General features: G+C 40.8%; 1 long non-coding RNA gene across 1 annotated transcript; it reads right to left on the reverse strand.

Moving 5' to 3' along the window:
• Nucleotides 1-15,971: 15,971 nt before the first annotated feature.
• Nucleotides 15,972-115,367, reverse strand: LOC124753075. Its single transcript, XR_007012309.1, has 3 exons — nt 115,231-115,367; nt 19,259-19,422; nt 15,972-16,036 (listed from the first exon to the last, which is right to left on the reverse strand). It is a non-coding gene; the product is annotated as an uncharacterized LOC124753075 (long non-coding RNA).
• Nucleotides 115,368-144,179: the final 28,812 nt, after the last annotated feature.

Consider the following 144,179-nt stretch of genomic DNA (forward strand, 5'->3'; position numbering starts at 1 on the left):
TTAACCGCACATTCCCCTACATGCTTTCCTCTTGACAGTGCCCACTTGTATTCTGTTGGTGATGGCTATGTGCATTAATGTATCTTTTACCATAGAGAACCAAACTCGACAGAGGCTGACCTAGAAAGGCACTGATTACATGTAGGCAAGATATCGTTGTTGTTTCTGCGTCTTTGAATGTGAAGGTGCATGTATGTTTTTATTACAGCTCTATTTACACGTTGCTAAAATAATGCAGTAATAGTCGAAGAAAGCTGAATGTCTAGGAATCGTCACCCTGCGATCTTACCTCCCTTCCTGGATCTTACAATTGTGGTCGACCTTTGCTCTCATCTCTCGCATGTTAAGTAACTCAGCTTGTCAGACGACGCGTCAATATGATCGCAGGCAGCTGGAGGCAGTGTTGCCACAACAAACACTCCGTGTAGCGACGGCGTTAACGTTATCCCGCCGGCATCGGCGAACAACATTAACATATTGATTGGTTGGCAGCTCAGGCCGAGAACCGCGCTCCCTAGGCGCCATTTTCTCGCACGCGTTTGCTGCCTGCGATAAATATTCCATTTCCCCGCCTCCTGTGTTCCTGTTATTCTTTGCGGCGAGCAGATTGCGGAATGTAGCGTGTCGTACAGAGCGTTTTATTGGAGCGTACCATGTTTCAACACTGGCTGATTATCATACGAGTACACACCTTGTTATCCAACTTTCGACTGGTGACTGATTGATACGCTTGCGAAAGCGTTTTAGTTCTACTCAACCAAAATTCATCGACAAGTCTAATTTCAAGCCGTCCTTTGTGCTTTGTGTCGAGGATGAAACTATTTCATCTTAAAATCGATCTTTCAAGCATTTTCATGTTCTAGTATATGACGGCTGGTCCTGACAAAGATCTGACTGAGAAACTGGAGAAGCCGCTTCAATCTGGGAAAGAGACTGACTGACAGTTTCTCTTAGGTGTGATGATGCCAGTGAGAGCTTTGTCCTCTTTGGCCACATTCTAGAGCCTCAGACAATGATCTCGCTGAACACCTTAAATTTTACTTGAATGTCTCAAATGTGGTTCGCTTACTGAATAAATGTTAATTCTGGTTTGGATAATATGTCGTTTCTAATGTCTGCGTCTACACTAACTGATCAAAAGTATCCTGACATTGATTAGTGGATAGTAATATGGGGCGTGTCCACCCTTCGACTGTATTAGGGCTTGAACTCTCTTGGGGATACTTTCAGTGAGGTATCTGAATGTCTTTGGAGGGAAGGTAACCCATTCTTCGTTAATGTCTGAGCCAGAGAAGTTAGTGATGTCGTACGCTGGGGCCTAGAGCGATATAGACTTTCTAACTCATCCCAAAGGTGTTCTATTGGGTTCAGGTCGGCTCTGTGAACAGGTCACTCCGTTTCAGGAATGTTACTCTCCAAGCACTGTTGCCTCAAAAGTGCTGCTTTATGACAGCGTGCGTTGTAATGCTGATACGAACAGTCATCGACTGCGAACTGTTTCTGTCGCCGTGGCTGCAATGCTTCAGAGACAATACAGCGAGCTACAAGCGACAGGGTGAGGGTGAAAAACAAGACGCGGATACAAATATTCGGAGCCTGGAAAACAACCTTTTCTCTTATGATACACGTCTACAATGTTAGAAAACGGGCAGTCGTACTGCCTCGGCGACTCAAACCATCATAAAGCGAAGGCATAAACAGAAGAAAAGAGCATGTAGTACTGAATCGCATTTCTGCACAATTTGTGCTTAAAACAAAAGGGAGAAAATAAATAATAACAATAATGTTAGGAGAAGGACACATTGCTATTCACTGTAACGACACCCCGTTGAGTTCCAGGCACAAAGGGAGCACTGTCACACATCACAGTTTTCGGTCCAAGTCCTCTTCAGCAAAACACACACACACATATTCACACAAGCAAGAACACCTAGTGCACACAATGACTGCTACCACCGGCAGCTTCTACTGGCTTGATTGTGTGAATGTGTCTGTGTTTTCCTTGCTCAAGAAGGCTGCTGGCAACTCAACAGGTCGTCTTTACGGTGAGTAGCAATCTATCCTTTTCCTAATACTGTTGATATCCCACCCTAAAATTCCCGTTGTTTGACACTCCGTCTTCAGGCCACGAGTGGCCTACCGGTACCATCCGACCGCCGTGTCATCTTCAGTGGAGGATGTTGATAGGAGGGGCGTGGTGTCAGCACACCGCTCTCTCAGTCGTTATGATGGATTCTTGACCGAAGCCCCTACTATTGGGTCGAGTAGCTCCTCAATTGGCATCACGAGGCTGAGTGCACCCCGAAAAATGGCAGTAGCGCATGGCGGCCAGGATGGTCACCCATCCAAGTGCCGGCCACGCCCGACAGCGCTTAACCTTCGGTGATCTCACGGGAACCGGTGTATCCACTGCGGCAAGGCCGTTGCTCTCCATTGTTTGGAGGAAATAAATATATTGAGGTGACAAGATCTACCTATAAATAGTGCCATGCGGAAGTAGTAGTACATGGACAACAGTCGTAACACACATGCCGCAAGAGGGGTTGGTAGAGCTATATAGGATGATGTAAAATTCGAAGGCGGTGGCGTTATGGTGCGGTCGTGTTTTTCATGGAGGGGGCTTGCACCCTTGTTGTTTTGCGTGGTGCTATCACAGTACAGGCCAACATTGGTGTTTTAAGCACGTACTTGTTCCCACTGTTGAAGAGCAATTCGGGGATGGTGATTGCATCTTTCAACACGATCGAGCATCCGTTCATAATGCACGGCCTGTGGGAGAGTGGTTACACGACAATAACATCCCTGTAATTGACTGACCTCCACAGAGTCCTGACCTGAATCCTATAGAACACCTTTGTGTGTTTTGGAACGTCGACTTCGTGCCAGGCCTCATTGACCGACATCGACACCTCTCCTCAGTGCAGCACTCCGTGAAGAATGGGCTGCCATTTCCCAAGCAACCTTCCAGCACCTGATTAAACGTGTATCTGTGAAAGTGGATGCTGTCATCAACTCTAAGGGTGGGCCAACACCATACTGAATTCCAACATTACCGATGGAGGGCGCCACGAACTTGTAAGTCATTTACAGCCAGGTTTCCGGATACTTTTGATCATATGGTCTAGCTAGTTGTTCTTACATTAGTAATAGCCAAGAGGAAATGTGTAAGAAGCAGTGTGCTGGGGAAAAGATTGTAATGCTGTAACTAACTTTCAATAACTTAGTCACTATGTTATACCTCCAAATTTGACAGGAAAGGATTGTCGGCGGAATAATGACTCGATTCAGATTTTTGCTTACATTATTGAGGGAGATCACTGCAATCGCTGATACAGGTGCAAATACCAGTACAACTTTCTAAAAATGTTCCATATTGGGATCTGAACGCTCACTCTTTCGGCTTTAAATACGAGCGACTTCCAGGAAGTAATGCCACACTTTTTTTGTGAAAACAGGTTGGTTTTATCAGGATTTCAATAAACCATATTATTCCCCACTCTTTTGGCTACAAAACCCTATTTTTCAACATTGTCTCCATTCAATAAGACGGCCTGACTTCACCTTTTGGAAGGGCCTGTGTAACCACGTGGTACCTTTCTATTGGTCGACGTCGGAGCCAACGTCTTGTTGCCTCAATAACCTCCCCATCCATCATCCACGTATTGCTTCCTGAGGAGTTCCTCATTTATTGGGACAAACAGGGGGAAGTCCGAAGGCGCGAGATACGGGCTGTGCGGTGGATGAGGAAGAACAGTCCAATGAAGTTTTGTGAGATACTCTCGGGTGCACAGACTTGTGCGAGGCCTTGCGTTGCCAAAAGGAGAAGTCTGTTTGTAGTTTTGAGGCGACTAACAAACTGACTAACTCTACGACTTATATTAGAAGAAATATTAAGGAAAAGCAAACCTACATTTCTAGCATTTGTAGACTTAGAGAAAGCTTTTGACAGTGTTGATTTGAATACTCTCTTTCAAATTCTCAATGTGGCAGGGGTAAAATACCGGGAGCGAAAGGCTATTTACAATTTGTACAGAAACTAGATGGCAGTTATAAGAGTCGAGGGTCATGAAAAGGAAGCAGTGGTTGGGAAGGGAGTGAGATAGGGTTGTAGCCTCTCCCCGATGTTATTCAATCAGTATACTGAGGAAGCAGTAAAGGAAACAAAAGAAAAATTCGGAGTAGGAATTAAAATCCATGGAGAAGAAATAAAAACTTTGAGGTTCGCCGATGACATTGTAATTCTGTCAGAGACAGCAAAGGACCTGGAAGAGCAGCTGAACGGAATGGACAGTGTCTTGAAAGGAGGATATAAGATGAACATCTACAAAAGCAAAACGAGGATAATGGAATGTAGTCCAATTAAATCGGTTAGATTACGAAATGAGATACTTAAAGTAGTATATGAGTTTTGCTATTTGGGGAGCAAATTAACTTATGATGGTCGAAGTAGAGAGGATATAAAATGTAGACTGGCAATGGCATGGAAAGCGTTTCTGAAGAAGAGAGATTTGTTAACATCGAGTATCGATTTAAGTGGCAGGAAGTCGTTTCTGAAAGTATTTGTATGGAGTGTAGCGATGTACGGAAGTGAAACGTGGACGATAAAGAGTTTAGACAAGAAGAGAATAGAAGCTTTCGAAATGTGGTGCTCCAGAAGAATGCTGAAGATTAGATGGGTAGATCACATAACTAATGAGGAGGTAGTGAATAGAATTGGGGAGAAGAGGAGTTTGTGGCACAACTTGACAAGAAGAAGGGACCGGTTGGTAGGACATGTTCTGAGGCATCAAGGGATCACTAATTTAGTATTGGAGGGCAGCGTGGAGGGTAAAAATCATAGAGGGAGACCACGAGATGAATACACCAAGCAGATTCAGAAGGATGTAGGTTGCAGTAGGTACTGGGAAATGAAGAAGCTTGCACAGGATAGAGCAGCATGGAGAGCTGCATCAAACCAGTCTCTGGACTGAAGACTAAAACAACAACAACAACAAACTGAAGTCGTTTCTTCAGTTTCCTAAGGGTAGAACAGTACAGTTCAGAGTTGATAGTTGCACCACGAGCAATGACAACAAACAGAATAGCCCTTCAGAGTCTCAGAAGACCGTCGCCGTGACGTTACTGGCTGAGTGTGCGGGTTTTCTTCGGAAGAGAAGTGGTGCGGTGCCATTCCAGGGATTGCAGCTTTGTCTCCGGTTAGAAGTGATGAACCCATGTTTCATTGCCTGTTATGATGTTCGACAAAAATTTGACACGATAAGTCCTGTAATACGCAAGCAATTCCGCATAGATGGTCGATCCTTCGTTCCTCTTTATGGCCTTCTATTAAGCGGCGAGGAATCCAGCGGGCACACACTTCTGAGTACCCCAATTGGTGGACGAGTGTGTCAGTACTACAAACCAACAGAGTCGTCCAGTTGTGCAGCGAGGTGTGTGATTGTGATCTGTTGATCACCTCGAATGAGAGTGTCCGCACGTTCCAACACTGCAGGAGGCACAGCTGAGTGCGACCGGCCGGTACGCGGGAGATCGGACAGGTCGTGCGACCTTATTGAGATGACGACAGGCACGCGCCCAGCGACTCACCGTGTCTTTGTTCACTCCCGGGTCTGCATAGGCATTCTGCAAGCATCTACGAATACCTGCGATGCTCTGGTTTTCCGCCAAGAGAAACTCAATAACAGCTATCTGCTTCGAGCGCACCTCCGCTGCAGACATCATTTTGAAGGCTACGATAGCACCACCACCTGCTGCAACTTCATGAAACTGTAGGGACTGAAGCAACAATATTACACTACGTCCCACAAAACATTCCTAATTTTTTTAACCGAAGATGGCCGAGAAAAAAAAGTGTTTCTTTAATTACTGAATGCAATTTAGTTGCGCAGAAGGAATGATGTATTATGTGAATACAAGCAAAGATATGAAATGTATTGGTTCTATACTTTAATTGAAATTAGAGTTTTTTTGCGGTATATTTTGTGACTTGTGCGTAGATGCAAGTTATTTCTTGTTGTTTGTTCTTGGTGTTAATTATAGGTGACTGTTGCAGTGTGTGGCGTGATTATGATGAGTCACTTCTGCAGTTGTTGTATGCTTATACCTTTAGTCAATAGCATGAATTTGTTATTAGTTGATTCAAAATGTGCGCTACAGGCATCAGAGCGTCTCTTAATTCACATAATTAAATCACTGGAGAAGAGCACAATGGGTGCTTTGGAATACTGTAGAGTGGTGTCGAACTGTTACGAGTGGTCACCTTTAAACCTCCCCTTAGAAAAATTATTGAATTACTGTGCTGATAAACCTCTTACGTTATTTGATTTTCAAACAGCTGAGCAAAACTGAACGTACTCAGACATTTCTCTCTTTAGTTATTCTGATCATCACTAAACTGACACACAATATTTTTTTAGCGCAACGCAATCTGACTTTCAGTAATCCCTACAAAAGAATGGCCGTGACTAACAATAACCTATACCTTTCATGAATCACTTACCTCACAAAAATCTTCGTTACTCGGACTACTGCAATACAGCGAGCGCCACTACTGCCAGTTAAATAAAAGATTCAAACTACTGAAAGCACTAACTACTGATAGGCATAGTTAGCAAATGAAAGATTTTGATAGAGAACAAACAATGTATTTACCTTAATAATGTTCAAAAGCCATCACAAATGAATCAGTTCATGATATCCAATATTACAAATTTACTCTTTCTGATGGACACACGTCCAGATCGTCCGCTCTCAAAATTCTGCCATCTGTCTCCCCACATCCACCACTGCTGGCGGTTCACCTCCAACTGCGCAACGCTATTCGCTGTTCACATCCAACTACCCAACACTACAATAGCAAATATTCCAACTCTGCAAACCAGCCACGCTACGTGGCGTTACCAACATAAAAACCTAAACAGCCTACTTACAACGTGGCCCACCAGCGCTGATGAAAGTCGTGGCAGTGAAGTGGTGTGTATACCCCAATCGGTGGCACGGGGTTAGCGCAGTAAGGAAGGTCGACGGGGAGACTTTCCAAATGGCAGAAAGAAGATAATTGTGGTCGGACGTGCCTATGTCTACGCCGTTGCCCGATTTGCTGGTGAATGTACGTTGACTGTCCAACGTATCCACAAGCATTCGTAGCCATGTGACATGACTTAAAAAGAGTAGCAGGAAAAAAAAGGATTCGGAGATGCATGCCACGTCTTTTCAGCGACAATCGGTTTCAAACCCGACAGGAACTACTGCTGTCAGTGAATGTAGGTCCACCATTGCGAAACGAACTGCATATAATGGACGTCTGGAGTCGGATACATCACAAAAGGCCATTGCTCACAGAGGCGCATAAAGCTGCATACCGACAATTGATCAAACAATAAAGAAACTCGACAGTGCCAGACTGGAGGCACGTGCTTGTATTCTGGCCCGAGTCGTGATTTTGCCTCTTTTCAACCGATGCAAGAGAAGGAATGGTTTACCACTCGCCGCCATATAACATGATCTAATAACAGCGCAGTTTATGGATTTAAATTAGCTCAGAGTTGTTTCTATGTTTTTGGAGTTGTTATTGTACTCTGAATTAGACGCTCTGACTCAGCTTACCATGGACGTGAACCAGGAAGTTGATTCAGCATTCCCGGTCACCAAGTGTTGCCCTTTATTGTGCTTCTTCATGACAAGCATGCTGTGGACACTCCCGCCTACCACGCTGACTACAACTATTCACAGAACACCATGAACACGTTCCTGGTTTGACGAACACTCAGTCAACACATCGCAACTCGACCAGTCTGCTAAATCACCCGATCTTAACCGTATGTAAAATGCCTACGACGTTTGGAACAGCGGTTCGAACGTAGCAGTCAGCACCCTTGAAATTTGGTAGACGTGCAGGATCTAATCATCAATGAATAACTTCAGCTGGACATGGTGTTAAGATACTACTTCAGTGCGAACACCTTGACTGAACGCTGCCAAACTGATTCACCAGTATTTTCATGCTTGGGGGATATGTTGATTAAAATTTCACTCTTCATCGATTTTTTTTTCAGTAGAGAAGTAGCCATGCAATCGTATGGCCAGTAGTGTGAGTACATGGTAGCTATTTGACGTGTCTAACGGCCCTGAACTCTTCAGGTGGAGAAAGAGTACGTGCACATACAGCTTTCTACTACCCATCAAACTTTGAAAAAGGTCAGTTCATTGGCGTGAGGGACGTGGGAGCATCATGTTGACTGTAATTTAGCTGACCGACTCTGGCGAATAGACGGATGAAAAAATCTAAATTTGGGTACAGATTACAGGCAGAGTACCACCACGCACAATTGAGAACAGATTAGTGGAAGATGGGTTGAAATCTCGAGTTGCTATGGGTCGTTTGCCGCTGGCACCGCACTATAGACAACAGAGACTTCCATGGAGTGCAACCAGAATCAGCTGGGACTTCGTGCCATTCTGTGGCTTTTAGCGATGAGTGTTCGGTTTGTGGCTATCAGATCGATGACAACGTGCCCGTTGATGACCTTGTCTAAGGGCACAGGTTCAAATGGCTCTGAGCACTATGGGACGTAACATCTATGGTCATCAGTCCCCTAGAACTTAGAACTACTTAAACCTAACTAACCTAAGGACATCACACACATCCATGCCCGAGGCAGGATTCGAACCTGCGACCGTAGCAGTCGCGCGGTTCCGGACTGCAGCGCATAGAACCGCTAGACCACCACGGCCGGCAAGGGCACAGGATACAGCGGTTATCGAGGCCCATACCTTTCCAACCCCTGGAGTCATTGTGTGGTGGGCTACTGGATATGATAACAGGGCTGACTTGGGAATTGTTAAAAAAAGGCTGAATGCACGTCAGTGTGTAACATGAATGGATATCCCTATTGTCATATCTTTAAGGACTGATGCACAAAATGGCGTATTCCTGCAGGATAACGCAAGACCCATCATTAGCTTGTCCTGTTTACTGCTTTATTACCCATAGGGCACGTATGGGAAGCGATGGAAAGCTGTATACTTTCGTACCAGACCCTAATCTGCATGAACTGATTCAGCATATGTTTCATGCATTGCAAGAAATTGCTCAGTGTAATATTCACAGATTGTTTGCGTCCATGTCACAATGACCACAACTGTGTATTCCTGCCCTCGTGGAGCACTCCTCATATTGATTTTGACGGGCGGGAGTTCCAAACATCTTCACAAAGTATGATAAATATAGGACTGGTGCCTCTATTTCTATTTCTGTCATTCACTTGGTACATGTGGTGCTCCTTATCATATGATGATAATAGCTTGCCCTATCAGCTAGTATGATGACTTACGTTAACCAGATGATGATACTAGTCTTTGAATAAATTTTGTAATTTTTGGGTGGTCATGTCCTCCTTTGTCAAATACTGAACAGAAAATACTTATCTGTTCTGGGTAAAGACGGTTGCTCATGTTTTTGCATACCGAAATAGATTTGGTACAAATATAGGTTTCATGACCGTGGTGGTGTATTCCATCTGCGCAACTAATTGAAGGCAGTTTGTTTACTGCCATACACGTTTCGCTTCTTTTGTTTGTGAAGCATTTTCAGTGGCGATTTCCAACGCTGTTAGTCCATCTGTGTGGTCCGGGAGATATGTTCATTAGTCTCCATGCTCCAGTTGGCCGATTTCTGGCGGTCTTTCAACCACATCTGATTAAACACATCGTGTACATCGCTTGCCCTTTATGTTTTGTTTAATCAGATGTGGTTGAAAGGCCGCCAGAAATCGGCCAACTGGAGCATGGAGACTAATGAACAAATCTCCAAGACCACACACATGAGCTAACAGCGCTGGAAATCGCCACTGAAGATGATAAACCAATAAAAGAAGAGAAACGCGTGTGGCAGTAAACAAACCACTTTCAGTTAGTCACATAGACGGAATATACCTCCACGACTTTTGAAGCAAGGCGGAAAACCGAAAAAAATGACAAAAATTTCATATTTGTGATGATAACCACTCTATTTGTCAACAGTGCCTGGAATAATCTGAAGCCATAAAAAATAGTCGTAAATGTCATTTTTACGTTAGGTCTCAGATTTACCTTCGATTACATACGCAGAAGGCTTCTAAGTGAAAACATTCTCTTTCTAAGGATTTATCGTTAACACAATACTTTTTCCTAGGTCTCATGATCCTATTCGGGTTAGCAACGCTAGAGAAAATCATTCTGTTCACACAGAGATGACGAATTTACCCAAAGAATATTCGTCGTTTGTTCCTAACAAGATTTATTGCAGGCATTTCATTGTTGCTCCTAATTCGTTGGGTTTGCTTAAAGTTATTTGTCTTCATCCCTACACCTAGAACATGGCGCATTCGACTCGCATTCTGAAAAATGCTATTCATATCCCTGCTCAGTTTTCCAGATTTGGGCTTCTTAAGTCTCTGAAGGTTAAAGCCGCCATGGTTCCTTTGAAAAGGTTACGGGTGACTTCTTTCGTCATCCTTGTCCTTTTCAAGCTGGTGTTCCGTCTCTAATGACTTCATCGTCGACAGAAGGTTAAACGCAAACCATCCTTCTTCCTTTACACAGAAATTCATGTCTAAAGTCTATCTTTTTCATCTACACCCATAGAGGAGAAATATCTATGGAGTGAATATATAGATCCGTAAAGAACACTTTTTGCAGCTAACATACTTATATTGCCTACGAAGTCAGATGACTACGGCACGGTGTAAGTTCTGCTCGCCAGCGCTCTGCGGATTTTTAATGCCGTTACATCGTTGGTACAGGCAGATTCCGCTCTAAAATACAGTGGATTTTGTACACGCGTTTCATATGTCTTTTAATAACTTATTTTTGATATCTGGAATGATATTGACTTACATTTTTCAACAGACAGATATGTCATAGCCCAGATGTCGTAAACTGTAGGAAAAGAAGGGATAGCTTGAGTCTCCGTTTAAATAAATTGGACTGCGGGACACAGCGAAGTGGCTACGGTGAAGTGGTAGTGTACCGAAGCATATCAAATTTAGGGCTATAACATACAAGAAATTAGTTATTTACCATACACTGAAATAATTTTAGAAAGAAAATTTTTCTGGTTTTACTTTCTGATTCTATATGCTTAATCTTCGTTAAACCTCAGGGAAGCTAAAATATTCTTTGTGTCAAACATATTAATACTACAGTTTTCTTATGGAGACTATTTTAAAATAAGAATAATGGTTTAGAAATCGAATAATCCAGAAGTATTGACAGTCGTATATAAATCTTATCATCCCGGAATTTGTAGTCATTCAGCGGATTGACTGGCAGCACTCTCCGACACTACTGATTATATCTGGCTTCTGTCTCATAAATCTAAGGTCCCACAGTCACATTCGTTAGTTCTACAACATTAACTCTGTTACTCTTTGTCTCTGTATTTTTTAGCACATAAAGCGCCCCTTAGTAGTATAATAACTGTAATTAGACCTTTGAATTTCTTAGCTACGAAAAAGACTTTTTCTCCTTTAACGTATTTCGATTTGAATTTTCAGTAACAGTTGTTCACCGTTGACGTTGGTAGTAAATAAATGTGTAAAAACCTGCCTCGCAGCATTAGTGTTATGGGCGTAGCACAAAATGTAATTAAACAGCGTAAACTGAACTGGCGTAACAGTTCCGGTTTGTAGTTGGCGACTTGCGCAATTATTACGGTATGCGCACTCCATAGATATTCCAACAACGTGTAATATTGGTATAAGTAGTTATCGCTGAAATAAGGAATCTCTGCAAGTTAATAGTAATACTGTGTTGTTTGTTTCTCGTGGTTGGTAATGATTCCTTGACTAAGTCCATAGAATACCTTTTATATATCTATTTTCTGTGTAGCTTCTATTTTTCCTCCCCGCTTGAATCCATAGTTATAATCGAAATTCAGTTACGCTTTCCTGTGCCCGCAAACGAATGGACATTCCGTTCCAAAGCTTCAACGAGAGACTTTTAGTCCGTTGTCCTCGTTTTGTCTTTTCCTCTTTCATCAGCTGGTAAGTAGTCGTTCCCCTTGTGTCTAATACTTTTCTTATTTACGTTACCTTCATGAAAAGATCTAGCTCTTATTGAACCGTTTGGTTCTGTTTAGTAGTAGGCCTCTTTTACATTTTGCTGCTGTGGTACTTTGTCTTCAACAACGTAAACCCTAGTGTTTGGTGTACCAGTAACATTGTAGTAAAAGAGTATTTTTATTTCGGAAGGTGTAACAAACTTAGGAATTTTTGGGAAACATACGTTGTATTTTACTGCATTGATTGCTTATCTCCGAAACAAGAGTTCTTTGTCCGTTGCCCAGTTAATGCATCTTCAAAGAAAGGCTAAGATTTCAGGGTTGTAGAGGGTTGTTTATGGAATGTGGAATAAATTACTTCACGTTTGCTTTCTTACGTTTACATACATAAATATTACCGACGTTTGATGTAGTGAAATGTTCTTAATGTGTTGTGAAATATTTTTTAGTGCTTGAACTTCGGGACGCAACAAGTATGCGTATAATCAGCTTCAAAACATTGATTGAAATTTAAATACGAGACTACTAAAAGTCGTTAACTTTCTCCCAAGAAAAGGATGTCTTACGAATTTTTGCAGGCAAATTGTTTCAGAGTTACGTGAAAAGTTCTAAATTACTACATCAGAAATCTCAGACAACTCCATATTTGAACCATCTCGAAGTTTACCCTTTGATTTGTTTGGTTCAAGCAAACAGCCTACCTGCCTATTTCCACGGAATTGTTGCAAATACATCTCGACACTGAATGTGGGATGTATTTTGAAATGTATTGTGTACCGATGAATAATTCACCACTGTTATAACTTTTACCATGAAAATATTGCAATGAATGACTGTAAGAGCTTAAAAATGTTCAAGAGTTTCATGTGATAATGATTTGTTGACAGCAATAGTCTATTGAAACGAAGTATAAGGCGCAGCTGACAGTAATTAATGCTGCTGTCATAGGATAAGTGGTGTTGTTGTTGTTGTGGTCTTCAGACCTGAGACTGGTTTGAAGCAGCTCTCCATGCTACTCTATCCTGTGCAAGCAGCTTCATCTCCCAGTACGTACTGCATCCTACATCCTTCTGAATCTGTTTAGTGTAATCATCTTTTGGTCTCCCTCTACGATTTTTACCCTCCACGCTGCCTTCCAATGCTGAATTGGTGATTCCTTGATGCCACAGAACATGTCCTACCAACCGATCCCTTCTTCCAGTCAAGTTGTGCCACAAACTCCTCTTCTCCCCAATCCTATTCAGTACCTCCTCATTAGTTATGTGATCTACCCATCTAATCTTCAGCATTCTTCTGGAGCACCACATTTCGAAAGCTTCTATTCTCTTCTTGTCCAAACTATTTATCGTCCATGTTTCACTTCCATACATGGCTACACTCCATACAAATACTTTCAGAAACGACTTCCTGACATTTAAATCTATACTCGATGTTAACAAATGTCTCTTCTTCAGAAACGCTTTCCTTGCCATATCCAGCCTACATTTTATATTCTCTCTAGTTCGACCATCATCAGTTATTTTACTCCCCAAATAGCAAAACTCCTTTACTACTTTAAGTGTCTCATTTCCTAATCTAATTCCCTCAGCATCACCCAAATTAATTCGACTACATTCCATTATCCTCATTTTGCTTTTGTAGATGTTCATCTTATATTCTCCTTTCAAGACACTATCGATTCCGTTCAACTGCTCTTCCAAGTCCTTTGCTGTCTCTGACAGAATTACAGTGTCATCGGCGAACCTCAAAGTTTTTATTTCTTCTCCATGGATTTTAATACCTACTCCGAACTTTTCTTTTGTTTCCTTTATTGCTTGTTTAATATACAGATTGAATAACATCGGGGATAGGCTACAACCCTGTCTTACTCCCTTCCCAACCAGTGCTTCCCTATCATACCCCCCGACTCTTATAACTGCCATCTGCTTTCTGTAAAAATTGTAAATAGCCTTTCGCTCCCTGTATTTTACGCCTGCCACCTTCAGAATTTGAAAGAGAGTATTCCAGTCAACATTGTCAAAACCTTTCTCTAAGTCTACAAATGCTAAAAAAGTAGGTTTGCCTTTCGTTAATCTTTCTTCTAAGATAAGTCGGAGGGTCAGTAGTGCCTCACGTGTTCCAACATTTCTACGGAATCCAAACTGATCTTCCCCGAGGTCGGCTTCTACTATTTTTTCCATTCGTCAGTAAAGAATTCGCGTTAGTATTTTGCAGCCGTGACTTATTAAGTTGATAGTTTGGTAATTTTCACATCTGTCAACACCTGCTTTCTTTGGGATTGGAATTATTACATTCTTCTTGAAGTCTGAGGGCATTTCGCCTGTCTCATACATTTTGCTCACCAGATGGTAGAGTTTTTTTAGGACTGGCTCTCCCGAGGCTGTCAGTAGTTCTGATGGAATGTTGTCTACTCCCGCGGCCTTGTTTTGACTTAGGTCTTTCAGTGCTCTATCAAACTCTTCACGCAGTATCATATCTCCCATTTCATCTGGTGTGTATAGTAGCAGAAAAAAACTCAAACGACTCGCATTTGATATGTACAGCCATGCGTGTTTGTGTTATAAAGGAAAAAGCAACAGAATGCAGGGGTGCAAATATTACAGCATGATAAAAATCCAGATCGACCCGATAATTACATTAAGTAAAGGGCACTACGGAAAATATAAAGCTGGATGGTAGGGCACGTGTCTCAATCATACTTCTCCCGTCAAATAATAAGCAATCGAAGTTCTTCTTCAGACATCAATTACTGGTCCAGAAGGGTATCTTGCTACACATCTTTCTTCTTACATATATAAGGGGTAGACAAATGAAAGCGATGAAAGCGAGACAGATGAAAAAAAGTAAATAACCTGTTTATTATTTAAAAAAGTAATCACCATAACTAATAATACAATTACCCCACTCTGAGAAGACGGTCAATGCCTTCATGGAAAAATATTTGGTGTTGCCTACGGAACCACTATTGCACCCCAAACGGGCACCTCTTCGTCCGAAGCCAATCGACTGCCACGAATGTCATTCTCCTGGGCTCCAGAAATATGGAAATCACATGGGGAGAAATCGAGACTGTTTGGAGGATGCATAAGCTCTTCCTAGCTAAAATTCTGCAGCCTCGTCGAAAAAATCTTGGCCTCATGTGGACCGGTATTACCTTGCAACAGAATAATTCTGTCGGTCAATATTCCTGGGCGTTTGGACTTGATAGCGCGTTTCAATTTTTGCAGAGCATCCAAGCACCGCTGTGCATCAACTGTAGCACCTTGTTCCAAAAAAGTCAGTGAGCAGGGGGTTGAAGGTCGGCGCCATTGTGTTACAGGATAATGTCCGCCCACATGTGCCCGCATGTTGCCAAGGTTGTTTCGAATACACTCCAGACATTTCTCTGGGAAGCACTTACACATCTTCCATACAGTCTCGATTTCTTCCCATGGGATTTCCCATATTTTTTGGAGCCCTGAAAAAAGAAATTCGTAGTCGTCCATTTGCTTCTGACGAAGATGTGCGCGCTTGGGTACAATCATGGTTCCGTAGGCGAAAGAAAGCATTTTTCCATGAAGGCATTGGACGTTTTGTCTCACATGTGTTAAATGTATTAACAGTTATGGTGACTACTTTCGAAACGATAGTGAATTTACTTACTTTTTCATCTGTCTCGTTTCCATTTGATTGCCCCTTATACTTAAACCGTATCTCTGGACCGAGCTTGTTACTCTTTTGGATCTGCAGAATCATTTTTGTGTTTGGAATGTTGAGTTAGTCCACGTGCACCAGCAAACCCTTTCAGATTCTTTATTAGTGTGAAGTATCATGTATTTTACTATCTTTAATCTGTGTAAAGGCCGACGAACTGATTTCTTAGGATGTTCCTGTCCTTTGAAGTCTTCGGATTACGGGGAAATTAATACAAAATAATGTTTTGCTGTTGCCATTTCAGAGAACATTCTCCGTTTTATTTACATAGCGACGGCTATAGGGCAGCAATGTTAGTGAGACCTGCAACAAAAAAAAACTTGCTTAGTTTTCTGGCAGTATAGAACAAAACAACATTGTTTTATCTTACTATAAAAGCTATGAATTGGGTTTATATTGCATGAGTTTTAAATAACTGAAAAGCTACTCGGATATTCTGTATATTTCTTTCTTTGCTTAAGATTACAAATCATTATTGGTCTTGACACTAATCTAAGGTTTTTTTGTTTACTGTTACAAATTGTAACAGCCATAAATTACATGTAATAAATTTCGTTCTTGTGTGTATTTTAATTTTACCATATGGACTGTTCACAGTTCTGTAGCAGATATATACATTTATTTTTGGTAACGTAGGTTTTCCTGAGAACATAAACATATGTTCTGTATAGACAGACAGTTTCGTTGATCCTGATTTCATTCCCCAATATGTTATTTGTACGCGTGCCATTAGATACTGAATATCTCAGTTTCTGTGTATAATTTTTCTTCAGTTGCTTTATACTTAGTTTCTTCTCGGAACACTACATGAGATTAATGATAAGAATCGAGTAATAATGAGTCGTTAGCTTCTAATACTTCTTCAATTCAGCGATTTGTTGTTCTTAAACTGTGTAAAAATTTTCCTGCTGGCCACCTATTTTTAGTGTAAAATATTCTGAGAAGCCTTTACATCTAAATCGGCACATTTCGTAAACGATAAGAATGCTGTATTACACCCTTCCGTTGTCGATACATGTCATTCGTTAAGCATTTAATTTCGTTTATTTGTTTACTTGCTTACTTAGCGTGGGTTGGATTAGGACCTCAGAAACTACTTCCAAAAATGTTTAGTCACCATTAAATAGCTTATATTGCTCTATCATATTTTAATCAACTAAACAAATAATGTTTTGATCTGTATTTGTTGTAATCGTTTCGATAATTTATATGAATATATTATAATATATTATTATATATAAATTATTATATATTATTAATAAGTGGAGTTCTATGTGATATAACACACCACAAAAATGAGCCTCGTACAATACATAATCCACTTGATGATGGAGGTTTCGTTGAAACCCGTGGTCGAAGTAAATAAATTGTGAATGGTGACAGCTATCTTCTTGTTTAGTTTGATAACAACTCAGGTTAACAAATTCTTTAATTATTTCAAAATGAAATGAAGAAGAATGAATTTATTCAGCTATAGTTAATTTAAATTGTAGAATAAATAATTTGCTAAGGGCTGATGTAAGATTTAGTATTGGAACGTAATTCAAATTTGTTGCTCTCCTTTCCTTCTCGCATCATCCAGTGGGGAGTCAACGTTGTAGGGTCACAATTCTGCATGTACCCGTTTATGGTCGCGTGCGTCACAGTATTCGTGTCGTTTCGTGCTGCTTGCACGTTTGCACTCTCTTGTTTCTCGTGTCTCGTACGACGCCATTTTCACCTTGCGTGGAGATAAACTGATAAAACATGTATGCGCGAAACTGCTTCACGTATGTTTCTGGCTTTTGAACACTTGCAAGTTTCTAGCATTGTCGTGTGTATTCCTTCAGTTGGCTGTTACGGCGTCTTTTGGCGTCTTCTTCAGAGCCTTAAATGAAACTGATTTTGCACAAAATTTCCAAACAGGATCTGTCGCAGGTGCTAGACATTTGTCACATCATTTACGGGCGATCTATTTGCTTTTACGTGTATTTAAATCAGTATGTCTGTGTATGCGATGGTGAGACAGTATACAATGCTACTACAAGACAGGTTGGTTACATTTAAGGAAACGATACACCTCACTAAATCTTTAAAAATTTTAACAGCCTTTGTTGTCAGAAAACTATTTAAGTCGTAATGTCATTGCAAATGGATTCAGAGCGCTACATCCACTACTCAGAGGTATTTTACTCCCACGTTCAGCAGAAAATAACTCCGGAGACGACATGCCATGGATAATAACTAGCGAGTTAGGAAGAAGGAAATTCGTTTTACAACTCGTTTTGGCTTATTCCGTTGTATTTATCATCATATTTGCCGATGTTTCATGGAACAGGATGTACAGAAAGCTGTATTAAGCTCAAAAGAAGAAAAAAATTCGGAGAGGGAGATCAATTTGTGGGTTTAAATGATCTTCTTTTCAGTGAGAAAGCTCAATATTAAACACTGCACTTTAGTACTCCATTAGCTTGTAATACTAATTTTGTAGTAGACATGCATAATATATTCGCAAAAAGGAAGTGGGCAAATCATAATGCATAGATTTTTTATAACTATTTTTTTCCCACCTTAGAATAACTCTACGATTTAATCAGTTCTTAATGCCCTTTCATTGTATACCACCACGCTACAACAAGTTCTAATTTTTGTCCACCTCACTCTTACTGTGGAAGGGCTACTATTCAAAGAATGGGTGTAAAGAGCTAATTAACCATACAGTTAATGTAAATCGGAAAAGTAGGGACTTTTTTAACCGCGCTACATTAGTATCTCTCAGATTTCCACGAAGAGTGGACATACTGAATCTTTATGAATTTTAATTAAAGTTTTCAATCCTTTAATTTCTCATTTTAGTCAAAGCAAACAGCAAACAGCCTCGAGAAACAATATTAAATAAAACAAAAACGTGAAATATATAGCGCTTATGCATAAGTAAATATATAGAAAATAGGAAGCGTCTTCCCTAAAACAGTCACCATAGCTTTTTGTACAAAAGCTTCCATCAGAATGAAACTACCACATAAAATCTACGATGTTCAAGTAAATTCATTAGATCTGGAGGTATACAGCAAAATTTGCAGTATGCTCCTAGTAGGACAGACTAGGCTCAACGTCCGACACACTTTGAGGACCACGTAGGCACCAATAATAAAGTTGGATTGAGTGTACACCAAATTCGTGCGAAGCACAAGAAAAGAAACACAGAACATAGAAGTGATCCATATAGCCCCAAAGAGACGTTTCCTGGACGTATTGAAGGGGCCTGAAATATTCGCCCACCACTTACAAGAACCAGACAATTGCATACCGCCGATCCGATTATGCCGGGACCATACCCAGCAGTAGGGGTTAAGCTGTGACCTTTACACGAACCTGAGCCTCTGCCTCCCTCTTTCTCTCTCTCTCTCTCTCTCTCTCTCTCTCTCTCTCTCTCTCAGCGAAAACCGATATGAACAGGCACATCCAAGACGCAGGACTGAAATGTGATTTGTAAGATTCTCCGTTATTTAATTTTGTATACCATTCATAATTTAATCTTAGTACCTGTTGAGTCTTAGACAGAGCGACTGTAATCTTGACGTAGGCCTACAAAATGCAGGTGCTGACACCACGAAAATCATCGTATTGTGTATGTCTCCATCCTCTGTAAATTCAACAGGAATAAAGCATCACCCGGGGCATTAGTAAATTCACCAGCAACAGCAACTCTGGAACAAAACAGAACATCACAATCAGCAGATCATAGAATCAAAGACTATGATATAAACTTAATATCAATTCGCATATCAAAACCAGCGAACGAATATCTTCTATTACTTCCTTAATCTTGTAATATCATCGCAATAAATTGTATAGCAATGGCTGAAGAGCAGAAATAACTGCTGCCACCCCGCCCCAAAAGACGAATGAAATACCAATAGTGGACACTCCACTCAGCACTAGTTACTCCGCAACTACCATGGTGTTGGGTACATTGTTGCACTTAATCAGGTGTGTGTATTACTTTAGTTAAGATGACACTCAGCATGCCTTTTATCTATTTTCAACAGATCCGAAGATGTTCAGTAGCTGAATGAAAGCGGTAATCAGTGTAAGAAAAGTGTGGCGTCAGACTGTGGTAAAAGACATTTCAGCTCTCATACCTGTTATGCGTCTCTAATACAGGGCGTCGATTTCATGGTCTAAGGTAATCTTCTATATTATTTGACCTCTGCTTAAAGATAGCCGAAACGTTTTCGGACTAATGGTTGCGTAGTTCTTAAAGATCTTTCTGTTAGCAGCTTCAAAATTTTATTTCACGTTACATTCCCTTGTGTGGGATCAACAACTTCCTTGTGCATGGCTACACAGCCATAGTAAGTGTTCTGAATACACGCGAGCCCATTGTGAGGGAACTTTAATAGTGGCAACTATTTATTTACAGCTCGTACAAAGTAGATACGTGTTCAAAGTTTTAGTGATCTTCAAAGTAGTCACCAGCATTGTGTATAATCCGTTGCCAGCGATGTGGAAGTCGTAGGATACTCCCAGCAGTGCCAGTTGTGTTTACAATTCGTGCTGCGCGGTCTATTGCCCTACGAATTTGTAGCAGTTCTGAAGTGAATGCTGTAAAGTGTTTCCTTCAGTTTAGAAATCGAGTTGAACTTACGAGGGCTTAAGTCAGGGGAGTGCAGTTTGTGGTATAGCTCTTAGCAGCCTTAGCAGTCAAACAAATCAGTAACAGCTTACACTGTACTTGCTTGAGCATTGTCCAGCAAAATGATGTTCAGATCCTGCAGAAGTGTCATCACTTCTATCTCTATGCTGTTCATTTTTGGAACACAACCTACGACCAGCTTAGAGACAGACGTGATGGCGTTTTCTGCAGGACCTGACCATCATTTTGCAGAACAATGGTTCAAATGGCTCTGAGTACTGTGGGACTTAACTTCTGAGGTCATCAGTCCCCTAGAACTTAGAAATACTTAAACCTAACTAATCTAATGACATCACACACATCCATGGCCGAGGCAGGATTCGAACCTACGACTGAAGCACCTAGAACCGATCGGTCACACCGGCCGGGGCAGGACAATGTTCAAGCACGTACAGTGATTTGACTGATGGGGCTGCTAAGTGCTATACCACCTACTGCACTCCCCTGACTTAAGTCCTCGTGAGTTCAACTCGATTTCTAAACTGAAGGAAGCACTTCACGGCATTCGATTCAGAACTACTACAAATTCTTTGGGCAATAGACCGCGCCGCTCGAACTGTCAACACAACTGGCACTGCTAAGAGCATCCTACGACTTCCACATCGCTGGCAACGGGTTATACACAATGCTGGTGACTATTTTGAATGTCAGTAAGACTTTAAAACACGCATCTGTTTATTACGAACTGTGTGTAAATAGTTGCCACTATTAAAGTTCCTACCCTCGTATTTATCGGTGTCTTCCACAATAACTCGTACTCGAACCCACATTGCATCAACCTATGTAACTAGTGATGAGCGGTTGTTCTCTACTGTTGTTTGCACTGGCATGCTATTGCCGTAGTCGTGAAACGAAGATGGATTTTTGATTTTTGAAGCACTGCTTAATTGTCGAAATCTGATAACAGACTGCAAGTGAAATAAAAATTAATTTAGATATCTTAAAGAGCCGAAGGTGGCAAAATCTTTTAAACCTTCAAAAACCCTTCTGTGAAGATTAATTTACGCAGTAACGGCAGTTAAGTGTTAAGAAAGGGATGTGATCGAACGCGTTTGTGTATCTTTAGCGCGAGGGGATGGTCAGAGCTATTGTGCCACCAGCTTCAGTATCAAATACCGCCAGAAGAAAACTAATTTAAGATTGACGACAGTTGGAAGTCTTACTGGTTGAGATTAGCTACGTACGTTTGTCGTTCACGAAACGGTAGTTTTATCTCATAGCGAACAGGTCTGTTCCGTTAACGCCGTATTAAATAGGAAGTTCGGAAAGGCACGTGGTTTGATCTTGGAGAATCTGGCAGGAAGGAAAGAACGGATGGGAGGGTTGAACTGGAGGGAGGAAGAAGCCCCGTAACGACGATCCACATAAATCCGCGGCCAAATTGTGGGGTATGGCCGCCGCGTGGCAATAACTCAGGGCCGGCTGATGGCTAAATTGAATGAAGGGCGTTAGCGGCGGGGGGTACGGCACCTGTGCTTCCACAGGCTGTCTCTACTCCTGCCAGCGCTGCACCGTTGCTCCACTGTGCAGCTCACTTCACTCCTACTGTGGACAAATTTGTTTGTTTGTTTGCTGCGTGAAGTTCATGTGTTGTCGTCTACATGCTATGACGGACCTACATTAATGATATACTAACAATAATAGTTACACTAATAAAATCACGTACAATTATGGTATTCAGTCACAATTCGTGTTTACATTATTGTTTTAAAGTAAACTCACTGGACGAAACATTAGTGACAGTACAGATACGCTCTACCGAAAATGCGGTTCGGTAGTTCTGGTACAGTACATAAATGATGTAGTAAATGGTAGGATTACCAGTAGCACTGGTATGGAGAGAAACATAAATGAATGTGAGAGAGATTAACTGGAAGCCAACGACTTCTCTTTGTTTTGTTTGTTTTTTGTTTGGTTAGCACATAATTTTAACCGCACATTGTTCACTTTAGTCCATTTTGTATTTTACATCCTTAAGAGCTATATACTGCATTTTATAAGAAAAAATAGCTGCTCACATAACTTCTGTGCTTTTATGTAACCAAAACAATTACTCTTGATGCAAGTACTGTTTACATGCACAAACGCCAAAAATCTATATTATTTTTTGTTGTTGTTTTGTACTCAATAGGAAGTTCTTCATCATCATCAAAGGCAAGAGTTTCCTGTTATAACTGCGAAAGTTTTTTAGCAATAACAGAAACATATAAGCTCAATGAAGTATTGAACTGATATTTGGTATGTTTCTATTTTGCATTTTTTAAAATTTTATCATTTTTTTAAAAATTTAGTTTTCCAGCACTATATCATAAATCAGTGTTTCTTTATTAAGATCTTAACTGACCAACGCTACTAGGGAAACTACCGTAGTCTACACTTACTTACGATGGTCTACAGTAGGCTGCGGAAGCTTTACGATTCTAGGCACCCACTGCGCACAGATGAATCATTAAGTCTTTACAGATGGCGCAGCGATCGAGTCACGTGTTCAACCGCACTTGCGCTGCCTCTGCGTGAGCATAAGCCAGAAATGATCTGTGGGACATTTATGATTCAAGCCGCATTGTGCCTAAACATGTGTCAATTAAGGTCATGACAGTATAGCGCAAAGGGGCAATCTTGTTTGGCCGTGTTCATGGCCATACGGCGTGTGAAATAGCTGCATTCGTTGTTTCTCTACGGACTTTCCAACGCATGTACTAGCAGTGGTGCAATACACGTCGCCCCGAAACCCTACGTCAGAATTATTGTCGAAATAGATCCTGACTGAGATGGACGGGAAACGCGTTTCACAGCTTGTGAGTCAAAATGGCTTCCACGGAAGAGGTCATTGCTCACACAGGGACATAAAGACGAGACGACAACAGCAAAGTTCTTCGCTCTGAAAGTGACTGGTTTTCTGAACACTTCCCCATCCTTTTACATCTCGAGTGGTTTGCAGAATCACCTGACGTGAATCTAATGGAAAGCCTGTGTGACACTTGGTAAAATGCTGTTATCAGCATTCCCGCAGTTTGGTGCCTTGCGCGAATGCTCAGCGAGTGACTTAAATTGAATGCTACGTTCCTCTATAACCTTACGGACGCACTTCCTAACCGAAGCCACTCGGTTATCCAGTCCAGAGGCGGAACTACAGAGTATTAAATAATGCCAGTAATGATTTTTCAAGGGGTGACTAATTTTTTGTCCGGTGATCTTACAATAATGACATGAGTGATTACAATTCTGCTTGTGGGTTGTGAAGCCTATAACTGCTTATAATCGAAGAACCGATGTCTGAGGGAACAGTGAAACCTGCAGTTATAATGAAGAAAGACACTGTCTGAGTCACCTGGCATGTTGTATTAGGAAAAACGGATTAAATCTGTGATACACGGCATCTTCTGATCGATACCTCTAATAATTACGCAGCGCAGTTTATAATCAAGGAGAGGATTTTTAATCTGAATCCTAGCCCTGCTGATACACTCCGCTTCGCAGTAACGTGGTGTACGGGTCTGAGGATGATATGTATCACACGTGGAAACAGGTTATCCTAGTAAAGCATACTAAGTGGACCGGCCTATTTCTCATTATTATTACTTCTTAATCTAAAAGATATAAACTATACCGAAAAATGAAGAAATGTAACTAAAAGATGATAACAGAAGAGACAGAATACAAAATAGAAGAGATATAGCTTAAGTCTGATGGAAGCTACCTTGGTTTGTCCCCTTAGGATACACATCGTACCTTCACTCACAGTTAGTTTCCAACATTCCATTACTATTCCTCTTCTATGAAGGTATGGCTAAGTCTCATCTTACTGTTGTTTTAGTACTTATAAGGAGACACACGAAGTGCAGCTGTCTTCTTCCTAGATAAATTGACAGCATTAATAACAACCACCGTCTGAAGACGAAACAGGGTACCACGCTGACGACACGCGTACAGGTAAAAAGAGTTCAGAGCACGCTGGCCGGCTTACCATTCCCATTACGATCACTGTATCTTATAAAACATTTATTATGGATTTCGAGTTTGCTGATCCAATTCTAATTAACTTATTTTCAGAGAAGTAGCGAACTTCGTCTTACGTAAAGTGATGTAACCATCTGCATCTCGCCTGTTGTGCCGGATGAGATGGCCAAGACGTTAAGACGCAACACTGCATTCGGAAATAGCGGGATTCGAAAATCCGTACGTTTTTCTTGATTTAAGTTTGTTCCTCAATGACTAACACCAGGAGCGTTCCTTTAACACGGCACAGGTCTATCACTCACCCCATCTTTTACAGACGAGCTAGAGCTAATTCTGTCACGACGACATCTCATACTCTCATTTTTCTAAATCCCTCCGTCAGTGGTCGTGCTTTTAGTTGGCACAGAATTGCATTTGAATTATAGTGGAACACAGACTTTCGGATTAGTCAGTCAGACAAAATGCTGTCATTTGGCCTTCTTGAATTCGAAATACTCTTATCTGATATCCATACTAACGTGTCAGAGATTCGAAAAACGCGCAGTTAGAAATGTAACGAGCAAAAAACTTCCTTGCTACGACTTCCGAAAGCAGCCAATATCTGCATCGTGTCCACTGCAACACGAATTTAACTTTAACTTAGTTACAAGGCATTAAACTGCATTTCATTTTTTTAGATTCTTAAAGGTTCAGATCATCGCCTTGCAAATGTTTGCGTTTTTTTCCTGCAAAATCTGCAGGTTGCCTCCCAAACAAACGCCTTAAAATCCTTTCTTCAGACCAATTGCGATTTTTGACCGACTTATTTCTGATGAAGCATTAGAGAATATGACAAGTAATAATTCGGGAGTAATGCCCTTATAGGGCCAGGGTCAGCACTCGATTTTAATGTGTCAGGCAATTACACAACAGTACACACTCCACTCTAAGGTGAAACACTGAATTTGTGACGTTAATAAGGTATCTGCATTATTGGACTCCTTCAATTACTCGCAGAATTCTTTACTAGTGTTACTGTTTCAGGTAATGAGTAATGAGCAGCTGAGAAAACGAAATAACTTCATACTGATAAATTCTAGGTAGGCTAATCTCTCTCGGGCTCCGTTTTAACTGTAATTCCTTCTGCAAGATGTGTCACTCCTCACATGCTATTGTCTACAACACAAATTCTGTTTAGGCGAAAATGAGGACTCAGTCTCAACGACAGCACTCACTCTGTGAGGCATACAACAGACAGGGCAGCAAGCAATGGCCTTCTGTGTAGTGCCCGTGGTTACAGTTAGGCTGCTCTCAGACATAACCAGCTCAACGTCTTGATAACGCAAGAAAAAGCGCTCTCTAAAGATAGCGAACAATGTCGTCACCAGCAAAATTGTAACTCATAACTTCTTTTGACGTTGCAGTTTGCGTTATCTACATTTACAACGATATGCAGCGGATTATGTCTAGTAAAATTTACAAATCTAGTAAAATTTACAAATCAGCTTAAACCATACACAGGCCTGGAGTTACCTTCTCACATGTGAGTCGTACCGCGTTTCATTCCACCGGGAAATATTGCTAAGCGCAGCTTGCGGCGTTACATTTGTACTAACATCGCTTTACAGATACATCGGTGAAGAAGGTGTAGATACTTCGAAGTTTTCCCCATACGGCCAAAGCACCTCCACCATCGACGAATAACATTTACGCTATGAAATTGCTTTTTGACATGCTGCGGTAAATGGAAGATGGCCTGCAATAGGATCAAAGGAATTCATAAGAATTTCTGCGTGAAGTAGATTGAATTTTGTTAGTCTGATATATCGCTGCAATACACTTTTAACAGTTAAAAAACGACCTGAAATTTGAACTGAGTGTTTTTAGACACCTCTTGACAGAAAATGACGTGTTCATGTCACCAGTCCGCTCGATTTCTGTTCATCCGGAAGAGCAAATGCAAGTAAAGCAAAGTTTCAACAGTTTTGGCTAGCACTTTGGATTCCTCTGATGAAATCAATTGGCCCTCAAATCATTAAAATCATTAGGGTTCTATGTTAGGCGATTAAAAATTATCTGATGTATGATCGACTGAAGTGATGGAATACAACACATGAACCTCGAAATACGACTTTTGCGTGTCAAAGACACCTTCAAACATCCCCTTCGAAAAATTAAAAATGACTGTGCTGGTAAACCTCTTACGTTATTTGATTTTCAAACAGCTGAGCAAAACTGAACGAACTTAGATATTTTTCTCTTTACTTATTGTGATCATCACTAAACTGACACGCAATATTTCTTTAGCGCTACACAAGCTGACTTTCAATAATCCGTACAAAAGAATAGCCCTCACTAACAATAAACTATACCTTTCATGAATCACTTACCTCACAAAAATCTTCATTACTAGAACTACTGCAATACACCGAGCGCCAGTACTGCCAGCTAAATAAAAGATTCTGACTACTGAAGGCACTAGCTACTGATAGGTATAGTTAGCAAATGAAAGATTTTGGTAGAGAACAAACAATGGATTTACCTTAATAATGTGCAAAAATTATTATATATATATATATATATATATATATATATATATATATATATATATACAGTTCATGATATCCAGTATTACAAATTTACTCTTTCTCATGGACATACGTCCAGATCGTCCGCTCTCAAAATTCTGCTCACCTCCAACTGCGCAATGCTACGCGCTGTTCACATCCAACTGCCCAACTCTACAATAGCAAATATTTCAACAATGCAAATCAGTCACAGACTGCACACAGCACAGTCAGTGATTTTCATACAGAGCGCTACGTGGCGTTACCAACATAAAAACCTAAACAGCCTACTTACAACCTGGATTTAACTCTTAATTTTTGTACGTCGCGAAGAAGGACAACATACATAACCAAACAAGGATTAGCACGAATCGAAACTAGCACGTTGGTCAAGCCAAATGTGATTTACACAAGGCTTTCGGACTTGTCGAAGTTAGCTGTAATTTTTTATGTTCCTTAGTCTGTCTTATAATTTATCGAGAACTTTATGGCATGATCTCGGGAAAATAAACCTTCTGTCCTTTCATTACTTTTCTCCTTTCTTCCTCTTACCTTGCAATTTTGGTCTCAATCACAGTCCTTCATACCCTTTACCTATTGTTTTCTTTCCCTAATCGGTTATGTTCTTATATCTCTCAATTTAATCGGTTTCCTCTGCCTTCTTCGTGCTCACCGATGCCACAGCTCGTAGTCCATATTTGCCCTTCTTAAACCTTGTACAATTGATAATACCAATAAACTTATTATTTCATCTTACTCGCACAGTGCCAAATTTCTGTATGCTGCCTTGTTAGATATGAGATAGGACTTGTTACACTATGTCAGGTAAAACACAAGAATGTGTGAATAATAATAATAATAAATTCATTTTATGTGTCAGGCTTTTTACTTTTGCGTCCACTATTACCTTTAATTTGTGGTCCGTATTCCAGTTTTGTATTTTCATGTAACATTTTCTCTTTAGCGATGCAGGTCTCGCCATAATCCACGCAGCTAATTTCGGATGGCCTAGCAAATTCTTTAACATCTTCTCTCTTTACTGGTCTGAGTTCCTTCGGAGACTTCTCTAACTCTCTCTTCCCACCACCTCTCATTATTGTATTTAATATTTTTTCATCTCTTTCACAGAATAATTTCCTCGTTCCTTAAACAACCCGCATTTTAATAAATCCGTACTTCCTTTATTTCACATAGTCTTGTTATCTCAGATCTCCAGCAAACAGACTGCCTCTTTTGGTCTCGTAGAATCTTTTTTTTATTCAGCCCTTGATAACTCCTCAGTAGAAATCCAACTGATGAATAATTTTACTTCGGAATTTCTTTAGATCTGAAGAGAGAAGAGACAATTACGATGCTCAATGAATTATTAATGTACTAAATGCCTTTGTTGCAAAATATTTTGTTATCTTCTGTATCCCTTTGCTTTTCAGTTTATGATCACTGTTAACTCCTCCACGTTTTCAGCATTTTGCCAACCTAACGACAAATAATGCTGTTAATCTCTGTCTGCTTCTGCGGTAACTAATTTGTCTCCTGACTTCAAATACAGAGCATCTGCTGACTGAGGGACATGATCTTTCACGGGGCTTAATTCCAGAGCATATTTTTTCTTTCATAATGGAATGCTTCAATTTACGGTCACACATAAAACACCCTCAGATACTTCATCATTATCTGTGTGATGATGTGTGGCTCTTTTATATGTATGTAGGGACCTCTGTCTGTCAAGCTGTCAAATCCTTAACAAGAACTAGGCAACATTACATGATACTCACACAGTAGCAACAGCTAGTATGTATATAATGCCGTGTACTTAACGGCCAAATATTCACTGAGATCACGAAGAGTAATGTTAACACTTGTTTTCAGGGACATAAAAGAAACAGTCACTGCAGATAAACTACTAAATCGGGCGCAGAAGAATATACCTTTTAAAACGCAGACTATGAAAGTGAATTTAGTGAAATTTGTGTTTTAACTAAGACAACGCATTATCGTGCTCACTTGCATACGAAGGCAACACATGAAGTAACTAAAGAAATGAAATAGTCGTAATGCAAAAGATGAAAGAAACTGACTTACATGACTATGTAGCATGAGTGAAACTGGACTGAGACAGACTGATAAAGACACACATAAGTTCTCTACAATAAAACTGTGTTTAAATTAAATGACTACTCTTTTATAAGAACAAACTCATGGTTTTCCCTTTTCACCTACGAGCCACAGATGGTTGTGTGTGGTCATTGTACACAGCGAAAACACCATCTGAGTGCAACAAATTAGGTATAGAACAGGTTATATTTTTTATTTGTGGGTAACTAAATCAGAGAAAAGTTGTAGGACAGTTAAGCGATCTTAAAATCTAAGTCAAGTCTAATTATAAAAGAGTTTTATTTGTGCCCTGTTCTACTCGTTGTTATATTAGAGCCGCAGTCATAGCTGGGTGACAGATCGAATCGAACGCTTTTGCAAAATCTGTAAAGGCAATGAAATAGGTAGATGGTACTTACTTGCTCTATTACATGTTTCATGGAGAGTGAAGATATGATCGATTGTACTAAATTCTGTGCAGAACCCAGCTTGCTCAATTGGTTGTATAAGGTCAAGTGTATTGCTCGGTCTAGTAACCAAAATGACAATGAAAATTTTGTACAGTATGGACACAAAGCTGATAGGCTCATAGTTCTTTATATATTTAGTACTGAATTTCTTGTGTATTAGGATTATTTTGGCTTTACTCCAATCTCTTAATAATATTCCACTGTAAAAGCTAAATGCTTTACAGAACCCTCATCAATCAGCTTTAAAATATCGACTGACAGATCATGACTTCCTGGAGCAGTTCCTTTTTTCGTCTTTTCTGTAGTACGTTTGACTTCTAAGGGGATAATTTCTAAGATTTCGTAGACAGGAGCATCCAGTTCGTCTAGGGTTAAGGTATCCTCATTGATTTTATTACACAAGTTACCATAAAAAATAGTCAATACAGTCAAATGTTTATATCTTATTCGTAATTCGGCTTTTACCTGTGTTTAACGCTATTAACTAATTATTTCCAATCATGAGCTTCCGCTTGGCCCTTTTTAAACGAGATTTATTTTAAAGACTGGCTTTCAGCAATTTTCTTCATATTTCTTGGCAACCTCTTTCACTCACTTTCTCAGAGCCTTGCACATTCTATAAATTGTATCTAATCTTTGTTTGTTTCTACTTTTATTTTTCTTCTGTTGTCCATCAGACTCGTCAGCTCCTGTTGTTAGTTTTGAGATTTACACAAGCCACCCGCTTCCCCTGCTGTTGTGATTAGTACCTTCGACATATCTTCTGCATTACATTCTTTTAACTTTCTCTTAATTATTTCTTTATTTCTTGAAATTATTCTTTCCTCTTTCCGTTCTTCGAGATTTAAAATATTTTCTTTAATTAGTTTCAATCTTTCATCTTTTGTATTCAGTTAAAATCTTGTTCTTATTATCGATGGTCACTCTTTCTATCGAACATTTCGAGGACTGTTGGTACGAATGAATTCTATCTCATTTTTGATTCATACTTAGGAGCCTTCCAAGTCCATTTGGGACTAGCAATCTGCAAACTGAACAAATCTCTCAGCTGTGTCATTTCTTCAACTCATTCCATTTTTATCAGTAACTGAATCACCTTCCATATATGTTCCAACTTTGGCATTAAAGAAACCAATTATGAATCGCTCTTTGTGGAAAGTTTCTTTTAGACCATCAGAAGGATTATATCTCTTCACCGGAGAGTGACTAGAAGTAGGTACATGTGGTGGAACTTTATGAACTCTACAGCTGGCTGATATTTTTAGGACCTTTCGTCCCTTTCTGCTTGAAGTTCTTTCTAACACTTCTGTCTTGTCTACAATGGTTTCGTTTATAAAAAAAATCCTATTCAGTTTAGATTTCCAGTTGCTTCACCAAGGTAACAGAAAAGATCCGAATGCGAGGCCAATTTAACTGCGGAACATTTTATATTACTCTCTCAAAGGTGAGAAGCATAATCGCCACGGTCGCTTCAGAGCTGACTGGCGATCTAATTTTCTAGACCAGCCTAACATGGGGTACAGACGCTGCCCATGCTGCTAGTTTTGGTCTGCTCAGGGTATTTCATTTCCCCGGTGGCACCGATGTCTGACCAGGTTTTTCACGATCCATCACTTGGGGAGGCACACGGTGGAGGGCTAGCAACCTCACACGGGACGTTGTATTCAATAAATAAAATCTTAATTCTGTTACATTCTTCCTAGTATTTTTTGACTGAAGACGCACGTTGTACATACGGTTTCATAAACCTTTCGCCTTCTAGCTACCCTGTAACTTGCGTCTTTTATGAGACTTTCTCTGTTACATCATTTCCAGAGAAGTCTTTTAATTCCCAATCTACGATGGAGACCTTCCCTCCGCGGTGGCTTCGGAGCTTCCGAGAGCGAGGTCGTGTATCGGCGCAAGAAGGAACAAATCAAAACGCCATAAGCTTCTCTTTCTAAGTTACGACCATCGGCATGGCCCCCCGCCCACGAAACACGGAAAGACATAAAACATCCATAAGAAGCGTACACGGTCCGGGGCTTGTTCGTAAGCCGCGGCCGGCTGTTACCGGCGAGGGGAACAATAAAACGTGGCCGCACAGGTGCCGGGAGAGGGGGAAAAGGGGGGGGGGCAGCGGGGAGTGGACGCTGCGCTGACGCTGATCCGTCTGTGCGGCCCGTGGACCGTCCCAATGGCTTACGTGCGCCTGACGTCTAGGCTCAGTGGGTTGCTACTGTTAAACTCGCAGCACACTGAACATTACCACGTGACATTCATAGCTACAAGAGAACAACAATCTTTTCAGTTTGTCATGCTTATTTAATGCCTATTTGTGGAATAATTTATACTGCTACAGTAAGTTTTTTACTATCATTTAATCAGCACGACGCGTTTCGGCAGCATGCTGCTATCGTCCGGTACATTCCAATTAAATTTACGTTGTATTAATCTGAAGTTCATTTGGTGTGTGTGCCAGTGATGCTATGTATCGACATCCAATCCTGTACAGAAAGATAAATTTATTTTTAGTGCGTATATTAAATGATCTTCATGTACAGAAAAATTCTTTAATGAAATTACATTTTTGTTGGAAATTTAGTTGTCTGGCACACACAGAATTGTGACAGACACATGACAGCCTAACATTTTCCCATACAGATGTTCACATAATTTCAAAGAGTCTTAACTGATAAGAGAAACTAGTTTGAATCGCTAAGATAGTAATATACAGTGTGAAGATGAAACCTCTTCTATCTAGATTTATTTATGTCATGGCATATATTAGACAATATGATTAATTGGCAAAGACGCGTTTTTATAATTAAAGACAATATGTTCAATAAAATAAGCCATCAACATTGGAGAAATTTTTGGAGAAATTAATATTTTTGCTTTCTGACTTATAATTTAGTAACACGCTGCAATGTACTATGCCACGAATGAAAATCATTCACGATGCCATGAAGTGGGTGGCCAGTGTCCTTAAGGTTGGTGGCTGCTGCTAATTTATTGTAATGGTTTGCATATGTTCGTTGTGTTGTAACTTATGTGAAGAATTAGAAATTTTCATTCATGAAACAGGGCATGGTACCAAGTTATTAAATGATAAGCTAGAAAGCAACAATATTAATTTTTCAAATACTTCTGCAATGTCGAATGTTTATATTATTGAAAATATTGTCTTTAAAAAATAAAAATTGTCTTTACCACTGAATCATATTATCTAACATGTGCCATGACATAAATACTTCTAGGTGGAAAAGGTTTCACCTTCACTGTGTATTACTATTGCCTTTACCAAGTAATCATGCCGTCTAATATGTCCCATAACAGTAATGCATCTAGGTAGAAAGGTTTCATCTTCACTGTATATTTCTGTCTCAGAAATTCAAAGTAGTTTACCTTTGCAGTTGAGAATGTTTGGAACGAAAAAAACATCTGTATGTAAAACTGTTAAGCTGTGATGTGTTTGTCACTGTGCTCTGTGCGCCAGACAACTACAGTCAACGGCGAATACGATTTTCTTTAAGAAAAACTAAATTTGCAACCTAAATTTACGTAAATGCGCTAAAGAAATGATCTAAACACGTGAATCACTCAATATACACAGTAAAAATATATTTATCTTTCTGTACAGAACTGTATGTGGATACATAACCTTACTGACGCACACACGAAATGAAGATAATCACTTCAGATTAATACAGTATAATATAAATGTAACTGGAATGCATCTGATGATAGTTGCATGCTGCCGAAATGCGTCACGCTAATTAATATTAGTAAACAAGTGGCCGAAGCAGCACAAATTATTTCATAACTTTACAATACAATCGCAGTCATCAAAACATACCATGTAACATAGATAAACTGATGTTTAAGGTACCCTTTTGGTATCATCAAATTATAACAGAGTCCTCTACAGCACAAATACGTCGCGGGATGAGGATAATCGGTCATAAATTTTCAGTTATTTCCTATCACTGACGAGTGTTCGGTGTACCACTTGTCCCAGAGAGAAGGTATAAAGCAGCAGTGGAAATGTAGATTTACCACTAACGAGAAAGGCCAGGACTAATCCCAATCGAGCAAGGTATGATGGCAGTAGATTATACTTATAATAAGAGGCAAACCGTAACAGGAACATACTACCGAAATCTGCAGAAGAGGTTACTGGTGGCCGTCCAGATGAAGGGGCACGGGAAGCTGTCAAGGGGAATCTGCTTTCGTTCCACGACAACTCCACAACAATTACACATGCTATAATTTTACCTCTGTGCCATGTCACACAACAGAGAGCACACAACACTCGCGTACAGCATGAGCAACATCATTAGCAAGAATTTAAAAAAGAATTCATGGTCAACACCGTGTTCCAGCCTGGAATAAACCAAGTCAAGATAAGGCTGGATTTCATTACGATGATCACGCCCCATTTACATAACAGTACCGACATGCTTTTAGGAAGCTCAAGTTAAATCCTGGGCTAATTATTTATACGAAAATGGCTATGACACAAACTGATCCTGAAGAAGGAAATCCAACGCCAGTCGAGCAAGATAATTGATATACAATGTCTCACTAGTGTTGCGCATTATTACTCAAAGCTACCGATGACGAAGTATGACGCCTCCACCACTCGCGATGGCCCAAAACATACATATTTCGTTTTTTAAGTGGTGTCATCTCCAGACGAGTGTCTGTCAGCCAATCAGGAACTGATACCTTCCTCCACGTTACTTTATCTTTACCTATTATAAATTTGTAGGAACTGTGGCTTTGAAAAGTACCTGATTAACCCAGATAAAGTCAGAGAATACCTTCTTGGACTATATGTCTTGAGTATTTTATTTATTATTTATAGCAAACACAACATACACAACTCAGATACGGGGCTGAGACTCGATGATTTCGTTTCCCGGCTTTTTAGGCAGCAAGGTGGCATGGATCGTTGCAGTTGTCACGGCTGGCACCATGGGGAGCCATAAACTTCACGGCGCTACACAGGCGGTGCAGTTTCGCAGAGTCGCCTTCTGTCCACTTTTTTAGAAAAGACTGCTGTACATCCTCACCTCTGCGAAGTCTGGCGGATTGCCTTCTGGCGGCCTCTATCCCCACAAGGGTTTCAATGTTTTCACAGTACTGGACATTTAACTGGCTTTCTTCTTATATACTTGCTCCATTACAAGCGCAACTGACAGCCTGTGTGGAAATAACGCCATCTACTTTCTATATAGAAGGAAAAATTACGCAGAAGGTTTCTTATTCAGCAGTAGTTTGAATGTTATTTGGCACAACTTAATATAGGAAGGGCTTGAGCACACAATTATTTATTAAGCTTTACGAGTTTCAAAATTTCATCTTCAGCCTGAAGCAGCGGAACAAAGTGTACAAGGAAATTACAGATAGCATATATGTACATAATGACATAAGTAAGCGTCTTAGTAATCCGTATACAGAATTCTCAGTTAATGTCGTACTTGCAGTTAAAACAAACCTCAGTAAAAAGATCACGAAAGTCAGCTCATACAATGAATATAGTACAGATCTCATCTCATACAGACATATTTGACAGTGCTATTGTCTATTCGAAGAGAAACACTGCCAAACTGACAGTGGCGAATAAGCTATCTAAAAGCAAACGAGCAATGGAGCTATCTAAGAAGTAAACGACGGCCGGTAGGTGGCGATAGCACTGACAGTGGAAATGAAGGCATAGAGCAACTTTACAAATATCTAGACATTACAATGAACTACATGTCACAACATCGTGAACTACCTGACAAAGATATATTTATGCTAATTTTGTGGCTCATATATTGACAGCAGGTAAAATTTATATAGCATGAAATGTGCTTCGTTGTGTATCATCGTGAACAACGTAAAAGAGATAGTCATTAGTCAATAATCGAAACGGAAGACATGTTTGCAACCATTAACTGGTGCAGTACAATGTAAACATTAAACCGATATAAATCATAAATGGAAGCGGAAATGGAGTTTGGCGTCATTGGCCGGGAGACCCCTTACGGGGTAGGTCCGGCCGCCTTCGTGTAGGTCTTACTACATTCGACGCCACATTGGGCGACCTGCGCGCCGGATGGGGATGAAATGATGATGAAGGCAACACAACACCCAGTCCCTGAGTGGAGAAAATCCCCGACCCAGCCGGGAATCGAACCTGGGCCCGTGGGACGGCAATCCGTCACGCTGACCACTCAGCTACCTGGGCGGACATAGATCATAAATGAAATATAATTTGTGAAAGACTAAGTTTACAGCTATCACAAAACAAAAAAAGTTACGCGAGTGTCAACAAATATAGTAATATTACAACAGTCGAACATATAATAAATGACATAGAATAGAATCATTTAGGCGAGCATAAATGTAAGTACGACAACTGAAAATTCCGTATATGGATTACTAAGATGCATACTTATGTTGTTACGTTCTTCTTGCTATTGTTAATTTCCTTGTACACTTTATTCCACAGCTTCAGCCCGATGATGAAATTTTGACAGCCTTAATACTTAATAAAGAACTGTGCGATCAAGACCTTTCTATGTTTTGGAGTTGCGCCAAATCTGATTGGTCGCCTAACTCATCATGGATGTTTTTCTCGGTTGGTTGATTTGGAGGGGAAGGATCGAACAGCGAGATCATATGCCCCATTGGATTACGGAAGGAAGTCGGCTGTGCCATTTCAAAGGAACCATGCAGGCATTTGCCTGGATCGATTTAAGGAAATCACGGGAAACCTAAATCAGGAGGGCCGGACGCGGTTTTGAACCGTCGTCCTCTGGAATCGAGTCCGTATGCTATACTGCGCCACTTCATCCGCTGCTAACAGTGGAAACAGGAGTGGCAGCACAATATCGTGGTTCTGTGCACAGTATCACGAGGAACATATCCCTGTGTGGAGGGTCTCGGCAGAATCAACTTGCCAGACTGGATTTGCCTTCGTAATTCCGGCCCAGCACCTGACATGATGGTAGTGCCATTGTGTATAGAAGTCGATCACTCTGGTTCACAAACCGGGTGACTGGGACAGCAGCTGTTTCATTCCAAAAGTCTGAAAACTGATGGTTGTGCCCTGTATCAGTGGTCCCCGTGACGTTATTTTTCAACAAATTAACGCAAGTCGCAATTGCCCCTTCTGTCCTGACCATTCTCGACTGTTGATCTGGCGAGCACATTCTCCACATCAGCCACCCATTAAAAACATCTAGTTGTGGGTTGTCTACTGATCAGTACATCACTCTCCAGCCATTATGAATAATGATCCGGTCTAAGGCGCTGCAGTCATGGAGTATGCGGCTGGTCCCGACGGAGGTTCGAGTCCTCCCTCGGGCATGGGTGTGTGTGTGTTTGTCCTTAGGATAATTTAGGTTAAGCAGTGTGTAAGCTTAGGAACTGATAACTTTAGCGGTTAAGTCCCATAAGATTTCACACACATTTGAACATTTTTGATCGCTGGCATAAAGTAGAAGGAAATGACTTACACGTATGTGGTATCTAAACTCATTTTGTCTCGATGCATAGCAGGGCTAGTGACGTCGTCGCTACCAAAGTTGACAGCTCTGTGTACTAAATTTTCCTAGCTGTTCGCACTGGAATCATCTACAAATTCTATCTTGTACGCTCCCTGCTACATATTCTGCAATAAGCAAGATTTCGTTATTTGCTCCTTGTACTGGTGATGAAACAAATTTGTTATTTACTCATCCGAAGCTAGAAAACAGTCACAAGGATGTATACTATATCCATCAACGTTGAGAAATGAAATCTAATCAAATTTTAAATTCTGTCATATTTCTTTTCTATCAAAACATCCATTTACTGATCTGATGTAAAAGTAACATAAGAAATCCCGTAACTGCAGAAGCATTGTGTATGTGTGTGTGTGTGTGTGTGTGTGTGTGTGCGTGTGTGTGTGTGTGGATTTGTTAAGCGTTAACAATAGTTCTTTCACATGACACGCGGAAATTGATTTATTTTTCTTCGTTTAGAGTTTACCAGTCTTCATTTGTTTCCAGTCTGCCCCCGTTATTAATACTTTTAAATTCGTACTTACCTTTTCCTTTTGTGTAAATAGTAGTGGGATCATAGTTATGATTCTTCCTAACAATCGTACAGTCGAGATGTTAGCGTTTGCATGTTTTTCCTATGTCGCAATCCACGTCGTTCCGGAAATTTTATTCAGACTATCTCAAAATCTGTTTGACGGTAACATATCTCCGAGATTCTCTCCACTTTTACGTAGACTAGCTATTTCTTGCTCCGACATTTCAGGCCCTCTTCAATTCGGTTTCTACTCTGTATATTCTCTAGAATTCTCCTTTCTGTGTCGTCTATCTTCTCTGGCTAGCAGTTGATGAGAAGGCAATCATTAACTTACCTCAGTACTGTTTTGATATCCGCATTTCAGGTCGTGCGTTCGTCAACTTTAAATTGTTTGGGCAATCCGTTAGCTTGTATTCTTGTTGAAATCAGTCTTCACCGAGTTTATTTCTGCTCTGTGGTTTCATTAAGACTCTTGAATTTTTCCAGTATTTGGAGTCTTATTATCCCCTTCCCTAAAAATATTGCTATGTATATGTTGTTCATCATGACTTTGATGTTTCATGTTGAGGTCATACAGGGCTTGGACAAAATATGGGAACGCCGAGAGAAGTGCACGCTTGAACATAAATGCAGCTGCTAGCCAAGCCTGCAGGTTGAAGTTGTATTTGACAACAACGTCCTCAATTCATTGCAAGTGTGATCCGTAGTCAGAACAGCGTTCTGTGTGGCTGTGAGTGCACTATGTTGGGGCTAGGTGAAGTCGCACGTGCCCATATTATTGCTGCTGGTATGCTAGGTACCTCTATATCTAAGGTGGCCCACGAGTTTTATGTTTCAAGAGAGGCCATATCGAAGATTTATACTGCATACAGGGAAAGCAAGAAAACATTATCCGCTAAGTCACAACGCGGACGACATACGATTGTTAGGTTTTGTGACGAAAAATAAGAGGACAACAGCTGCAAAAGTCACTACAAAATTTAATGTCGCACTCGCGAACGCTGCCAGCATCAAAACAAGACGAGGGGAGCTCCATAAGCGGGGAACTGCTGGACGAGCTGTGACTACAAATCCACTTATCAGTGATGCGAATGCTCGTAATAGGACAACTTGGTGCCGAAGCCATAGAACCTGGATTATGGAGTAATGGAAGAAAGTAATTTGGTCGAATGAGTCTTGTTTCACACTGTTTCCAGTTTCTGGCCGAGTTTCCGTCCCTAGAGTGAAGCACGGCAGGATTCGCTGATGATATGGGCAGCCATGTTGTGATGGCCAGTGGGCCCCACTGTTATTCTGCAAGGTCACCTTACTGCAAAGGATTATCAGAATTATCTGAACATTTAGTCTGATGAAGTCCATCGCCTGGTACAATTTGTTCCCCAACAGCGATGTGTTACAAGACGACATGGCCCGTCTTCACGCAGCTCGCATCGCCCAGCACTGGTTTTGTGAGCACGAGGATGAGTTGTCGCATCTCCCCGGGCAACCATATTCACAGGACCTGATATTATTGAGCCGTTGTGATCCAGTTTGAAGAAAATGTAGCAAGTTTACCTCACCCTGCAGCATCATTACCTGAACTTGCCACTATTTTGCGGAAACAATGCTATAAGATAGACTTGAAAACTGTAGAGGACCCGCATTTATCTACTTCGAGACGACTGGGAGCTCTTTTGAATGCCAGTGGGTTTCCTACTCCGTATTAAGTATGATTATGTATATGCCAATGGGTTTCCTACTTCGTATTAGGTATGATTATGTATTGTGGCACTGAAACACCTAAGTCGAATCAAGGCCGCGGGAGTAGACAACATTCCATTAGAACTACTGACAGCCTTGGGAGAGCCAGTCCTGACAAAACTCTACCACCTGGTGAACAAGATGTATGAGACAGGCGAAATTCCCTCAGACTTCAAGAAGAATATAATAATTCCAATCCCAAAGAAAGCAGGTGTTGACGGATGTGAAAATTATCGAACTATCAACTTAATAAGTCACAGCTGCAAAATGCTAAAGCGAATTTGTTACAGACGAATGGAAAAACTGGTAGAAGCCGACCTGGGGGAGGATCAGTTTGGATTCCGTAGAAATATTGGAACACGTGAGGCAATACTGACCCTACGACTTATCTTAGAAGAAAGATTTAGGAAAGGGAAACCTACGTTTCTAGCATTTGTAGACTTATAGAAAGCTTTTGACAATGTTGACTGGAATACTCTCCTTCAAATTCTGAAGGTGGCAGGGGTAAAATACAGGGAGCGAAAGGCTATTTACAATTTGTACAGAAACCAGATGGCAGTTATTAGAGTCGAGGGACATGAAAGGGAAGCAGTGGTTGGGAAGGGAGTGAGACAGGGTTGTAGCCTCTCTCCTATTTAATCTGTATATTGAGCAAGCAGTAAAGCAAAAAAAAAAAAAAAAAAGAAAAGTTCGGAGTCGATATTAAAATACATGAAGAAGAAATAAAAACTTTGAGGTTCACCGATGACATTGTAATTCTGTCAGAGACAACAAAGGACTTGGAAGAGCAGTTGAACGGAATGGACAGTGTCTTGAAAGGAGGGTATAAGATGAACATCAACAAAAGCAAAACGAGGATAATGGAATGTAGTCGAATTAAGTCGGGTGATGCTGAGAGAATTAGATTAGGAAATGAGACACTTAAAGTAGTAAAGGAATTTTGCTATTTGGGGAGCAAAATAACTGATGATGGTCGAAGTAGAGAGGATATAAAATGTAGACTGGCAATGGCAAGGAAAACGTTTCTGAAGAAGAGAAATTTGCTAACATCGAGTATAGATTTAAGTGTCAGGAAGTCGTTTCTGAAAGTATTTGTATGGAGTGTAGCCATGTATGGAAGTGAAACATGGTCGATAAATAGTTTAGACAAGAAGAGAATAGAAGCTTTCGAAATGTGGTGCTACAAAAGAATGCTGAAGATTAAATGGGTAGATCACATAACTAATGAGGAGGTATTGAATAGAATTGGGGAGAAGAGGAGTTTGTCGCACAACTTGACTAGAAGAAGGGATCGGTTGGTAAGACATGTTCTGAGGCACCAAGGGATCACCAATTTAGTACTGGAGGGCAACGTGGAGGGTAAAAATCGTAGAGGGAGACCAAGAGATGAATACACTAAGCAGATTCGGAAGGATGTAGGCTGCAGTAGGTATTGGGAAATGAAGAAGCTTGCACAGGATAGAGTAGCACGGAGAGCTGCATGAAACCAGTCTCAGGACTGAAGACCAGAACAACAACAACGTATGTACTCTGGTTTTTGTATTTCCATATTTTTGGGCACCCCGCCAGTGTGTTCCGTTTGTATGCCGACGGTTTGTAAGAGTGTAAATAAATAGCGATTCGCTTTAGTTTGTCGATAACATATTAGAGTTGTCTGCGAAAGCAGACCAACCAGCTTTAAATAAACATTTTGGTTTTTGCTCAGGTAGATTATTGCTTTTGTTTCTTGACTCATGCTTTTTGAATTTCAATTTCTCACTTTACTCAACTGCACTGTTGGATATGCGCTCGAAGATCTGTCAACGAGGCGCTGGAAAGGTACGCTTCTCGGAAGATATATCGTGCCCGCCAGATGTGGACGCAGTTACAGCCCACTTAGCCCAGGTGAGAGTCGCCACCTCACAGGTGGCCGTGGCCGTGGCCGGCCGCCGCGGGCGCCGCATTATTGGGCCCTCAGTAAACGAGCTGTTCGTGTGCCACTGCATTAATGGACCACCCGCGGCTGCTGCTGATGCCCAGTGCCCACCCCTTCCCCTCTTAGACACGTCTGCTCCCGCGTTCGCCTGACAGACCGGGCCACTAACGCATGCTATCCGGTGCCAGTCGTCTCGGACCCAGGCGGTAGGAGAAACTGTCTGGCGGGAACGACGTTTCTCTTGGCCTTTTCTCTCGAGACACAAGTACTGTCTGTGGCGTTGAGCGGCAAGTAGTACTCTCGCAGGTACGCTGTGACCATCGCATGACGTTCTGGGAGGTTGCACAGACTATGTGGCAGGTGACATTTCGCTTTTAACCGAGAATAAACTAGAAGATATGAACAAAAGAGTTTTCTTGCATCAGGGAGTGGGTTATTGTATTACAACCCACTTAGAAGGTTTAGACCATCATCTTCAGGTGGAGAATTACGTAGTTATGTTATTGGTATGCGCTCACAACACAGAAGCTTTTTACAGTAGCAGGCCAAGTGAAAAACAGGCGTGCTTGGTCTTTTGCTGCTGATGAAAAGGGTTTTCCAGAAACAGCACTGCAACGTGAACTATGCGCGAAGGGCTAAAGCAGAACCAAATAAATGCTACATACTGCTAATCTTTGTCTGTACTCCTCACTGTTTCTTGACATTATCAAAGATAATACACGTATGAGAGATTGGGCTATATTTACATTAAATAGCAAGATAACTGGTAGGTGTAGCTGACATAGTTTTGGTGTTTAACACACTACATCTATCAACATCTACATGGATACTCTGTAAATCACATTTAAGTGCCTGGCAGAGGCTTCATCGAACCACCTTCACAATTCTCTATTACTCCAATCTCGTACAGCGCGCGGAAAGAACGAACCCCTATATCTTTCCGTACGAGCTCTGATTTCCCTTATTTTATCGTAGGGGTCGTTTCTCCCTATATAAGTCGGTGTCACCAAAATATATTCGCATTCGAAGGAGACAGATAGTGATTGGAATTTCGTGAGAAGATTCCGTCGCAACGAAAAACGCCTTTTTTAAAATTTTGTCCAGCCCAAATCTTGTATTATTTCAGTGACACTCTATCCCATATTTCGCAATAATAAAAACTGTCTGCCCTTCTTTGAACTTTATCGATATATTCCGTCAGTCCTATCTGGTCAGGTTCCCACACCGAGTAGCACTATTCTAAAAGAGGACGAACAAGCGTAGTGTAGGCAGTCTCCTTAGTAGATCTGTCACATTTTCTAAGTGTCTGCAAATAAAACGCAGTGTTTGGTTAGCCTTCCCCACAACATTTTCTATGTGTTCCTTCAAATTTACGTTGTTCGTAATTGCAATTCTTAGGTATTTAGTTGAATTTACGGCCTTTATATCACTGTGCAACCGAAGTTTAACGATTCCTTTCAGCACTCATGTGGATGATCTCACACTTTTCGTTATTTGGGGTAACCTACCAATTTTCGCACCATTCAGATATCTTTTCTAAATCGTTTTGCAATTTGTTTTGATCTTGTGATGACTTTATTAGTCGATAAACAACAGCGTCATCTGCAAATGACCTATAACACTGCCTTGGGGAATGCCAGAAATCACTTCTGTTTTACTCGATGGCTTTCCGTCAATTACTACTATCTGTGACCTCTCTGACAGGAAGTCACAAATTCAGTCACATAACTGAGACGATATTGCATAAGCACGGAATTTCACTTTAAGCGGCTTACGTAGTACAGTGCTAAAAGCCATCTGGAAATCCAAGCACTCAACACTTCATGCAAATAAAGAGGTAGTTTTGTTTCACGAGAATGACGTTTTCTAAGCCGATGTTGACTGTGTGTCAATATACCGTTTTCTTCGAGGTAATTCATAATTTTCGAACACAATATACACTCCTGGAAATTGAAATAAGAACACCGTGAATTCATTGTCCCAGGAAGGGGAAACTTTATTGACACATTCCTGGGGTCAGATACATCACATGATCACACTGACAGAACCACAGGCACATAGACACAGGCAACAGAGCATGCACAATGTCGGCACTAGTACAGTGTATATCCACCTTTCGCAGCAATGCAGGCTGCTATTCTCCCATGGAGACGATCGTAGAGATGCTGGATGTAGTCCTGTGGAACGGCTTGCCATGCCATTTCCACCTGGCGCCTCAGTTGGACCAGCGTTCGTGCTGGACGTGCAGACCGCGTGAGACGACGCTTCATCCAGTCCCAAACATGCTCAATGGGGGACAGATCCGGAGATATTGCTGGCCAGGGTAGTTGACTTACACCTACTAGAGCACGTTGGGTGGCACGGGATACATGCGGACGTGCATTGTCCTGTTGGAACAGCAAGTTCCCTTGCCGGTCTAGGAATGGTAGAACGATGGGTTCGATGACGGTTTGGATGTACCGTGCACTATTCAGTGTCCCCTCGACGATCACCAGTGGTGTACGGCCAGTGTAGGAGATCGCTCCCCACACCATGATGCCGGGTGTTGGCCCTGTGTGCCTCGGTCGTATGCAGTCCTGATTGTGGCGCTCACCTGCACGGCGCCAAACACGCATACGACCATCATTGGCACCAAGGCAGAAGCGACTCTCATCGCTGAAGACGACATGTCTCCATTCGTCCCTCCATTCACGCCTGTCGCGACACCACTGGAGGCGGGCTGCACGATGTTGGGGCGTGAGCGGAAGACGGCCTAACGGTGTGCGGGACCGTAGCCCAGCTTCATGGAGACGGTTGCGAATGGTCCTCGCCGATACCCCAGGAGCAACAGTGTCCCTAATTTGCTGGGAAGTGGCGGTGCGGTCCCCTACGGCACTGCGTAGGATCCTACGGTCTTGGCGTGCATCCGTGCGTCGCTGCGGTCCGGTCCCAGGTCGACGGGCATGTGCACCTTCCGCCGACCACTGGCGACAACATCGATGTACTGTGGAGACCTCACGCCCCACGTGTTGAGCAATTCGGCGGTACGTCCACCCGGCCTCCCGCATGCCCACTATACGCCCTCGCTCAAAGTCCGTCAACTGCACATACGGTTCACGTCCACGCTGTCGCGGCATGCTACCAGTGTTAAAGACTGCGGTGGAGCTCCGTATGCCACGGCAAACTGGCTGACACTGACGGCGGCGGTGCACAAATGCTGCGCAGCTAGCGCCATTCGACGGCCAACACCGCGGTTCCTGGTGCGTCCGCTGTGCCATGCGTGTGATCATTGCTTGTACAGCCCTCTCGCAGTGTCCGGAGCAAGTATGGTGGGTCTGACACACCGGTGTCAATGTGTTCTTTTTTCCATTTCCAGGAGTGTATGTTCCAGAATCCTGCTGCATATCGACGTTAATGATATGGGCCTGAAATTAAGTGGATTACTCCTACTACCTTTCTTGAATATTGGTGTGACTTGTGCAACTTTCCAGTCTTTGGGTGCGGATCTTTTGTCGAGCGAACGGTTGTATATGGTTGTCAAGTGTGGATCTAATGCATCAGCATACTCTGAAAGGAACCTAATTGGTAAACAGTCTGGACCAGAAGACTTGCTTTTATTAAGTGATTTGAGTTGCTTCACTACTCCGAGGATATTTACTTCTACGTTACTCATGTTGGCAGCTGTTCTTGATTCGAATTCTGGAATATTTGCTTCGTCTTCTTTTGTGAAGGCATTTAGAAAGACTGCATTTAGTAACTCTGCTTTGGCAGCACTGTCTTCGATAGTATCTCCATTGCTATCGCGCAGAAAAGGCATTGATTGTTTCTTGCCGCTAACATACTGCACATACGACCAGAATCTCTTTGGATTTTCTGCCAGGTTTCGAGACAAAGTTTCGTTGTGGAAACTGTTATAAACATCTCGCATTGAAGTCCGCGCTAAATTTCGAGCTTCTGTAAAAGATCGCCAATCTTGGGGATTTGGCGTCTGTTTAAATTTGGCATGTTTATTTCGTTGTTTCTGCAACAGAGTTCTGACCCGTTTTGTGTATCAAAGATGATCAGCTCCGTCGTTTGTTAATTTATTTGATATAAATTTCTCAATTACTGCCGATACTATTTCTTTGAATTCAAGCCACATCTGGTCTACACTTATACCATTAATGTGGAAGGAGTGGAGATTGTCTCTCAGGAAGGCGTCAAGTGAATTTTTATCTGCTTTTTTTAATAGGTATATTTTTCGCTTATTTTTCGAGGATTCTTGGATTACAATATTCAATCTCGCTACGACAACCCTGTGTTCATTAATACCTGTATCCGTTTTGATGCTGGCTATTAACTCAGGATTATTTGTTGCTAAGAGGTCAAGTGTGTTTTCAGAACCGTGGGCTCATGAACTATCTGCTCGAAATAATTTTCAGAGAATGCGTTTAGCACAATTTCAGATGATTTTTATGCGTACCTCCGGAATTAAATATGTATTTTCGCCAACATATCGAGGGTAAATTAAGGTCACCACCAAATATAACCGTATGAGTCGGGTAGGTGTTAGAAATCAAACTCAAGTTTTCTTTGAACCTTTCGGAAACTGTATCATCTGAATTGGGAGGTTGGTAAAAGGATCCGATTATTATTTTATTCCTATTGCCAACAACGATTTCTGCCCATATTAACTCACAGGAACTACCTACTTCAATTTCGCGATAAGATAAACTACTTCTAACAGCAAAAAATACGCCACCGCCAACCGTGTTTAACCTATCCTTTCGGAACACCGTTAGGTTCTTCGCAAAAATTTCGGCTGAGCTTATCTCCGGCTTTAGCCAGCTTTCACTGCTTATAACGATTTGAGCATCAGTGCTTTCTATTAGCACTGTTATACCGATGGTTCCTGTATCTACGTTCTTCCTATGTTCGACCTGCACCTGAGACTGAAGCCCTTTTTGTATTTCCCCGAGACTCTCTGACCTAAAGAACCGCCCAGTCCACGCGACACAGCCCCTGCTACACATGTAGCTGTTTCCTGCGATTAGCGTACTCCTGACCTATTCAACGGAACCCGAAACCCAACCACGCTATGGTGCAAGTCGAGGAATCTGTAGCCTACACGGTCGCAGAACGCCTCAGGCTTAGATCCAGGCCCTCGACTCAGCTCTGTGCCAGAGGGCCGCAATCGTTCCTCTTGACTGTGCTGCAAATGGTATGCTCTGCTTTTATCTCGCCAGCAATACTGGTGCCTTTACCAGTTCCGTTAGCTGCTTGAAAGCTTGGAGAATTTCTTCAGATCCAAACTGACACACATCATTGGTACCGACGTGAGCAACCACCTGCAGTTGGCTGCACCCTGTGCTCTTCATGGCATCCAGGAGAACCCGTTCCACATCTGGAATGACTCCACCCGGTATGCACACGGAGTGCACATTGGTTTTCTTTCTCTTCTTGGCAGCCATGTCCCATAACGCGCCTAACGTTGGAGCTCCCAACTATTGACAATCCCACCCTCTGTGATTGTCCGGGTCTTGCAGGCTGAGAGGTTTCCTCTGAAGCAGGATAGGCGACACCATCTGGCTCAGCGACAGCGTCAGCCTCAGACAACGCCTGGAACCTGTTTGCCAGACAAACTGGGGAGGCCTTACGTGCGGCCTCCTGGGAAGTCTTTCGCGCCTGCTACGCCCCGGGGCGACCTCCCACTCGACCACAGGTGAGACATCAATCTCAGTACGAGCAGTAACTGGGCTGTCCACTGGTGAGGACCGATCGGAGGACTCGGCCGTGCTAGACGTCCGTTGGATCCCCACGGCCGGCCCACAACAGTGGTGCCCATCCACTGCAGCCTCAAGCTGTGTAACCGAAGCCATCACAGCCTGAAGCTAAGAGCGAAGTGTCACCAACTCGGATTGCATCCGCACACAACAATCGCAGTCTCTGTCCATACTAAAGACCGTGGAAAACTAAACTATGCAGATAAACGTACTATCGGCACGTGTTGCGCTACTCTGCTGTAGACACTGACGAAAACGCAGGAACTGTGTCAAATAAATTAGATTCAAAAACCTAACTACCGAAGCACTCAGGTGAAACTAAATAATTCGCCCCTGATGAGGAACTTGTAATATGTCACAAAATCGATTTACTTTCCGACGCAAACGAAAACGCGAGAACTGTGGCCATTACATATTAAATAAACATGCAGAAACACAAGAAAATAAACTATTAAAGCACAGAGATGAAATTATAAAATTCGCTCCTGGTTAGGAACTCGTAAAAGTTACAAAATCGGTTACTTCCCTGTTGCTGCTTGTGTCACGGCCGGGTGCTGTTGCCTGCCCAATGTCTATTTAAAAAAAAAAAAAAAAAAAAAAAAAAAAAAACAGAAGAGTTCGAACGACTAGGGATAGGACATTCATATTTATAATTTATAGAGCATATACATTAGTATGCTCTGCAGAACTGATTAGCATTTCAGTCACCTTGGTTCAACACGTGTCCTGTTGCCAAGTAGTCGGCCCTCATAACTTGTTCCATCTGTGATGGAATCTATGCGTATTAGGCGTGAATGGAGTCCTGTGGTGTAGCCATCCATACTGCGTTCACCTGGTTACAAAGTTTACTTCTGGTGGTTGGTAGCACTGCATCAGTCGTTTCACCATATACCACACATTTTCGATTGGCTACGAGTCCGGTGACACCAAGAAGGCACGTGTTCGTGGTCGTGCATTGTCTTTCTGAAAAATGGCGTCTGACGTGTTGTGCAGAAAGGGTACGGCGCATGCAGTCACTGAGATGCCACTCCCCATGTCTGCGGCGAACCAAAACGCGGTCATCATTTTCAAACAAATACAACCTGGATCTGTCCGAAAACACTATCTGATGTCATTCCTATTCCCAGTGACGTCGTTCTATACATCATTTCCGTCTATCTTGTTGCTGCACATTTGTCAACGTAGGCGGAGAAATGGACGACGCGCTCGTACCCCAAGCCGTAATAAACGGCAACAGACAATCACACCTAACAATGTACAATGTTTTACACCGCTTCACTGCTGCGTCAGAGCCGAGAAGGACGCAGATGTGTCCTGCAGTGCCATTAGAATGAGGTGTCGATCTTCTCGCGGGGTAGCTGACGCACCTCGTTGTGTTCTACGGCCTTCCGTGAACCATTCTGCACATACCCGTTGCACTGCCGAATCACTATGTCCCACACGAACAGCAATTTTCTGGATGGATGCCTCACATTCTCTCGCGCCAATAATGCGCCCTTTTTCAAACTCACTGACTTGACGGTACGAAAAAAATGTGTGTGAAATCTTATGGGACTTGACTGCTAAGGTCATCAGTCCCTAAGCTTACACACTACTTAACCTAAATTATCCTAAGGACAAACACACACACACACACACACACACACACACACACACACACCCATGCCCGAGGGTGGACTCGAACCTCCGCCGGGACCAGCCGCACAGTCCATGATTACAGTGCCTTGGCGGTACTATTTGCACATACGTCTGCGAGGCATCCAGCATGTCTGAACAAGTCACACTGATCCATTACCTTCGGTTTATCCGAATCTGCGGAAAAAAATTAATATTTGGGTCAACATTTGTAAAACTCTAATTCCTTTCTCTCAAACCCCGCCCTATGGGGAGAGAGAGAGAGTTTTAATTTTAGCGAGTCAAAATTTATGGAGTAAATAAGAATCTTTTATTTATCCGTAACCATTTTCCACGGGAAAATGAGAACATGGACTTTCTTGAATTACAGCGCCAACTACTAAGAATCAAAACAAATGTTTAAGACAAAATGTACGTAGTTTTTTTTATGTAGAATCTGACTCTGCAATAAAAAATGGGGGTTCCCATTTGAAATTTTAAAGTTGCCTCCCGCCCCACCACAGGGGGGCTGTAGTGGCGGGCAAATTTTAGCACCAGCAGATGTCTCCCTATAATCAACTTTGGATTCTATACACTTTTTCGTGTGAAGCTTATTTTTCGAGTTATTCTGGTTTGTCAACTTAAAATTTACACATCATATATATATATATATATATATATATATATATATATATATATATATATATAACTTGTTCCACCTGTGATCTCTGGTGGTTGGCAGCACTGCACCAGTCGTTTCACCATATACCACACACACACTATATATATATATATATATATATATATATATATATATATATATATATATATATATATCGCATTGTATGCTGGCACTACGTAAGGCATATCCCAGTTATTAAGATAAGTAACGTTTTCTTTATTGTTGACTCAATCACTTGTGAGACAATCATAACCGTTTTTAACCACAACTGACATCTTCAGATGCTACAACAGCAAAATAAAAAGCTTGCATTAATACCTTAAAACAAGTAAAAATATTTTCTCTATGTCTGCATGTGGGTTAAGTAGAGTGCTATTAAAATACGTCTGGATCATATCTATGGGCGGCATCTGGTGAACAAATGTTCATGAGCTGTGAAACTCAGCATAATACCAAAAACCAGGGAATTATGTAGAAGCAACTAAGTGTACTTTTCCTTCCCTATTAGTGTACTAGAGACGCGTATTCTCTATAAGACAGTCTTTACTTGCGAAAACCATAAAATATGACATATTTCCTGTAATATTTTAATCAGTTATTCGTAAATATAAAAACAGAATACAGGTCGTTAAAGTAGTAAAACCATGGTTGGAACAGAGTAAAGTCTTTACAATAATATCGTAATTTTGCCACATATTGTGGTTTTCATTAGAGACTATTGCTTTATAGAGAAAGCGCGGATCTAGCGCAAAGAATAGGGAAGGATAAGTACGCAAAGCTGTATCTACATAATTCCCTGATTTTTGCTATTATGTTTAGTATGACAACGAAAGAACAACATTTGTTCACTACATGCCACCCATATGATCCATGTGTATTTACAAATAGCGTTGTGCTTAACAGCTTAATGGCATCACAGAATCGAATAGCAACCGCCTCAGCAACAAGTCACACAACTTGTTCCTTACCTTCCACCTACACCAGTCAGCGTCTTTAGTTTGCACCGACGCTGGCTACACACTCTAAAGTTACCACGCACTGTAAGATATCTCCGACAGAGTGGAAAACATCCACACATATGTGCGATACAAAATGAATCTGTAGCCTACTTTAAATTTTTAACTCCCGTATTATTATTTCAAGTATTATTTAATGTACGGAAAGGAGACATCCAGAATGAGAATTTCACTCTGAAGCGGAGTGTACGCTGATATGAAGCATCCTGGCAGATTAAAACTGTGTGCCGAACAGAAACTCGAACTCGGGACCTTTGCCTTTCGCGGGCAGGTGCTCTACCATCTGAACTATCCGTCCCTAGAGCTTCAATTCTGCAAGTACCTCGTCTACTACCTTCCAAACGTCACATAAGTCACATAAGTTGTTCTGCGAACCATGCAGAACTAGCACTCCTGGAAGAAAGGTCCCGAGTTCGAGTCTCGGCCCGCACACAGTTTTAATCTACCAGGAAGTTTCATATGAGCTCAAACTCCACTGCAGAGTGAAATTCTCATTCTGGAAACATCCCCAAGGCTGTGGCGAAGCCATGTCTCCGCAATATTCTTTCTTCCAGGACTGCTAGTCCTGCTTGGTTCGCAGAAGAACTTCTGTGAAGTCTGGAAGGTAGGAGACGAGATACAGGCAGAACTGAAGTTGTGGGGCGGGTCGAGAGTCGTGCTTGGGTAACTCAGATGGTAGAGCACTTGCCCGCGAAAGGTAAAGGTCCCGAGTTCGAGTCTCGGTCCGGCACACAGTTTCATTCTGCTAGGAAGTTTAAATGGAGACATCTTTTAAAAAATTACACAAGACATTTCTGTGGTTAATTAAAATCCAGTTTTACACTTAACACCATTTAAACATGCTCATCTAGTGATTTCACTTGGGGCGTCTGCAGCAAGGGGAGCTTATCACATTTTAAGCTGAATACGTAGACTACATTTGATAAATATACTATATGATCAAAAGTATCCGGACACCTGGCTGAAAATTACTTACAAGTTCGTGGCGCCCTCCATCGGTATTTATTTTTTATTTTTATTTATTTAAATGTCAAGTTCCGTAGGACCAAATTGAGAAGCAAATCTCCAAGGTCATGGAACGTGTCAGTACATGAACTTACAACATAAAAAGTAATAACAGATAAAAATAAATGTTCATGAACCTGAACGAAAATCAGTCCATAAGTTTAACCAAACGCTATCAGCAATACAATAAGAATCATCTTAATTTTTCAAGGAACTCCTCGACAGAATAGAAGGAGTGACCCATGAGGAAACTCTTCAGTTTCGATTTGAAAGCGCGTGGATTACTGCTAAGAGTTTTGAATTAGAGTGGCAGCTTATTGAAAATGGATGCAGCGGTATGCTGCACACCTTTTTGCACAAGAGTTAAGGAAGTCCGCTTCAAATGGAGGTTTGATTTCTGCCGAGTATTAACCGAGTGAAAGCTGCTTATTGTTGGAAATAAACTAATATTGGTAAGAAGAAACGACAATAAGGAATATACATATTGAGAGGCCAATGTCAAAATACCTAGACTCGTGAAAAGAGGTCGACAAGAGGTTCGTGAACTCACACCACTTATTGCTCGAACCGCCCGTTTCTGAGCCAAAAATATCCTTCTAGAATGGGAAGAGTTACCCCAAAACATAATACCATACGACATAAGTGAATGAAAATAAGCAAAGTAGACTAATTTACGTGTCGAAATATCACTCACTTTCGATACCGTTCGAATAGTGAAAATGGCAGTATTAAGTCTTTGAACAAGATCCTGAACGTGGGCTTTCCACGACAGCTTACTATCTATCTGAACACCTAGGAATTTGAACTGTTTAGTTTCACTAATCATATGCCCGTTCTGTGAGATTAAAACGTCAGGTTTTGTTGAATTGTGTGTTAGGAACTGTAAAAACTGAGTCTTACTGTGATTTAACGTTAGTTTATTTTCTACAAGCCATGAACTGAGGTCATGTACTGCTCTACTTGAAACCGAGTCAATGTTGCACACAACATCCTTTACTACCAAGCTAGTCCCATCGGCAAACAGAAAAATTTTAGAGTTACCCATAACACTAGAGAGCATATCATTTATATAAATAAGGAACAGGGGCAGCCCCAACACTGATCCCTGGGGCAGCCCCCACTTGACAGTACCCCACTCAGATCCCACATCAAAGCCGTTATCAACATTGTGAATAATGACCTTTTGCTGTCTGTTGCTAAAGTAAGAGGTGAACCAATTGTGAGCTACTCCCCTTATTCCGTAATGGTCCAACTTCTGGAGCAATACTGTGTGATCAACACAGTCAAATGCCTTTGTTAAATCAAAAAATACGCCAAGCGTTCGAAACTTTTTGTTTAGCCCATCCAGTACCTCACAGAGAAAAGAGAATATAGCATTTTCAGTTGTCAAACGACTTCTAAAGCCGAACTGTACATTTGATAGCAAATCGTGTGATATAAAATGATCAATTAACCTTACATACACAGCCTTTTCGATAACTTTTGCAAACACTGATGGCATAGAAATAGGTCTAAAATTATCTACATTATCCCTTTCTCCCTTTTTATAAAGCGGCTTTACTACTGAGTACTTTAATCGCTCAGGAAACTGACCATTCCTAAAGGAAAAATTACAAATATGGCTAAATACAGGGCTAACATGTGTAGCACAGTACTTTAATATTCTACTAGACACTCCATCATAACCATGAGAGTCCTTAGTCTTCAGTGATTTGATTATTGTCTCAGTCTCCCTCTTGTCTGTATCACAGAGGAGTATTTCAGACGTCAATCTCGGAAAGGCATTTGCTAAGAAATTTATATGATTTCCTGTAGATACTAAATTTTTATTTAATTCACCAGCAATACTCAGAAAATGGTTGTTAAATACTGTACATATATCTGATTTATCAGTAACAGAAGTATTATTACTGCAAACTGACTTTATATCGTCAACCTTGTGCTGCTGACCAGACACTTCCTTCACAACTGACCATATGGCTTTAATTTTATCCTGTGAATTAGCTATTCTATTTGCATACCACATACTTTTTGCCTTGCTAATAACATTTTTAAGCACCTTACAATACTGTTTGTAATGGGCTACTGTAGCTTGATTGTGACTACTTCTAACATTTTGATATAATTCCCGCTTTGTTCTACATGATATCCTTATCCCACTAGTCAGCCAACCGGGTTGTCCATTACTGCTAGTACCCCGTTTAGAATGTTCTAATGGAAAGCAACTCTCAAAGAGCATGAGAAATGTGTTATGGGAAGCACTGAATTTATCAACTATATTATCGGCACCATAAACATCTTGCCACTCTTGTTCCTTGACAAGTTTTGAAAAACTCTCTATTGCTGTTGGATTAACTTTCCTACGTAGTTTGTAATTAAATACGACATTGGTTAGAGTACAAAAACCTTTTAGTGTTAAAATTTGTGCATCATGGTCTGAGAGGCCATTCACCCTTTTACTAACAGAATGCCCATCTAGTAATGAAGAATGAATAAAAATATTGTCTATGACTGTGCTCTGTTCCCCTGCACCCTAGTTGGAAAAAACACAGTTTGCATCAGATCATATGAATTTAGGAGATCTGCCAACATCCTTTTTCTTGCACAATCATGTACAAAATTAATATTGAAGTCACCACATAGAACTACTTTCTGGTACTTCCTACAAAGTGAATCAAGAACCCTCTCTAGCTTAAGCAAAAATGCTCTGAAGCCGGAGTTAGGGGACCTATAAACAACAGCAATTAGAAGTTTAGTTTCACTAAATTCAACGAATGCTGCACAACTTTCAAATATCTGTTCAGTGCAGTGTCGTGATACGTCTATGGACGCAAATGAAATACTGTTTTTTACGTACAGAGCCATTCCCCCACCCCGCAAGGAACTCCTTGAGAAACAGCCAGCTAATCTGTAGCCTGGTAAAGGAAGCCTCTGAATTATCAAATTATTTAAGTGGTGCTCTGATATACCAATAATTTCAGAGTTATCATCTATTAGCAGTTCACTAACTTTATCTCTAATACCTCTTATATTTTGATGAAACATGCTAATTCCTTCTCTACTTGGAAACATTACATCCTCTGGAGGTGAGCCCTTAGTTAGAGGCACTTCCTTTAAGCAGGTATACCTATCAGCAGACTTCAGTCTAAAAAAGGTGCCGCTCTAACACCAACTACTATAGGAATTTTTCCATGAGTGATACCACTACCACCACCACCACCACCCACTACACTGTCACCTATAAGCTTAGCCAGCCTCCCCTTCCCATACCTATTGAGGTGCAGGCCATGCCTAGTGAAACCCCATCTACTGATAGAATTCAGTACGGTGTTGGCCCACCCTTAGCCTTGATGATAGCTTCCACATTTGCAGGCATACGTTCAATCAGGTGCTGGAAGGTTTCTTGGGGAATGGCAACCCATACTTCACGGAGTGCTGCACTGAGGAGAGGTATCGATGTCGGTCGATGAGGCCTGGCACGAAGTCGGAATTCCAAAACATCCCTAACGTGTTCTATAGGATTCAGGTCAGGATTCTGTGTAGGCCAGTCCATTACAGGGGTGTTATTGTCATGTAACCACTCCGCCACAGGCCGTGCCTTATGAACAGGTGCTCGATTATGTTGAAAGGTGCAGTCGCCTTCCCCGTATTGTTCTTCAACAGTGGGAAACAAGAACGTGCTTAAAACATCAATGTAGACCTGTGTTGTGATAATACCGAAGAAAACAAGGGGTGCAAGCCTCCTCCATGAAAAACACGCCCACACCATAGCGCCATCACCTCCGAATTTTACTATTGGCACTACACTCGCTGGCAGATGACGTTCACCGGACATTAGCCATACTCACACCCTGCTGTCGGATCGCCACATTGTGTATCGTGATTTGTCACTCCCCACAGCGTTTTTCCACTGTTCAACCGTCCAATGTTTACACTCCTTACACAAAACGAGGCGTAGGTTGGCGTTTACCGGCGTGATGTGTGGCTTATGAGCAGCCTCTCGACCATGAAATCCACGTTTTCTCAATTCCCGTCCGTCACAGTACTTGCAGTGGATCCTGATGCAGTTTAGAATTCCTGTGTGATGGTCTGGATAGATGTCTGCCTATTACACATTACGACAATCTACAACTGTCGGCGGTCTCTGCCAGTCAACAGACGAGGTCGGCCTATATGCTTTTGCGCTGTACATGTCCCATCACGTTTCCACTTCACTATCACATGGGAAACAGTGGACCTAGGGATGTTTAAGAGTGTGGAAATCTCGCGTACAGACGTATGACGCAAGTGACACCCCATCACGTGACCGCGTTCAAATGGTTCAAATGGCTCTGAGCACTATGGGGCTCAACTTCTGAGGTCATTAGTCCCCTAGAACTTAGAACTAGTTAAACCTAACTAACCTAAGGACATCACAAACATCCATGCCCGAGGCAGGATTCGAACCTGCGACCGTAGCGGTCTTGCGGTTCCAGACTGCAGCGCCTTTAACCGCACGGCCACTTCGGCCGGCCGTGACCGCGTTCGAAGTCCGTGAGTTCCTCGGAGCACCCTATTCTGCTCTCTCACGATGTCGACTTCTGAGGTCACTGATACGGAGTTCCTGGCAGTAGGTGACAGCAAAATGCACCTAATACGAAAAAAATATGTTTTTGTGGGTGTCCGTATACTTTTGATCACATAGTGTATACCAAGCGAAAACGTTATTTATACGAATAGTGCTACTCAATACAATAATTGGCCGAGGGGGCGGTGTGTTGTTTGACTTTTTACTGGCGAATACATTGCGATGGACATTTGTGATATGTCAAAGTTGTGTGTTAGTGCGTCTTTCGCAGACAACGAGCTGCTAAACTGTGCTTTTCGTGCGCATCTGATGGGACTGATTCAAAGCTTTAGCTCGCCATCACCTCCCGGTTTTGCGGACACCTTGAGTTTGTTAAGAGGGAACGACAGGGTTACGGACGAAAATATTGCTCAAATTCAAGATTTTTTTCTCCGTACTGGAATGTAGTAGACAAGTGGGGTTTCATGCAATGAATAAAGCATACATTGAAGTTTTTATTGGAATTATTTATTGCAAAAAATATTTTGGCTGGTTTATAGATATTTGAAAAAATGGCCATTTTTGGATCCTTCTTGTTTGGTCGAAGAAAATACTAAATGCGAACATAAAAAAATATCTGGTACGATGAACTGAATAGAGTTCAGTTTGTTTCAAGGGAGACCAAAAACCATTAAAATCGGATGAAAATTGTAGATTGGACGACGATAACCAAGCCGAAAAAATGGTTTTGATAAAAACAAGTTTAAAGCTTGACTAGTATTTATCACACAAAAAGGGATAAACCTTGAAACGTAAGGAATATCATCGAGGCCTGGTCCATAACAACTGCTACTTTGACCTGATAAGCCCTCATTTTCGTCCTCAAAGCCGTTTTCGTCGCAGAGCGCATCACCGCTGGCGTCTCTATTTTCACATAATGGGGGTATTTCATCGCCGATTTTGATTTGAAGGGCATTTGCCACGTGCATTATTGCAGTATGGCCTACACTGAATAGACATACGACCAAATTTGATGCAATGTTGATAATTTCTCTTCGGCTGGATGTTAGTTTTGGAGCGTATATCCAAAAAAACTGTGATAAAATTGAAAAGTCTGTAACCGGTTATTGCAGTTCTCAATATATAGCCCAATTAATGTGCACGAATATTCTTTTCCGCTGCATTTACAGCGCTGTCACATTTTCTATTTGGTAACGATTCATTACTTCACGTCATTAAAACCGTCACTTCTTCCAGATTTCACTGTACTTCGAGATACTTTCTTATCCATTTTTGACGATTTGAATGTAAAAAATACCAAACAAAACTGATTTTCAGTTTATGCCGAGCAATAAAATCACTCGTCTCTGAATGACGCGGACTGGCGCTATCTCAGTCACGAAACAGCTGACTGAGCGTCTACCACGGGATAGTGTACTGTGTTTTCGAGAGACTGGTAAACATTTGCACCATTATAATCAGCCCTAAACACGTCACGGATGCAACAGAGCGACGGAGCGAGCGTGAGTGCGGTACAGGTTCTCGGACGCAGAGGCGTGCCGTGCACGCTCGGCTTCAAACGTTCACAGAATCTTTACTCTTTGGAGTTCGCGCATAATGTTTTGGGGAATAGCTCTTCAATGCATATACGTTCTAAATCAGTAAAAAAAAAGCTTTTGAGTTTTTCAGCTGTCGCTCTGTCGTTCCCCCTTAATAACGTTCGCGATAGCTAGAATACCTTTATGTTCTAGGTCGAAGAAAAATAGTAGGGGAATGGTTGATGAACGTTCTGTGCTGTTATATGAGAGTAATATTAAAAGAGATTTTTTGTTTGTAGTGGGTACAATGCAAACATCACCGTAGTGAGAAAAGAACAGAACACAAACCAGTAAAACAGCTGAGATTCTGACAGAATCGCGAGCAATAATGGCTTCATCATCGTCAACAGCAGTAATCATGTGATATCCACTGCTGGACAGAGAGCTGTTCTGGAGTTTTCCATCTGTTACGGTCTTCAGGAATACGCATCCAGGTTGCTCCCTTCAGCTTGTCTAATACGAACCACTCACGTTCCATTACATCGACGCCTTGTTCTTTCTTTTACCTCATAGAATCCAAGAAAGGCCTTCTTTAGTCCGTCAACGATCTATTCGCCAGGCTCGCTTATCAGTATGACATTGCGCTTCCATTGACCTAGGTACATAAACTGATTCGGCTGGAAAGGGTGTCATACCCAAGTCGTCGTGTCCTCTCCTGAACCAAGCTGGCCCAGAATTGGTCCTTGACATCTTTGATACTGACACTGGGACAGGGCCAATTTCCCTCTTGACTGAGGAACTGCTTGAGTGAGAAGAAGCGGCTTCAAGGTCAATAAAACGGACAACAGACGGAGGAGCGGTAAGCTGATTCCATCTCCCCTCCATAGCGGATCGAATGACGCCATTGGAAGAAGATGACACGGCGGTCGGTCGGTACCAACTGACCCATCAGGGTCAGAGCGCGCAGTTTTTCTCTGCTTTCATGCTTAATACACGCTGAGACCAAAAACAGGAAAAAAGCCACGCCACGAAGGGGACGGCAGATGTAATGCACAAACAACTGATTACAATTTCAGAAAAATTATATCATTTATTCAAGAGGGTGCACGTCAAAAATACGTTGGTCCACCTCTGGCCCTTATGCAAGATGTTATTCAGCTTTACACTGACTGATACAGTTGTTGGATGTCATCCTAAGGGATATCGTGCCAAATTCTGTCCAATTGGCGCGCTAAATGGGCAAAATTCCAAGCTGGTTGGAGGGCTCTGCCCATCATGCTTCAAACGTTCTCAGTAAGGGAGAGATCTGGCGACCTTGCAGTCCAAGGTGGGGTTTGGCAAGCATGGAGACAAGCAGTAGAAACTCTCGCCGTTTGCGGGCGGGCATTATGTTACGGAAATGTAAGCCCATGACGGTTTGCCATGAAGCGCAACCAAAGGGGGCGTAAAATATCATCGACGTACCGCTGCGCTGTAAGGAAGCCGCGGACAACTAAAGGGGTCCTGCTATAAAATGAAATGTCACCCCAAACTACCACTCCAGTTTGTCTGGCGGTGTGGCGAGCAACCAACAGGTTCGTATCACACCGTCATCCGGGGCATCTCCAGACACGTCGTCACTGGTTATAGGGGCTCACTTCGAAGCGGGACTCATCACTGGAAGACAATTCTACACCAGTAAATGAGATTCCAAGCAGAATGTGCCCGACACCATTGAGAACGGACTTGTTGGTGCACAAAAGTCAATGGTAGTCAGCGCAAGGGGCGCCATGAGCTCAGTCCACTTACTGCGAGCCACTTATTAATGGTCCTTGTGGTGACTGAAGCACCAACTGTACGTCGGATCGATGTAAATGATGAATCTGGGGCTGTGAGTGCCTCTCTCACGATAGCTCGGTCCTGGTGTTCTACATCTACATCTACATGGATACTCTGCAAATCACATTCAAATGCCTGGCTGAGGTTTCATCGAATCACCTTCACAATTCTCTATTATTCCAATCTCGTATAGCACGCGGAAAGAATAAACACTTATATATTTCCGTACGAGCTCTGATTTCCCTTATTTTCTGTCCTCTTTCTAGGTCGACCACTTTCTTCTTGGCGCGTGTTCGGGCGTGGTTCATCCATTTCTGCTGACATCGTCGAATTGTGGCACCGCTCCTAATCTAATGTCGAGCGATACGCCGACTATTTCAACTGGCTTCTTTGAGCACACCGACACATCTCTCAAGTCCGGACATCTGCGTATGTTGTCTCCATACTCAGTCTGTCAGATCACAAAAAGGTGATATTACCACCAGTAGTCACGGGGGAGCTGTAAGGCAATCAGTTATACTTGCGTTATTAAAGCCTCTATACCTTTCTGCTGTTTTTGCTGTTTAGGTCGATTAGGCTGCACTATTAAGTTTCATCAGTGTATGCTACTCCTAAAAGAAATCATATAATACTGCGATCGGGAAAAATTGGAGAAACAAGAAACTGCATCGATGTACAAAAAATATTCATACACCATATAGAAAACGCGCCATCTCTGTACTCAAGATGTATAAATGATTCAAGTATTGCTAAGCCCGAAGCAAGAAATCATCTTGGTATATGATTGACGCTACTGTTTCATACAGATGTAAATGTCGTGTGACCAGGGCCTCCCGTCGGGTAGACCGTTCGCCGGGTGCAAGTCTTCCGATATGACGTCACTTCGGCGACTTGCGCCTCGATGGGGATGAAATGAAGATGATTAGGACAACACAATACCCAGTTCCTCAGCGGAGAAAATCTCCGACCCAGCAGGGAATCGAAACCGGGCCCTTAGAATTGACAGCCTGTCGCGCTGACCACGTTTTTTTCTTTTGATCTCATTTTGTTCGTAATTGATCGTTGTTTTTGTTCGAGGCGGATGTCCTATGACACTTGTTCAAGTTCAGCGTTGATCCTCTAACTCAGTTCTTTTATTACAGAGGGCAGCTAACCCTCTGACAGAACACGCTGAGCTACCGTGCCGACACCAGCTACTGCGGTCAACTGTCATCGTAATCTACATCTTCATCTTCATTATTACTCTGCAGTTCACACTTAAGTTCCTTGCAGAGAGTTCATCAAACCGTTTCCACACTATTTTTTAACCATTCTACTCTCTAGCAACACGCTGGAAAATCAAATATCTATATCTTTTCGCTCGAGCTCTGATTTCTCTTATTTTATTTTAATGGTCATTGCTTCTTATGAAGTGGGCGTTAACAGAATATTTTCGCATTCAGAGGAGAAGGATGGTGATTGAAATTTCGTGAAAAGGTCTCGTTGCAACGAAAAACGTATTTGTTTCAATGATTGCCACAACTCACGTTTCATGTCCATGACACTCTCTTCTCAAATTCTCGATAGTAAAAAACGAGATAACTTCTTTTGAAATCCGTCAGTCGTATCTGTTACTGCTCCGTACAGCGCAGCAATACTCCAGAAGAGCAAGGACAAGAGCGGTATTGGCAGTTTATTTAGAAAACCTGTTGCATGTCCTAAATGTTCTGCCAATATAGTCGAAATTTAAGGAATTCCTATTAGTATTCAAGAGGATGATATCACAGTTTTTCTTATTTAAGGTAAATTGTCACCTTTCGAATCATACAGGTATCTCGTCTAATTGAATTAGCAATCATTAAATTATTGCGCAAATTGTAGAGAACTTTTAGTTGCTGCTGATTTCTGGAAGACGATTTATCAGTTCTTACCGAGACATATAGAGACTGTATACTGGCTTTCAGTGGCGCTTCGGGACGTTAAAAGTCGAATGTTCTATAACTGTGTTCTGTGTTCCACAGTAATTATAAGTCAGGATCAGTAATTATAAGTCCACAAAATCGCAGCGGGATGTTTGTATTAGAACACGATGGTCACAGCCAGGGACATTTTCCAGAAGCAATTTGGATAGCAGAAAGTGTCCACTGTCACCTGCAGCGGGCGGCTGTTTCTGGAAAACCCACCGACAGCGAAAAGGCGGACGAGTGGAGCACGCGCCACCCTGCGTGCCGGGCGGGCGCCCGTTCTATCACGTAAATGGCAAAAAACGATGCCGGGATAAGGCGGCCAGCCTGTTAATCCGCTAGCTTCGTACTCACATTCGTATTAACGCAATACAAATACCAGACAACATTAATGAAAGATTTAGTGCGCGACAATGTACATTTCGAGAATGCAGCGAGCGTGCGTCATGCGACGTGACATGCCGGCGGCGGCGTGTCCCTTACCCGCATGCGCCTTTCAAACAAGATCGATGTGTCAGATAGCCGCGGCACGGCGCCGCCCCCGCCCCCAGTCGCCATTTCCGCTTCTATCTCGCCGCCAATAAAACGAATTTCATACGCGCCGCTTCCATTACTGCCCGCTGCCGGCGGTGCTTTCCGTCCCGAGATAGCGCCGATTAATACTATTCCACAGATCGGAAGATCTCGAACGCCCGACCGACACCCGAGTGAAAACAGGTCGCTCGAGCCACTCGCCGGTTCGTGACAGCTGTGCTGAAATGCTCCGACCGTAATTTCTGCCTGCGATATCAGCAGGAACTCGAAGCTTCGGTGTGGCGTTTAGTATGCTGAAAATGTTTGGAATGGAGAATAAACTACTGCTCGTACGTCCAGGCGGTGTGCAATTAATTCATAGATTAAAGGTAGCAAAAATATACCTTGTCTCTATGATTTAATTGCAAACAACTGAAACATTCTAATCAGTTACAATCGGACAGATCTGAATGGAGTGATACTCCAGGCTCTCTCAATTTTCGATGAATGAAATACTCTTTTAGTTCATATCGGGGTGCCACGAGTGGTACATTGTAAACAGAGAAAGACGGAAAGAGATTAACCAAAAGAAAGAAAACCACGCAAAAGTTAATATTGGAACAAAAATAGAAAAAAAAAATTCTGCCATGGGCAGTACTGAATTACACTTGTTTATTGGAGAGGTCTGTCCAGAAAAACACAATTTTATCTTTTTACTACACAGATGTTTCGCTGAAGTTTCGGCATAGTCAGTGTGCTTTTATTTTCTTTCTGTTGAACAGGAAAAATGTTCTTTACTACTTGTACATATATAAATTTGAGATTTTAAGACAGTATTTACAAACGTGAAAAACAGACAAAGACACAGACATATAACCAAATGCTATGTTTCTATGTTTTCTTATTGTACAGGAAAACCACTACATGTGGTAGCAACGTACATATACAAAGCTTGGTCTGTTTTACAAATTTGTAAATACCGTCTTAAAAATGTTCAAATTTGTGTGAAATCTTGTGGGACTTAACTGCTAAGGTCATAGTCCCTAAGCTTACACACTACTTAACCAAAATTATCCTAAGGACAAACACACACACACCCATGCCCGAGGGAGGACTCGAACCTCCGCCGGGACCAGCCGCACAGTCTATGACTGCAGCGCCTTAGAAATACAAACTTCAGCGAAACATGTCTGAGAAACAGAGGAAAAGATAAAACTGTGTTTTTCCACGGTGGACTCCGTCAAAAAAACAAATCTATTTGTAAGCAAACACGGACTGAAGAGCTTCAGATCCAAGCCTATAATGAAAGTCGAAATAGTCATCAGTTCGTTACAGTGCTACATGCATACGCCCTCTTCCAATGATTCTTTCCCTTGAGGTGATACCTAATAAATTACATTTTGGAGTATGTAATTAAACTGACGTGACGTAAGCCAAAGAACGATGGATATGTTACGTCATTAAACGTATCTACTATGTTGAGGCTCTCTACCACAAGTAATTGCTCTAGTTCCAGGGCCGGCTTTAGGTCACCACGGGTCCATGGCGTGGGAATCCTGTTCAGCTATATGTATTCTTCTTTTAATGAATTATTTTTATTTCGTACATTATGTGAACGTTAAATTAAATAAAAATTCATTTCACTCATTAAGCACTAACACATATTTGCTAATTTAGTATTATAATTTGATCAGTGTAATAAACATTAGTCAAGGCACTGAAACTAAACGTCACAGCTGACTTCTTAGCACCTTTTACATAGCAGGAAAAGGCACTGTTTAGACTAGTAACAAATAATTAAATGTCACTCCTTGTTTTTTGTCGCTTCCAAACAAGAAAGTTGTTGACAGGCTAACGTTCAAAAGCACTAAGTCAGCTAAATTATCGCTAACCTTAATTCAAACGAATAGCAGTCGAACTTCACGTCGTGTGAAGTGAAGGTATGACAACAAATAATTATTAGCTTTGTTAAAAATTTAAATGAAACAATACAGTTTGACACTATTATGGCGCAAGCTCGTGAAAATGCACAGCGTCAGATAGTAACGGAAAACTCTTGTGCCAATTTTGTACTGTGTAAAAATAGTTTAATAAAGAAGCATTGCGCGGAATACCGGGTGATCAAAAAGTCAGTATAAATTTGGAAACTTAATAAACCACGGATTAATGTAGGTAGAGAGATAAAAATTGACACACATGTTTGAAATGACATGGGGTTTTATTAGAAGAAAAAAAAAAAAAAACACCCCATATCGCTAGACGCGTGAAAGATCTCTTGCGCGCGTCGTTTGGTGATGATCGTGTGCTCAGCCGCCACTTTCGTCATGCTTGGCCTCCCAGGTCCCCAGACCTCAGTCCGTGCGATTATTGGCTTTGGGGTTACCTGAAGTCACAAGTGTATCGTGATCGACCGACATCTCTAGGGATGCTGAAAGCCAACATCCAACGCCAATGCCTCACAATAATTCCGGACATGCTTTGCAATGCTGTTCACGACGTTATTCCTCGACTACAGCTATTGTTGAGGAATGATGGTAGACATATTGAGCATTTCCTATAAAGAACACCATCTTTGCTTTGTCTTACTTTGTTATGCTAATTATTGCAATTCTGATCAGATGAAGCTCCATCTGTCGGACATTTTTTGACTTTTGTATTTTTTTGGTTCTAATAAAACCCCATGTCATTCCAAGCATGCGTGTCAATTTGGACCTATCTATCTACATTATTCCGTGATTTACTCAGTTTTCAAATTTATACTGACTTTTTGATCACCCGGTACATTCCTCATATGCTCGAGAGTACATTCAATTTTTATGTCAACGATCTATTATTCACAGTGTTTTAAAAGTACTACACAATCATGCGCACGTAATCCTAAACGGTATTGTTATTTTCAGTTCGAGACTGCGCTTAGTTTTCCCTCAAAAAGGTGGACAGTGTGGCTCTTATAGTGCAGGTGGTGTGGCAGGCACTGCGTGTGCGATCCGCCACGATTTTGTGTACATTTAGAGAAGACAATAAGCTTCAGACGGAAAGAACATTCAGTATGTTCTATGGAACGATGCATACAGATAACCAGCGTGCAACGATCCACAGTGTCACCGATGTATCGTAAATAATGTTTCACTGCATTTCTTGCCGGGTTGACAACAGCTGTTTCATGATCGTGAGCGGCGACAATTAGCACGACTTGTCAGAAGCAATCATCGAGCCACTTCGGCTAACTGACATCCTAATTTAACACAGGAACTAAAACACGTTTTCCCACAGGACAGAGTGAACGGGTGAGGAGGTGAGGAGCGCTAATTAGCTTCCATGTGATATCGGAGCTAAAGACGCAGTGGAATGTTACTGTCCAGGCAACAACAAGGAAATGACGCATTTTATAGCAGAAATCGCTCATTGAACGTAGAGAGCTAGAGCAGACGCGCCGAATTACAGTTCTTTGGTGATTATGCTCGCCTTCGGATACGATCATATGAGCATTGGCTTACAGATATAAGGAAGTTTTTGTATATGCTAGGTGTGGTGTGCGAGTAGGGAAAACTCCCGTCGGGCAATTAGCTTTCTATACCGTGCTATCTGCCGGTCACTACATAGGGCTATTGCTGGCCATACGTAATGGACACGGATTACACTGATAAGTTAACAGAACCTGTTCAGATATGTTTCACGAATGTTCTGATACAAGTAACACAGGGTCTGCAGTGCTTCATTACCAAGCAATTGTACTTGATACCTTTATATCTGTAACTGCCGAATGTATCAGATAAATAAAGTCTAATACCGGGTGTTCATGACGAAGTGTAGCGCACTTTCTTCTTTTCGACCCCACGCTTAGGCTCTGTATTGTTCAATGTTGGATTATTTTGTCTCGAGCTGTGTTGATGTTCACGGTCAACAGATGCGACTTCGATATACTCCTTCTGATGTCATGCAGTCTGTTGTGGATTGGCAAGACAGCCAATCCACTATGACAGGAAGCCGAAAGGCACGCGTTTAAGCTCACGCAGGCTGGCGTGAGGTCTGGAACAGGTCAGGGAAATGAGACTAGCAAAAATAGTACGCGGCTGCTGGAATACTTAACTTTAATCCATAATTGGTGAACGTCGCTCTTGACGGTACATGTTTTACAGCATCAATAGTAACTGGTAATGGCGCCTTGCTAGGTCGTAGCAAATGACGTAGCTGAAGGCTATGCTAACTATCGTCTCGGCAAATGAGAGCGTAATTTGTCAGTGAACCATCGCTGGCAAAGTCGGCTCTACAACTGGGGCGAGTGCTAGGAAGTGTCTCTAGACCTGCCGTGTGGCGGCGCTCGGTCTGCAATCACTGATAGTGGCGACACGCGGGTCCGACGTATACTAACGGACCGCGGCCGATTTAAAGGCTACCACCTAAGTGTGGTGTCTGGCGGTGACAACACACAGACAGTCCTTCCATGTTCCTACAAACCTGAGCGGCGGGACTGTTACACCTGCTGATATGGTGGGGCGTACCCATAATCCGTCAATTTACACTTTTGCTCGAACAGATACTCTCTTAAACAGTTCTGTACAGTACAGGGACACATATTCAACAATATTTTAAGAAAAGTAACTGGGAGATGTAAATTTTGTAAGTTTCGCAGAAAAGACAACACAGTCTTCCTAACGAAGTGCGCGACTGATCTATTTGCCAGAATCCCAGATGTTCGATGTTTGACTTTACCATAAAATTAATCAGTAGCAATCTGCCGGAGGCTTTGAATATTTACATCAAATCATTCAGCTAACATTCACAAAAACCTTTGAAAATCTGCAGATGGACTTCATATCCATCCATACTACAATAAAATCCATGGACGTTAAAATACTTCCATATTCATCCAGTACGACGCGCCGCGCCTAGGACGACCAATATATATACTTCCATTGATGCTTGTTACATGCTGTTAGAAACGATCGTCTGATCCCCGCATTCATCCAACCTATCGAGCGTTTGTGGGATGTGAGGGAGAAGCTTGTTCAGAAAACTGGGCCTAAAAATACCTTGAAGCTGTTGCCTTATACTGAAACTCCTAAGCCGTACTGTGCAATGAGGCACAAGGAGATCATGCGATGCGTTTTATCAACCTCTGGTTCACCTGTCCCTGAGATGTCAGCAATATTGGAGGAACCATCGTTAATATGGGAACTCCTGGCTGTCACACCACCTTCAAACATTCTTAATTATGCTCACTTGACTGAGTTGAGTGCATTCCACTTCCTTCGACGAGGGAAAGTTCTTGGCAGTACTAAGAGTCGGACATTTCGTATGATCGTTCGACAGGCTGACCACACAGATAGAAACCCTATAGATATCGTATAAAATATTCTAATTTTTATGAAATATTTTGATATAGGGTATCCCAAACGGCAAAATTATACAAATGGCTGAGGATTGTAAACTGAGTACTCTGAAATGAACAAAAAATCGGAAATGAATATCACATCAGGCTAAACAAATAAATAAATAAAATAAATAATATTTCAGCCGGCCGAAGTGGTCGTGCGGTTAAAGGCGCTGCAGTCTGGATCCGCAAGACCGCTACGGTCGCAGGTTCGAATCCTGCCTCGGGCGTGGATGTTTGTGATGTCCTTAGGTTAGTTAGGTTTAACTAGTTCTAAGTTCTAGGGGACTAATGACCTCAGCAGTTGAGTCCCATAGTGCTCAGAGCCATTTTTGAAATAATGTTTCAGCGAGCATGAGATCTTGAATGAGCATTGGGTGTGAGGCACATGTTTGTAAACTTCTTACGTGTTTCCATCGCCGCCGGGCTGGTGATATCTTCAAAAACAACACACAATCTGAAAACTGTCTGTTAAATCGCATCTTTCAATATTCAGTTTTACTATTTCTAAATTTCGATTACGCCGCGCACTAGTTATCTCAGAATTACCGCAGAGATGATTCTGTACCCAATATCGACTACAGAACACTAGCTATCTTCGGTATGGAGTCTGGTGAAGGTTCACGGAAAGCACACTTTCCAGTTCCTGATGAAAGGGGTGATGAAAGCTCTGTGCGCTCACAACGGACGGTGGGACTAGCTTTTGAATAATTACTCTAGAGTGTTCTGTAGTTCGGGGTTGAATACGGCCTGTAGCTAAGTTGCTGTTTGGTGAGATGGTTTCATGCAATTGGATTGTGCGTGGGCAACGCACATCTACAATACGGTTTCGTTAATCATTTATGACGTACTTGCTTTTCATTCTTAGCTTTTTGAGTATCCACGTGGCAAAATTGCTATTATTCTCGCGAGATGACTTGATTTTTCATGTTTCGTTACCGTCTTCTTGGTTCATTGTGAGGGTAGTAGTTAGGAGTCGTAGTACAGAATCTGGCTTAATTAGTCCGAAGGGTGTTCCAGTACACTTAGACACTCTTCCTAGCAATGAAATTTTTTAAACGGTTTTCGATTTGTATGGAATTCTGTTTATATGCTGATTACATTTTGAACTTCACGTTGCACGTGTTGCCATTGCTCTAATGGTAGAGGACTTGCCCACGAAAGGCAAAGGTCCCGAGTTCGAGTCTCGGTCCAGCACACAGTTTTAATCTGCCAGGAAGTTTCATATCAGCGCACACTCCGCTGCAGAGTGAAAATCTCATTCTGGAAACATCCCCTAGGCTGTGGCTAAGCCATGTCTCCGCATAATCTTTCTTTCAGGAGTGCTAGTTCTGCAAGGTTCGCAGGTGAGCTTCCGTAAAATATGGAAGGTAGAAGACGAGGTACTGGCAGAAGTAAAGCTGTGAGGACGGGTCGTGAGTCGTGCTTGGGTAGCTCGGTGGTGCCGACACGATAGGTCAGCGTGTTCGGCCAGAGGGCTAGCTGCCCTCTGTAATAAAAAAAACTGAGTTAATGGATCAACGACGAACTGAAACGGGTGTCTTGCGACGTCCGCTCCGAGCAGATGTAACGAACTAAAACGAACAAAATGAGACTTAAAAAAAAAGATTGTAGAGCACTTGCCTGCGAAAGGCAAAGGTCCCGAGTTCGAGTCTCGGTCCCGCACACAGTTTTAATCTGCCAGGAAGTTTCGTATATTAGGATGTTTACCTGCTTTTTTAAAAATCGATTACATGAAGTGGTGTCTGAATACGCCCTCTCATTTAAATTTCCCTGCTCATTTAGTTATTATTTAGACGCATTGGAGTGACTTGTAATCTTTAGCCATTATACGATCGCACAGTGTGAAACACAACTTTTGACTACAATATTTTATGCATTCTACGGTTTTAGAATGGTATTTCACATCAAAGCTACCATCCACTATTCTGAATATTGTGTATCCCGCGCTCTGCATGGATTTTCCGCAGATAAGTAACTCGGGATGATGTTCCAGATCACAGAGACCGTGTACTTTGTTCCACACAAGTGCGTGCATTCAGTGCTTTGTAGTCAAGTGTTATTATTACAAAGTGGAGCTTACATCCCCATGACATGTCAACTGGTTGCAAGTCAGGTTGTTAAAAGAGATTCATTCTTACTCTGATATATTCGCGATGATTTTTCGTATTCACTTAAATTCAGCGTCCTTTAGTTATGTCTACTATTAATCGTTGCCCTCTTAAAGTAAAAGTGAATCGCTCAGCTAACTTGCTTTTATCATATTGTAGTCCGCCACCGTAGCTGAGTGGACAGCGCACCGGCTTGTCATACCGGCGGACCCGCTTTCGATTCCCGGCTGGGTTGGAGATTTTCTCCGCTCAGGGACTGGGTGTTTGTGTCGTCTTCATCATCACCTTTTCACCCTCATCCACGCGCAAGCCGTCGAAGTATTGTCACCTCAAAACACTTGCACCAGGCGATCAGGTCTACCCGCCGGGAGGCTCTCGCCACACGTCATTTCATTTCATCATACTGTAGTCAGTTTACGGTCCTGAAATTGATGGACGGGTCAAAACACTGTACTTAAAACGGCGTAGATTCTCAAATCAGGGCATATTATGATTTACTTACACAAGTAACCGAATCTTAAACTGAGCAGTACGCTTGGAAATCGAATGTGATGTGTTTACAGTGAATTGCTGTGCTCTTGGCTGTTACATAAGGACACAGTATGAACGCAAACAGAAAGTGAAGACGTACAGATTAATACGGTCCTCGCTGCCTGTCTCTAGTACACACGGCAATTTGAGACAACGAGATCAATTTTATGCGCCGCTGTAACGCAGATATTGAGATCAGCGATCTTCACTTTGAACAATTGCAGGGACTTTCAGTTGTTGCTATAAGGCGTAAGTCGTGTACGTCAATTAAAAAGCCTAATAGTCAATTCAGAACATTAGTTACTTATCTCAAAGTTCACAAAGTTCACTATCTTTATTACTTGATCCTAAAGTTTCGGGGCATCCACATGTAACTGTCCAGATGGTAAATATATTTTAATGCTGTGAAATAATATCAGTTGTCAACCCGTTACGATTAGTATTCTTCATAGTGTCACGTCACTCTGAGTTCTTTTTGTGACAGCTGGCACTAGGTTTAATGTTTACAGAAACGCAAACCTGAGGATGTTTAAAATAACAATCTATCCCTAAGGAAAATCTTCCTGTTGCAGAGAAATCAATTGTCAGTGGATTCCCAATAGATATGATATCAGAATATCACGTAACAGCAGGCGTAATGATCCCAGATACAGGAGCTATCGTTCGGATTCGAACAGACACTGTTCTTAATTATCTTCTTAGTGATTACATATCAAATGCACAGAAACCTTCTCCGGATCAAAAATGGCTCAAATGGTTCTGAGCATTATAGGACTCAACTGCTGAGGTCATCAGTCCCCTAGAACTTAGAACTACTTAAACCTAACTAACCTAAGGACATCACACATGTCCATGTCCGAGGCAGGATTCGAACCTGCGACCGTGGCGGTCGCGCGGTTCCAGACTGTAGCGCCTAGAACCGCTCGGCCACCCCGGCCGGCTTATGAGGATCTGCAGAGAGAGCGCTATGAAACAAAGCGTCATTGAACACATTAAAATGTTAGTAAAAATTTGTTTGAAAATATGTATTTTGTAAAGTTTGTAAAGGAATGAATCAGTTACGTAAGAGCACGGTTTCAGTGCCCTTGTATAATAAGCGTTGCGTGTGGTATACGTCCTGTTTCCGTTCAGCTCCCCATTTGCTATTGTCGCGTCTACACGCCTTTTGTACAAGGTTGCTGTATGACACAAGGGTATTAGCACGGCTTTCGAACATTTTACAGAGAGTTAGAGCAACGTGCTATTTTTTAAGTTGTTCATAATTTACTTCTGTTACGTAGCTGACGCATTTTAGCCGATTGTGCATAAATTTATTTAAATGAAAGACCAAGTAAACTAAAATCTTGGAAACATCCAGACTGGAAAAAAGGAGAATGGCAACTGGACCATGTCTGCATGGATAAGAATTACCACAAGGAAATTTGCAATGTGAAAGTACTGAGAGGGACAGATACCGGATCAGATCATTACATGATAAAAATTAAAATTAAATTAACCCCATTAGCAAAGAAAAAATCCCACCAGAAGAAGAAGAGAACCTGTGACCCTCATAAACTGATACAAAATGAGGATTATGAAGCACAAACCAGGGATATAAAAATAACAGATGATCTGGAAGAAATAATTCCCAAATTGAAACAAATAGCTGAACAAGTTGCCCCTATAAATCCAAGGAAAAACACCAGTGGTGGAACGATGAATGTGATGAAGCAGTGTTGGATTGACACAAAGCCTGGTTAAGGCATCAAAATGAAAAAACAGAAAAATCATATTTGGAACTCACAAAACAAAGGAAGACAACACAAAAAATAATAAGGAGAGTTAAACGTCAGTACCAAAAAGATATACTTCTAATGATAGAAACAAATAGTGAAAAAACAAACTCAAGAGACTATTACAAAATATTTGGCAGACAATTACAAAGATATGATCCTCCAACATTAATGTTAAAAGATAAAGATAATAACGTAGCCCATAGCAATAGTAAAAATACAGAAATTCTAGCAGAAACATTTAACAAGTTACTAAATTGTGAAGATCCCCCAGAACTTCTTCAGATAAACACAGAAACCCCAATTAAAACACCAGCAGAAAATATAAATCCACCTACAATTAATGAGGTCTACAGAGCTTTGAAAGAGCTCAAAAACTACAAAGCAAGTGGAGAAGATCAAACGTTTGCTGAACTTTGGAAATATGCAGCAGAACCAGTAAAGATAGCATTACACCAATGCATAGTAAAAATCTGGAATGAAGAGAAATTACCAGAAAATTGGACTACTGCTATAATACATCCATTACATAAGAAAGGAGAAAAATCAAATCCAGACAACTATAGAGGAATTTCCCTTTTGGACTGCACGTATAAGATCATGTCAAGAATACTATACAACCGCTGTCAAGATCAACTAGAACTGGAACTGGGAGAATATCAAGGAGGATTTAGATCCTGGAGAAGCTGCCCAGAACAGATAATCACCTTGAAGTTAGTTATGGATGTCTACAAAAGAAGGCAAAAACAACTAGTCATAACCTTTGTAGATTTCAAAAAGGCGTATGATTGCAGCCATAGATCTTCAATGATGAAAATATTAAGGAATTTTGGACTTCATCCTAAATTAATAAAAATGATACAGTTAACCTTAACAAACACCAAATCCAAAGTAAAATTTAGAGGAGAAATATCTGAACCATTTACGATTAAAACAGGGTTGAGACAGGGAGATTGTTTATCACCATTGCTATTCAATTGTGCTCTTGAATATGTAATGAGAGAATGGTACAAGGAAAATCCTATGAATATTAAAATTGGAACTAAGAAAGATAAAATAAACCTAAATTGCTTGGGATTTGCTGATGACCTAGCATTACTAGCTAATAATATTCAGGAAGCCACGAAACAAATAACAAGCTTAAAAAATACAGCACAAAAATTAGGACTCCAGATATCATTTGAAAAGACTGAAATAATGGTAACGGATCCACTTGTAATAGATCACATCACTGTGAACAATAGGGAAATTAAAATAGTGAAACAATTTAAATACCTGGGTGAAATTATAACACACAAATTGGACGAGAAACCTGCATGGCGAGCAAGAACTAATAAAATGATAAAAGCTCAAAAACTAACATGGTCTACGTACAATAAAAAATGTCTTTCAATTAAAACAAAATTAAAACATTACAAGACGGTGGTTCAACCAGAGGTTACATACGGAAGTGAAACTCTTTTTAAAGTCACCCAGAAAAACAGAATTGACAAAATTTTAAAAGTAGAGAGAAGAATTGCTAGAACATGCATAAATAAGAAATATCAAAAAGCTGGGCAATGGCGGATAGTTCCAAATGAAGTGGTATACAGAGAACTGGAGCCCATCACTGATACTATACGAAAGAAAAGGATCTCTTTTTGTGGTCACATTCTGAGGACACCAGAAACCAGATTATCAAGGAAAATTATTGAGAAACTCTGGAATTTGAAACAACAAGGAGGATGGCTTAAGGAAATAAGAGAGGATATGGAAGAACTGGAAATAACTCTGGATGATTTGCAGAACAAAACGCCAAATTTAAAGAAGTTGAGGGACACAGAAATAAGATTTAAACGAAAAATTGACAAACGACATACAATGAAAAGGGTATTTACAGATGAGGAACGACGAAAAGCATCGGAACGAATGAAGAGATACTGGGCCACTCGGAAGGGGAAAATACCAAAGAAGAGGGCCAGAAATGATTGACTGAAGTGGTCCAATGAGGCCGTAAAAGCAGAAGAAGAAGAAGAAAGTAGTATTAGTTTTAGATAGGGAGCTAGAAATGTGGATGGAAGCAGCATGCTGTAGATAACGGCTATGTTCAAATGGACGTCCTTACGGCAGGATGTTATGTTAAGTGAAGTATTGAAACGAGTACAGCCGGCCGAAGTGGCCGCGCGGTTCTGGCGCTGCAGTCTGGACCCGCGAGACCGCTACGGTCGCAGGTTCGAATCCTGCCTCGGGAATGGATGTGTGTGATGTCCTTAGGTTAGTTAGGTTTAACTAGTTCTAAGTTCTAGGGGACTAATGACCTCAGCAGTTGAGTCCCATAGTGCTCAGAGCCATTTGAACAATTTTTTTTTTTTGAAACGAGTACCCATTTTCCTGAATGCTCAACTACGGTGAAGCCCAGCAAGATGGCTAGTCTGGATCGAACTTCGAATTATGAACGTATAGCTACTCAGTTCAGACTTTGTTTCTAAGTCATATTTAATGAACTTGGGTATTTTATCCAGGGTCTCATGTGACTTTAACTGTAATGATTTGCCTTGAATAAATTGGGTGACTTTTATTGATACTGTCGTTTATAGTTACTGTATTTATTTAGCATGAAATACAGCACACTGTGACTGCAACGACAGCAGCTGTGCTACAGGAGCATTATTTTCTGGGCCATGTGCAGTTCGACGCTAGGATTGTGGTGACTGCTTTGCCTCGTATCCATGAAAAATGCAATCCAATACATTTTAGCCAGCTTAGACACACACACACACACACACACACACACACACACACACACACAATAGTATTTAGGTGGACTGGATTCGACAGTTTATGTAATCAGTAGTGAGCGTTTTTGGTCCCAGAATTTTCTGTGGCGGCGCTGCCCTCTTCCTCCCTCTCCCCACCCCATCCTCTTTCGCCGGCCGGAGTGGCCGTGCGGTTCTAGGCGCTATAGTCTGGAGCCGAGCGATCGCTACGGTCGCAGGTTCGAATCCTGCCTCGGGCCTGGATGTGTGTGATGTCCTTAGGTTAGTTAGGTTTAATTAGTTCTAAGTTCTAGGCGACTGATGACCTCAGAAGTCGCATAGTGCTCAGAGCCATTTTGAACCCATCCTCTTTCACTATCTCCTGGCACAAAAAATTCTCTGTCAACCAGCACCATGTCAGAAATACAGTCTTTAGCCGGCCGCGGTGACCGAGCGGTTCTAGGCGCTTCAATCCAGAACCGCGCTGCTGCTACGGTCACAGCTTCGAATCCTGCCTCGGGCATGGATGTGTGTGATGTCTTCAGGTTAGTTAGGTTTAAGTAGTTCTAAGTCTAGGGGACTGATGACCTCAGATGTTAAGTCCCATAGTGCTTGGAGCCATTTGAATCAGCCTTTAGAAGATACTCACCATTTTCTTCGTTAGCTCCTGACGGATCTTGAACACACAAAAATATATTATCTTAGCCAACTTTACGCTTCTAGTCCCTTATACCAGATGAAGTTCTAATTGCTTTTAAACGAATCCGAGTGCGTCCACAGACTGACCAGAGTGTGAATCAGAATGCAGAAACTCGAATTTAGAGCAAAATGGAGAAGACCATGTGCAAACGAGAATAAATATATCGGCTTTTACGCGCTAGAAAATCAGTGACTTCGCACAACACCTAAACGACCCTGTTGTGTCGAACTTCGAGGATCGTATAGGAAACGAAAGATGTTAAACGACATAAAAAACAGCTTGTGTCTATCACGTTTTCTGATCCCTGATCAATATAATGTAGTTCAGCGAGTAGATTGCCTGAATACACTCGGCTACTTTAGACGCCCGCGGACAAGCCGAGTTCTGGGAAGGTAGAGAGGAAGTGGGCAGCCCGTGTGTGACGTCCGTGCACGGCTGCCTCTCGAGTCGCGCCGTTTCTGACAGAACGCTCCCCCGAGCTTCCCTGTTTCTTCGTGTTTCGCTGTTAATTACGCGCCGATAACATCGTAATTGGCCTTCGTGAGAAGCAATGTAACCGGTCCTGCTCGACACACAAACGGCTGCGGGAAACGAAGCGGAGCGCAGTCGAGCCGTCTTGCGAGTTTCCTCCACCGGCTATAAAGGGCCAGAATTTTGTAGTCCATTAGGCGTTATATCTTCCGCTGATACTGCGCGCGCTCTTGCGGCGTAAACTTATCACAGGCAGTTTTTTCACCGTCGCAGAGCACGCGATGACGAGACGGTTCTCCCACGATATCAAAGATTATACTGCTTAAACCTGTGTTAAAATAAAAAATTATGCTACGCAATTCATAATCATTTAGTGTCGGATGTGAAGAATTTGAGGCTCACACAACTGCAATTTCTTTTCAGTTACTAACAAGATGATTGTTTCCCTTTTTCGCCTCTACAGTTATCTGTCTTAGTCAAGGATAAGAAGCTTAAGCGTGTTTGTTTATAAATGAAGAACACGGCACAGGTTACGTACGCTAAATCTATGTCGTAGCGGTGGTGCAAATGATTGAATAAAAAGGATAGTTTCACTAAAAAATACGAAAACGAAGTCAGAATCACAGCTCTGTCATGGAATGAACTGCTCAGAAAGGTTGCCAATGTATACCTACGAACGTCGTAAGGAACATACCTCTTGACGCAACTTGTACAGGAAGAACGACTGTCATTACTACGAAGTCAAATCTATTGCTCAGTATTTCACAGAGAAATAATATATCTTGAGAATAGTTTTCTTTTGTTAGATAATTTTGATGTGATTCTTTTGATGTACAGTGCAGACGAGAAGAAATTAGTAGCTTAAAACACGAAATACCGCTAGCAAAATTATGTAGGCCCTACTGCTGAACACATAAGAATCTCCAAGCTGTAAATACAATGACGTAGAAGCCTAACGGAATCGTACGTTAAAGTACAGTTTGTTTACCCCAAATGTCTACATAATAGAGGACGTCCTAACAGCACTGTAAAGAATAAGAAAGGTGTCCCGTCGATGATGAGGTCGTTAGAGACAGAGCACAAGTTGAGATTACTCATGGATGAGGAGAAACATCAGTCGTGCCTGTTTTAAAGGTTCCATCCCATTTCGATCGCCATATAGGGAATTGCACCTCGCTCCGCCGGTCACGAGTCCGGTAGTTTAACCACCGCTCGTTAGATAGCAGCCCCTGGACCATACGTCACTGAAACACATCTACAGTCACGACGAAATCCTACATTAGTTTCAATTGTTGAGCGTGAGCAGGATCCTTTTCATCACATTAAATGTTCAACTTATTTAGTTAAAACGTTCAAACTGGTAAATCGAATATCGTTTTTTCTTTTGCTGTAAACGACCTCTACTCCCAACAGTCGGATGCCATTTCCCGCTTACATTATTTAACTTGCGATGACTCTGGTAAACGCACTCTGATTCATAGAGAACATATCCATAACAGATGTTACCAATTCTATAGCTTCGAATTTTCATAAGACATACGTTCTTCAGATCTAGGTTGAATGTTCAGCTACTGACAATAGAAACTCCCCATCGCACCCCTTCAGATTTAGTTGCAAAATGACACAGTGGAAAGCCCGTCAAAAACTGAACGCAGATCAAGCATGAAGACAGGAAGAAGGTATACTGAACTGTGAAAATAGAAGCAGAACAGAAACAGTCCAAGGTGGGTTGAATGCTCAAGTATTGACAAGAGAAACTCCTCATCGCACCCCTCTCAAATTTAGTTGCAAAATCGCCCAGTGGATAGCCCGTCAAAAACTGAAGATAGTTGAAGGATGAAGACCGGAAGATGGTGTACTGAGCTGTGAAAAAAGAAGCAAAATAGAAACAGCGAACAGTGGAAGGTAAAGGTGTGCAACATCGAGCGTAATGGCAAAACCATTGCGTCGTGGTTGCGTGGTCATGGTGTTGGACTACAAAGAGGGAGATCAATGTTCAAATTACTCCCATTACCCTTTTCCGAGAAAATTATGAACTACCCATTCCGTCAATGAAATATCTGTTCTCCTTCTATAGTCTTGGCAATTGTCGTACTATACACTGGCTATAGAATATGAGTCATGTGGAAAGAACAGTAAATGTGATGAATAGTGAGAGCTGGCGACATGTCGCAAAGACCTCTTACTGAAAGCAAAAATAACAAATAAACTGGTGTGAACTCTGTTACAATAAAGGAGTTCAAGAGTCAAAACTTCAAAAAGGAACGCAAGATTCATAACATGAGGTACTTAGATTAGATTAGATTAGATTTACTTTCATTCCAATTGATCCGTAGTGAGGAGGTCCTCCAGGATGTGGAACATGTCAGAAAAACAACAATACATGACAAATATTTAAACTAAAACAAATAAGCTAATGTACCATTCCACAGGTCCCAAGTGGAATGATCGTCATTTTTTAATGAACACTAAGAGTCATTTTACAAATACTATTGCACTGAATTTAAAATAAAAAAGTTTTTTATTTATTTATAAGGTAAGAAACATGTAATACAACTACTGTAATACTTATTTACAATGAACACATTACTGCACTGAAATGGTGCAGAAGTTAGATTATACTTACACACACACACACACACACACACACACACACACACAAATTTTCAGTGAACACATTACTGTACTGAAATTGTGCAGAAGTTATGTTGTACTTATATACAAATCAGTTGGTTTTCCTCAGAAATTCATCAATGGAGTAGAAGGAGTTGGCCACCAATAAATCCTTTAGGCTTCTCTTAAACTGAATTTCATTGGTTGTTAAGCTTTTTATGGCTGCTGGCAAGTTATTGAAAATGTGTGTTCCTGAATAATGCACACCTTTTTGTACAAGACTAAGTGACTTTAAATCCTTGTGAAGATTATTCTTATTTCTAGTATTGATTCCATGAATTGAGCTGTTGGTTTGAAAAAGAGATATATTTTTAATGACAAATTTCATTAAGGAATAAATATATTGGGAAGCTGTAGTTAGTATCCCTAGTTCCCTAAACAGGCTTCTGCAGGATGTTCTTGAGTTCACACCACATATAATTCTTACTGCACGTTTTTGTGCCCGGAAAACTTTAGCTTGGCTTGATGAATTACCCCAGAAAATAATCCCATATGACATTATGGAATGAAAGTAAGCATAGTATGCCAGCTTTTTCTTTTTTATATCCCCTATGTCTGACAAAATTCGCATTGCAAACAGAGATTTGTTAAGACGCTTCAGCAGTTCTGTGGTGTGCTCCTCCCAGTTGAATTTATTATCAAGCTGTAATCCCAAGAATTTAACACCGTCCACTTCTTCTATCTTCTTGTCATCATATGTTAGACATATACTCTTGGGACACCCCTTACAAGTTCTGAACTGCATGTAGTGTGTTTTTTCAAAGTTTAGTGACAAAGAATTGGCTAGGAACCAGTGATTAATGTCTACAAATATTTTATTGGCTGATCTTTCTAAGACTACACTTGATTTGCTATTTATTGCAATGTTTGTATCATCAGCAAACAAAACAAACTTGGCATCTGGTAATGTTACTGATGAAAGGTCATTGATATACACAAGAAAAAGTAAGGGCCCCAAAATGGAACCTTGTGGGACCCCACATGTAATTAGTTCCCAGTTGGATGATGCCTGATAGCTTGATACATGTCTCTTTCCTAATAACACCCTTTGTTTCCTGCCAGAGATATAAGATTTGAACCATTTTGCAGCATTTCCTGTTACACTATAATATTCTAGTTTACTTAAAAGGATATTGTGATTTACACAGTCAAATGCCTTTGACAGATCACAAAATATACCAGTTGCCTGCAATTTTTTGTCTAATGAATTAAGTACATTTTCACTGTAAGTGTAGATAGCCTTCTCAATATCAGAACCTTTTAGAAATCCAAACTGTGACTTTGACAGTATGTTATTTGAGATAAGATGGTTATAAAGACGACTGTACATTACTTTTTCGAAAATTTTTGAGAATGCTGGCAACAGTGAAATTGGACGGAAATTTGATGCTATTTCTTTATCTCCCTTCTTAAACAGTGGCTTAACTTCAGCATATTTCAGCCATTCGGGAAATATTCCACTGATAAACGACTGGTTACACAGATAGCTTAATATGTTACTTAGCTCAGAATCACATTCTTTAATTAACTTTGTTGATATTTCATCATACCCACTAGATGTTTTTGATTTTAAAGATTTTATGGTGGACATTATTTCTGTTGGGGTAGTGAGGGTCAAATTCATGTTATGGAAGTTACTTGAAATGTCTGGTCTAAGGTAATCCATAGCAGCATCTACCGAACCTGACAACCCCATCTTTTCAGTAACAGTTATAAAATGTTTGTTAAAAAGTTCTGCAACACTATACACATCTGTCACCAATGCATCATTTACTCTTAATGCTATTTGTTCCTCTTCATGTCTGGTTCTACCGGTCTCCTCCTTCACTATATCCCATATTGTCTTTACTTAGAACAAATAGGAGGTACGTAGTCATGAGGTCCCTTCCTTACACCTCGCTGTTGTTATCATAGCGTAAATGATAGCGCATGAGACTGCTCAGCCTTTGGCTCGGGTTCGAGTCTTACTACCGTAAAATAAGGTGAATCCGATCAACCGGTGTCAATACGAACATTTACCGGTTTTTCCGCGTTTGGATAACTGAGCGTAGCATTTTAACAATTACATTGCAGCTGACGATTGTCGTGAATTCTTGACGAATCTATCAACAACAATGGCGCGTTTGTGTGCGCGCAACCAGCAAATCGCATTGTCAGTAGGTGTGTGATTCTTATGCTACACTCGTGTAGTCAACACAACAGTGCAAAAACTTTTGCTGGTGCATGTTACTTTCGAAGTGTAACTGGTACGTTGCAATATTATTGCTTGCATATGAACGTCTTAACTGATACAGTTTTGGTTTTTTGTTCATTGCTAATACTGTTTAGTCACTATTAAAATTACAAAATTGCATTTTTGTCTGATACACTTTTTCCCCAGGTACTAATTTAAATTAATACCAATCTCCTACTCCTCCGCCGACCCCTAGGTCCATTAGTTTTAAGGCAAACAATGGAATTCGTAATTAATAATTATTACCAGCTGTGAACACCCATCCCATTTACAGTTTTATGATGTCTGGCTGAAGAGAAACGAGTTACTCGACGAGCCGAGTTCTATAACAACACGCTCTGCTCACTTCGGTAGCGAATAAAATAAAAAAGTCGAGACGTGTTTATAAAAAATAAGATCGTTAGTGACTTTCTAAAAAGCTAACCCGAGGCACGGTCACCATGGCCCTGTTAGTCAGTTAGTTTCATGTTCCATGAATCATTTTTCACGATAGATCATAATAATTTCATTTTAAATTCACATCGCAAACTAATTTGTACTTATGGTTACAGTCTGAACATTTCGAAGTTTTTCCCGACAAGGAAAAAGATATACAGATGTGAGTTAGTAACTCTTACGCACTACGTTTTACACATTACAGTAATAGAAATTCTCCTACAGAATACGAGTTGTCAAGGAGAAACTTTCTCAGTTTGTTATCAAATTTTACTTTGTTGTCTATCGGGCTCTTTATATCACTGGGTAAGGGATCAAAAATTTTTGTTGCAGCATTGTGAACCCCTTTTTCTGTTAAAGACAGCCTTAATGTGAAGTAGTGAATGCAGACTGCCTATCTAAAAGTTTCCAGAGGCAACAACAAAATATGGTTTCCTATATTTCCTACAAGTACTGACCGAATTTAAAAATGTAAAATGCTATCGTAACCTAGCCACTATGAGCTGTAGTCTTTCGTTAAAAGTTTAACACTATAAGACGAATATTACATTTAGAAAAAATGTATGCAGAGTGGTCAGAAACAGTCTGAAATACTTGTAAAGCTGTTGCAGGATAGGTTGTGCTGAGGAACAATAGTTGCGAAAAAAATATCGATATTTTGCGCCGTTTCCGAGTTAATTGGCATTGAAGTTATCTGTCGGGTCGTTGCGCGCGCAAATTCAAGGGGCCCACGAGAGACTATGTCGTCAAACTTGTTCTTCCTTTAGTTTCCTAAAATAGAACGAGACAGCGATATACAAATCTGATATGGGGCGGCACCATAAAGAGGTGAATCCGATCAAAAACGGCAGTTTTTTTAATTTCGCTCGTTTGCTGTTTTGATATCGAAAAAAATTTCAGTATGTTAATTTCACAACCTTGATAATGATATATTCACGTATTATGTTATTTTTAGTTCATAATTTCAGTTATTATTTTGAGTTAATCGTTGATCGGTTTCACCTCCTCAGTTGGGACGAATCCGATCACCATTGTATTTTGTATGCAGTAACAGAATCAAACTTCCAGTGGAGTGAATCAGATTACTATTTTGATTCTTAAAAAATATATTGCTGTGTTTGCAACAAAATTTTACAATTTCTCGACTAAACAAATTTTTACAAGCACACTAAACTTAAGATTTTTGCTTTAATAACACTTGCATTCACAAAACTTGAAAAAAAAATTAATTTTTAGTTATTGTATGTCATAGTCAATGTGAAAAATATTTACCCAATGTCATAATCATCCCTTCAGAAATAAATTTACCTCGCCTTCTATGATCTGGAACAACTTTTTTAATAATCTGGGCTCTTTATACCTCAGTTACATTCGCAGAAATGTCATTTCATAGACTGTGTCTTTAGAGATGCTTTAAATTTTACCAATAAAAAACCTGAACATTCTTTTCGTAGGAGATTTCGCTATTGTGAAATCTTGTTCTTTATCCTTCTCCTTGTCCATGTCTTCATTTTCATTTGACTCGTGCTGTTCTAGATCACTGTTAGATGTTCCGGATAGGAACTTCCTGCTTGCGACCCTGTCACTATCATTTTTATTGAAGTCGCTGATAACAATTCCTTTTCCTGGAGTTAATGCTAAACGCTTTGCTTGGCGCGGCTTTCCTTTTGTTTCATTAGAGCGGCGGCTTTCCTTTTGTTTCATTAGAGCGAACCTGTTTCAATTTGCATTTCGAAGGCTGCTGCCTAAGAAACTTCTGATGAGCTGGCGCCATGTGCATTGTTATCAGTAGCTTCTGGAATCAGTGAAATGGTTTTTCTCAACCCAGATATTACATTTAATTTTGACGTGACAGCTATATTTTCAAAGGTTTTTTCAACAACCTAGGGAATTCGGATTTTGGCAACACCCCTCTATTCTTCCTTTTCCAGTCAACTAGCACATTTCTCCAAGTAAGTTTTAAAGGTCTATAAAAAGATCGCATCAACTTGCTCACACAAACGAGTAGAATTAGGTGGTAGAAGCACAAATTTAATGTTCTAATTGCCGGAAACAAGGCAAGACAAGTTCAACAAACCATGATTCAAACATTGTTAGGTGAAACCAAACTCTTTGATTCCTATTATAACTTGCACCAGTTTTGCCCCCTTCAGTCCAAGAATTGTAGAGGCGTTTTGTCCTATAAACTGTGTATGGTGGGAGTGTTTGAGCTGTTGGCAGCTGCTACTATTATCACACTGAAACTTGACTTAGAACTATTCACTATCCTTTGAGGATGTCTTGTGCCTCGCTTCACTATTACTTTCACTTGTGTAGGGTCGTTACAAAAGTTTGTCTCGTCTTAGTTTATAATGTTGGAATATTCGTGTATCTACTTTTATGTATCAAAGAGAAAAAACCTGACTGACGTTTTCATGTCTCGGAAATCTGTGCCCAACAATAAATCTGGGACTGGAAAAATAAGCTTTATGCTTGTGAAACGACAGAAGGGATATATTTGCGAAGATAATAATTACTGCTTCTGTGCGCCACAGTACCACTACCAATGATGTTAGTCTGGTTATTGATCAGTCAGTGACATTAGCTACACTCCGTTTATAACTTACAGCAAACAAGTGTCTCATTCTGAGAATATAAAACTTCCTATTTTGAAAAAAATTCCAGTTTTTATCAGTTGCTCTTTATGTACCACCGGGTTTTTGAAACAGAGAGGAATTACTTAGTTTCGTCTTTGTTCTGTGTTGAACGGTCTGTGAGCGGAAGGTTGGGAGAGGTGCATGCTTCGACGGCAGCGTGACAATTTATAAAAATAATTTTTTCCATGTTTGTATGATGGCAACAACACTCACAATCAGTGTTATGGCCATTGTGACACATCGGTCTCGTCTTACCTAATGGAACACAAAGACAGGTACTTAGAATTGTTCGATCATACAACGATAAAAGCGCTACATGGACGAAGGAACGGCGATTTTTGAAGAACCCTCATCAATACAGAAGTAATAAACACATAGTTACCTGCAGTCATCGATACTCTAAGTCAAGTACTTGGCAAAATTTTGTATGCACTTAGAGAATTCCTGTTTTACCGCCATTTAACAGAGTAAACTGTGTAACAAAATCACTACATCTTACTTGTTGAACTCCCGAACAATTCCATATATAGTTCCACGAGAGTTTTAGGTATCGTACTGGAGTGGTAAGTTATCGCAAATGTAAGCTGGACCGCACATTAGAAAACTGGAATGAAAGTGAAGACTTTTCCCATCGCCGGTAGCACTTTACAAGTAAACACTACACAAGGAAGTGATTTCATGAACCAGAGAATGAGGAAACAGCAGAAGCATGTTTAAACTACGGTCAACCCAAAGAAAGTCTGTGCTGTCTTTGGTAGCTTCTTCAGCTGCTTTCGGATTAATGAGCGTGTACTTCTGGAATCTTTGAGGTTCCGAATCTATCTCTAAAAAGCTGAATTTTGTAGCCTTTATCTGGACTTAAACACAAGAGAACATTTTATGCGAGACCCATTTCGTTATGTTACCCAGAGCGCAGATATTAATTAGACATGCACAAATTAACATGTGCTTATGTTAAAAAAAACACAAGTGACTGTTGGGAAAAATGTTTAAACATTTCTTTTTATAGTTCTACAGCTATCATGACTGATTTCTAATATATGTATCCTCACAAGTTGCAATTTTTTCTTATGAAAGGGTGACATTGTTGTAAGGCAATTTTTTTTATAGTTCTTATGCGTTTGGTATGAATAAATATAACTCTTCACGTTTCGCGACACATAGGATAGACTTAACAGACACAATTCATTTGACCCTCTCCAGCCTAAATTTTATATTGCATTAAAAAAAATAGAAATTTTATTTTTGACTTGTAAATTCTTCTAGCAGTACATTTAACATGATTTCAATTTTTTTAATTAGTGCAATTTTTTATAACGGGCTAGACGGACCCAATACTCTCTATCCTCTTGGTGCTTCCCTCTAGTGATCCAGGACACACACTAGAATGCAGTGGTGCCATGTGGAAGCACTGGGCTTGTGGAACCAGTGGGCTTTCGTAGATACTGCAGAAATATCTAAAACCTTTACTGTGTCCAAATGGATCCATTGGGCTGGAAAGGGTTAGAAACTGACCTGTGCATGAATAGAGTATTTATGTGATGGATTTCAACGTCATTAATGTTTTCTATTGCACTAAAGAAGCACTCAAGAATAAGAAAATGGTACATAAATTGAAAGCGAGATAGAAAATACGATTTTACATCAATTCTGCTGCTGAGAAATGTGCGCTTGCAGGCCATTGAACAGTGTAATATGCTGTATAGGAATTTTTATTTGCGTAACTTTCACGTGCAAGCGACAGGTGAAACAGTACTGTAAGGTACCGATACAGACACTAAACTGTCGTCAACCAGAAGGTTTACGTGACTCGTGAGAGGGGCACAGGAATATTTGTGCACGATATTTGTAAATACTCCTTACAAACTCTTAGGCCATGATGAGGTCACCTGGACGGTACCTGAGTATAAACACATGGGCAGAGGTAAAGCACTTCCCTATTACAAGAAACAATGTAACTAATTAATAGTGTGCTAACCACGTGGCCCTTTACCTCCTCTTTCGCAAATCGGCCCGTACGCTGTCTAGTTGCGAGTAGCAAGGGCACAAGTTGCTACATTAATGAATGACTTGCACATTCGTAGGATTTTTCCAATGAATCTATTAGTCGTATATCTTTACGCACCTATATTTATATGCTCGTTGTACCTTAAATGTTCCGAATGGCTACACAGACGTATGTACTTGGCAGTTGCAGTTTATTCCAATGGCTGATTTGATGTGGTATGATTAAGTGATTCCATCCCCTATTTACGTCTTGTTAAATTCAGGATCAGCGGACGGTATTTGGTGACGTGCAAGTCCTCTGGCATTTCACAACTATTTTCTCATGATGCTATCTCCCTGTATAAAGGTACATAGTCCGAGAATAATTACCAGATAACTCTCTAGCAGCTCATTTACAGCCGATCGTTGGATTAACGCATTGCGAGGATGTTTTACGGGAATCTTACATTGCAAATAATTGCAATTAGAGCTAAACCATGTAGGATCGTTGACGGACATGCAATGATAGTTAATAAATGCTGCATCAATCAAATTTCTCTTTGATGCAGCCTCTAGGAATGGGCAATTTGTCGACAGTTTATCAGTTATCGTAGACTCCTCGCAATACAGATTACCCAAAAAATTCTTGTTTCCTGTATATTTGTCACCTACTAAATAATTTTAATACTAGTATTTTGATCTCTTTAAAACATGCTTTGGAAGAATCTAGGACATTTACGACTGTAGGTGTTTAACGGCTCCAATCGTTGCGTTTCAGTCATAGTGACGACACTTTTCGTCGCAAGATAAATAGTTGGTAATATGGTAATACCACAGTAAATCTAAAAATGGTTCTTTACATTGTACACTAAGTGAAACCCGCTGTAATCGCTTTAGCCAAATGGCCGACCAGCCATGTACACAAACTGGCAGCGTGATAAATTTTGCACCAGGTGTGGAGCACGGAAGAGCAGCTTTCTGGTCGATTGGCGGTTTCTAACGGACGGCAGCGGAAGACCGGTTTGACGACAACGTCATTGGTGATCGGGAGACATTCCTGCACTCCTCGTGGCTACACGCGATGAGAACAGCATTCCAAATAAAATTAGACCAAACTTTGTCACTGCAGGTTTCATGTCTCCCTACAAACGCGCTGCGTAATTACAGTAATTCACTACAGCCACTTTCCCACACTGTCTTTGTGACGCTTTGTGTCTGTCCGTTCTTCGTGCTGATAGAGGACCAGCAGCGTACCAATCGTCACACTAATGACTACAAATTGCAGTCAGATCCACTACTTCAGTATTACAAGGGAAATAACGATACCAAAATATCTTTGTGTTATATCCTCGGTGGCAATAGCATTCCTTATCTTTACGCTTTAAGTCGGTTGTATACCCTTATACGTTTCCAGAAACATCTCATTATGACGTTAATTTTCAATGCAAGCTATTGAAATTTTTCTTAGAGTTCACTAGGCTGTTGACGCTACCATTCAACATGTAAACACTAGATTCAGAGTTCAAATACGTCGTTAATGATAAACAGAATATTCTCGCAACATACTGCGCTACAAGCCTAAGGGAAAATATAAATAATGAAGCATCTGTTACGGAGTTCATAAATACAGTATTTGTTCCGCTCTTATTCTAATCAATGTTGGGGACCTGTTAAACACTTAAATAGTATATCAAACATCTGTTTTTGCTTAAGGTATGTCTAAGCTGATAAGAGATCAGAATTAAGAAATATAAAATATGCTTAACATAGTACTACAACATCTAACGGATAATGATATTGAGTTTCATGTGAAGTGCCAGATAGCGACAGCTCAGGTTTATGTTGTGTTAGGTGACCGTGTCCCTGCTTTACCTTGGTTAATCTTCTACATTGTCGCACACCATACAACGTTAACAAACACCAAACATGGTACAGATTTAGTGCTTGACTGACAGACTCGATTCATTCTCCTCGGCCTTCAAGACATTAGCTTCAAGATGGCAAGAGAGCAATCAGATGTAGCATAGAGGGCAGATTACTAATACTTGCCAAAAATTTGTCGTGGTAGCTAACGTAAACAGGAGCTATTGTTTAGACGTATGCAGGTCAGACATAGGATAGGATACTGTGGCGATAAGCTCTGCCGGATACTGCCAAATTTCACTAGGGGTATAATAATAAAATTACGGGAATCTGGAGTTCTTGTACGAAAGTCTTATTCATAATCCATGCATATCACGAAAACCTGATGTTTTACATAAACTTCCTAGTAATAACGAAGTATGATTTTTAATTATTTCGTTTAAGTATGGTTCAGGTGTGAGCGGACACAATATGTAAAATAGCAGCTGGTTCTCCATAAGGTTGAGATCAGGTAAAATTAAGGGGCACAGATGCTATAACTCACAAATCTGTCTTAAGCGAGTGGTATACAGGTGTTAGGAGATGCCATTTTGTATAACCACTACAAGCAGTGTTCTATATAGCTAAAATATAGATTCACTATAAATCTATAAGATAAAAACAAATAGGTAGACACCATCTCATTACCCTTTCATACGTATCATAAAACATCGTTAGTTTCATTGGCGTCCACAGAAATTAATACAAGAGTAGGCAAGTTTATATAATTTCCATGTTTGACATGATTCGGTGAATTTGAGGTTGTAAATTCAATAGGAACAGTACAAAATATGTTGTATCTCAAAGTACTGCTAGGTATCCAATTAAGACGACAATTAACCTATACAACTTGTAGTAATAAATTGTTGATGGCGTTCAGCAACCAGACACAAATTGGTTTAGTTTACTTTATTCAAAAATATCGTTACCGGTTTCGAATTTATAGAGTTCATCAGACTTTTTCATGCTTTCATCAAAACATATGATGCAATGGTATACTGGTGAGTTGTCCTAGGACAAAACAATAGTTCACAGCTATAAAACTGTAACAAAGATAGTTGCGCTACAGATTTGTGTCGGAACGAAACTTACGTCAAATGTCCGTCTGGAGAATTTGTTTTTGGAGTTTTCTTTCGATGAATATCCGCCTCCATACCTGAGCAGTCATCACGGCAGAATGCCTTACGAGCGCCCAAATCCGAGTTCCGGCAGCGTTGGAGGTTTCCTTCGCTCGAGGGCTGGGTGTTGTGTTGTCTTCATCAATAGCTATTTCACATTAATCGACAAGAAAGTCGTTGAAGTGGTGCCAACTAAAAAAGACTTGCACCAGGCGACCGGCCTACCGGACGGGGGCTCCAGCCACACGCACATTTAATTTAATTTCATTTCCGGCAAATTATATTCGCAAAGATGTTTGTATTTTCACCATTACATACCTCATTTGCATTATGAAACACAGTCGATTGGTCACATGACGAAATTCAAACGTGCACTGCATTTTTGACTTACAACTTATGAAAACAAATGTAGTTTTTGACGGAAGCGTGAATAGCATTTTAAGATGAATTGTATGGATTTGAAACCGGTAACGATACTTTTTAAATAAAATAACCTGAAACTTATTTGTGGCTGGTTGCTGTACACCATCAACAGTTTATTTCCTATGACAGCCACGGTCTCCAAGCACGTCTTTAAGTAACAAAATTACGTATCCAATTAGTATTTTCAGGTAGGTTAACTTGATACCGAAATGATAAGCATATTTCATTAATTAATACTAAGTACATATTTTTATAGTATTGTTATGGGTATGAATACTACCAGTTTGATTCAGCTATCTGGTTATACACCCTTCTTATTACTAAACCACTGTTGCCAAAGATTTATCACAAAAACAATTTTCATTCATATACCAATAATGTTAGGCTACCACCAAAAATTAAAAGTCTAAAATTAATAAAAAAATCTGAATAGAAAAACTGGATAGCGACAAAAATAATCAGAAAAATTGCTAAACCAATACTCATCAAAGCGAAGAAACAGAAATAAACGTTAAAAACCTAAGTATTTCCCACTGCGCTCGTTAGTGTAAATCTGTAAATGCCAGCAGCAATCGTGAGTATTTTTTTACAGACGTAAAGCTTACATCTCAAATTTCAAGAAGGATGTGCAATATGATGTGATGTGTTTCTGACACTCTTTAACCAAGGAAAAGTTGTGTTGTTAGTCGTTATGTACAGAGTAAATAGGCAACAAGTTTTTGTAACTTCCTGTTGAGATTCTGTGGAAATGAGTGATGCCTTATGTAGGCGTCGTAAGATGGTAGCTTCATGTTTGGTTCTTACGTAACTTAGTCTGTAAACATTATGACAAAATTATACTAATTGTTGGTTTTATGTAGATTGGAGTTTATTTATGGTAAATACGTGTACTTCAAACTACATGTGATTTTCTGAAATCATTCAACATTCGTATCACGTACAGGAATAGTACTTGCAGAGTCCAGATGTAATTCAGGTGCCAGCCGTGATGACCTGGATATGTAGCTTGCGAAAATGGAGTAATCTGCAGCTATGAGTGTCTGGCTGGTTAACGAGAACAGGTTAACGGTTATTCAGACCATACAATAAAAAAGAAACAGCTATTTCTGGTTCATACGAGCGGAAAACAATGTACGAATAAATGATGTTGGTACTTACACAGATATAGACACCGTAAGAAAGCTGCGAGTTTGTCATCGTAGCAAGTGCTGATACTGATTTATATCGTGGCAACTACTTATTTACAGCTCTTAAAAAACAGATACGTGTTTCAAAGTTTTACTGACATTCAAAGTAGTCACCAGCACTGTGTATAACCCGTTGCCAGCGATGTGGAAGTCGTAGGATACTCTTAGCAGTGCCAGTTGTGTTGACAGTTCAAGCGGTGCGGTATATTGCCCGACGAATTTGTAGCAGTTCTGAAGCGAATGCCGTGAAGTGTTTCCTTCAGTTTAGAAATCGAGTTGAACTCACGAGGGCTTAAGTCAAGGGAGTGCAATAGGTAGTATAGCACTTCTGTCTCTAAGCTAGTCGTCTAAAACACTAATCATCATCATCTAAGCTAGTCGTAGGTTATGTTCCAAAAGTGAACAGCATAGAGACAGAAATGATGACACTTTCTGCAGGACTTGACCATCATTTTGCAGGACAGTGCTCAAGGACGTACAGGGCAAGCTGTTACTGATTTGTTTGACTGATGGGGATACTAAGTGCTGTACCACCTATTACATTCCCCTGACTTAAGCCCTCGTGAGTTCAACTCGATTTCTAAACTGAAGGAAACACTTCACGTCATTCGCTTCAGAACTGCTACAAATTTGTCGGGCAATAGACCGCGCTGCTCGAACTGTCAACACAACTGGCACTGCTAAGAGTATCCTACGACTTCCAAATCGTGACAACGAGTTATACTCAATGATGGTGACTGCTTTGAAGGTCAGTAAAAGTTTGAAGCACGTATTTATTTTGTACGGGCTGTAAATAAATATTTGCCACTATTAAAGATCCAACCCCCGTATATATATATATATATATATATATATATATATATATATATATATATATATATATATATTGTTTTTGTATTTCCATCCCTATAATTATTTTTACCAATATTGTACAAAGCTCTCGGATGCTTTCTTATTATTCAGACTAATGTTCTGACATTCATTTTATCTGCGGCCATCAATAAAACATACAATTCATCGTAATACTACCTCCCTATGACTGTACAAGATAATCGTTAAACAGAGAAATGTTGTTACGTTTTAAGTGAGGTGCAGTCAACAGTAACTACTGCTTAGAGCTATCGGCTAAGATCATGAGGTTAAGTCAAGTATGAGTTGATTTATCGATGGACTGAGCGTTTACGGAAGTAAAAGTGTCGCTGCAAAAGTTTTTTTACCGTTTTCTAATTGCTACTGAAATATTAGATATTAAATCTCACTCCACAAATCGCTAACACTCCTAGATTTACAGTTATCTCTAAAGGTGTCAGGAGCGAGTTTCCTGGCAATGTCGCTAACGAACAAAGTTAATATTGTGATTTCTCACATACACATGAGAAAGCAATAAAGTAGTCTCACATCCGACAACTGTAATTTACTTGTTAGACAACTACGTGAGGTAGTTTCACATGATAATTATACGGCTTTGTGGAATCTGCTCGATCAACACCAAACCGGTTTGTGTCGCACTGCTGCAGATCGAGCAGGATTATTTCCAGAACAGTTTTAACCTGCCTTAGCTTCTAGGACCTTTCATTTTATGTAACAAACGACTGATACAGTTGATTAAATAAAAAAAAGTATAAATCTTTTTCTGCTCAGACCGCAGTTATGAGTATACGATTACAGCGCGATGACCAGTTTCGGGTGTTTACTTCAATCACCCTCAGATCTCTAAAGAAATGTAAGAAAAGTAGCCTAATAAACTATTGCACATTAGCGTAGGATATAAAACAATATATAACAGCTGAATACATTATATCGGCAGAGCCAAATGCAATAGTGAAAGCGAACATGTAACAGATCCACTTAACTGTAGTGTATAAGTGATATGTTACTGCTTTTAAGATGAAATGCTGGCCAAATCGTAAAAAAAGTGATGAACATGCATTGAAAGACAATATCATTGATTGTAATCATGCAGTGAAATGAATTCTTATTTTTGGCCAAAAGAACTACAACAGTACGTAACTAAAAACTTCATGAGCGAGCCAGGTTGTAAACCTCTCGAAAGAATTTGAAACCAGAAATTCTTAAAAATCTTGTAACTAAATTCAAGTAAATTTTAAAATTGTAAAAATAACAAGAGAATGAAATTAAAATTACGAGGTAAGGAAGCTGTCTCATATAGTTAACAACATGGCTTATGTAGAAGACAAATCCTACATAATTTTCGCATGAAAAAAACATTAAAGTACAGAATGGCGCAAAAAAATATAAGTAGCATATCATAATCTCGCAAGATGACGATAATAAAGAAGGAAAATTGCCAGCTGCATTAGTAAAACTTACATCTCATGCCCTCGATTTGCAATTGGACAGCAAGTATCCTAGTGAGAAAAGTATATTCAACAATACAAGAATTTTCAGCTGTTCCATAGGTATAAACATTCTCACTTATGATTTGTTAATAAAGCTGTGTCATTAACGGTCATAAAATAAGAGAAAACACCATACCCTGACTTACAAAGGAGTTATCCAGCATGGCGTATAAAACAATTATCTTTATAAAACGTACACAAGTTAAAGATTAAAAGTAAAGTGCCATAAGTCTAACCTCCCGGCACGACACGTCAAAAGTAAATGAATTATGCAAGGGCTCCTACTGGCCAACTTAAGTAGCCAACAAGGCAGACAGGTAGCGCGGAAGCGCTTGCATTCACGAAGATTGACACAACAAATAATTAATTGTATCGTATGTGAAATGTCTATGCAAAAGAACATAGTAATGACGAATAAAAATGAAGATAGTATTCAATTTATACATAATGCAATATCACAATGGAATAGTTACCAAAGACAACCGGAGATCGAAACATCATCAATAAAATATAGGTGTGAATGAGAAGTAGAATGCCAGATAGCCGGGTTATAAGTAACGGGAATTACTGTGTTATTCTTCATGCAATTTTGCAATAAGCTAAAATATCTGTCGAGATGTGGCGATAGATGATGATGAATGGCACCTTCTCGCGTGAAGCAACAAGAGTTCCGCTATTCTGATTTTTTACATAATTTTTAAATAATTTACATTGAGATCGCCATTTCCTCCCTTACAACGCCAGGCTTCGCTGACTGTTTTAAATGTTGTACCATTGTCAGCTGGTAACACCCTCAAGGATATGATAATTCCTATGATATTTCTCTAACAAAAGATATAAAATGAAAGAAATAAATCAAACTAATCATTCCTTGAAGCTTTTAAAACGCAAAATGTGACTCTTAAGTAAATCTTAGGTAGACAGTAAAGCAATTACGAAGGAACAACAACTTACCATCGAAAAATATGGGGGAAGGAAACGGACTTGACGTGAAGTTATAAAGAGAAAAGGGGAATGTCTAAATATTGGGACTGTTTTCGTTTGTACTTACTTGTTTACTGCAATAAGGATAACATTAGCTAGCCCAACAATGAGGGGTGCGTTGTAAACGATGAAGAGCAGTGCACTGCTACGTGCGTCTGAAGGAAACAGGTGGAGATATTTTTTGACTTAGGACACGTGGATAATCGAAAAGATCGAAAGGTAAGCGTAATTTTTTGTTACCAATTTTATTCTACTTTCCGTAGAAGGCATTCGCAATAACAACAAAGAAAGAGGTAGAAAGTATTTTGTGTTTCCGTTAGTTCAAATATTTTTCAAGCGTATATTTCACTTATTAGATTATATTGGTACACAACCCGTGCTCCCAAGTGTGATGTAACAATATTATTCTCCTTTCGACGAATATCATATAACACTATATAACATTAATAGTAATGGACAAACTATTTGTTGGGTTTTAGTGCTATTTCTTTATTCATTGTTTACATATATCACTTGATTAATATGTGCTGCTAAAAGCAATCAATAAACAATGTAAAATGCTTAGTCGATGTTAGACTGGATTAGTTCCGTATTTATCACGTACATCCGTCCTGTTAAAACACATGACCCCCCACCACCACCAATGTAGGTTTTTAAAATCTGTCTTCCGTAATACACAGACATCTTTTGTGACTCTTAATGGAAATTTATATGCAAATACTATACAATTAAATGATTATTTGATTATATTACATCTGCCTGATGTAGTTTGGTCCTAAAACAAAATAATAAAATTCGAAATCATTTGAAATAATCTGTTACTTCTACAGAACTGAAATGGGAACTAAACACGATGAGACATCAGCAAACGTGTGTAGGTAACCAGAAGAGAGAAAAAGCATTCTTATTTCGCAAAAAGCAAGGTTATAGAAAACAGATTCATCTTCGTACATATTTATTTAAATATGAGCTTCAGCATGACGATTAGCATACGACCACGTATGATATTCTCTTCTAAAGTTGTTTTCCTTTATCATATAACGAGTTCACCTCTCTTTTTATTTTTTTCTGAATTGTAAGTTTTAGTTTGAATTACGTACATATATTTCTAATTTTTGCTAAAGAAAACACAGGAAGACACAAGTGTGAACGAATAAAACAAGTATGTGTTCCTGTCAGTGACTGCCGTAAAAGTAAGCAACAATTCACGGCATCTCTTATCATAAACTATATTCTGTACCTCTATAAAAATAAAATAAATGGAAAAGAGCAAATATAAACCTGTCAGGAAGCAAATTAAAAAAAAATTGTAGTGTTGAAATGTGCCGTCAGGAAAATATCTTCTTGGCGATGAACTCCTCTTCATTAGTTGTTGTTGTTGTTGTTGTGGTCTTCAGTCCTGAGACTGGTTTGATGCAGCTCTCCATGCTACTCTATCCTGTGCAAGCTTTTTCATCTCCCAGTACCTACTGCAACCTACATCCTTCTGAATCTGCTTAGTGTATTCATCTCTTGGTCTCCCTCTACGATTTTTACCCTCCACGCTGCCCTCCAATACTAAATTGGTGATCCCTTGATGCCTCAGAACATGTCCTACCAACCGATCCCTTCTTCTGGTCAAGTTGTGTCACAAACTTCTCTTCTCCCCAATCCTATTCAATACTTCCTCATTAGTTATGTGATCTACCCATCTAATCTTCAGCATTCTTCTGTAGCACCACATTTCGAAAGCTTCTATTCTCTTCTTGTCCAAACTAGTTATCGTCCATGTTTCACTTCCATACATGGCTACACTCCATACAAATACGACTTCCTGACACTTAAATCTATACTCGATGTTAACAAATATCTCTTCTTGAGAAACGCTTTCCTTGCCATTGCCAGTCTACTTTTTATATCCTCTCTACTTCGACCATCATCGGTTATTTTACTCCCTAAATAGCAAAACTCCTTTATTACTTTAAGTGTCTCATTTCCTAATCTAATTCCCTCAGCATCATCCGACTTAGTTTGACTACATTCCATTATCCTCGTTTTGCTTTTGTTGATGTTCATCTTATATCCTCCTTTCAAGACACTGTCCATTCCGTTCAACTGCCCTTCCAAGTCCTTTGCTGTCTCTGACAGAATTACAATGTCATCCGCGAACCTGAAAGTTTTTACTTCTTCTCCATGAATTATAATACCTACTCCGAATTTTTCTTTTGTTTCCTTTACTGCTTGCTCAATATACAGATTGAATAACATCGGGGAGAGGCTACAACCCTGTCTCACTCCTTTCCCAACCACTGCTTCCCTTTCATGCCCCTCGACTCTTATAACTGCCATCTGGTTTCTGTACAAATTGTAAATAGCCTTTCGCTCCCTGTGTTTTACCCCTGCCACCTTCAGAATTTGAAAGAGAGTATTCCAGTCAACATTGTCAAAAGCTTTCTCTAAGTCTACAAATGCTAGAAACGTAGGTTTGCCTTTCCTTAATCTTTCTTCTAAGACAAGTCGTAAGGTCAGTATTGCCTCACGTGTTCCAGTGTTTCTACAGAATCCAAACTGATCTTCCCCGAGGTTGGCTTCTACTAGTTTTTCCATTCGTCTGTAAAGAATTCGTGTTAGTATTTTGCAGCTGTGACTTATTAAGCTAATAGTTTGGTAATTTTCACATCTGTCAACACCTACTTTCTTTGGGATTGGAGTTATTATATTACGGTACGATAATTTGCCACAAATAATCTCTGTATGCAAAATACCTTGTGATTGAAATATACATTACTCTTAAATCATCTTTATGAGCTAACAACTCACAAATTCCATCCTTGAATTATCAGTTATTAAAATAACGAGTATCATTTCTGGAGACTTCTTCGATATCGATAATAATTTGATTCGTCCAACTGATACATCTGATTGAAGAACATTTTAGACATGGTTTGGACAATTATTGTAATAAAATAGCCGAATGTTTCCATTCACCGAAAAGTGTGGAAGTTGTAACTACGAACTAAGCTGAACCAGTGTCAAAGGTATCACAGTACTTGATATTTCACTTTTCCTGTAAAATAGTACAAACAGCCAGGCTTACGATTATACGCCTGTGTGTTTCACGTTTCTGAGAACAGACGGACCGTTAAGAAGCAATTTATAATAGTTTTTATTCTGATGTTCATCTTTTTACGTGCCACCGGTAAGTAAATGATTAAGCACGTACATTGTGTAACTCAATCTTTCATCCGAACCTGAATGTGTTGGCCTATTTCTATAGTTGCTATTGAGACGTACTGGGATACTAGCCACGATGCCTCGTCCTTCCTCACGACTGTACCTGTAGTTTGTGGCTGACTATGATCCAAGTTTCGGCAGTTTAGTGATGTTTTTGTGTTCTAATGAATGTTTAGCTTAGAGGAGTGCAGAGGGTGTCATCTGTTACCCGCTCTTCTCAAGTAAGACCAAGGAGAAAGTTGGGCTTAACGCCCAGATCACACGGATGGACCATTTATTTGGTCTCCTTCCATGAGAATTTCGGTGTGAGTTTGGAGTTTAATTCAGGATGTGGAACTACGGTCTGTGTTCAAGAAACGTCCATCACTACCCCTCTTCTGCCCAAATCGAGCGAAATTCATTGTACCATCCAACCAGCTGCCTTAGAGTCTGGCGAGACGGCACCGGTACCAATTAAGGTATTCGCTTACAGAGATAGATACTCAGTCTTTTAGCAACCAGTAACTCGTAATCCACTACCAACTTCTTCAGTACCTGATTATGATTGTGGTTTGAATCCTGTAAAACTCGGGATATTAATTTTGAAATCGCATGTTCGTAAGCAAGAAATTTTGTTGTTGTACTGGACTGAATCAGTTGTATGTTTTAGAAGAGCTTTATTCGTTTCAACGATGACTTGTTTAGATCATTTACAGCGCGTCTCCGCCGAGCGGTCTAAGGCGCTGCAGTCATGGACTGTGCGGCTGGTCCCGGCGGAGGTTCGAGTTCTCCCTCGGGCTTGGGTGTGTGTGTTTGTCCTTAGGATAATTTAGATTGAGTAGTGTGTAAGCTTAGGGACTGATGACCTTAGCAGTTAAGTCCCATAAGATTTCACACACATTTGAACATTTTTGAACAGCGTCTCCAGCCTGTTTCCGTACAGTATGAATATTTTGTGTGGATCGTGCACGCTACATTAACCTAACATTCCGAAAAATTTTGACGTAAGTTCGTATTGTAACTACCCTAGACCATAGGAGCACACATCGCGTCCCAGACCACTGACCTTACACAGATTAACGACTGAAATTTGTATTAATCTTTCTTGGCAGGCTGTTCGTGTTCGACAAAGGTGCCACATCTAAGCGCGAGCTTGTTGTAAATGCAGACGCGATAAACCGCTTCGCAGCGACAAACAACTGGCGCTTATCACTTGTTGGGGATACTTACAGTTCAGCAGGTACCTTTTGTGAGGAAATGCGATGTTCTTCCAACACATGTGGCCTGTTGCTGTCTTTCTAGTACAATCAATATATCAGTACATTAGCAGAGTTTCTTAAGACTCCAATACATAAAATTTGTAAAGTTTATCAATTAAGGTGCTGTGAAGAACTTCTAAGGCAATTTTAATTACAAGTACAGGATTACTCATAGCGTTTTACCTTTTTGTTGTTAAAAAAAGATTCATTCGATTTCACATGACTATTTCTTTTACATGATTGCAGGTAAATACTTGGTGGATTTTAAATTGCACATCGAAACAACGTGATGTCAGTTGTCAACTCTAAACTCTCAACTCATATGGTTGCCAGGAGTGGTCCATTTGTTGCATCTAGCAACAAAAAGTATTGTGCGTTCTCCGTTTGTATCATTAGCAGTCGCTTGACCTCACGGAACGCGATTTTGGGACTTTTTTTGTGGAGGTTAGTGGATGACTCCTTTCATGTCCAGATCATTCGAAAAATTTCAGTGAACTACGACGCCGCACAGCAACTACACTGAATGCAGCAGCTCCAGACATGCTCGCAAGAGAATGCGACGGTATGTGACTACCTTTTGGAAGTTCGACGTCGCGCGGTTAGACTGCGTGGCCTCTCCCGCCGGAGGTTCGAGACCTCCCTCGGGCATGGGTGTGCGTGTTGTTCTTAACATAAAATAGTTTGAGTTAGTTTAAGTAGTGTGTAAGTCTAGGGACCGATGACCTAAGCAGTTTGGTCCCTTAGAAATTCACACATATTTGAAAATATTTATCAGAAGTTCGACTTCCATATGGTGGACAGCACATTGAACATTTGTGAGAGGTAAATACAAACTTCGATCCTAAATGTAATTGTATGAGGGTGTGGTGAAAAGTAATGCGTCCAAATTTTTATGTGATAAAACTTAACGCTTTTGAAATAAAACAAACATTATTAACATTTTACATCTTTATTCTATGTGACTACGTATTTATTTCTCAACACAGTCACGCTGGTAACGAACACGTTTCTCTCAACGGGAGACCAGTTCGTTGATACCGTCACTCTAGAACTTTTGACTCATTTGACGGAGCCACAGTTGCTTGTACCGCTTCATCACTATTAAAGTGAAGTCCTCGATGGTGTTCTTTAAGTTGTGGGAACAAATGAAAATGGGATCGGGACTGTGTGGAGGATGATCCACGACAGTGAACCCAATGCGTCGGATTGCTGCAGATGTCGCAGCGCTCGTGTGTGGTGCGGCATTGTCACGCTGAAAGAGAGGATGCTCCATGTGAGGTCGAATTCGAAGCTCGACCACAGAACGCTGTTCCTGGTACACCGACGCAACTACGTTACATACTGCCATGTTACACGCTACAATTCGGAGCCCTCTATCTGCAGAGGACTGCGAACAAATAGATGTAAAGAATAAACATGTAGAAAGTTAAGGATGTTTGTTTCATTTAAAAAAGCCTTAAGAATTTTCACATAAAAAATCGTAGCCATTACTTTTCAGCACGCCCTTGTGAGAAGTAGCACGAGGTTGTTGGTGGAAACATGTAGAGGATGTGCCCTTGTGAAGTCAAATGGTTATTTTCAAAATGAAAATATTGTATTGCTATGCACAGCTTAAAAATGTTACCACATTTCTATATTCAGTCAAAGATAGCCTTGAAAAATCGGACGAATCTTTCTGAACGTGCAGAACTGTGCCACACGCGCCGTTAGTCAGGTACATCGACCAAACTGAATGTGGTTTTTAGGTTGTTTTCCGCACACATTTGAACAAGCCTCCGTTAGTTCCGTTTCACGCCTTAAAAACACACTGTAAATAAATTTAATGTAATCGCAGGAGAGAATACACGGAACACTTGTTCATCCACTGCTTGAATACTGCTCACCGGTGTGGGATCCGTACCAGATAGGGTTGATAGAAGAGATAGAGAAGATCCGACGGAGAGCAGCGCGCGTTGTTACAGGATCATTTAGTAATCGCGTAAGTGTTATGGAGATGACAGATAAACTCCAGTGGAAGACTCTGCAAGAGAGACGCTCAGTAGCTCGGTACGGGCTTTTATTGAAGTATCGAGAACATACCTTTACCGTGGAGTCAAGCAGTATATTGCTCCCTCCTACGTATATCTCGCGAAGAAACCATGAGGATAAAATCAGAGAAATTAGAGCCCACACAGTGGCATACTGACAATATTTCTTTCCACGAACAATACGAGACTGGAATAGAAGGGAGAACCGATAGAGGTACTCAAAGTAACCTCCGCCACACACCATCAGGTAACTTGCGGAGTATGGATGTAGATGTAGAACTGCAGGCGATGCGAAGGACTGTCGCTGCCAAAACATGTGTCATAGAACGCAATGACTTGGCGGTACAAACGTTGAAGAATATCTCTCTTGAAGTACCATGCGCTGTGGCCGAGCGGTACTAGGCGCTTCCGTCCGGAACCGCGCTGCTGCTACGGTCGCAGGTTCGAATTCTGCCGGGGGCATGGATGTGTGTGATGTCCTTAGGTTAGTTAGGTTTAAGTAGTTCTAAGTCTAGGGGACTGATGACCTTAGACCTTAAGTCCCATAGTGCTTAGAGCCATTTTAACGATTTTTTGAAGTGCCACGCTATATTTTATTCGTCGTTGAATTCAAACATAATGTAAACAAACTGACGGCGCAGCACGCTCAACAGCTGGTCGGATGCAGTGCATCTACTCCAGATGTAGTGGAACTGGAAAGGGGTCCTAGTTATCTAGTAGTTATTTCGTTGTTGTTCTAGCGTGAATGACAGTGAGGCACGTTTCACCATGTTGAATGCTTAACCTATATTCTTTCAGATCTTCTTAAATACTGCTCCGTCATTATTACTCGTGTGGTATTGTCATTCTTACGTGTGAAGTTGCTTTGTGTTCGATGGCGAAGCAACATAGGCTGGGCAAACAGTTAAAAAGCAGCAAGAAACAGGTGGTGCTTAGTGTATGCCCAGATTTGCCATTTATTATTTCATTATTGTTGCTAACTGTACTCTGTGGAATTTGAAGTTAGACTGTTTCCTTGCTGTACATATTTCTTCTGAATTACATGTACAGGTAATTTGACGTTAGGTTCTTCGTTTGCTACAATAATTTAATGCAGTCTTTTGTGGCTCACTGGTTCAGTGGTCAAGTGTCACAAAAATGATCTAAAGGTCTCGGTTTCGATTTTTATCTGTCACTTTTCACCTGTTTTACCGCTGAAAATATTTGTAAATGAGAAAAATTCCGAGCTACACTGTGATTTGGAATCCACATTAAACTGCAGGTATCCTTGTGAGTAGCTAAATCAATTTAAACGACGGAGATAGGAAACGGAATACCACCTCTAATAGGACCATGCCTAGTAAAGTACTTTGGTATTTAACCCAGCCTTCGGGGTGTCCTCGCCTGGCACGGAACCCAGAAGCTGCAGTGCAAAACGTATTAGCCGGCAAGGCGACGTGCGAACCGCGAGACTGCAGCATGAACGTGCTGCAATAATCGTACGCGGCTGTACTCCACAGGGTGTAATTTGTTTTCCGCGTGGAGAGTCCATTGAGTAACAACAAACACGGAAGAATATACAGCACATATTTTACTTTCATGTTAAACTTACGGTATACAGAGTGTTGGGAAATTCCTTTTAAAAATTTCAGTGACTTGTAGAGGAGAGTGAGTAGATAATATTTTGAATAGGAACCCATGTCCGGAAACGTACCGTTACGTTCTACGACAGTTTCAGTTCAGATGTGTAACGTGACCACGACAGCCGAGGGAAGAGTTGTCTCAGAACTTTGTCCTGGTATGCACTAGGTTAGAGAGGATGACGTGTATTACGTATGGCCGAGGTCCACGAGAAAGACAGACCACGGCGCGTACGGTACGTCCCGTAGGTAGGGCTGAGCTCGCTCGCTCAACTCATCAAACAAAAAGCGTTTCTAAGTCTTTTAACTCGCAAATGGGTGTGTACGTACTAACGATAATTGCATCTTCCCCTGGAATCTGCTATTATGAAGTCTTACTGATCACTAATCGTACAATAAAATTTAGGATCAATTCTTGACATACGTGGTATAATGATTTTTTTACAGGATTTAGTCTCTTCTGCGTAACAGCCCCCATTTCATACACGATGTGGTACCTTATGCAACAGATAATAATTTTGGCATGATTTTAATTTTATTGTACTCCAGTAAAGCTGTAACAAATTATTAGTAGGCCTATGGACTGCCAATCATTGTAGGACTGTAAGACTCCATAGTAATGAATTCCAGTAGATGATGAATCCTCGTTTTTACATACACACGCAGTTACGAATTAAAAGATGCAGAAGCGCAGTTCGTCTGCTGAATTGAGTGAGCGAAGCCGGCCAGTGTGGCCGTGCGGTTCTAGGCGCTACAGTCTGGAACCGAGCGACCGCTACGGTCGCAGGTTCGAATCCTGCCTCGGGCATGGATGTGTGTGATGTCCTTAGGTGAGCTAGGTTTAATTAGTTCTAAGTTCTAGACGACTGATGACCTCAGAAGTTAAGTCGCAAAGTGCTCAGAGCCATTTGAACTATTTTGAGCGAGCGAGCTGGCTCTGCCTATCTCCGTGACGCACGCGGCACGACTTGTTTTTCTGGTGAGTCTCACGTCAGACGGTCACATGATGTCAAGTGGGATGGAGAGCGTGTACCGGAACATGCTTTGTAGGTACAATGTCTGTAACAACGTTGGTGCTCGCTGCATTGAGCCACTGTTGTAACGCATCGGTACTGTTCTGTGCGTACAGTATGCTGGGTTCTTTTCTGTTTTGGAATAATGTGAACATGTAATATTTAAGTGTTAATACAAACAAATGTGCATAAGTGATAATGGATGTTTCGTTATCTTTCCTTTCAAATTGTAACCTAATAATTGTACTGCGTCATGCCTAATGCAGTTCTTCAAGCAGACGTGGATGAGTTAAACATCTGAATTGAAACCATCATAAAACTGAAGAGGTACGTTTCGGAACATGTGTTCCTATTCAAAATACAGGGTGTATCAAAAACAACCATCCGATTTAAAAAATCATAACTATTATGTTAATCAAACTATGAAAAATCCAGCATGGAATGTAACAGTATTATGACGACTGTCACGAATAAAACTTTCGGCCAGTAAAGCCTTTGAGCGTGAACAACGTAGTGTTGGAAAGAGCAAACTCTCGAGATGTACGTGGTTCCCGCTAGGTAGCAGCAGTATGCGCCCGCCTCAGTTCCAGTAAAAATGGTGTCGGGACAACAGAAAGCGTTTGCGCAGTGCGGGTCAGTAATAACTGTTCAGCGTGACTTTCGTACTAGATATGGCTTGGATCCCCCTATAGCACAGAGTATTAGACAATGGCATGAACAATTCCGAGAAACAAGTTGTTTGTGTAAAGGCAGATCGCCTGGCAGTCCCCGTGTGTCTGACACAGACGCTGAACGCATCCGTCATAGTTTCACAAGGAGTCCGCAAAAATCCGTTCGCCGTGCAGCTCGACAGCTCAACATGCCTCCGATGTTCATCTGGCGCGTGTTTCGTCGACGTTTACACATGAAACCATACAAAATTCAGCCATTGCAAGCTCTTCGTGAAAGTGACAAACAACAACGTGTGGAGTTTTGTAATTTCGTTCTTTGCAAGATGGAGGATGACAGTTTTCTTCCACGCTTAGTGTTTAGTGACAATGCAACATTCCATTTAAATGGAGACGTGAACTGTCATAATGTGAGAATATGGGGCACGGAACAACCACATGAAGTTGTACAACATGGGAGGGACTCTCCAAAATTTAATATGTTTTGTGCAGTTTCATCGGAAAAAGTGCTCAGGAAGCACATATCTCGATATGCTTCAGAACTTTCTTTTCCCACACTTGGAGACTGATTCGAACGACTTCTTTTACGAACAAGATGGGCACCGCCACACTGTCATGTGAAAGTGTGGGAATTTGTAAATCAAAGGATTACTGAACGATAGTAATAATATTGAGCGTATGGCACTGGTGGCCGGGAGACCCCTCGCGGAGCGGTTCGGCCGCCGCTCCACAAGTTCTTTAACGCCACTACGGTGACTTCCTCATTTGGATGAAATAATGATGAAAGACACACAACACCCAGTCATTTCGAGGCAGAGAAAATCCCTGACCCCGCCGGGAATCGAACCCGGGAGCCGGGAAGCAAGAACGCTACCGCAAGACCACGAGCCGTGTACTACTGAACGTTGGATCGGTAGAACTGGACCAAACGCTTCAGCCTTAAATTACTGGGCTCCAAGGTCACTGGACCTGACTCTATGTGATTACTTATTGTGGGGGTTTATAATAGACTCTGTTTATGTGCCTTCATTACCAACAACAATGAATGAACTGAGACATCGCATAACAGCAGCTGTGGAAGCTGCAACTCAAGACGTGCTCGCTGCAGTGTGGGAACAATTTGAATACCGCATTGAGATATGCCATTCATCTCAAGGGGGCATATTGAACACCTGTCAAAAGGTATGAAAAAAAAAAGGTTTTTGAGTTTCCCGTTCATCAAAAAACAAAATTCGTTGTATATTTTTATGAGTTTCAGAAATATAGACGTACCAAATCGGATGGTTTTTTTGTTACACCCTGTACATATTGTGTACCTCTACAAGTCCGCCGGCCGTGGTGGCCGAGCGGTTCTAGGCGGTCTGGAACCGCGCTGCTGCTACGGTCGCAGGCTCGAATCCTGCCTCGGGCATGGGTGTGTGTGATGTCCTTAGGTTAGTTAGGTTTAAGTAGTTCTAAAGTCTAGGGGACTGATGACCTCAGCTGTTAAGTCCCATAGTGCTCAGAGCCATCTACATCTACATCTACATCTACATCTGCATGATTACTCTGCAATTCACATTTAAGTGCTTGGCAGAGGGTTCATCGAACCACAATCATACTATCTCTCTACCATTCCACTCCCGAACAGCGCGCGGGAAAAACGAACACCTAAACCTTTCTGTTCGAGCTCTGATTTCTCTTATTTTATTATGATGATCATTCCCACCTATGTAGGTTGGGCTCAACAAAATATCTTTGTATTCGGAATAGAAAGTTGGTGACTGAAATTTCGTAAATAGATCTCGCCGTGACGGAAAACGTCTTTGCTTTAATGACTTCCAACCCAACTCGCATATCATATCTGTCACACTCTCTCCCCTATTACGTGATAATACAAAACGAACTGCCCTGTTTTGCACCCTTTCGATGCCCTTCGTCAATCCCACCTGGTAAGGATCCCACACCGCGCAGCAACATTCTAACAGAGGACGAACGAGTGTAGTGTAAGCTGTCTCTTTAGTGGACTTGTTGCATCTTCTAAGTGTCCTGCCAATGAAACGCAACCTTTGGCTCACCTTCCCCACTTCCCAACTGAAGTTGTTCGTAATTTTAACGCCCAGGTACTTAGTTGAATTGACAGCCTTGAGAATTGTACTACTTATCGAGTAATCGAATTCCAACGGGTTTCTTTTGGAACTCATGTGGATCACCTCACACTTTTCATTATTTAGCGTCAACTGCCACCTGCCACACCATACAGCAATCTTTTCTAAATCGCTTTGCAACTGATACTGGTCTTCGGATGACCTTACTAGACAAGTCTTAGAACTTTGTAACAGTAATTTCCGAACACCCTGTCTGTAATATCTTGGGTGTTGACAGGGACTACGACCTGCTGCTTGAGGGACAGCCGATCGCAGTGGTGGGACAGACGAGGGGGCAGCTGTTTGTGTGGCAGCGGCAGCACGCGAGTCTGACCAGCGGCTGGGTCGAGCGGCAAAAAGTGCGTCGGGCCGCAGACAGCCTAAACGATGACAATTACGCGCCAGCGGCTAATTACACCGTTCGCAGCCTGCAGTCACGTCGGAAACGAAGCCGCGGCTGACACCCAAAGTGCCAGGTCGGACTTCGGCGACAGCGCCCGCACCACGCGAAAGAGCCGCAGCTGCCAACTCTGACGCCAGGTTCCGGGAAGCCAGCATCGCCGGCCGCCGCTTCCGTCACTCCGTGTGATATCGCGGCGATAAACAGCTTCAGACGCGAGTAGTTGTTATTATCTCTCTACACTGTTCTGCATTCTAATCGATGGCTTCCACAGATCATAAAAATTTATGAAATACAAAGGAAATTTTTATGGGCTGCGTAGGATTTATTTTAAATTTATTATACCGGCCTAGTATTGAACCACAGACTGTTTGGGACAAAATTACAATGCTATCGGTAAATTTAAAAGTTTTTAACCTTATTCCTGAACTTTAATTCCCTTCCCAGATTTCTTCCCTGTTTGCTTTACTGCTTGCTTAGTGCACAGATTGAATAACAGTGGGGACTGGCTGCCGACCTATCTCACTCCCTTTTCAATCACTGCTTCCGTTTCACGTCCTTCGAATCTTATATCTCCAATGTGCTTCCTGTACAAGTTGCAAGTACCCTTTCGTTTCCTGCATTTTTATCCCTGCTATCTTCAGAATGTCGTCGAGTATATTCCAGTGTACATTGTCAATAGCATACTGTAGATCTGCAAATGCTACAAGCGTAGGTTTGCCTTTAGTTAACCTACAATCTAAGATAAGTAGTAGGGTCAGTGTTCCATCGCTTGTTTCTATATTTCTCCAGAAATCCTTTAGGAATCCTCCATTTTGCCAGATTCCAGGGCATGAGTTTCAGAACAGACATGTTTTGCAGTCTACGTTAATATATTTCATTAGTATGCCTCCAAGACAAATGTTTCTTCATCATAATTGTCTCATGTATATAGGATGCATACACTAAAGGCGCGTTTAATCACCACATACTGCAGCACACGGTATTTGAACTCTTTAACTACCGTTTTCACGGCAGCATAGTTACTGCGAGGACTCCTCAAAAGCGTGCCGCGGTGGCCGATCAATTCTAGGCTCTTCAGTCCGGAGCCGCGCGGCTGCTACGGTCGCAGGTTCGAATCCTGCCTCGGGCATGGACGTGTGTGATGTCCTTAGGTTAGTTAGGTTTACGTAGTTCTAAGCTCTAGGGGACTGATGACCTCAGATGTTAAGTCCCATAGTGCTCAGAGCCATTTTCTTTGGACTCCTCAAGAAAACTCAAGACAATTTTTCTGCAGTCTTCTCAGGAAGCTGCGTAGATATAATCAGCTATATGTCCGTTAATATAGGCGTTAAAATATCATTATTTGACTAAATATTAATCGAAAGGGTAGATACGGTTCGATGAGCAAATGTACTGCATTGTGAGATATATGAAATTCGAACTGGAATGATTCAATGGCAATTCATGTACTGAATATTTTCTTTAATTTTGATGTTGTTGGTAAATGTTTCTCTGAGCTCTTTGATCACTGACAAGCTTTTGTTATTAAATAATTTAGTACATATGTGAGGACATCATCAATACAAAGATGTGCATTTTTGAACACTGTGCATTGTTTTCATAAAACCGAATTGGAAGAATACGAAGTTATCGTGCTTATGGTCCTAATTAATGCCACGCCAGTCAGATGTAGTGCCTATTGTAATTATACAAGAATAGGTCCTATATAACAGCACTGAAACAAACGCATTCATGTCGTGACACATTTTCTTAGCGTCTTCGGCTATTAAGTGGCAAGGTCTCTAGGACTTCCTTAAAATCCCATTAGCAAATTTCTGGCGCACTGCACCTGTTCATCACATTATTCCACATATTCAAGAAATTTTCGTAATCGGAGACTCATGATAAACTCTAATATTAGGAGCGAGAACAATCATTTCCGTTTTCTCACCATTAATGAAGTCCCATACTGTGTTTTCTTTAATGCAATGTACAACAACTATATGAACATAAAAGAAATACGAATTCCTTGCTGTGAAACTTAAGAAATTATCGCACGATTCGAAAGGCAATAAGCTCCGCTCGTCCATTTACCGGGCCCAACACACGACCTGATTAGCAATTCAGATTTCTTCCCCTCGTTTTATCCGGTTTTATTCTCAATAAACTGGCGAAACAGTCTCTTTTGGGTTTTATTTATTACTTATACAACACAAACAATGCGTGGCAGGTGTTTTTGAAGGTTCTACTTGAATTTTTGTACTATCGTAGTTCTTTAGGCTCAATGACTGCTTTCACAAATGTGGAATAGACTAAAGAGCTTCGGAGATGAAATAAACAATTCCTTAATTTTAGAACAGTCTTGAATATGGGGAACGAAATTTTGTTTTCTGATGGACGTGATATTTACAAGTACCAAATCTTAACGATGGTAACTTATTTTAATAATTACTGTTTACAGCGTTGAAACTAACGAAAAAATACTGGGAAGAGCCGCGAATGTGAGAAATCCCATACAACGAGAAAAAAAAAAGCTTTTCAACAAACGTCAGTATCTGAAATTAATGGTAAGTACCGACTTCAAAAAATCTGAATAGCTAGAACCTTTACGTAGAGAGAGGACAAATCCCAGAATAAAGTGAGAAATCTAATCTCTTTTGAATACCTTATATTTTTCGAGCATTTTATTTCTTATGTTTCTTTAAATTTGTGATCCACCCTATCACAATTCGCACTTGGTACACTGTACGGCAATTTCGCGTCACAATTCAACGGAAACACTGTTTCAAGGAACATATCCTACCTTAGCTAAGCTATTCCATCCTTCCATTGGATATCGTTAAACGTAAATGCCGTGTGACTAGGGCCTCCCGTCGGGTAGGCCGTTCGTAGGGTGCAAGTCTTCCGATTTGACGCCACTTCGGTGAGTTGCGCGTCGATGGGGGTGAAATGATGACGATTAGGACAACACAACAACCAGTCCCTGAGCGGAGAAAATCTCCGACCCACCCGGGGGGGGGGGGGGGGGGGGGAGCGGATCTCGTTTACAAATGTGTGTCTGTCGAGTCGAGGGTGGTCATTTCAATGTTTTCAGTACGTACAAATACGAATAGCTTAGGCTTGACGATGTCTTGTGTACACTGTGTGCTACGTACCGATTATTACGCTTATGACACATAGCACTGTATTTATTTTCTTCATAAAAACCCCAGCAAGAAAAGTATGTGTTGGATTCATCACAAATTTTTCCGCGATACTGCTATCCATATGGAGAATAACGAATGTTTCAATATTTCTACTACTCTATTACAGTAATATCTAACCTTTTTTATCAATTATTATATGTAGTAAACAGGAATGCGGATCACACAGCTTCTTGCAGCGGACGTACCGAAACACAGAAGGCCAATATTCCTTTACTGCAGATATTTGCTTTACGCTACGTAGATGTATAATTGCCGTTCTGTCTGAACACGTGCACTTGGTGACTACATAAAAGACCAGTAATTCGCACTTTCAGTGATCATTTTTGGAGTACCTACACCGTTTTTATTTATTTTTATTTTTCTGACTGATTTAGGAAGAGATTTGTATAAAAAAAGATTATTCAAAATGGGTTATATGGTGCAACAGGTAGTAGCTTCGAGCACTTCTATACAAGTTTCAAACTGATTTAGAGACTTATACATAAAATGTGCAACAAAATTGACATTGACGTTATTTTTAACAATATACCCCCCTGAATTTCCTATTACTTTGTCCCTGCATTGCTTCATTAGCAGCAGCGAAATCTTTACATTTCTGCAGAACATGGTGCTGATGCCAGCGTAACGTTATATAACTTTTTTTAATAGGCAGCTTCATAAAGGCCGAATGGCTGTGGAAAAAATGATACGGGGCCTAAAACTCGCAAATGTATCCTAAACAATAGCCTATATATTAGTTTGTGTTACATCTACAGTTCCTAGCTATAACAGGGAAAAGTAATAAGTTTATAAACACGGTAATTGGAAACGCAGTAACTCACAGCATATCTTTAATGCATTCCTCAAAGATTTTTTAAAATTATATTTGTGGCTTTCTGACGTAATCTACTCAGTCAGCCTTTGATACATGATGTGCTACAATTTAACTGACGTAATGTCCGATCGCACAAACACGTCCACCCATGAGTCATATAGAATATTTACACTATTTGTAAACATGGAAATTACGTCAAGTGTTCAACAGCTAAAAAGTCGTATCTACATTTATACAGTGACACATCATGCTTTATAAGTACTTGCTCTATATTTTCAATGTTTGCATAAAAAATTCGCGTTAGCAAATGTAATTACTACCACGTTTACAACAGCTTATGATTAAAAATTGTCGCAGTGCTAGAAATATGTATGCAACAATTCGATACAAGCTTAATAACGGATGAATAACGTTTCGCTCGACAAAGCACACATAGGTTTTAATAATAATGATTTTGAGTATTTTCTTTACTGGAAATAATAAGTAAATATCAGAGCCCACATAAGCCTATAGAATAAAATTAAAAAAGTATCTTTTAGTGAACAAAAAAATGCTGTTTTATTGCTGATAAATTTAAAGGAATGACGCAGTTAATATTTGCAGCCATTCTTTTTCAGTTGCTAATTCAATGTTATTTATCACCTAGATAAGCAGAAATCTCAACCATATTTTAAAACTGAGCTTTTATTATTGTTTTTATCAAACGTATAATTGCAATTTCAGTGTTCTACAAAGAAATAAAAGAGATAATTGTTATAATAAAAATATGTTGTTGTATATATGTAATGTTTTCTGCCAGGATATGTAGGTTATCTTAATATTTACACTTCAAAATGATTAAGGGGACATTATATGTCCTATGGTGCCAATATTAAATTGTCACACTCTGTGGCCCATTACCTTAGACAGTTTATTTAGACACCAACTTCCAATTTCACATAATTAATGAATGAATTTTTGTTGACATACTAAACCAGAATTGTGAAAAAAATTGTAATATGGGGCGCGTAATGATATTTTTCTCAAATCTTTAAGTTTTATGGCAGAATTATATACATAAGATCTAAACAATATGCAATGTTTCTATTGTTCTAGTTCCATATGTGTTGCATCTTATCCTTGGTATGCTATGAAAATTCCATGTTTCAGTCTTCAGTAATTTTTAAATTAACGGATCATTTATAGTAAATAAATTCCAAGCTACGGAGGGTTCAAAGATTTTTTAACTAAAAACCTTTACTCAGACTTACAGTACTGACTTCTTCATGCTCTACAACTGTCCTGACCCATATTCTCTGCCCCCTGCAGTGTCACAATCGCCCAGTACTTGCCTTCTTCTTTTCTTTATTGCTGCTTTTGTCGTTTGTTGAGCAGCGAACTCTACTTGGCATAATCAGAGCACATCCGGCTTTCGCAGTTCTCTATATGTGTTCTGCCCGTATCTCACTCCTATCGCCTCCAGAACCTTCCCACCGTTAAAAGTTATTGCAGCACGAGAAACTGCTAACTTTAGAGTCATGAGCCTAACAAAACGTTGTTAGCCACATGGCACCACACGTTATCCATTTTCTGGGTCTTCCCACGTAAACATTTCTTTAGTAGTTCTACAAATGCCAAATCTTTTTATATAGGTTCGATCGCCTCCATCACAGACAAAGCAAACGAATTATAAGCTGGAAATGTATATAGATTACCAGAAAGTTTAGCTTGTGTATACTCACACCAAGCACTATAGTTATTTACACTTTCTTCACTGTTTGCACAAGCGTTTTCTGCAAATTCAGGCGTGACGTATGTTACCCGCAAATTTGCGTTCCTCAAACATACATTTACGCTTAGTCATTTCACATGCTGCACGTATAAAAGAACAGCATGTGCAGGTACACTACAGAAATCGTTGGGTAGCACACTATTTTTAAAGATACTATTGCCAGAAGCAAACGACTGATTTGTTTACTATTAATGCCAATATATTAGGTGCGACAGCGGCAGCAAAACAAGGCAGTTCACAGCTTTCTAGACTGTGTGATTTCCAAGATGTGACTTCAACTCAGTCGGCGTACATGAGATGGTGGAAATTGTCAGCCACATGATAAATTTAAAAGCATTATTTGAAGATCTTAACATTGTCTGTTGTTAGCGTATGACATACCTAAATGTTTAGGAAAGTCTTAACTGCATTATGGATTAGAAAACAAAATGTCAAATTTCATCGAATTTGACATACAATCTCCCCTTAAGATGCTCTCCTAGTAGTAGTAATAGCAATAATAATAATAATAATAATAATAACAGAAAAAGACAAAATGTTATTACGGTAAAGAATATACTGAGAAACAGCAGAAAGATAAACGAAAATCAGTTTCCCATAATTTGCCAACGTAGTATTTTTTGCTTCGTCGTAAGCAAGAAGCAAACGTCTAACGGGTGTTTCGGTAGATTTGTTCCTTATTTAGGTTGACAGGAGAGACGTAATGTAGCCGCTAGGCAGGTACAGCAGTTGCTAGAAGCATGACGATAGCCGTCAGGCTAAATAATTCTGACTACCGTTACACCTCCTTTGAAGACGGTAAACTTACTTGCTTACTTACCGGAATATATTTAACGGAAAACTAAAAGCAGTGCCTGTTACAGTGCTCTTGAAACTTTTAATCTGCATAGCTGTGGCATAGAGGCAGATTTATGTTTTGCACAACGTTAATTTTTGAATCTCTGGTTATTTTGATAGACCTCGGCAATATGACGAAAAAACGGTGCTAAAAGTTTGTGTACCTGATCTACTGTAAGTGGAGATTTGAAGAAGAATTGCTGCATTGCAGCTACATCTATAGATACATCTACGGTAGTCACCTTGCAGAGGTAGAGAACGTGCTCTGCATCATTCCGCCCTCCTTCCGTATTATATTCTGGGAAGGTATTCTGGGAGATGACTGTTGTTCAGCTTCCTCATCGGCTGAAATTTCTCTGCTTTTACAGTCATGGGCGTTTCACCAGCTATATGAGGAACGAAGTATCCCGTGATGAAACGTGTGGCCGTTCTTTCAATAGTCTCTATTTTCTCAATTCAACGTACCTAGTGACGGCTCTAGACTAACGAGCAGTACTCAAGAGACGGTTCAACGACGGTTTTAATCGAGGACATTTTCTTACGGTTCTTTGAATGAATCTGTCTGACATATTTCTTTCTTACAGCTTGTTTTATGTCGTCATTTTACTCAGGCTCCTAGAAGTTTGTTTTGAATATTTTCAGTAACTGATCGCAAAACGTGTAATTAAACATTAATGGATCCTACTGATTGTTTTTGTGCAGTATGTTACACTTGTTTACGTCGCTCGTCAACTGCGTCCCTGCGCCAAAATTTTCTCATTTCCACATCTTCCTGCACATTGCTATAACTTTCTGACAATTTAAATTTCTTATGTGCAACAACGTTGTCAGCGAACAGACTCACTTATCTTCTAACGTTATTCACCTGCTCATTTATACATTATCTGTCTTTTCAGGGAATAATTTGATATTCATTGCAAATGCATCTGGGCTTTTAGTAGCTCGAATTTCACGTAGCAGACAAATATTGCAAGTGAAGAGATTGTTTTTATGTTAGCAACCTAGACGTTTTAGTCAATGTGACGTGTCGATAAAATTGTAATGATGTCAAAACAGTAACTACTGCAATCTGCGGCGGTTAAATATGCTATAAACCATATAGTCCACAGTAGCACAATGAAAAAATGAGAAAAACGATAATTTTCCGTACGCAGATGAATAAGTAAGTATTTAGTATCTAAAAAAATGTGCTGGAGTGGCAAAAAACATTAATTACAAAAACTATTCTGCAAAATGGAAACTCCGTTCTAAGTGAAAATTTAAGTTTATCTTTCACTTGACTATTCTTAATAATTAAACGGATAATTTTATATCTTAGAGGTAAACAAACGCTGGAACTTATTGTTGTATACCAGACACCATGTTGAAATTCGAGGTAAAGACACATTCCTCCTGACATTTCCTGCTTAGAGTTTACACATTTAGGATAATCCTTGAGGACGTTACAGACAAATTTGTTTCTGAGGGTAAAAACAAACTGACACCAGCGTTTTGTCTTTTTGTAAGTCGCTTGCATTAACCCATGACTACCTCGTAAACTATATTGGAGCATGTAATGAAAACAAATAGACAGATATCAATGTATAATCATTTCATTATCTTTCCAAGTCTGATGTAATGTTTAGAATTCACTCATTTCAAGAACCTGTCAAAATCTCCTGCACTTATTGTAAATCGTTCAGGAGCGTTTGGAAGATAAAACTTCGTGCACAATTTGCATAACAGAAAGCCGAAGAGAGCAGCACAAACGGTGCGAGAGAAGGAGCAGAGGTGGGGGCGAAAGCGATTAAAAGAACTGAAAGAGAAGCTACTGCACAATGACATGCAAATACTACCTGAATATGACAACAGTCTTTTGTTTGTTTAGAAACAATTTGTACATGAATATTGAGCATCCATTTAATGAGGGACCCGAGCAACCATGATCAGTGTATGTCTGTTATAAAAATCACATGATCACTGCTGTGAGGATTTTTTACTGACTTACTGCTTAATTGTCTATTTCGCTTGATATTGGTTAAATCTGAAGATCGTGATGTGTTAGAAACATCTGTGTACTGCTGCTAGCGGTGACAGTTTATTGACACTATGTGTTGTATAAATACGTGGATACACGTTTGAAACTTGTTTTGTTCATCTTCAGGAGTGTTTGCATACGAATTAAGAATTGTTCAAAAATAATAGATGCTTAAGTAGAGTTATTTATAAAACTTTGAAACGTTAAACAACGCTGAATAAACAGTTCTAGGGAGGCAGAAGGGAAAGGTCGGAGACGATGGCTAGTGAAAGGACTTGGCCTTGTAGTCACTTGTTTTTGATATTATGTTGCAGGACTCGGCGTGTTGCATTTTAGTGACTGAATATTTGAACAAACCAGACTACGTCACAATTTCTAGAGTTAGTGCTACAAGTATCCGAGGCATAATTTTATGCCTTCACAGTGGCAGTACTACGCAAATCTACTGGCGTAGAAAAGACACTTTATACTACCACCACCACCACCACCACCACCATAACAACAACAACAACAACAGTAACAACGACAAAAGCAAGAGCTTACAAAGAGTGGATTATGTTTTCTCTCTCCTTCATCAACAGAATAATTGAAAGAGCCAATCAATGGCTGATATTTTTGTAAATCTTGTAGTATGTCTACAACACACGCGTTGTTAGTAAAACAACCTATCTCATACATCAAAGGCGATGTTCTTGGAAAGCATAACGTTTTTCGTGCATCAGACAGAAAGTTTATTCACACTTCGAATGTTGTGGAAGTTAGCACATCATATTTAAAAACCATACAAACTGCCACAGACACAAAAACGGAGGTGAATTCTTGAAACGCTATTTGAGGACACACAAGAAACGTTTCTGGTGTATTAATGACGTTGCTATTGCTCAAAATATCTTGGAAATAAGTTGTCGTGTGTTGCAATAAAGCATAACATGAACATTGGGTGTAATGTAACTGGTAGGACATACAAGTGTCATTCGAGATTATTCTCTATGGGGCATTTCAAGGGACGGATAACTTGAGCCGTTATCAGTGTACAAAAGCAGCCAGCTATGAGATTTGCTTACCAAATGAGAGCGGCGAACTGCTGATAACGGGAGGCATGCGCACGTGTTGAAGTTCTCGGCACAGGCAAACTGTTACGCAACGGGCAGCGATGGTCGGCACTCCTGAGCGCGGGCGTAATCTCGAGCACGGCCAGAGGCCATTGGCCATAGACAAGTGAGTGGCTGGCCATCGTGGGAGCCACTTCCGGCACCCGGCGGCGGGGGCGGGAACGTCACTTCCGGAGTGGGCGGCTCTGCCACGGGGCGCCGCCTCCTTTACGCTCGAATGCGGCCGGGGGCCAGGCGCGGCCAGGTGGGACAACACGAGCTGTACGAGTGCCTACGTCCGAGGCCTGCGACCGCCTCTAGCTGCGTAACAGGCGATGCGGTGCTGACTGTTTACGGTACGGTTTCAGTACGAACTTCTGATGAAAAAGTAGAAACCGTGTTATATTGTGCACTTCATTCGGATTATATCAAGCAGAAGAGGACGTTATGATGGGCAGTAAAAACTACACTACTGGCCTTTAAAATTGCTACACAAGAAGAAATACAGATGATAAACGGGTATTCATGGGACAAATATATTATACTAGAACTGACATGTGATTACATTTACACGCTATTTGGGTGCATAGATCCTGAGAAATCAGTACTCAGAATAACCACCTCTGCCCCTAATAACGGCCTTGATACTCCTGGGCATTGAGTCAAACAGAGCTTGGATGGCGTGTACAGGTACAGCTGTCCATGCACCTTCAACACGATACCACAGTAGTTCATCAAGAGTAGTGACTGGCGTATTGTGACGAGCCAATTGCTCGGTCACCATTGACCAGATGTTTTCAATTAATCAGAGATCTGGAGAATGTGCTGGCCAGGGCAGCAGTCGAACATTTTCTGTATCCAGAAAGGCCCGTACAGGACCTGCAACATGCGGTCGTGCATTATCTTGCTGAAATGTAAGTTTTCGCAGGGACTGAATGAAGCGTAGAGCCACGGGTCGTAACACATCTGAAATGTAACGTCCACTGTTCAAAGTACCGTAAGTGCAAACAAGAGGTGACCGAGGCGTGTAACTAATGACACCCCATACCATCACCCTGGGTGATACGCCATTATGACGATGACGAATACACGCTTCCAATGTTCGTTCGCCGGATGCGACCATCATGATACTGTAAACAGAACCTGGATACATCCGAAAAAATGACGTTTTGCCATTCGTGCACCCAGGTTCGTCGCTGAGTACACCATCGCAAGCGCTCCTGTCTGTGATGCAGCGTCAAGGGTAACCGCAGCCATGGTCTCCGAGCTGATACTCTATGCTACTGCAAACGTCGTCGAACTGTTCGTGCAAATGGTTGTTATATTTCAAACGTACCCATTTGTTCACTCAGGGATCGAGACGTGCCTGCACGATCCGTTACAGCCTGTGGATAAGATGTGGTCATCTCGATTGTTAGTGATACGAGGCCGTTGGGATCCAGCACGGCGTTCCGTATTACCCTCCTGAACCCACCGATTCCATATTCTTCTAACAGTTATTGGCTCTCAACCAATGCGAGCAGCAATGTCGCGATACGACAAACCGCAATCGTGATAGGCTACAATCCGACCTTTATCAAAGTCGGAAACGTGATGGCACGCATTTCTCCTCCTTACACGAGGCATCACAACAACGTTTCACCAGGCAACGCCGGTCAACTGCTGTTTGTGTATGAGAAATCGGTTGGAAACTTTCCTCATGTCAGCACTTTGTAGGTGTCGCCACCGGCGCCAACCTTGTGTGAATGCTCTGAAAAGCTAATCATTTGTATATCACAGTATCTTCTTCCTGTCGGTTAAATTTCACTTCTGAACCACGTCATCTTCGTGGTGTAGCAATTTTAATGGCCAGTAGTGTATTAACACTCTTCAGCAATATTAGAGAGTTGACCAGAAAGTAGTACACCGCATTTTTTCTTCAACACTTTTTTATTGAACATAATGAGAATTACACACACGAAAGAATGGTATTTTATCTACACGTGCTATTTTTCCACGTAATCTCCATCCCGTTCTATAGCCTTCCTCCAGCGCGAAACAAGGGTTCGTATGCCCTGTCGGCACCAATCCTTGTCCTGGTAGCGGAGCCAGTGCTCCGCTGTGTGAATCACCTCCTCGTCGTCCTCAAAATGTCTTCCACGAATGGTATCCTTTAATGGCCCAAACAAGTGGAAGTCCGCGGGGGCTAGGTCAGGTGTGACAGCCGTGGATGGTCTCCCCGACCGCTGCAAATCGTGGAGCTTCGCCGAACCACCTTCTGATGACCTCACCCTCCGTACCCAGCGATGAACTGTAGTTCTGCCGACAGCAGATGCTCGATAGACTTTGCACAAGCGTTTGTGAATCTTCCCCACAGTTTTTTCCTTCTCTGCAATGAGAAATTCAGTGACGGCACATACAGACGTCATTTTGAAGCTGCCCTGCAGCTACGTTATCTGTCGGATGTGACGGAAACTTGTCGTGCTCACTCAGGAGACTTGAAATAATACACACGTAATGTTTCGGATTCGTAGCATTGTTTTCAGCTGAGAAAAAAAAAATGCGGTAGAGTTCTTTCTGGGCAACCCTCGTACTTTAAACACAACTTACTTTCAAAATGGTTGTACGATTGCTTAATTTTCGAGCTTTCTGAAATTTACTGTCTTGGAGACTGAGGTAGCATCAGCAATATAGCTTTTGTACCACATCGTAGACATAAATTAACATCCAGGAGAGAGACTAGTAACGAAAAGACACTGCACTACACTTTGCATTTATTTTGAAAATATAGTTATCTTAACATCTACTGATTCTTACAAGACGGTTGTATTTTAGAATATTTGTTTATGAAAACATTTCCCAAGAAGGGACATGTTTTAGAGTGATTTCTTTCATGTATGTACTTGTTTCAGAAGAGAGAGTATTTTCTTAAGCTGTCTTAACACATCCCTGTGATCTAGGAACAAACTTTCGCCGTCTTCCGTTAAATGTTCAGGCGACTGATATCCTTCCATTACAATTAGAAGTAACAAGTTTCTTGTGGTGACCATTATTTGCAGCAGTTGTACGTAAATTGTAGTAAGGTAGATCACAAGAGAAACGCCTTTTGCGTGCTGCACATCCATTTTTTAATTTTTTTTATGGATCCAGAAGCGTTTCGCCTTTTTAATAAGGCATCTTCAGTGGGTGTCGTGGAATACCATATGATTTTTTCGTTGTTACACATTGGCTGTAGATTTAAAAACAATTCATGTGGGTTTTTTATAATAATATGGAGAGGTACTCACAATAAAGCACGTAATGCACTATTTGAAAAGCATGCAGTTTCCCTCATGTGGAAAACGGTTGAAAGCTTCCACTTTTTCATGTAATCAGTGTGCTTTTGTTACGTAACATTTCAACTGCCATTTACAAGTCTACTGTCATTTCTCTAGCAAGTGTTGCCAACTTCCCGGTTATTGCTTTCACTTGTTTTCTGTCTGACTGCGAGTTGAAGAAAGCTTGTGTCTCCAGCGCACAGTGTGTGTGTGTGTGTGTGTGTGTGTGTGTGTGTGTGTGTGTGTGTTTATCAATACATTTTTAAGGAGATTAATGGGATTTATATATCATCTATTGAGATGTTTATCTGTTATATAATTAATTAATGTGAACAGTGAGTGATTAGTGATATTCAGATGGTCATTTAGTAGTAGTTTCTTCTCTGCCTTTGTTTTCTGTATGAGATAATTGTTTTGTAAATAAAATAACAAATATCTTCAATAGACAAGGCATAAAAATAGTATTCAAAACAGACAATTCAATCCAAAAATACGTACCAAAAATAACAAAAGTCACAGACTGACAGTCACACTGATGCCAGAAAACAGGCTGTACCAACTGCTAGGCAACACTTGTGACTAAAACTATGTAGGGTGAACAGGCAGAACATTCGACACCCGATACAAAGAGCAAATCAGAAACTAGAAGTATGCAACAAGACATTTAACTTTTGCAGAACATTGAAGAGAAATGAATCACAAGCCAGCTGCAAGACAGAATGACACGAAAGCAGTTACAATAAATAATGATAGGCACCTGCTAATATTACAAAAGAATTATTACTTATACAGAATAAAGGCAGAAAAGAAGCTGCTGCTAAATAACCAAGTAAATACCTAGGCTCTCATTTTTTATATTAGTTGATTATTCAGTAGACAAATATACAAACATTCCAATATGTGACCACAAATCACATTCCTCTCCTTTGAAAAAAGAAATTACACACACAGACACAGACACACAGCCACACACACAGAGACACAGACACACACACACACACACACACACACACACACAGAGAAACTATCAATAACACACGTACAATCAGACAAAAAACAAATTAAAACAAAATCGGGGAAGATGCAACACTTACAAAATAAATGACACTCTAGAAGTGAAAATGGCAGTTGAAATGTTATATTACGAAATTATGGTGACTACACGATACTGACAAGGGAACCTCCCCATCGCACCCCCCTCAGATTGGGTTATAAGTGGGCACAGTGGATAGGCCTTGAAAAACTGAACACAGATCAATCGAGAAAACAGGAAGAAGTTGTGTGGAACTATGAAAAAATAAGCAAAAGATAGAAACTGAGTAGTCCATGCAGCCGATAGGCAACAACAAGGATAACGCAACCTGAGGAGCGCCGTGGTCTCGTGGTTAGTGTGAGCACATGTGGAACGAGAGGTCCTCGGTTCAAATCTACCCTCGAGTGAAAAGTTTAACTTTTTGTTTTCAGACAATTATCAAAGTTCAGGCACTCAGACATCAATTTCGCTCTCCAGAATTCCAGGACATGTTCAGATTTGCTTGGACATATGCAGGATTTGACGGTCTACACAAGGAAAAATTTGAAAACGTTAAAAAAAATGTTTTGACAGAGCACAGGGAAAACTGTACGACTGTGAAACTGTTGCATTCATTTGTTGCAGTTTGTGTGACAAACTCTTATGTTTTCATCACTTTTTTGGGAGTGATTATCACAACCACAAGAAAACCGAAATCGGGCAAGGTAGAAGAATCTTTTTACCCATTCGCCAAGTGTGCAAGTTAGGTGGGTCGACAACATATTCCTGTCATGTGACGCACATGCGGTCACCAGTGTCATATAGAATATATCAGACGTGTTTTCCTGTGGAGGAATCGGTTGACCTATGACCTTGCGATCAAATGTTTTCGGTTCCTATTGGAGAGGCACGTCCTTTCGTCTACTAATCGCACGGTTTTGCGGTTCGGTCGCATAACACAGAGACTAAACTTATTACAGTGAACAGAAACGTCAATGAACGAACGGGCAGATCATAACTTTGCGAAAATAAAGAAATTAAAATTTTCACTCGAGGGAAGATCAGAACCACGGTCCTCTCCTTCCGCATCTGCTCACGCTGACCACGGGACCACGGCGTTCCTGAGCTAAAAGTGTCCTTGATATTATATATGTTGCTCATGGACTACTCAGTTTGAATATTTTGCTTTTTTTTCATAGTTCCACACAACTTCTTCTTGTTTTCTCGATTGATCTGTGTTCAGTTTTTCAAGGCCTATCTACTGTGCCAACTTATAACTAAATCTGAAGGGGGTGCGATGGGGAGGTTCCCTTGTGAGGAGGCTTTCAACTCGTTTTTCACATGAGGGAAAGCTGCATGGTTTTCAAATAATGAATGAGTCCCTTTTCTGTGAGTATCTGTCCATGTCCATGAACTATCTTAAAATCTGCAACCTGTATGTAACAATGAAAAACTAGTTTAATATTCCAGGACACCCACTGAAGATACCTTGTTATAAAAGCGAATCGCTTCTGGGTGCATAAATAAAATATAATATTATCGTGCTGCATGCAGAAGGCGATTTCCTTGTAAACTAGTTTAATTTATAATTAGAAGTATAGAAGTAGGTGATTCCTTTAAGGCACATCTACACAGATGAGTAAAAATGGATTAATTTCACTGTCTATCCCAACTGAGTGATTTCATAACCACTGGCAACAAATGCTTCATATTTACGGCACATAATTATAAATTTTAATGAAAAAGGTGATACATAAACTCCGGAGCGGAACAGTACACTTACGTTATTCTGAGAGACTGCTATTTAACTTGCAAATTGAAGAACACGTTCAAGTGTCTAATCGAATATCAGGCTTGTCTATAGAACTCAATTTTAGATCTTTTATGCAGAAGTCCCCAGCCAACCCAGATGTCATTTGTAATACACCAATTAGTTTTAGTTTCTTTTCAAAACTTAAGACTCACCTAGTGTTTTGCTCAGTTTGCGAACAGTTTTCCGATACAAAGACACTAAACTCTGGCAAAGCCCGAACGCAGCCGAAAGTTGTCACAAAAACGTAAACGATTATCGTAAGCATGGAGTCTACAACTGCAGCCTATTGGATAAGTACTCTGCCGTAACCTGCAGGATTTCCAAGTAGCGCTCGACCTGGCGTGGCACAGCCTTCGTGACGTCACGCGGGCTGCCTGTCAGTTGGCGTAAGGCCTGTATCGCACTGGCTACGGCAGGGCGTCCCACGGGCTCGTAACAGCTGTCCAAGACTCAGTGTATCTGACTATGATTTGACGTACCGCTTGACAAAGAACAGCCCAATTCTTTAGGATTACCTGTGTTTAGTAAAGCTTGTGGAGCAACAATTATCGACCTGTCTTTCACTACAAGGCAGTAAAGGCGAACAGATAAAGATTAACGATGGTGTACCAAATTACATGCAAAGGGGGTGCCAAAATTTCTATACTGATGGTTCCAAAACACATGAAAGGGTTGGTTGTACTTATTTTTCGGCGTTCATGGGCATCCTCAGAGATTAATCCAGTAGGGTGCAAGATTATAAAAGTGCCAGTTTTTATGCAAATTATTATATGAGTTTGAGAACATTCGTGCTCTAACAACTAAATTTAGTAGAAAGCTCACAGAAGTTACTTTATCTCAAATGGCTGATTGATATCTACTCAATATTTTAATGTAGATTGCTTTGATACCTAAATGCTAAGCATGCTTCATTAATGTATGCTGGGATATATGTTATATTTATACTTTAATATATGAATGCCACCTTTTTGATTTAATGACCTGGAATTATATTAAATCCAAGATTCCAACGAATTATTAACAATAAAACCTTCTTATTCATATACTACTGGTATGAGGTTTACACGCAAAATTGAACATCCGAAGCAGAAAAATATCAGAATAATTGAGAACATCCTATTGGACAGCAACAAAAGTAATTAACAAAATCCCACGGTATTTCTAATTAATGTGGAGAAAGATGAAATAAAGTAATAAGGAAAACTGTTACCCCACTGTCTTTCGATTTATAACATTTGTGATTCCATTTTGGAACACATACTCTGTTCTAAAATTATGAATTACTTCAAAGAAAACGATTTAATGACAAACATACAACACGGGTTCAGGAAATACTGTTGTAGTGAAAAACAATCAACTCAGTATTCTCACGAAGTAATGAGTGCTATCAACAGGGGATGTCAAACTGATTTCACATTTTCAGATTTCCAAAAGGTTTTTGATACAGTTCCTTACTTCTCACTTCTTATCAAATTGAGTGCCTATAGAATATCGTTCCTGTTGAGCAAATGGATTCGTGATTTACTGTCATCAAGCAAAACAGAAGTAATACCTAGCATTCCCCATCGAAATGCTCTTCCTAATCTATATAAATGACTGAACACCCCTCTCGGACTGTTTGCAGATGCTGCTGTCATATACCGTCTTGCAAAATTATCAGGTGATCAAAACCAATTGAAAAATAATTAAGACATACACACACATACACACACACACACATACACACATGGGGTCACAATTATTAAGACAAAGGCGTTTTTCGTTGCGGCAGCGTCTCGTCATGAAATTTCAATCACCATCTTTCTCCTCTGAATGCGATTTTTTTTTGGCTCCCACCTACATTGGGATAAATGATCACAATAAAATAAGAGGAATCAGAGCTCGCACGGAAAGATTTAAATGTTTGTCTTTTCCGCGGGGTGTTCGAGAGCGGAAAGATAGAGAAATAACTGAAAGGTAGTTCGATCAATGGTCTGCCATGAACTTAATTGTAAATTTCTGAGTAGTCATGTTGATGTAGATTCAACAGACAGCTTGGTTACAAAGCTTCAGATCAGACAATTTACGGGGGGCCTTCAATAAGTAACGCAATACTTTTTTTTTTTTTTTTTTTTTGTAGAAATAGATTGGTTTCATTCAGGATCCCGATACACCATATTATTCCCCACTTCTCTGCCTGCAAAACCCAATTCTTCAACATAATTTTCGTTCAGTGCGATGGTCTTACACCACCTTACTGGGAGGGCCTAAATGCACGCATGGTACAACTCTACTGGTCGACGTCGGAGTCATGCTGCATCAATAACCTCCCCGTCATTCATGCGCTGCTTCCCGCGGAGTGCATCCTCCATTGACCGAACAGATGGAAATTAGAATTGTGAGATCCGGGCTGTAGGGTGGATGGGGAGTAAGAGTCCAATGAAGTTTTGTGGTCTGTTTTCGGGTGTGCAGACTTGCGTGAGGCCTTGTATAGTCATGGAAGGGGAGAAGTGCGTTTGCATTTTTGTGTCGCGACCATGTAGACGCCGATTCTTCAAGTTCCTGAGGGGAACAAAATACACCTCGGAGTTAATCACTGAATCAAGATGGAGCATATCAAACAGCATAACTAACCCCTTCAGAGTCCTAGAAGACGGTCGCCATGCCTTTACCGGCTTAGGGTGCGGTTGTGAACTTTTCCTTCAGAGGAAAGTATTTTGTCAGGTAAGCGAATGAAAGAAAAAATGAGCCGTTTTACGAGAGATTCGTAGATAAGTGCAATTAGTATTTACTCAATGGATCATTTACTGGTTATACGGACAATGAAATGAATTCACCAGTTGCAGTCTATTTAAATTCATAAAATCTTTTCGGATTTCAAGCCGCGTCAGTTCGAATAAAATTCTCGCATTTTCGATGGCTATCTCTGACATTGGAAGCCCGAGTATTTTATTCGAATTGACGCGGCTTGAAAGCCGAGAATATTTTATGCAGCCAGGCCACCGCGAAAGAATGAGGCCCATATTTGAATGCAGTCACGTTTAACCCTGGCGGCATACTGATGAGTTTATGTGGCAACAATAACATTTTATATTAAAAAGAAGTAATGTATAGTTGTTTTCCACTACATAAGTTACAAGGCTGTAAACAGACTTAGATAACTGTGACATTGAGCTTCCATCCTGTCAGACAGTTTTCATCATTAGGTAAGTCATCAAAAGCTTTGATAGTATTTTTTGTCTCTTTTTAAGGCATAATAAAGTTTAATGAAGGCCGTTTGTTTCTTCTAGTATTGTATCGCGGGGGTACAATTGAATTGCAGCTGCACAGTACTTGTGGCGTGCACATAGGGTTTTTTTTAGATCAGGTCCCTCCCCGCGGGAAACAAACCGTTGGCCTGAAAAATTATCAGTTCATGTCACTGATGTGGGTGTGACAACGGTAAAAATTGTTATTTCACCTAAACAGCTCATTCCAAATGATTTAAATATGCTACATATCATGATAGTAAATAGTCGAAGTGTCTGTAGCAAGATCCCCGAGTTACTCTCTGAAATAAACTGTAGCAATGCCAATATTGTATTAGGTACCGAAAGCTGGTTGAAACCAGACATAAATTGCAGTGAAATTTTGAACTGGGATTGGACAGTGTTTAGGAAGGGTGGGACTGATGCTATGGGAGGTGGTGTGTTCATTGCAGTTAAAAGCTGTTTAAACGTGGTTGAGATCGATACTGGGTCGGAATGTGAAATAGTATGGATAAAGCTGTCAATCAGACAAGGATTGACCATTTATTAGGATGATTTTATAGACCACCTGCATACGCAACAAACGTCTCAGAGAGCTTCAGGGAAAGTCTTGAGTACATAGGAAATAAAAATCCAAATAATTCATTAGTTATAGGTGGAGACTTTAATCTGGCACCCATTGACTGGGAAACTACACGTTTATCACAGGGGGCAGAAGCAAAGACTCATGTGAAGTTGTTCTAGGAGCGCTCTCAACATACAACCTTGAGCAATTGGTTAGGAAATCAACTCGAGATGGGAACATATTAGATATCTTGGTGACAAACAGACCTGATCTTTTTGGGGAAGTTAATCTAGTAGAAAGTATTGCGACCATAATGTTGTTGTGGCTTCTATGCCAGTGCAAGCTGCAAAAAAAAAAAAAAAAAAAAAAAAAAAACCGAAGAAACAGCGTGGATTTTTCTTGTTTGGGGAAGCAAATAAAAGTGTCTTTAATGAATATCTTCACAGTCAGCTCCAAGCATTCACCGCGGCACACATCTTTGGTCGGCCTTTAAAGGTATTGTCCACCACGTGCTAGAGAAGTATGTGCCTAGCAAAAAGTATAGGGGGAGGGGGGGGCGGCGGGTGGAAGATTCACCTTGGTACAACAAATATATTACGAAGCTGCTGAGAAAGCAGAGAATTTTGGACAGTCGTTTTAAACGTAGTCACTGCCCCGATGACAAACAGAAATTATGCAAAATGAAAGCAGCTGTCAAAAGATCAATGACAGATTCTCTTAACGAATTTGAAAGCAATATTTTATCTGCAAATTCTAAAAATAACCCCAAAAACATCTATGAACGCTACAAATAACTCAGTACCTTCTCTCGCTGACAGTACGGGCAATGTTACGGATGATGATAAACAGAAGGCCGAAATCCTAAACCTAGCTTTGAGAAACTCATTTACGGTAGAGGACTGCAACACCATTCCCCCTTTCATTTATCGAACAAACGCAAGGATGGCTGACATAATGTTTAGTGTATCTGGGATTGTAAAACAGCTAAGATCCTTAGACGCCAGGAAGGCATCTGGCCCAGACGGTATCCTCGTAAGATTATATATTGACTATGCTACAAATATAGCACCATTCTTATCCATCATATGTCAGAGATCATTGGAACAGTGGAAAGTTCCACGGGACTGGAAGAAGGCCCAGGTCATAGAAATCTACAAAAAGGGGAGAAAATCGGATGCACATAATTACCGGCCAATTGTACTGAGATCGATTTGTTGTAGAATCATGGAATACGTTTTATGTTCAGAGATAATGACCTTTCTAGACTCTGAGAAGCTCATCTGCAGAAACCAGCACGGTTTTAGGAAACAGCGGTCACGCGAGACACAGCTGGCCCTCTTTGTGCATGATATACAACAGGCTCTAGATACCGGCTCCCAGGTTGACGCCACATTTCTCGACTGTCGAAAGGCGTTCGACTCAGTTCCGCACTGTCGCTTGTTCCAAAAAGTGCGCGCTTACGGTCTATCTTATGACTTATGCGGTTGGATAGAAAGTTTTCCAACAGACAGAGAGCAGTATGTTGTCCTGAATTGGGTGACTTCAACAGAAACAAGCGTAACTTCAGGTGTGTCCCAGGGCGCGTAATAGGTCCGCTGCTTTTTACGATTTACATAAACGATCTGGTTGATAGTATTGACAGCGGCATTAGACTGTTTGTCGATGATGCTGTAGTCTACGGGAAAGTAGAATCACACGGAAGTTGTGAACAAATCAATGAGGATTTGCAGAAAATAAATGCGTGGTGTAATGACTGACAGTTATCTCTGAATATTAGTAAGTGTAACCTCCTGCGTATAACAAGGCGAAAATCCCCCATTAATGTACGAGTACAAAATAAATGCCCAGTCTTTGGAAGTGGTAACATGCGTCAAGTATCTGGGTGTGACTACTCGAAATGATCTCAAATGAGCCGGCGGGGTGGACGAGCGATTCTAGGCGCTACAGTCTGGAATCGCGCGACCGCTACGGGCGCAGGTTCGAATCCGGCCTCGGGCATGGGTGTGAGTGATGTCCTTAGGTTACTTAGGTTTAAGTAGTTCTAATTTCTAGGGGACTGATGACCTCAGAAGTTAAGTACCGTAGTGCTCAGAGCTATTTGAACCATTTGATCTCAAATGGAATGATCAGATTACAGCAACGGGCAGGGTGAACTCTAGATTGCCGTTTATTGGTAGAATCCTAAAGCGATGCAGTCCTTCAACAAAGGAAATTGCTTACAATACGTTAGTACGTCCAGTCTTAGAGTATTGTTCGTCTGTATGGGACTTTTACCAGTTGGGTCTGATTCAAGAGACTGAGAAGGTCCAAAGAAGAGCGGCAAGATTCGTGACTGATGCATTTAGCCATCGCGAGAGCGTTACAAATCACATAGATAGTTTGAAGTGGGACACACTTGCACATAGACGACGCGCTAAACGGAAGGGGCTGCTCACAAAATTCTGAAATCCGATCTTCCGCTAGGATGTAGAGCATATATTATTACCACCAACTTTCAAATCACGCAAATGTCACCATTCAAAGATATGGACAATTAGAGCTAGTACTGAGGCGTCCAGACAGTCGTTCTTCCCTCGCGCGATCCGTGTGTGGAACAGTGTGGGTGGGGTGGGGGTGGGGGTAGGGGGACGGGGGTGAATATGACCTTGGCGCAAATTGTGCCCTCTGCCACACACTGCTTGGTGGCTAGCGGAGTATAGATGTATATGTAGATGTTAACGGAGGTCAGTTGTGGGCTGTAATCATCATATGCAGCAAAACTTCGTAGATACGCTAATTCGTTAACGTGGTACCGGTATACGCTGGAATACATTCGTTCCAGTTTTTGCCAAGTGCAAAGCTGGCGCTGTGCGACATCTCGTCGACATTTCCTGCGCTCATACTGTTCAAATTGTGTAAGCGTCGGTTAACAATAAAATCAAAATCATGCTTTTCTCACTTGTTTGACCTTCACGTGCCGTTCCTGACCCATTACATATGGAAACATAATGAGATTTTCACTCTGCAGCGGAGTGTGCGCTGATATGAAACTTTCTGGCAGATTAAAACTGTGTGCCGGACCGAGACTCGAGCTCGGGACCTGTGAATTCGTGGGCGAGTGCTCTACCACGCGAGCTACCCAAGCACGACTCACGCCCTGTCCACACACGTTTGGAAGGTAGGAGGCGAGATCCAGGCAGAAGTTGCGAGGACGGGCCGTGAGTCGTGCTTGGGTAACTCAGATGGTAGAGCACTCGCCCACGAAAGGCACACGTCCCGAGCTCGAGTCTCGATCCGGCACACAGTTTTAATCTGCCAGGAAGTTTCATATGAAAACATTTCTATATGTCTTTCTTGCATTCACAGTGCCAGATTTCCACCTGGTGTGGTCAAAACTGGAACTACAATGAAATGAACACCCTTAGGTGCTTACAGGCGTTGACATACGTCAACGGGGAGAGATGAAAATGTGTGACCCGACCTGGACTCGAACCCGGGACCTCCTGCTTACATGGCAGACGCTCTATCCATCTGAGCCACCGAGGACACAGAGGATAGCGCGACTGCAGGGATTTATCTCTGGCACGCCTCCCGCGAAACCCACATTCTCAACGTATTGTCCTGCACTACATTCGTAGTGCCCCCGCCCGTTATACTCATTACTCGCCGCGCGTTGCCGATTCCCGTAAGAGTTCGGGCACTGTATGTGCATTCGCACAGAAGAAGAAGACGGTCAAGTGGCCGGTGAGCCTTAACTATATATTTACTAAGATGGTATCTGTTCTTTCGGACATGTCCGAAAGAACAGATACCATCGGTGACCAAGCAGCTTGTTAGAATGAAATTACAATGAAATGAATACCCTTAGCTGCTTACAGGCGTTGACATACGTCCGAAAGAACAGATACCATCTTAGTAAATAAAAACTGGAACTATTTCTTTTTCCAGTGTAAATCAGTTCCACATTAAGGCATAAGAATATCGACCAAGTTTTGCAGCCAAACGACAATTACTGCTCACACTGGACCTGTGAGTTGTTACACTTTAAGTATAACCATCCAGTATTTATGGACATAATTATTCCTCCTCTATTTTTACTAGATCATTTGAAAGATACATCATCATCAAATGAGCGTGAGAGAGCAACACGTATTACTCTAGGGACACTCCTTTGTACAACGTAAACTTTTTTCTAGCTTGATTAAGCCTTAACATAATATTACAACTCTATTGTATGAAAGTAAGTAATGTTTACTTGATGATTTTTCAAATCGAGTGTTCGTATTAACTGCATTTTTTTGGGTTTTCTGTTTAAGCCCCCTCAATATTTATACGTAAAGATTTGGAAGACTTTTGTTTTATACATATTTCTTGATAATGTAATGACTTTAACGGAGACTCTGCATCCAATGTGAAGAACTGCATATGCAACACCGGCGTACGCGTCATGTTTCTCTTATGGAGCCTTTCAGTGAAAAATTACACACTTTCTGAACTCTGGGGTAAAATTTTTTGTGAAGAAACGTTGTAGATGAGATTTTGCACTGTAGCTGAGATAACAGGACAAGGAAAATTTCTAGAGAAGTAGTGAGTAAGCATGAAGTCCCACATTTGCGTTGAGAACTGAGCATCCAACATCTTAGGAGCGGCCTTGCTGCGTCTTATTCACAAAATTGGCTACAAACTCTTATTGAGAACGATCTTAAAGACTGCTGAAAGTCTAATAACTCCTTCCGCTCCACGGACGCAAGAAATACGGACAGGTCATTATGGATGAGACACGCGAAGCAATATCGGAGAAGGGGCAGAGTGCAGGAATCGAAGGCCTGGCTCTTGTCCGACGACAGCCAATATAAGAGCGGCAGCGGCCGCGGCGCTCGGTGCTACCCCGCCTCCGACAACCAGCCTGAAAGTAATACCAGCCGACTGGCAAATGAGCAAGTTTCTCCGCCGCTCGGCGCCAATAAAAAAGACTCCTCCTCCATCTTTCTTTCCCCCTTTTTCTTCCAAAGACAGGGGGGCCGAGGGAAAAAGTTGAGTTGATAATTTCATGGCTATTCGAGTTCATGCCAAATCATTTTTCAAGTTTTTCCGCAGCCGCCTGGTGAAGGGCCCTCTTTCTTCCACCCCTGCTTCTCCGCCACGTTCTTCTTCTTTTTGCTGGATGCTCGGTCTCCAGACTCCCTGTTGGCGGGTTTAAGCGGTTGGTAAAATGTGTCGCCAAGCGCACAGCCTCAGTATAATTGACGATGGGCCGCCACACGCAATTAGGGGGCTTTCCCTCCAGTCTCGTTCCCGTAAGCAAGTGCTAGCTCCACTTACGTCATGTACCTTTCCTTACATCACGTACCTTTTTGCACTTTCATCAAAACGAGAGTTATCATTCACTGTCTGAACCTCTAACTAATGTTCTGACAAACGGGGGTGTCTTGTATTCTTGCTTATGCGCGAGTAGCTCATATGCTGCTCCTAATGATCGACGGTCATTTGATATTCTAGAACCAGTGATTTGTTAATATTAACACAATTTTAACATATGTATGCGGTGGTGTCTTTTTAAGCGCGCTGATTACAGTACACGGTGTCTGCTCGCATTTCTATAACGTTTCTCGTAGCTCAAAAACTCCGGTATTGCAAAATTACATATTTGAACAACACTCTCATGTACACCGTTCTCCATAATTCTCTCAGACACGAATGATGAAAAACCATCAATAAAACATAGACAAGCAGTATTTTAATGAACGTTCGTGATATACACTGCTACTGTTATGCGTGTCCGGTATGTGATTGAATCCACTCGGTGACAAACGCTTATAAAATGTACCCCTCCCCATACACACACACAAACACACACACACAAACACAAACACACACACACACACACACACACACACACACACACACACACACACACACACACACATCTCTCATTAGACAGATATATTTCGATTGGGGCAGTGTTACCTCTGCAAGAAATTAAAATAATTGCAGGTTGTAAGACGAAAATTCATCGGCCAACTACCACCTCACTGGAACGTGCTAGAAAACTATTGAGAGTTCTGCAGTGTCCGTAATACAGCAGTATGAAGAAATACAGTGAATAGCAGACTTACGTTACCATTACGAAGATTAGATACCTAACGGAACTTTCCAGAAAAATTATCCATTTAACAGTAGATAATAATAATGATTTAAATTCCTAAAATGAAAGTTAAGTTGCAAACGAATGAAGTAAGTTATAAAATAAAAATAATTCTCATATTATTTCTTTCTAACTAGAGTTACATTCTTGCGCTTGAGACTTTAAGAGATGATATGAAGTTCCCGATACTGAGTGATGAAAGACACTTTAGAAGACGAGCAACGGGGACGTGATCACTAAACACAGCTGCCTGGCATCGGAAATTCATCATACTTAGTTTCACCGGAAATTAACATGTATATTGCCAACACCTCAACAAAGACGTATGACAGGTATAACGCATAAGGTATTTTGGAAAATTGTCCCCTATAACTAGCAAAGTTCCCCATAAATTCCATATTATAATGTTATGTCGTCTGGTAATAACTTCGGCCGGTAAATGAGAAAATACACCTGAAAGCATCATGCACCCATACAGCACCAGATATGAAGTTAGCCTAGCGAAGAACTGGCTATTGCATCTTTGGAAATGTAACATCGGCGGAAGAGCGATGCAATCATCTTGATGATCGCGAAAAGGGTATGAAGAAATATGTAGTTAATCTGGAATGACCTTCTTACTGCTAATAAAATTCAATTAGTTGCTCTGCAATAGAACAGTTTAGATTTTGATACCGCTAAAATTGCCGCTGTTTGCCACTATTAAAACACGCAACATAATATTCCACAGAGATTTTCCCTCCCACGAAGAGTCAATGCCTAACAACGATTCTAGATTGGAATTAGAATTCGCCAGTCACCACGTTTACGTCTCCTGTTAACATTTCTACGTATCGAACCACTCAGACGCCAAGCATTCGGTTCTTTTATCTGCCGCTCTGTGTACTGTGTCGCAGAAGGGACTTTTCCATTAGAGAGCCCCTGCTTTCTGGTTCGCCTGGCGACAAAACAGCTTCGCGAGCGAAGTCACCGCAGCTGTTAATGCGGTCCGAGACAGAATCCGCTGATCCTTATCTCCGCTCTCTCCCGATTCCATTTATTTCAGGCCTCGCCAAAGCCACGGTCGCCTCCTCTGCTTAAATTGCGATCCAGAGGGCAATCTGAGCCCGCGTGTTCTGCAGATACCTGCAGTCACATGATTTCTCTCGCATTCGGAGACCTGATAAATCGGATAATATAGCATTCTACCGCGTAAGGCCATTTATTTATGGGGTGCACAGTTCTGAATCGTTTTGTAACTTCATAAACTTCTGTATATTAAGGTTAACGTGTCGATGGCAATCAATAATTAGGGATGGAGCGCTTAAATACTGATGAGATAGAAGGAAATAATCTGCGAAGCGTTGTCGAATGATCAACTCCCGTCACCCTCGCAGAAATGAAAGAAAATTCGAATTAGAGTAGCTAGGCAATGATTACATCTATTTGTCGGCTAGGAACATTTTCAATTTTGTTGCTATTTTGACTTGCTCGATGGTGCTGTCGAAAGAGGATATTACAGGTTTAGAAACATCCTTTTTCCATCTGGTCTAATATTTTAAAATATTGTATAAAGAATGATGTGCTGCATTTATATTTGATTTCAATTTGCTAGAAACGTGAATATTATGCAAAGCAAAACGAAATGGTTTACCTCGACAATTTCAGTATTGGAAGGATTTACGTTACCACGCTGTGCCAAGAAAACATAAGGAGAACGAGGTGGAAGCTTTTCTCTCTGATACAGTTTTTATGAGTGGATGTTGGACACTTTCTGGGTTTCAAAAATAAAGTACAGGAGAAACTCTCGAATGGAACTTACTGGCAGATTAAAACTGTGTGCCGAACAGAGATTCGGACTCGGGACCTTTGCCTTTCGCGGGCAAGTGCTCTACCAACTGAGCTACCCAAGCACGACTCACGACCCGCCCTCACAGCTTTACTTCTGCCAGTACCTCGTCTCCTACCGTCCAAAAGCTGTGAGGGCGGGGCGTGAGTCATGCTTGGGTAGCTCAGTTGGTAGAGCACTTGCCCGCGAAAGGCAAAGGTCCCGAGTTCAAGTCTCGGTCCGGCACACAGTTTTAATCTGCCAAGAAGTTTCATATCAGCGCACACTCCGCTGCAGAGTGAAAATCTCATTCTGGAAACTCTCGATAACTTACACCGAAATAAGCACCACTCTCGTAGTGAACTGTTTTGGTTATGGTCCTAGTTAAAAAAACAAAAAACAAAAAAGTACTACTAAAACATCAATGGATCGTACAAATTCGTTTCATATACATTCACAATTATTTTGTATTACTGAGGCGTATTTGAACAAAGTTTGTCCGTGTGAGAAAGTGCACAGGCTTTGGTAAAATACCATATACGAGTGTTGGAACTTAAGTAGTGGCAATATTTATTCACAAGCGACACAAAAGTGTTACAAGTTTGCACCTGTTACTGTCCTTCAAAGTAGTCACCAGCGTTGTGTAGAACCCGTTGCCAGCGATGTGGAAGGCGTAGTATACCGTTAGCAGAGCCTGTTCTGTCGATGGTGCGAGTGGAGCGGTCTACTGCCTGTTGAATCTCTGGAACAGTTCTGAAGCGAATGCCACGAAGTGGTTCTTTCATCGTCGGAATCAAAGCAAAGTCGCAAGGACTTAAGTCATTCGTCTTTGGGGCATCACCTGCGACCAGCTTTGCGAAAGAAGCAGCGACACTTGCTGCACAACTCACCTATCATTTTGCACGAAAATGCGCGGGTGCATACATCGCAAGCTGTGGCTGCTTTGTTCGGTCGATGGGACTGGGAAGTTCTGTACCATCCACCATACTCTCCGGACTTAAGTCCGTCTAACTTTGATTTGTACAATAGTAATATGAAACAAATTGTAGATACGAAATGTAGCTTATAGCACTGAGTTGAAGTGTTACAAAAGGATGTGACACCTTATTCGCGTTGCCACTAATACGATTTTTCAAAACTTGCTGTAACCCAGTTGCTATTTTTGACCGGTACGGCTAGAAGTTGAGAGAAAGCAATGAAATAGCAGTTTGGTCACAACCGTTAAGTTCTGAAGTTATTCAGTTCGCAGTATAATAGGAAGATTATTCAGTATAATGGATTGAACACACTAGTTTTTGTATGATAAAGAAAAAAATAAATAACTGCTTGTAGTATGGGTAACTGAAGTAAAATTTGATAAAGAGCAGCCAAACGTCTCCTACGAACGTAGGTCATTCAGCAATCTGGCGGTCCATTAGGCAGTACAGTTCTTTACTAGAGCGGTCCTCTTGGAAATGGTGTGCCATTTTACATTCCACAGGTCCTTGAAACTATTCACTTTCCAGTTTCGTGGGGCTTAAAGTCTGATGTGAAATTCGAATTACGATGAAACTTGACTTTTCTGACCATCTTAATGGTTAGTAGTTGCAAGTGCTCTAATAGTCGGAAAATAATGTAGAACAAACAGGGAAATGAAAAACGGAATTCTGAAATATTGGCCTTGCTTTAAGAATCAGAGTCGCCATACTGCATGTCACAGTACCCCATAAAATGAATACGTATTACTGCGTCCTTCATTATTTCTTTCGTACCACATTTATCATTACTGATGCCAGGAAATTCCCGGATCATACAACGACGTCCCTTCTTGTTCTTGTAACATCATTGTCTGAAGTGAAAAACTTGTAACATGTGTCCCGTTGGGTTTCAATGTATGTGAAAAGGATACTGAAAGGAAATAACACAATGTATAAACGTATAGTCATGGCACTCGCATATTTTTCTTGTCACGATTTATTTGAAAGACTGCCTCCATGAGCGGTTCAATATTTTATCAGTGATACACTTCTGGTTGATGAATTTTTTTGGATTTACATAGTTTGAATGATTTTTAAATTTCATTCCGTAACACATGAAACGTGCAGTCACGAAGTGACTCATGCTTGTTTTTTCAAAAAAGAGTTACTATTGTCACGAATACTCTCCTTGCATTAATATTAATATTTTCAGGAAGATGTGGTACAGTGCACACGGTGCAACAAAATTTAAGAGTATAGACACATAAAAAACGAAAAGAAGAGAACACAAATTTTACTTAGTCTCTTCGATTGTGGGAGAAGCCAACATTTTACTAAGTCTTAGAATACCATTTAAGGTCTACACGAATTTTGAAACTTCTTATAGCAATAAGAACAGAATTGTCAAAGTAGACTGCGTTCTGCTTCGTTTCTTTTCCTAAAAAAATACGAAATGCGTACATTTTACTTGAAAAGTATTTGGTAGATCACAGCTATGAATAGTAAATTACATTTTTTTTATCAAGTTCCAATTCTCGGTTGTTCCACTCTGCGGTATATTTTTTGAGATAGCATGTGCATGCCGGAATGATCAGATGTGTCTATACCATTGTCATACTTTAGTGATCGCTTCCTTCTGACGTCCTGTGGTAAATGCAATAGTGTGTTAGTCCTCCAGCATATTAGTAAAAGTTGAATAATGTTTAAAGTTGTTGCGGCTCTCTGTTATACGAACACAACCTACTGACGTATTGCCGTGTCATCCTCTTCTGCGAATGATTTGGAGGGCGTCTCATTTAGTATTAGTCGTTAGGGTTTTGTCCCCCAATCTGTAAAAACGAAACCCTTGTAGTACGCTTTCTTACCATCTGTCTGTCTGTCCGACTATTAAGAAAGCTTATTCTCAGGAACGAGTAGACGTACTGTATCAAGTTGAAATTTGTCACGTATTAAGGTCTATGGTGTAAAGATTTTAAGCTTCTAAGTCAATCAAATCAAAAGATACGACCATTTATGTCACATATTATTATACTCGCAAACTCACTCATCAAAACTTATAGGGTACTTCCCATTGACCTAAAATTATGAAATTCGGCAAGAAGCAAGAACAAGTAAAGGAAAATATGAATTCTTGGTTTGTAGTTATAAAACTAGCAAAAATATTTTTTGTCGTTTTTTTACCCGTCTGTCTGTTTGTCTGTCCGTCTGTTAATACCCTTTTTCTCTGGAACAGTGTAGCATATTAAGTTCAAATTTATATCACATGCTAACTTTACGTTCCAGTTTGGGTGTGCAAATTTTAAACTTCAAAGTCAATGCAATCACAAGATACGGCCATTTACGTCGCATACTTTTATACTCGAAAACTCGCTCATCAAAGCCTATGGGATACTTCCCGTTGATATAGAATCATGAAATTTGGTAAGAAGCAAGGTTTCACAGGACAGGTAAAGGGAAAAAAATCGAAATTGTTAATTTGTAATTATATCACACGAGAAAAATATTTCTTTTTTCATCTGTTATCCGACTTTACACTTGAATTTAAAACATCTTCGAAAGTCTTGGACTCCGTGGGATCGATATCTTGCTAGTATCAGTGTCGATAACAGGCAAAAATCGTCAGTAACCTCGATTCCCAGAACGGATAAACTGCCCGCTTACGTAATTAAGTTTCCACGGAAACTTCATTGTGCTAGTACTACTCGCACCTGGCCAGTTTTTTTAAATTTTCTTTTGATATTGCTCGACGTATGAGTCCTTCCTTGCTAAAGTGTTTCTCTGGAAAAGGTGGTTTTTTTCGAGGAAGCATCCTCTTGATTTCTGCCTTGGATATGGTGACTGATAACAGTACTTTTGGTCTAGTGGGGCTTCTCCAGTGGTATACAAATTGACTTAAGGCAGTCTGCCATGATGCTGTCCGTCCCATGAATTCCTAATTCCACCTTGGTGAGACAAAAACAGAGTAATGGTCATTTCGATGTTTGGTACATCTCGACACACGTAATGGAGGCACCAGTTCCTAACACAGTCTTGAGTGTTCGATCCTCTGGTTATTGACATATTTTTGCTCCAATTATTAGGATAATGATTACTCTCTTGATATCAGTTTCAACTGAATCATTCTATAGTTTTCTCTGAAAATCCGGGTAGAGAACGTTCTTCGTCCTTGCCTGCCTGCGACAGTGCTCTGTCTGAAAGAATCTTGATGGACGCGAAAACATACATGGAAACACTATAATCTCCTCCTTTGAAAAGCTTTTTATCTATATCCATCTCGCTACCATTTGTGTTGTACTACTGGTGCCTCTTGCGAAACTCTGTAGTTACGCTAGCCTGTGATATACTTGGGCATTACCTTCAGTATCCGAAAGCACAGTAGGAACTGCGTCTTTCATAACGTGCAGTGTTAGAAAAAAAGTAATATTATGAATGTTTTTCAGAAATTCTCGTATACCTTTAAAAACAGCACATTTGTCGTATGGAAATATCAGAAGGCGAATGCTTCGGAAAAGGCCACTTATACTACTATTCACCTCAAAAAGTTGGTAATTTTATGGTTGTTTCACTATTTTTAAAAGTAGTATTCTATTTTTATAGCGCAGAAGTAATCATCATGCATCAGTAGTGCACAGGTTCCAGTATTTGTGACAGCTAACATGCACACGGTACAAAACATATAGCAATCGTAAGTTTTGAAACCAAGTTCAGTGCACAGGGTCTCAAAACAAACGTGTGCTTATAATGTTAAACTTCTGATCATTATTATTAAAAATACTTCATTATTTTTATAGTAGCTAGGCAGTAATAATGGAGTAGTTTCTCACGAATAACGAACAAGAGTTTATATTTCTCCTGTCGTAATTTCTTAATACACGACGTTGTTTCGAGAGACTGTTTGTTGAAAGAACTGCAGCCAGTTTTGGGCTTTCTAAAATTAACTCGTTCGCGGGCGGCTGAATTCTGTTTGGGAGCTTTTCTCGCGTCCTGAATTGGGACACCTTAATGCCACGTTGACATCAGAATGGCTTCTCACTATAATCTGCTTCACGCAGCATCCATTATTCATTTATTTTGAATATTCATGGTGTCCGCTTTTAACGTAAAATACGGTTAATCACCTCCAATGAATGTCGGGAAATTTCTCAGCGTTCTGGGCCCGCATATTTCAGTCCGTCATCTCCGAGAATTCTTAAAATTTGTTATGCATTTATGTAAGAAGGAATTGCTGCGCTAGGCTATTTGTCCTGGGAACTAGTTCTGTACGAGTGTAATACGGCTTTAAACAGCAATGTTCGCGTTTACACGCGAGTCGTCCGTAGATTGCATCTAGACATGCGAATGTGCCGAGGAAGTGTTCGCATGCTTATAATTGACGCTTCGCAGAATGACGGATTGCGCCTTTGTACACGTTAAGGTAGCAATGGAAGTATGTAAATGCATGGTAATCACAACAAAATACGCTCTACATCACTCTCTTTGCCAGAACACTGGTGTTTCATAATAACCGCTCTAAGATTCGTATCTCTATTGTAAGTATGGATCAATATTTCATTCTCGCTGAGGACAAAGAGTCGGGAGAACTTTACAACTGGCCTGAGATACTTTTATCGAAGTTTACACGTGCCGTTATGCATTGAAGACCCAAAGAAGCTGGTACGCCTGCCTAATATCATGTAGGACCCTCGCGAGCACGCAGAAGCCCCGCAACGCGACGTGGTATGGGCTCCAATAATGTCTGAATTAGTGCTGGAGGGAAATGACGCCATGAATCCTGCAGAACGCTCCATAAATCCGTAACCGTAGCAAGGCATCCCATAAATGCTCAATAATGTTCATGTCTGGGAGTTTAGTGGCCAGCATAAGTGTTTAAACTCAGAACAATGTTCCTGAAGCCACTCTGTAGCAATTCTGGATGTGAGGGGTGTCACATTGTCCTGCTGGAATTGCCAAAGTCCGTCGGAATGCACAGTGGACATGAATGGATGCAGGTGGTCAGACAAGATGCTTACGTACGTTTCACATGTCAGAATCGTATCTAGACGTATCAGGGATCCGATATCACTCCAACTGCACACGCCCGACACCACTACAGAGACTCCACAAGCTTGAACAGTCCCACGCTGGTATTCAGGGTCCATGGATTCATGAGGTTGTCTCCACACCCGTGCACGTTCATTCGCTCGATACAATTTGAAACGAGACTCACCCGACCAGGCAACATGTTCCCAGTCATCCATAGTTCAACGTTGGTGTTGACGGGCCCAGTCGAGGCGTAAAGCTTTGTGTCGTGTAGTCATCAAGGGCACATGAGTGGGCCTTCGGCTTCGAAAGCCCATATCGATGATGTTTCGTTGAATGGTTGCACGCTGATACTTGCTGATCGCCCACCATTGAAATCTGCAGCAATTTGCTGAATGGTTGCACTTCTGTCACGTTGAATGATTCTCTTCAGTCGTCGTTGGTCCCGTTATTGCATGATCTTTTTCCGGCCGCAGCGATGTCGGAGATTTGTTGTTTTACCGGATTCTTGATATTCACGGTAGACTAGCGAAATGGTCATACGGGAAAATCTCCACTTCATCGCTGCCTCGGAGACGCTGTGCCCCTTCGCTCGCGCGCCGACTATAACGCCACGTTCAAACTCTCTTAAATCTTGATAACTTGGCATTGTAGCAGCAGTAAACGATCTAACAACTGCACCAGACACTTGATGTCTTATATAGGCATTGCCAACCGCACCGCCGTGTTCTGCCTGTTTATATATCCCTGTATTTGAATATGCATGCCTATACCAGTTTCTTTGGCACTTCAGTGTAGTTTCAGTAGTTTCATGTTTTTTTCGGTCAGCGCGAAGTCACGCTTTCAGTAAATAGATTAACACGCTATAAACGACGTTCTTTCTTCCGTACGCCCAACATTATGCACACAAAAATATATTTTTATTACATAAACCAAATTATTTCACCAGAAACGAACAACACTTTTGTACCCTATGAGTGAAATGTACGTAATTGATGCAAAAAGCAGGCCGCTGTGGCCGAACGGTTCTAAGCGCTTTAGTCTGGAGCCACGCGGCTGCTGCGGTCGCAGGTTCGAATCCTGTCTCGGGCATGGATGTGTGCGATGTCCTTCGGTAAATTACGTTTACGTAGTTCTAAGTCTAGGGGACTGATGAGCTCAGATGTTAAGTCCCATAGTGCTTAGAGCCATTTGAACCATTTTTTGGTGCAAAAACGTTGCTTCAGCATAAGTACTCAACAAACTGTGTTACTGTGTATCGAACAGCGAGCTGTCATTGAGGTTGGTTGAAGCCGTAGCTGGTCGTAGTACGAATTGTACTCAGCCTTTTTATGTGTGCAGATGGCGTAAAAAATTAGTTGCACAAGCGATTTTGTAGCTGTTTTCTGGTAATTTCTTCACCGTGTTTCATCTCACCCATAGGCGTATGGGTGAGACGGATCACTATACTGGGAGAGATGGACCATATAAAAATAGCTATACATGAAGAGAAGAGTCCATTAAAATTTCATATGTTGTAGTGAATAATGAATCTGATATTATGTATTTTATTCCAAACAGTTTTATCTGTCTGTTGTAAAACTCGACTGAACACTGACTTTTCTAATGAGTTGTTGAGTTATTGGTTCTGTTCAAGCATTATCCCCCCCCCCCCCCCCGTCTTTCTCTCACCAAAGAAATTACACTTATTATCAAATGTGACCATCGTGAAGAGGCAACACAGTTAATCCAATCGTAATTTTCATTAATTTCGCAATTGATTTCACCATAGCCAACAAATTTATCCTCATCTCATTCATCATAGTTAGTTCCATAATCTTTACAACGTCTGCACCTTGTGAGGTATTTGCTGTATTTTTCTTACTAAAACTATAAAGAAAGATACGAATAAGAAAAGAAAGGATACAAAAATGCAGAAGAAGATCAGCAAAGGGAAATACTGTTGTTGTTGTTGTGGTCTTCAGTCCTGAGACTGGTTTGATGCAGCTCTCCATGCTACTCTATCCTGTGCAAGCTTCCTCATCTCCCATTACCTACTGCAACCTACATCCTTCTGAATCTGCTTAGTGTATTCATCTCTTGCTCTCCCTCTACGATTTTTACCCTCCACACTGCCCTCCAATGCTAAATTTGTGATCCCTTGATGCCTCAAAACATGTCCTACCAACCGATCCCTTCTTCTAGTCAAGTTGTGCCACAAACTTCTCTTCACCCCAATCCTATTCAATACCTCCTCATTAGTTACGTGATCTACTCACCTTATCTTCAGCATTCTTCTGTAGCACCACATTTCGAAAGCTTCTATTCTCTTCTTGTCCAAACTAGTTATCGTCCATGTTTCACTTCCATACATGGCTACACTCCATACAAATACGACTTCCTGACACTTAAATCTATACTCGATGTTAACAAATATCTCTTCTTGAGAAACGCTTTCCTTGCCATTGCCAGTCTACTTTTTATATCCTCTCTACTTCGACCATCATCGGTTATTTTACTCCCTAAATAGCAAAACTCCTTTATTACTTTAAGTGTCTCATTTCCTAATCTAATTCCCTCAGCATCATCCGACTTAGTTTGACTACATTCCATTATCCTTGTTTTGCTTTTGTTGATGTTCATCTTATATCCTCCTTTCAAGACACTGTCCATTCCGTTCAACTGCCCTTCCAAGTCCTTTGCTGTCTCTGACAGAATTACAATGTCATCCGCGAACCTGAAAGTTTTTACTTCTTCTCCATGAATTATAATACCTACTCCGAATTTTTCTTTTGTTTCCTTTACTGCTTGCTCAATATACAGATTGAATAACATCGGGGAGAGGCTACAACCCTGTCTCACTCCTTTCCCAACCACTGCTTCCCTTTCATGCCCCTCGACTCTTATAACTGCCATCTGGTTTCTGTACAAATTGTAAATAGCCTTTCGCTCCCTGTGTTTTACCCCTGCCACCTTCAGAATTTGAAAGAGAGTATTCCAGTCAACATTGTCAAAAGCTTTCTCTAAGTCTACAAATGCTAGAAAAAAGGTTTGCCTTTTCTTAATCTTTCTTCTAAGATAAGTCGTAAGGTCAGTATTGCCTCACGTGTTCCAAAATTTCTACGGAATCCAAACTGATCTTCCCCGAGGTCGGCTTCTACCAGTTTTTCCATTCGTCTGTAAAGAATTCGTGTTAGTATTTTGCAGCTGTGACTTATTAAACTGATAGTTCGGTAATTTTCACATCTGTCAGCACCTGCTTTCTTTGGGATTGGAATTATTATATTCTTCTTGAAGTCTGAGGGTATTTCGCCTGTCTCATACTTCGTGCTCACCAGATGGTAGAGTTTTGTCAGGACTGGCTCTCCCGAGGCCATCAGTAGTTCTAATGGAATGTTGTCTACTCCCGGAGCCTTGTTTCGACTCAGGTCTTTCAGTGCTCTGTCAAACTCTTCACGCAGTATCTTATCTCCCATTTCGTCTTCATCTACATCCTCTTCCATTTCCATAATATTGTCCTCAAGTACATCGCACTTGTATAAACCCTCTATATACTCCTTTCACCTTTCTGCCTTCCCTTCTTTGCTTAGAACTGAGTTGCCATCTGAGCTCTTGATATTCATACAAGTGGTTCTCTTCCCTCCAAAGGTCTCTTTAATTTTCCTGTAGGCTGTATCTATCTTACCCCTAGTGAGACAAGCCTCTACATCCTTACATTTGTCCTCTAGCCATCCCTGCTTAGCCATTTTGCACTTCCTGTCGATATCATTTTTGAGACGTTTGTATTCCTTTTTGCCTGCTTCATTTACTGCATTTTTATATTTTCTCCTTTCATCAATTAAATTCAATATTTCGTCTGTTACCCAAGGATTTCTATTAGACCTCGTCTTTTCACCTACTTGATCGTCTGCTGCCTTCACTACTTCATCCCTCAGAGCTACCCATTCTTCTTCTACTGTATTTCTTTTACCCATTCCTGTCAATTGTTCCCTTATGCTCTCCCTGAAACTCTCTACAACCTCTGGTTCTTTCAGTTTATCCAGGTCCCATCTCCTTAAATTCCCACCTTTTTGCAGTTTCTTCAGTTTCAATCTGCAGTTCATAACCAATAGATTGTGGTCAGAAACCACATCTGCCCCAGGAAATGTCTTACAATTTAAAACCTGGTTCCTAAATCTCTGTCTTACCATTATATAATCTATCTGATACCTTTTAGTATCTCCAGGATTCTTCCAGGTATACAACCTTCTTTTATGATTCTTGAACCAAGTGTTAGCTATGATTAAGTTATGCTCTGTGCAAAATTCTACAAGGCGGCTTCCTCTTTCATTCCTTCCCCCAATCCATATTCACCTACTATGTTTCCTTCTCTCCCTTTTCCTACTGACGAATTCCAGTCACCCATGACTATTAAATTTTCGTCTCCCTTCACTACCTGAATAATTTCTTTTATCTCGTCATACATTTCATCTATTTCTTCATCATCTGCAGAGCTAGTTGGCATATAAACTTGTACTACTGTAGTAGGCATGGGCTTTGTGTCTACCTTGGCCACAATAAAGCGTTCACTATGCTGTTTGTAGTAGCTAACCCGCACTATAGGGAAATACTATTGAAGAAAAAAAAAAACAGACTGAAGAAGCTCAGTATTTTTGGCAGAGCTTAGCTCTTCCGATACAGCTGCTGCCTTCCTTTTAAAATTTATCGTTTTATCAATAGAAGAAAAAGGTGACAGTGAAATTTCTTACAAAAGTTTTGTCTTTGTTGCCCTAGGAATAGTCAGTTTTGAGATAATAATCTTGATTTAATTATACTCCAGCTCTCTCACATTAAAATACGCGGTTCATCTCTCCCGTTTTTATGGAACAGATGGACCAGCCCGAATTCGATCTGCAGACAGCGAACGCGGTGGCCTTTTATGTTAGTTTCATGCATACACATTTGTCAAGCTCGCAGTAAAAAAGCTACGTCAATATAGTGCAAACTAAGACTTAATACTAAAATTAGGTAACTACTTGACAAAAGTTTTCGGCTTACTGGAACACAGAATGTGATTTAGCTCCAGAACGAACACGAAAATAACAGCAGTATTTCTGCACTACCTTTGATCACAAAAGAACTTCC

The sequence above is a fragment of the Schistocerca piceifrons genome, unplaced genomic scaffold, assembly GCF_021461385.2.
Source record: "Schistocerca piceifrons isolate TAMUIC-IGC-003096 unplaced genomic scaffold, iqSchPice1.1 HiC_scaffold_520, whole genome shotgun sequence".
Taxonomy (NCBI): Eukaryota; Metazoa; Arthropoda; class Insecta; order Orthoptera; family Acrididae; genus Schistocerca; species Schistocerca piceifrons.